The sequence below is a fragment of the Cornus florida genome, unplaced genomic scaffold (assembly GCF_030987335.1).
Source record: "Cornus florida cultivar Cherokee Brave unplaced genomic scaffold, ASM3098733v1 CherokeeBrave_3.0.0_Hap2_Chr04, whole genome shotgun sequence".
Taxonomy (NCBI): Eukaryota; Viridiplantae; Streptophyta; class Magnoliopsida; order Cornales; family Cornaceae; genus Cornus; species Cornus florida.
In genome coordinates, this window is record NW_026775574.1 from 32238979 (window position 1) to 32383157 (window position 144179).

The 144179-nt window shown below is 36.3% G+C and overlaps 4 protein-coding genes across 5 annotated transcripts; 1 reads left to right on the plus strand and 3 right to left on the minus strand.

Annotated features, from left to right (window-relative positions):
- Positions 1-28042: 28042 nt before the first annotated feature.
- On the plus strand, positions 28043-48910 carry LOC132303114 (uncharacterized). Of its 2 annotated transcripts, XM_059800201.1 has the most exons (6): positions 28046-28602; positions 29320-29418; positions 40391-40568; positions 43695-43792; positions 48317-48378; positions 48475-48910. In XM_059800201.1, the coding sequence occupies exons 1-6, from the start codon at positions 28111-28113 to the stop codon at positions 48596-48598; spliced, it is 1053 nt and encodes a 350-aa protein (XP_059656184.1). In that variant the 5' UTR covers positions 28046-28110; the 3' UTR covers positions 48599-48910. The 2 variants fall into 2 exon arrangements, with proteins under 2 accessions (XP_059656185.1, XP_059656184.1); XM_059800202.1 differs by lacking the exons at positions 48317-48378; positions 48475-48910 and adding an exon at positions 47679-48099 and having other exon boundaries at positions 28043-28602.
- A 6361-nt stretch (positions 48911-55271) lies between these two features.
- LOC132303115 (lipoyl synthase, chloroplastic) lies at positions 55272-70350 on the minus strand. Its single transcript, XM_059800203.1, has 7 exons — positions 69681-70350; positions 69423-69586; positions 58250-58340; positions 57993-58150; positions 56590-56761; positions 55992-56102; positions 55272-55573 (listed from the first exon to the last, which is right to left on the minus strand). The coding sequence occupies exons 1-7, from the start codon at positions 70125-70127 to the stop codon at positions 55502-55504; spliced, it is 1215 nt and encodes a 404-aa protein (XP_059656186.1). The 5' UTR covers positions 70128-70350; the 3' UTR covers positions 55272-55501.
- An 18193-nt stretch (positions 70351-88543) lies between these two features.
- On the minus strand, positions 88544-107157 carry LOC132303116 (mitochondrial intermembrane space import and assembly protein 40 homolog). The gene is made up of 4 exons (XM_059800204.1): positions 106808-107157; positions 92121-92152; positions 91896-92021; positions 88544-88990 (listed from the first exon to the last, which is right to left on the minus strand). The coding sequence occupies exons 1-4, from the start codon at positions 106929-106931 to the stop codon at positions 88781-88783; spliced, it is 492 nt and encodes a 163-aa protein (XP_059656187.1). The 5' UTR covers positions 106932-107157; the 3' UTR covers positions 88544-88780.
- Positions 107158-134749: 27592 nt separating this feature from the next.
- Positions 134750-141212, minus strand: LOC132304892 (uncharacterized). The gene is made up of 4 exons (XM_059802592.1): positions 140594-141212; positions 140192-140538; positions 139521-139670; positions 134750-135043 (listed from the first exon to the last, which is right to left on the minus strand). The coding sequence occupies exons 1-4, from the start codon at positions 141210-141212 to the stop codon at positions 134750-134752; spliced, it is 1410 nt and encodes a 469-aa protein (XP_059658575.1).
- Positions 141213-144179: the final 2967 nt, after the last annotated feature.

The following is a 144179-nucleotide window of genomic DNA, read 5'->3' on the forward strand; positions in this document are numbered from 1 at the left end:
CAGTTTACCGGATTTTTTTAACACCCCTATTGTTGAGTTAATTAATAAAGGCCCATGGTTATGTGATTACTTAAATGATCATTTTTGTATAATTATAAATATATATTTAATAAGTGTTATGGAATGATATATATATATATATATATATATATATATATTGATATATATAGGTATATACGATTTAATTAACTAATGATTAATTATGGAAGGTATATATATATATATAATATAATATAATACATGTTTATATTATTTAAAGATAATTATTATTTATTTTATTTGTAGTCATAGTAAGAATAGGATTTGAATTTTAATGTGTATAAATATACACATAAGGCTTTAGGATTAAAAGTTTATGCGTTATTAAAATAAGAGAGACAGAGTGAGAAGAATAAGAGAAGGCTGACAAAGAGAAGGCCGAATTGGAGAAAAAGGATGCCGAAATTGGAAGAGACAATCAAAACTTGAAGCGTCGATTTCATTTTGAAACCTTCAAGCGAGTTTTCTCTAACTTTTCTCTTAGAATTCATAAGGATTTCACCTTGAGTATCAAAAGCTTTAGGTAAAATTTATTTGATTAAATCATATTTAGATCGGATTATTTAAAAGTACGAATTATTATATATTTTAAATTATACAAAAATGATCATTTAAATAATCACATAACCATGGGCCTTTATTAATTAACCCAACAATGCTTCATACAAGCCCAAGATCACATCATTTGGTCCAACTTCGCTTAAGCCCAAATCCAATTAATTTAAATAAATCAAATAATTAAATAAATAATTAAATTAAAATAACTAATTACATGATGCACATAAACAAAATAAGAAATTACAACCAAGTCACACCATACCAATAAAATCAATACACCAATAATTCAATCAATAATCAAACACGCGCACAACAATCATCATATCAATTCAACAAATATAATCAAAAAATAAAATATAATTAAAATAAGACAATTAATTTAAGCACTCAATTAAATAAAATAAATCATTTAAAAATAAAATAAAATCAATTAATTCCAATTAAATTAAACAAATCATTTAAAAATAAAATAAAAGTAATTAATCTCAATTAATAAATCCTTTAAATTATCGGGGTATTACATTCTTCCCCCCGATAATTTAAAAGTATGAATTATTATATATTTTTAATTTTGGATTATAAGATGTTAATTGTATATATAGATGTTGTATATATATTTTAAAATCAATTTATAGGTTGATCTATGACCCCAAGAAGGTTAATTAGGGTTTTTAGAATTTTTGGTATTTTTCTAAAATTTTCTGGTATTTTTATATATTTTTCTAGAATTTATTATATTTATTTCCCTTTTATTTGTTTGGAAGTATATATATACATATATATAAGGGGTGAATAATCCAGTGTGGTGTGAATATAGTATATAGATGTGTATGTAGATCTAGGCCGCTGGTGAATTGAGATGATGATTGAAAACGATCTGGTGTGATGTGGCGCATGTTATCACGGTGCGCATGGAATCTGGGCCTCTGATGGGTCTTGATTAATGGGCAGTTGATCTGGTGTGGATGTATACATATGAGCTCATGTGAAATAATCTGGTGTGGGTGTATACATGTGAGTTTAGGTGAGATAATTAGGTGTGGGTGCATACATGTGAGCTCAAGTAAGCTAATCTGGTGTGGGTTCATTCATATGAGCTCAATGCTATAATCTGGTGTGGGCGAACTCACAGAAGCTGAAAGACTCCAGCCAATCAAGATGCGCCAGCACACAGAGAGGCTTGGATCCAGCGCCTGGGCGCGCATGGGAAATCCTTGTTGGCCTGTTTCGACACTTGAAATTGAAACAGTCATAACTTAGTCATCTTAAATCGAAATTAGGTCATTCTTGAGCTCAAATTTAAGGATTTTTCGTCCTCTTTCCAATGTTACTAATTTTATTATCAGATTCCCATCCTACTAAGAGATGTTTATATTTTAGTAGACGATGTCGGAAAATTATTTAAACCCGGATGGAATATTTATGGGAAACCATTTATGACGATATTTAGTAGCATTTAATTTGCATAAATATAATTAAATTAATATATTGGTGATGGAAGGAGTATATATATTTACATATATATATATATTTTATATATATGTATATCTGGTTTAATTAATTTATGAGTTGTATGGATGGACGTTTATATATATATATATATATATAATTATTGATATATATGTATATATGGTTTTAAATAATCAAGGATTATTAAGGAATGTGTTATACACACATATATATTAATTTAAGATGATTAATATTATTTTTCTTATTTTGGTATATCTTGATATGCTCGTTTTTAAATTAATGATATGCGTATAATATGCATGGAATGCCTATGTATGATTTGTTTTGTTGTTAAATTAATTTTAAAGTTTGGTACATGATTGAATTGTAGGTATGGATGAGTTGCGAAAGGTTTAAATATATTGCCTATGTATTTGTATGAATAAAATACATACATAGGAAGCATGGATGAGTTGCTATTTTAAAAGTATAAATATATATTTTTGTGAAGGCATGGTTGAACTGCCAATGTATAAATAAATATACTTGTGGAGGCAAAGTTGAATTGCCAATGTAAAAATAAATATAATTAAGAAGGCATGGTTGAGTTGCCAATATATAAATAAATATATTTATAATGACATGATTGAATTGCTAATGCATAATTAAATTGCTATGTGTTAGATGATTAAAATTTCATCTATGGTTATTGTATGTGTAGGTTGGATTATGATTAAATATTCTTAAATTATAATAATTTAGGTTAGTGTATTATTTTTTATATATTAATAAAATAATATTGGTGGAGACATGGACGATTATCAAAGCCTAGAAATTGGATGTGTGATTTACATAATTAAATCATTATTGGGTTTTGAATTAAATATAATATTCTTTAATTATATTGTTTAAATGTTTAATTAACTGTCTAGGACGGAATTGAGGTTAAGGAAATTTTCTTTAAAAAAAATGGTGGATTGGTTTAGGAATGATTATTATTTAATCATTGGTAATGGTTTTGGAATAATGAACCTAGTAATAGATGTGACTGTTGTATTTATATATATGCGTATCATTGTTTATTAAAGATAAAAAAATTATTAGGTTTAGTTTTGGTTAGAGATGATTTCTTTATTGATTTTCCGAGGTCTGGTATAGAGAACTTGCTCGCGAGTTTAACTTACGATTTATTTTTCAGGTTATTAGAAGGTCCAAGTCTCAAGGTTGAGGATCTGCAGTTGAAGGACTAATCCATTCTTTCTATTTTATTTCAAAGCAGGATATTATTACTTCAGTATTTATTAATGAATTTCTGGATAGTGAATTTTGGTTAAGGGGTCCTTGAGTTATGGGATTCCGGAGTTGTAACTATTGGAGAGTCATTAATGAAAATTATTATTTATTAGTTTTCTTTAGCGTATTATTTACTCTTTATTTTATTTTGTAATCTATGCTTGTTTGAAATACTTTAATTGTTTTGATATTCTTTAATTTTGTGCACGGATTTGATCAACCTGTGTTTCAAAATTAGGGGGTATCACATTCTTAGAGGTTCTCCGTCTATAACTCTCGATAGCGACTTTGTAACTCCATTATTTAAGGTCAGTTTCGATCTCTTGTTGTTTCTAGAAAATTCTTTTTTCTTTTTCTCTTTTATATTCGGGGATTCCCCTAGCCATCGTCATGTCTAGCAATTTAGACTCCATTCGTGCCTGATATGAGATCCCCGGCGACGTGTTTATTAGACATTGCCTTAGGAATGTGAATGTAAGAACTGGTGAAGGTTGATGCGTGCTCAATGTTACCACTCGCAATAGTACGAATCTTTATAGGATAAAACTATATAGAGGGTGTCGATCCCACAGGGAGATGAGTGTTCTTTGTTTTGTTTCTAACCAATCCAATTCTTTTTGGTTTAAAGGTAACTGATTTGATTTGATTGGTTAGTTGTCACGAATATAAAGTAAAATTAAACTAAAATTAAATTAAAGAGATCAGAGGGAGAAGGTCTTTGGGCTTGACTTTGCCACAAACCTTTGTACTGTGGTCAACTGTTCAACCTTGGGATTTCAACGATTTATATATTCAATGAATTAAACTCAATAACATTCGTTTAATTCAGTTTTAAAGAAAGATGTTTTATAAATTTCAATTAACTATAACCTATCTGCGGTTAGCATGGACTATCCACCTACCTACTTCTAACTACTTTAACTAATTTTGTAGTATAATCCATCTTTTCTAAGTATAGACTATGAAAACATTCATTTATAAAAAGTATTGGAACATTATTGCATGATCTCCATTCTTATGTTCGAGAAACTATTAGTGGCCAATCTCGTACACTAAGAATGGGTTGAGAATAATTAATGAATACCTAAATCTAAGACAAGGTATTAAATATTCAAAAACTATTTAAAAAATAAAATCCAATTGATGTGACTCAATTGCTCAGAATCACGTAATCAAAATATATAATTCATTAAAATACCCAAAGTTAAAACAATCAAACCATAGTACTTAGATCGGGTTACATCAGTGTCCTAAGAGAGGAATTAGCTACTCATGACGACACAGGATATCATCTGTGCTATTGTGGTCTTTATCGTCACGGACGACACTTCTCTTATCAGGATCTTCACTTTTTAAGGTTACGGAAACCTTAAAAGTAGCCACTACAATATGAGACTTCTAAAATAATACGAGAGAAAAAGGATAATTCTTTTGAGGCCTTGTGCCTTCGTTTATAGAAGAATTAAGATTTTGACGGGCTTTTAGGTCTTCTGGCCCATCTTGACGGGCTTTAGAAACAGAGCTCGAGCTATTTGGTACGGGCTTGAGCTTTGGAAGTAGAGCTTGAGCTTTCTTAAGCATAGCTCGAGCTTTATGGAATGGTGCTCGATCTTCACTTTTGTACTTAACTAAATTTCTTCAACTATTTTTTGAAGCGTCTTTTCCACCATTTTTAGGTTTTCTTCCTTTTAGCAGTGCTCGATCTTTTCTTCATGGTGCTCGAGCGTTAGGTGTAAAGCTCGGGCTTTTAGCTCAGGGCTCGAGCTTTGAGTGATAGTGCTCGATCCTTTGAGGTCTGGCATGAGGCCCTGGGAGCTTAGCTTTCTCTGAAATCAACTCTTCAAATTCCGACGCCTTAGGCTCGAGCTTTTAGGCACAAGCTTGAGCACCCTGAGGTAAGGCTCAAGCACCCTTATGTAGAGCTCAAGCTTTCGGGTCAAAGCTCGAGCTATGATGCCTTAGTTAAATTTCTTGTTTTCCTACGGAGCTCGAGCCTTAGAACTGAGGCTTGAGCTTTGGCACTTGAATTACTCCAAACTTTACCATTTTGACTTTCAGCATGCTTTGAATAACCAACGACGACTCTGTAAGCTTCGATATCAGTCTTTTCATCATAAAGTCTCGATTTTAACCGTTTCTTTGGGAAAGTACCTACAAACATGAAATAAACACAAATTAATCTAACAATGGATAGAAGTATCACTTTAAGTCTTAACATACGTATATTTAGGGGCTCAAATATGCAATATTCAGCGCTCATCAAGGGTCTCCTGCAAGGGGTGATCTTCTTTTCCACCCTCTATTTAAATGTATTTAGATTCCTTCTGCATCCTTTTTTTTTACTATTTACTTAATAAACTAAACCTATCCCCTCTACAAGTGAATCCTAACTTCTTTAGGATCATGTCAGTCCTTCTAGTCATAAATAATGATAGGTATCTATAGATTGACCTTCTAGATCTTTTCCTCTGCTAGAGGATCTGTAAGATTAGGCAGAAATATTTATACTATCATCTTTTTTCTCTTCCAGAATTGTCGATCTGGACTGATAACCCAGACTCTGAGAAGGGTTAGAAGAAAGACCTCATAGGGGTTAGAGGGGCCTGGCAAGCTTCTGCCTCTAAAAACTTCCCTATCCCGACCACCTTTGATGAATGCTCAGTCTCCCTGTATACTAAGTATAAGAAACATAAAAGCGAGTATATATGTAAAGTTTCTATCCCACGTTATTGCTTTTTCCTTTGCCACTACCTGAAAATCCCATATGATAACTTAAGTTATAGCATTTACAGGGCTAGGCTTCGTACTTTGGAGGAGAAGGTATGAAATAACATCCCCTCGTCTTCCGGGTTACTTATCTCGGCACCTCTTAACAACATCTCATTCCTAAGGCTCTGCATGGACGAACTATAAATCCCTTCATTCGGAAGGAAGAGGGATACTCCCAGGGACGCTCCTCCCCCAGCTTCAGGGTCTCACAACCCTCCACCCGCTTGGGAGTCTGCCTGAGAGAGGGAAAGAGGAAAGAGACCCTTATCCGAGAAGGGTGTTGAATTTGTCTTGGATGAAGTTCCCTTGTCCTAGAGGGTTAGGACCTCTGGGGCGGCCGAGCCCAATGCACAAAGAGAGGTGCCTGCTTCAATTGGCACAACTAGGGGAGCAGAGGGGACTTCATCTAATCCTCCCACAGTGATTCCATGGACTCCAATGTTCACCTGAGCGGACGGCTCCATGGTCGCTCCTAGTGACACCATGTTCAAGCATGGCCTGACTGCCATAGCCTACTACTATCACTTGTGGTCTCCTCAGGACGTGAAGGTGCAGAGGGAAATGTCTCGCAAGGACATTTACTTTCTTTTTCCAATTGCTCTAAAACTATCTTGCTTACATCGGGCATAATGGCTTTTTTTTATTTATATACAGACCCTATTCGGGATGGTCACCTTGCAGAGGGCCCTAAAGATAGCCGATTAGAAGGTGCATACCCTCTCCAACGGTTATAAAATAGTGTCCCATGACCTAAAAAAGACAAATGAAAAATAGAAGGAGACAGAGCTTAAAGTCTATGCACTTGAAAATGAGAGGAAAAACTTGCATAGGGCTTTAGAGAATGAGTGAGCCGCTCGGTTTGCTTTGGAGAAAAAGTCTTCAGACGATCGTATAGCCTTTCTCGACGTTCTGAGCAGGGTTGAAGGTGGGGTCAAAGCTCTTCATGTATGCTTCTCCCGTGCTGGAGCCTTTTGGTATGCTCAAGGGTACAGGGACGGATTCACAGACTGCTCTCCTCTCGAAGGCTAGAAAAGGTCTTATGATGATCCGGATGACTGCGACCATGATCTCCAGATCGACCCGCTCGACTATTATACCGATCCAGCTCCTGATCAGGCCGAGCTCGTCTTCTGGGAGTGCAAAGAGATTGTTATTTCTAGGGTTATCCCTCCCGTCCCCGCCGTTCAGCCTCTGAACATTGCTCTTTCTGCCACACATCTAGGGAATGGAACTCCACCCGGTCGCGCTTCTAATAGCCAGGCTCAAACGCCTAAAAATGTTTTCGATCTTAACTCTCCCTCCCGAGGGGATGAGGTGGTGGAGGATGCTCGGGATGATACAGGATCCGCCCAGGAGGATGAGAGGATTGTTTAGGGACTAGCTATTTTTATTTTTGGAATTTAATTTTTGTAAGGCTAAAAATGCCTACTAATGTAATCTTCGGAATTTTTATCAATGAAAAACTTTTGGATTCCGTTTTGTTTTCTCTATCTTATTTACAAATTTTAACAAGTGTTTGGCTATCGACTTTTATTGCCATTTATCACTGACTTAAATGGATTTAACAAGTGCTTGGCATTCGGCTAATAGTGCCACTTGCCACTGACTTGAATGAATTTGTACAAGTACGTACCGTTCGGCTAGAATGCCATTTGCCACTGACTTATATGAATTTAATAAGTGCTTGGCATTCGGCTCATAGTGCCACTTACCACTAACTTGAATAAATTTGTATAAGTGCTTGGCGTTCGGCTAGAATGCCATTTACCACTAACTTAATATGAATTTGTGCAAATGCTTTGTGACGACCCTGGATTTTTCAACTTAGTGTGTCTTGTGATGACCTGAAGCGGATTCAGAATGCGGAAGCAAAACGAAAACAAGTCCATAGAGATGTACGTTATCCCTAGGACACAAGAATGGACTTTCAAAAAGTTTCGGACTTAACAGAAGCAAAACGGAGACAAGGGTATTTCAGAGACAGAGCCATTTGACCAAGCAGTCAATGGTGTATGTAGCCTCTTCAGGTATTAAAACCCTACCGAAAGAAGGACCAAGGGTAAAATGGTCATTTTACCTTAAGAAGAAGGAATTTGACTTTCAACAAGTCAAATGAGATCAAAAACTTTTGAAAACATTCTTTTGGTAACTTCACATGAAGTACCAAGGCCAAAGGAAATGAAATTCCAAATGAACCCTATCTCGATTTGAACAAAAACTGGCACCCTCTCACTAAAACAAGGATATCTAGAGCTATCATTGGAAAGACAACAAAAAATGAATTAAAATGGACTCAAGAATCACTTGATTCGGAGTCTGGACGGAAAGAAATATTAAGTCTTGAAGTTAAGGAAAGAAAACCCCATTTCGGTTCAAACCAAATCCCAACACTATCTCACTAAAACATGAATAACTTGAGTTACAAATGGAATCTAAAGCTCTAATTGGTACCATTGGAAAGCTTATTTCGACGCGGTTAGTTTAGACTTAAGAACAGACCAATTCGGAGTTGAAACGAGTGAGATATGGCCCTCTAAAGGAAGATGTTTGAAGTAGGAAAAGATCCCCGTGGGCGCCTGCCCAAAAGCTGTGGGGCCCGCCAAATGCGGCAGTAGCCTCTTAAAACTGTGGGGGCCGCCAATTGCTGTGGGGGCCCGCCAGTTGCTCACTAAAATGGGTGCTAGAACCCCCAAAATGCGAAAACTAACGAAGGGGAAACATGGATGAACCTGATACTTCATTTTTTAAGGGTGTGCAACCTACTTAAGAGTGATTTTAATCAACAAAAAAGATTAAGCAAAGGATGGCTTTAAAGCCTCATGGCATGTTATTTACAAATTAGGCTCAATCCTTGAAATTCCATAAATTCCATAAATTCCATAAACAAACTATGAAGTTAAACTAACACACATGTCGTATAGATGTCTTTGGCCCTTGGCCTCATCACATATACATTCAAAGAGTGTCAAAAGGTGCACTTAAGTGCACATTACATAGTTTAGAAAACAAATACAAGTTTTGACATATAAGGCTATAGGTGGCATTTCAAGCCAACCTTTACATGCATTTAAAACCTTCAAGTCTACAATCATCCAAGTAATGATGAACATCCCGCACTAAGTCTTCGTACTTGAACAAATCCCCCAGTAACTTCGGGGTGAGTAAACAAGTTTACTCGTAGAGAATGAGCATGCATAGACTCGATTTCTTTAGAGATTTTTACATTGACTTGAAACAATTCAAAAGAGTCATGCCACCTAACGTCTATGTCAAGGTGAGACTCAGGGAGCATCCTAAGCTATCATAGCTCATTTCTAGCATAAACTACAATATTTATGCAATTAAACAATATAGAAGCATGCTATACAACGCAACAAGATATAGATCCTCAAAATCATTCACTTGAAATCTAAGATACGAAATCCACTAAAGTGGTTCATGCCACCTAGCTTCTATGTTCCAAATGAGTCTAAAGAATCGTCCTAGGCTACATTAGAACAATAAAACACAAATCACAATTTCGATGTAATTTAACTAACATTGGAATTTCCAATACAATGCGTAAAGCACAAATTCTTAAAGTTACCATCTTAAACTTAGAATGGGAAATCAAAGAATGAACAAGAAGTTACAACATCATCTAGTTATCAACTTGAAATGAAATGCGAAATCAAACAAGGTGGATACTTGGACGTCACGCCGGATCAGGCCGACACCATGGTTACTTTAGGGTTACTAGTCCGTGGGTAACCTCCCTATGTGCGCACTAGACTATAGAAGGACAATCTCCCGTACTAGAACCAAGCCCTAGCTGTAGTCAAACAACGACATCCCCAAGTTTCCAAAATCAACAAGTTATGCAACAACGTATATATATCAACATGTATATACAAGATAATTAACTATCTACCATGCACAACCAAATTTGGAAACACATACAATACATGCTCTAAGTCCACAACTACTATGGCATGAAAAGATGTCAAATACAAAATGTGCAACTCATTACACAAGACAACAATATAATCCATAAAGAAAACATACTCTCATGAATATAAATATAACAACAATGTTATCATATCCTCCAAACATAACCATGTGGATATACAACAAGTCTAAGTCCATGATTTGAATATAGAAACAACTTCTAAAGCACAATTAGGTCCATGGAGCCATTAGATAGAATTTAATTAAACAAAAATCATTAAATTCTCTAGATTTCAAATCAATATCAAATAACTTCAAATTTTTATATGTTAAATAACATAGCATGCTCATTACATATATCAAATCAAAAAAACAAAATGAGCAAGACATCATCATGTAGAATTTAATTAATTTAAATTAATTAAATCTTTAATTTTCAAAGTTATTCAAATAATTCCAAATTAATATATAATAAGGATTAAATCATGATAATCACTAATATCAAGTTAAAACTTAATTACATCAATGGAGTAATTAAATAGAATTTAATTACATAAAACTTAAATAAATCTCTAGATTTCAAAAGTTGTTCGAATGATCTCAAATTAATATATATCAAGCACTAAGTCATGGTCACACCATATATCAAGTTTAAAATAGAATATAAGCAAAACACAATTTACTAGAATTTAAATCAAATTAAATCCATTTAATCTCTAGATTTGAAAACTCATTTAAATCATCCCAAATTAATATATAACAAAGATCAAACTATGGCCATGTCATAAACCAAGTCTAAAATGAGTTATAAGCAACTATGATACATCATTTATTTCCCATATTAACCAAAAAAAAACCTTAAGAGGATAAACATACAACCACCCCTACCTCACAAGACGATTGTCCCTCTTGAATCCAATGAAAGCAAAGAAATATCAAGTTTTTCTTCTAGGGTTATGAAGAGAAGGATGAGGCAAGGATTTTGTATTCCAAGCTCAAAGATCTAAGGCAACTGGAAGGGTATCGAAATGAAGCTTTAAACCTTGAATCTAGCTTTGCTCCAATGGTGGTCAAGTTAGGGTTTGAGAGGAAAAGATGAAAAATGAATAAAATGAAATCAAACCCTACGTTAAAGGGGGTGGGATTCTCCACTCACTAGGTGCTCTTGCACTACCTCTCACACACACACTTGTAAGACTTAATCTTGTGCTTACACTTGTCATGAATCTAAGGCTCCTTCCTACACTAAATCCCTAGCCTACACTTGTCATGAATCTAAGCCAACATGTGTTCCACTCCTAAGCCAACAAATGGGTGAATCTCCACCCTCCATGTGTCATCAAACTAAGTCCCCAAGTGATTCCACCACAATGCTAACAAGTGGCTCCATGACAATGTGACACTTGTCAAATTTTCCAGTAATAGCAAAAAGGTCCTTTTTAAAAATATCTTTCAAAATAAATTACAAAATGGTCCCTAAGATGAAAAATAAGTACTTTATTTAATTACGCAAAAACCCCTTAAGTTTAGAGTAATTACCAAAAGTGATGCATTTATGCCCTTTACAAGAAAAGTAAACATTTAACATGCTTTTCTACAAAAGTGAAAATGTAGATATCATGAAATGAAATATCATGGATGTATGCAAAGCCAGAATCAAATCTGAGTGTAAAAAGTGAGTTTATGCAAAGAAAAATAAAAAACGACTAAAGGACGAAATAGGGAAAAGACGAAAAAAGAAAATTACCAAAAAAAGAAAGGAAGTAAAATGATCAAGTCATTACAGTACCGCATGGCACCGGCAGGGTTGGATGAGCTGAAAGCTCAATTGGATGATTTGAAAGCTAAGGGCTTTATACGTCCTAGTGCTTCACCCTGGGGAGCACCGGTTCTTTTTGCGAAGAAGAAGGATGGGTCTTTGAGACTTTGCATCGATTATCGTAAGCTGAATCACGTTACGATCAAGAACAGGTATCCTTTGCCTAGGATTGATGACTTGTTTGATCAGTTGAAAGGAGCCACTTGTTTTTCGAAGATTGATTTGAGATCAGGTTACTATCAGTTGAGGGTTAAGGATGAGGATGTATCAAAGACCGCTTACCGCACACGATATGGCCATTACGAGTTTCTGGTGATGTCATTTGGTTGGACCAATGCTCTAGCAGATTTTATAGACTTGATGAATCGTGTATTCAGTGACCATCTTGATCAGTTTGTTGTGGTCTTTGTTGATGAGATTCTCGTATACTCAGCCTTGGTGGAAGAGCATAAGTATCATTTGAGGACAGTGTTGCAGATCCTTAGGGATAATCGGTTGTACGCCAAGTTCGAGAAATGCGAATTTTGGCTACCGGAAGTGAAGTTCCTTAGATATGTTGTATCAGGGGGCGATGTTACAGTGGATTTGACGAAGATTGAGTCAGTGATGGATTAGGAGCGTCCGACGACAGTGTTTGAGATTCGGAGTTTCCTTGGCCTAGCCGGCTACTACCGGAGATTTGTTTGGGATTTCTCTCGTTTAACGGCACCTATGACTTGTCTTACCCGCAAGGGGGTCAAGTTCGTATGGAATGAGGCATGTGAGTTTGCTTTTTCAGGAGTTAAAGGTCAGGTTGACATTGGCTCCGGTTTTGATCATTCCTAAACGTGGTTTAGGTTATGTGATCTTTTGTGATGCTTCGCGGGAAAGTTTGGGTTGTGTCTTGATGCAGATAGAGCGGGTGGTTGCTTATGGGTCTCGACAGTTAAAGACTCACGAGTTGAACTATCCGACACATGATTTGGAGTTAGCAGCAGTTATCATTGCCTTGAAAGGGTGAAGACACTATTTGTATAGGGAGAAGTTTGAGGTTTTCTCCGATCACAAGAGTCTCAAGTATCTCTTCTCTCAGAAGGATTTGAACTTGAGACAGCGTAGATGGGATGAGTTCATGGAGGACTATGACTTTGAGTTACAGTACCATCCGGGTAAGGCTAATGTGGTGGCCGATGCATTGAGTAGGAAGTCACGGGGGACTCTTGCTAGCATTTCCATTCACAGATGGAAGATGTTAGAAGAGCTTGCAAATCTTGGTTTATAGTGTTATGAGGATGTTTCACCGGTTATTTTTGTTTAGCCTTTTGGCTCAACCGGCACTTATTAGCAGAATTATTGAGGCACAGTTGGAGGATGAGGAGATGAAGGCCATCCATGTTTGAATTTTAGGCGGCGAGAATGTAGAGGGTTGGACCTTACATTCAGACGATGGTCTCAGGTACAAGGGGATGATGTTTGTTCCTTTGTCTTGTCGTGAAGATGTTCTTCAGGATTTTCACCACTCTCGGCTCGCAGTTCATCCTGGTGGTACAAAGATGTATCATAATCTGCGACGACAGTTCTGGTGGCAGGGCATGAAACGGGATGTTTCACAGTTTGTGTCTCGATGCCGTACTTGTCAGCAAGTGAAGGCAGAGCATCAGAGATGGGCAGGGTTATTGCAACCATTACCAGTAGCTGAGTGGAAATGGGAGCATATCACTATGGATTTTGTAACAGGACTTCCGAGGTCTTAGGCAGGGAATGATGCCATTTGGGTCATAGTTGACAGGTTGCCTAAGATGGCTCACTTCTTGCCCATGGCAGTGACAGACAGTGCAGAGAGACTGAGTGGATTGTATGTGAGAAAGATCGTCAGGCTTCACGGGGTTCCTGTATCCATTGTATCGGATAGGGATCCGCGGTTCACATCTCACTTTTGGCAGGGCTTTCAGTAGGCTCTTGATACAAGGCTTCATTTCAGCACGGCATTCCATCCTTAGACTGATGGTCAGTCGGAATGTACCATTCAGATATTGGAGGATATGTTACGGGCTTGCATCTTGGATTTCGGGGGTAGTTGGGAGGACTACTTGCTTTTGGTTGAGTTTGCCTACAACAACAGTTACCAGGCTAGTATTGGCATGGCACCTTTTGAGGCATTGTATGGCAGACCTTGCAGATCTCTAGTTTGTTGGACTGAGGTCGATGATACCATTGCCTTAGGTATTGACATTGTTATTGAGACTACAGAGAAAATCAAGTTGATTCGGCACCAGTTGGCTACCGCACAAAGAAGACAGAAGAGTTACGCTGACAAGATGAGGCGACCCTTGTATTTTGAGGTAGGGACCATATCTTTCTTAAGATTTCTCCACGCAAGGGCTTTTAAGATTTCGACAGACTGGCAAGTTATCTCCTAGATTCATTAGACCATTTAAGATTTTGGAGTGCGCCGGTGAGGTTGCTTATCGTTTGGCATTGCCGCCAGACTTGGATAGGGTTCATGACGTCTTTCATGTCTCCATGCTGAGGAAGTACGAGTCGAACCCATCGCATGTTCTGCGGTGGACTGATGTGGTTGTTGATGAGGATATGACCTACGAGGAAGGTCCGATTCATATTCTTGATTCACGGGAGCAGGTCTTGCGGACCAAGGCCATTCCATTGGTCAAGGTCTTGTGGAGACACCACGGCATTGAGGAGGCCACTTGGGAGCTCGAGCAAGAGGTTCGCTCCCGGTATCTCCATTTGTCCTTTCTTTTAGATACGGCTTGATTTCGGGAACGAAATCCTTTTAAGGTTGGGAGGTTGTAAAGACTCAGTCTTTTCCCTCTTTTCCTTTTTTTGGCATTTTTTTTTTCCCATTTTCGTTTTTTTCCTTGTTTCGTCTTTTCCCGTTTATCGTTTTCGTTGCATAACCTCACTTTTTGTGCTCGGATTTGATTCCGGTTTTGCATGCATCCATGATATTTAATTTCTTTGATATCTACATTTTTACTTTTGTATAAAAGCATGCTAAATGTATACTTTTCTTGTAAATGGCATGAATGCATAACTTTTGGTAATTTTCTTAAACTTTTGGGATTTTAGTGTAATTATGCAAAGTAATTATTTTTCGTCTTAGGGAACATTTTGTAAATTAATTTGGAAGATATTTTCAAAAAGGACCTTTTTACAATTTTAAAAAAATATGACAAGTGTCACATTCTCATGGTGCCACTTGTTGGCATTGGGGTGGGGAGACTTGGAGGCATAATCTCCTGACACATAGAGGGTGGAGATTCACCCATTTGTTGGCCTAGGATTGGAACACTTGTTAGCCTAGATGGTTGACAAGTGTAGGCTTAGGATTTAATCTAGGAAGCTTACTTAGATTCATGACAAGTGTAGGACTCACCTTTAGTCTTGCAAGTGTGTGTGTGAGAGGTAGTGTAAGAGCACCTAGTGAGTAGAGAATCCTACCAAATTTAACTTAGGGTTTTCATTTCATTTTCATTTCATCTCTTTCCTCTTAAGAACCTTAACCTAACCACCATTGAAGACAAGTTTGGTTCAAGGCTTTGACTTCATTTTTGACCACCCTCCACTCACCTTAGATCATTGAGCTTCGAATACAAAAGTCTTGCCTCATCTTTCTCCTCATAACCCTAGAAGGAAAACTTGAAATTCTTTTGCCTTCCTTGGATTCAAGATGAACAATCCTCTTGTGAGGTAAGGGGGTGTTCTAAGTTATGTCTTTGATGTTTTATATGTTTTAATATCTTAATACAAATGGAATACATGTCTCTAATCTAAATCTTTAAATTGATAGTCGATGATACCTTGAATGAAATTAAGCTAAGACATGATTTTTAGAAGGGCCATGACTTGATTCATAACTTATGTTAATTTGAAGTCATTTTGGGTTGTTTTGAAATCTAGAGGAATTAGTTAATTAATTTAATTAATTTTCATTAGTATGTTCTTATGATTTAAATCAAGTTTTGAAGTGATTTATGTAATGACCATGATAGGTACTACAACATATATTAAATGGTGCATATTTGGATGAGAAATGAAATCTAGAGAAATTAGTTGTCTTAATTAATTAATCTATATCCTTGTTGTGTTAGTGAAGGAGTATATATCCTATGTTGATTCCATGTTTAAATTATGATTTTAAACTTATATCATACTTGTGAAACTATGTTCTTGTTGTTGAATGATATTGTTATAAAGAGGAACAAATTGTGTAATGATTATTCACATTCTTCATGCCATTGTAGTTGTGAACTTAGGGCATGTATTGCATTTCTAAAATTGGTTTGTGCATGGTAGATGGCTTTACATTATGTATATATATGTTATGCTAATACATATATGTTGTTGCACAAATTATTGATTTTGGAAACTTGGGATGTCGTTGTTATAGCTAAGGCTAGGGCATGGTTCTAGTACGGGGGATTATCCCTATACAAGTCTAGCGTGCACATAGGGGGGTTACCCGTGAGTTAGTAACCCTAAAGTAACCACGTTGTCGGTTTGATCCGGCGTGATGTCCAAGTATCCACTTTGGTTTGATTTCGCATTTAAATTCCAAATTTGATAACAATGTGATATTGCATCTCATTGTGCTATGTGAAAAGTTCCAATGTCATTTTAATCGCATGGACTAAATTTTATTGAATTGCAAACTTTGTAATAAGTTAAACTTATGTATACACATTCCCTACGAGTAAACTTATTTACTCACCCCGAAGTTACTAGGTGTTTTGCAGGTAAAGAAGCATTATTGTGGGATGCACAACACTCTTAGACTTACTAGATTTCTTGGAGTATTTTTGGTGACATTGAATATGCACTTGTTAGCATATCATGATCTTTTTTGGTGTATTGTATAAAAACTTGTATTTATTGTTCAAGTCATGTAATGTGCACTTAAGTGCACCTTTTGATACTCTTTAGATGTGTATGTAATGAGGCCAAGGGCCAAAGACACTCATATGCCATGTATGTTACTTTATTTACATAGTTTGTGTATGGATTATAAGGGATTTTATGCATGGAAGGGTCATATTTTGCATATGACATGCCATGAGACCGTAGACCATTTTAGCACGTCTAATTCATCATTCTAGGCATACGAGCATGATTACATCTCAAAGAATACCTGGATTCGAACTTTTGAACTATTTTTGGATGATTTATGAGAATTTAAGCAAAATTCATGCATTAGGGTATCATTTTAAGCTTCACTTCGATTTAACATGTAATGGTTGTTCATTTAAGGTTCAAAGATGTTTTTAAAACTTGTTCGGATCAAATGGGAAGCATGCATAGCCTTAGAATTGAGCCAAGCCCCTTCCCCATGGGTTGCAGCAGCTTTTTCTACTGCAACCAGGTCCATCGGTCGGCTGATAATAGTCCATCAGTTGATCGATGATTGTCGAAACCAATTCTAGTAGCCTTTTTAGGATTTTTTGGCATTTCAGCTGGCTGATGATTGGGTTTTGGCCGGTTGATGATTGGGTTTTGGCCTGCTGATGATGGGGGTTCAGTCGGCTGATCCTCCCTGGAAATTTTCCCTTTTGTTTTTCTTGGATAGATTTCTTAGGTTAACTTCAGAGGGTCATATCTCCTTCGTTTTTGGTCCAAATCAGGTCATTCTTGAGCCTAAACTCAAGAGCTTGAAGTCAGATTTCCAATGGTACTAACCACACTCAAAAAAATCCAATTGGAGTGAGAGTTATAGCAGTTTTAGTGGGATTGGGTAGTGGTATCTCCAAATTGGAAGATGTCACTTCGTTCTAAATTCATATCTTTTCCGTCCAGACTCCGAATCAGGTGATTCTTGAGTTTAAATTCATTAATTTTTTTTTGTATTTCCAATGGTATGCTTGGTAGCATCCATTTCTCTATGAAATGACCATTTTGCCCCTAGGTTCATTCTTTTATGTTTTTGAGGCGTCGTTTTCGCATTCGTTTTCATTGGGTTTCGTGACCTCATTGAGGATCACATTGGTGTTTTATAAGTATGTAGTATTCCGAAAGACCATTGTTACACCTTTTGCTTCTGCATTCTGGATTCATCATTGGATTTACGTTAGGTTTATTTTAGGACGCACTGACCTGAAAACCTGGGCCGTCACAGGATAACTGTAAAATCGCCCAGAATCAAAATATTTTTCAAAAGATATTTTCTTAAAAACCCCTAATCAAAATGTCTTCAAAATATATTTATAAAAAACACCCCAAGAAACATCAATGTTTCTGAAGAATCCTTTTATCCACGCTCCTACGGGAGAAAGAAACAACCGACGAGTTTTTCTCCAAAAGTAAAGCTACGTGTTTTGAGCAAATCAATTGAAATGAAAACTCGTGAAGTTAAAATCAACTCTGAACATGAAAAGTAAGGTTGTGCCAATAAAGCGACAAACGGGAAAAAGACGAAAAGTGAATAGTGTCCAAAAAATGAAAATGTGAAAATGACTCGGTCCTTAAAGGAAGTTGTCAATCCAAAGAAAAGAGTCTCAGAAACCATTTTCGAGCACTGGAGACAATACTAAGTGATGAGTAACCGAATTCAGAAAAGAAAATTCAATGAAAAAAATTTATCAGTAAAATTTCAGAAAAAAGGAAAGGAAGGAAAATGACAGGATCATTACAAGCGGAGGTTTAAGTTGGTGACAAGTGTAGGCTTAGGATGTGATCTTGTGAGAAGGCTTAGTTGGTTGACAAGTGGAGGGGTGAGATGGGTTGTGTGTGTGTGAGAGGTAGTGCTAGCACACATAGTGCTTAGTTAGTGGAAGAATACACCGTTCTCCACTAACATTTCTTATTCCTCTCTCTCTTACCCTAGCCACCACTATTGTTGTTCTTGAAACCCTAGCCTCCTAATCTCATTTTTGAACCTTTTCCCTTGAAGCTTTGGTTTTCCACCTTGAAGATTAAACCTTCCCCTTACCTTCCTCTTGCTTACCTTGTTCTTGGAATTTTCATTTCCTTGCTTATCTTTGGTTTATAGAGATTCTATTCTCTATTGAGGTAGGGGGTTGTTGTATGTTTATCTCCTCAGCGTTTTACTTGTTTTGGGGTTATATATATATTGATCGCATGCTTATTCAATTGTTGTATTGCATATATATAGAGATTTTATATGTTTGACTTAGAATTATGTGATTCAAAGTATATGTGGTTAAATATATATTGTGCAGTGAAGTTATTGTTTAATTTTTATGATTTTTCTAGTTGTTGAAACTATGAGATTCTTGTTTATATCTTATCAATGTGTTGTTGTGAGATTGATCCTATGTAGATGTCTAATTGAGGACTTGAAACTTGCTATGTACTGGAATGAATGGATTTCATAAATTGGCAAGGTTGTGGTAGCTTAATTGATTCACATTGTGGACTTGCATTCTTTACAAATGCCATTGTAGTTGAGGACTTAGGGCATGAATTGTATGGTTTCCAAATTCGTTTGTGCATGGAAGGTGGTTAAACATATTGTTTACTTATGTGTACATTGTTGTGTTGATTGTTGATTTTGGAGACTTGGGGCATCAATCTTGTGACATGGCTAGAGTACGGCTCTAGTGCGGGAGGTACGAGTTCTCCCCATATAGTACGCACTAGGTGGTTCCTTGTGGGTTAGTAACCCGTGATAACTAATTGCGTTTGGTTTTATCCAACGAAGATGTCCAAGTATTTCCATTTTGTTTGATTTTGCATTCATTTTAGAAGTTAACATTACTTTGAAGTTGTAACTTGTGGTATTTCCCTTGTTGTGAATTGTATTTATCATGTTCCAAAGGTACCTTTAGGATGTTCCATTAGCTCCACTTTGAACTTAGACGTTAGGTGGCATGTTCCGTGTGTTTCCGGTTTATATTACACTCGCAAATCCATTACAACTTTAGGGTATACGCATGTTCATCTTATTACGGAGTAATTTAGATTACTCACCCTAGTTGACATTGCATTTTCAGGTAAATAAGTTCTTTTCTTGGATGAACATCAATCTTAGACTCTTACGTAGCTTGGTCTTGTGGACACTTTTTATTTTGTATGCATGTAATGTTTAACATGCCTTTTTGATTATTTTGTAAACTATAGATGTATGGTATTTAGAAGCTTGTTTAGCTTACTTTGAGCTGTGTAATATATACTCAAGTACTCTATTTTGATGTTGCTTCAACATATATGTAATGAGGCCAAGGGCCAATCTCTTTTGATAAGTAGAATGTAAGATGAAATTTCAACATGTTTTACTTTAACGACCTATTTAAATGTCATCGGCATTTTGGGCATTTTAGGTTGCATATTATTTTTGGTTCGGACCATGGTTGATTAGAAAAGTCATTTTTAGGGGGTGTTTCTTCACAAATATTTTCCAAAAGAATTCATTTTTGATTCAAAAAATAGGGGTTTTCGAAAAATTCATGGTCACAGCTAGCCCCATCACGATCGTTTGCAAATTCTGCGACCGTTCGCAAATGGTTGCGATCGGTCGTGGGGCACCTTTTTGGCAACTGTGCATCGTTCGCAAACTTTGCTGTCAGTCACAAAGGTTGCGATCGATCGCACTGGGCATATCTCATTTTTTAAAATTGAAATTTGGCTACTGCCCATCTTTCGTGGATTCTGCGATCGGTTGCACCATCCTACGATCGATCACACCTATGTGCATCTTTGTCAATTTTCTTCAAAACTTCAGGATAGCATAACTTCTTCATTTTAACTCCAAATCAAATGATTTTTTAGTCTAAATTTATTAGTTTTTCATTTTTTATCCAATGGTATGCATAGTAGCATCCATTTCAGTTTGAAAAGACCATTATACCCCTCTTGGTCTGCTTTGTCTGTTTTTAAAATCTAGCTTTTGCATTCGTTTCTCTTGAGTCTCGTGGTTTCTCGAGAAGTCATTTTGGCGTCTTAGAGATGATATTCATTTCTAGAGACTGTATCTCTTTCACAGCTTCGGCATTTGGGATTCATTATTGGATCGGTTTTCGGGTTACTCGGCGCACTGGGTTCTTCGAAATATGGGCCACCACAAGTGGTATCAGAGCTTGAGGAACGAAAACCTCAGGACGACGGGTTTAGGTTCATTACATGTTTCTTGCTAACATGCCTTGATATGTTCATATGATTACATGCTTAAATGCTTAATTATTCAAAGGCTTTCTTTAACTGTTTTAGCATGCTTGTATGTTGCATACATCTACGTGCTATGTGTTACATGCATTCACTGAGTGAGTTGCATTCAGTCATAATGACTTGTGTTATTATTGACCTTGTTATTCGTGCATATAGCATCATGGTTGTTATATGTGGAGAGTCTTCACGTTAGGTTGTTGAGGAGCAGGTGGACAACATTGAGCTTACAAAGGGTCTGGGGAGGCTCAGAGCTCCAGTTCATGGCGCGGATGCTAATCTGCCACGAGCACCTACATTTGAGGATCAGATAGCTCAGGGGATTAATCAGGGGATTACCGAGTCCCTTCAGAAGCTGATACGTATGCAGGTTGTAGGGATACAGATTCTTGTACTGGCACCGGCACCGGTAGTAAATGAGGCACTTGAGTACTTCATGAGGCTACAAAGGGTGAAGATTAATTCATTTGTAGGGAGTTCAGATTCGTTAGTCTTAGAGGCTTATTTGGACCTTATGATTCACAAACTGAACAGTATGGCGGTACCCACGGATAAGTTGAGGAAATCCTTGACAGCCTCTATGTTCATGGGTGATGCCGATATATGGTAGAGGTCTATGACCAATACGCACGATGTGGAGTTGATGACTTAGGTTGAATTCAGAGAGCTTTTCTTCGAGCACTTCTTTCCGAGGGCTATGAAACGGGAGATGAGGATTCAGTTTATGGGTCTCTATCAAGGCACTATGAGTGTTATTGAGTACGAGATACAGTTTACTTCTCTTTCCCGCTATGCCGAGGAGATAATAGCGATAGACGAGGCCAGGGCTATGAAGTTTTAGGATGGTCTTCATCTTGACATTAGGCCACGGGTTTCACTTTTTGATTTGAGGACCTACAGAGAGGTAGTTCAGAGGGCCATGTTAATAGAGGCAGAGAGATCAGTTACGGATCAGAGGTTCACATAAGCAGTCTCGTGGAAAGGTTTATCATCTTCTGGGAGTCAGTGGAAGAAGGCTAAGGCCGGAGACAGTATTCACTCTCAAGGATCACCGCAGTAGACTCGTTCTACACCCATGGTTCATTTATCTTTGAGGTCAGCCCGAGGAGTGGTTTGTCATCACTGCCAGTAGCCGGGGCACATCAGGCCTCACTGCCTACAGCTCCAGCCTCAGGCTAGTCAGCCTTCAGCTTTTGCGAAGGGAGTTCATGGAGATTGCTATTACTGTAAGCAGTAAGGCCACTTCAGGAGAGAGTGTCCGAAGTTACAGGGTAAGGCACCTAGTGGCACGGGTTCAAAGACAGCACCAGCACAGTCTGCAGTGGTTCAGTCAAGGTTTAAAGTACCTCAGGCACTACATCTAGTTACTCCAGTTGGCATGTATCCAGCCAGAGGCTCTATACCCAGTGCTTCTACGCATCAGTCAAGCCATTAGGGCAGTTCATAGTAAAGTTCAGGGGCTCAGGGATGAGTCTATGCACTTCCACAGACGGATGCTTCCGTAGGGACTTCGACAGTTCGAGGTATCTTTCCTGTTTTTAGTTTTGGGGCTGGAGTTCTAGTTGACATGGGTGCATCGCATTCTTTCATTTCATCATCATTTACACATTCATTGGGTTTGGAGGTCTCTTTTCGGGACAGTTTTCTTTATGTCGACACGCTAGCTAGAGGTCCAGTGTCTTTGGACCGGGTTTGTTGGGGTTGTGCTATTGAGATAGTTGGGCAGACCTTGGAGTTTGATTTCGTCCTTCTCAATATGACAGGCTTTGACGTCATTCTCGGGATGGACTAGTTGTCATTTTTTCGGGCTACGATCGACTGCTTCTGTGGGAGGGTGTCTGTTTGTACTTTTCTAAGAGAGATTGTTTTCATTTGTAGGAGATCAGAGTGATTCCCACTTAGCAATTGTTTTCAGTATTGGTGACTGGAGTCACCATAGGTCCTACTTGGCTAGTCTGCTAGTCGACGAGGATAGGGGTTTGGACCGTATTTTTTCAACAGTTGTTGAGGAGTTTGTTAATGTATTTCCAAAGGAGCTAACAGAGCTGCCTACTTTACAGGAAGTTGTGTTCGCCATTGATGTCATTCCCGGTACAGTGCCCATCTCTATGGCACTATACCGCATGGCACAGGTAGAGTTGGATAAGTTGAAAAGCCAGTTCGATGATTTGAAAGCTAGGGGTTTTATTCATCCTAGTGCTTCACCATAGGGAGCATCAGTTCTTTTTGAGAAAGAAGGATGGGTCATTGAGACTTTACATCGATTATTGTTAGTTGAATCACGCTATGATCAAGAACAAACATCCTTTACCTAGGATTGATTACTTGTTTGATCAGTTGAAGGGAGCCACTTGCTTTTCAAAGATTGATTTGAGGTTGGGTTACTATCAGTTGAGGGTTAAGGATGAAGACATATTCAAGACCGCTTTTCGTACACGGTATGGCTATTATGAGTTTTTGGTGATGCCATTTGGTTTGACCAATGCTCCAGCAGCTTTCATGGACTTGATGAACCGTGTATTCAGTGACTATCTTAACAAGTTCATGGTGGTGTTCTTTGATGACATTATCGTGTACTCAGCTTCGAGGGAGGAGTATGAGTATCAGTTGAGATCAGTTTTGCAGATCCTTAGGGATAATCGGTGGTATGCTAAGTACGAGAAGTGCAAGTTTTGGCTACCGGAAGTGAAGTTCCTTGAACATGTTGTATAAGGGGGCGGTGTTTCAGTTGATCCATCAAAGATTGAGTCTGTGATGGATTGGGAACATTCGAAGACTGTGTTCGAGATTCGGAGTTTCCTTCGCTTAGCCGGCTATTACTAAAAATTTGTTCGGGATTTCTCTCATTTAGCGGCACCTATGACTCGACTTACCCGCAAGGGAGTCAAGTTCACATGGAATGAGGCTTATGAGGTTTCTTTTCAGGAGTTGAAGGTCAGGTTGACATCCGCTCCAGTTTTGATCATACCTGAACGTGGTTTTGGTTACGTGGTCTATTGTGATGCTTCACGAGAAAGTTTGGGTTGTGTTTTGATACAGATAGAGCGGGTAGTTGCTTATAGGTCTAGACAGTTAAAGACTCATAAATTAAATTATCCGACATATGATTTGGAATTGGCAGCAGTGATCTTTGCCCTGAAAGGGTGGAGGCTTTACTTGTACGGGGAGAAGTTTGAGGTTTTCTCCGATCACAAGAGTCTCAAGTATCTTTTCTTATAGAAAGACTTGAACTTGAGAGAGCGCAGATGGGTGGAATTCATGGAGGACTACGACTTTGAGTTGAAGTATCATCCAAGCAAGGCCAACGTTGTGGTCAATGCATTGAGTAGGAAATCACGGCGTACTCTTGCTAGCATTTCCATTCATAGATGGAAGATGTTAGAAGAGCTTGCAGATCTTGGATTACAGTTGTGTGAGGATGTTTCACAGGTTATTTTTTTTTTTGCCTTGTGGCTCAACCAGCTCTAGTTAGCAGGGTTATTGAGGCACAATAGGAGGATGGGGGGATGAAGTCCATCCACGCTCAGATTTCAGGCGGCAAAATGTAGAGGTTTGGACCTTGCATTCAGACAGTGGTCTCAGGTACAGGGGGATGATGTTCGTTCCTTTGTCTTGTCTAGGTTAGTCCAAGAACCATTACAAGGGCAAAATCGTCCAGAGTTCTATAAAGTGGGGTAGAAAAGCCCGAAGATCAACTTCAAGGGTAAAAATGTCAATTCTCTAAAGTATGAACTTCAAAGGTAAGAATCACACTTGAATTTCATCTATCTGCATTTAGGTTCATGCATTCACATTATTCATGATCATATGCTTTGAGGTGCATGGTAAATCCTTTGATATTTTATATATATATATATATATATATATATATATATATATATATATATATTGGAAAAAATGATTTTCATGATATAAAAAATATATATTATGTTTAGTTTAAGTTTCTAGAGTTTTTTACTAAGTATGCACATGATATATATTTTCATATACATTTTCTTAAAAGTATATAGAAGGTAAATAATGTTTAAGATAAGTTTGTTTAGCATGCTAATACTTTCCACTAGCTATAGAACTCTCCCAAAGTCATTTTTCAAGGCAAAAAGAACATTTGAAAGTGGTCATTCCAGTCCTTCATATAATCGCCTGATCCCGAAATCTCCAACTGGAATATTGTTTGGAGTTCCCCTTTGGAACGATAACAGTTTCTGGCACACCTGTAACCCTTTCCATTCTCTCGGAAAGGACCACTTTTTGTGAGCTAAACAATATATATAGTCCCAAACAATGGAACATAACTTGTCCTACAAGAAAATGCCTTTTGTAGAGTCCAAAATTAATAAGGAAGTTAAATCACGTAGGTTCCCAGGGGAGTTGGACCGGTTCAACTTTGTTACCCAAATTATGTTACATTGTGCAATTCAATGGTCAACTTGAATCGATTCAAGTGCCCTGAATTGGTTCAACGTTGGCAGTAGTTAAGGCCGATAGCCAACATAGAAACCTTTAACTTCCCAAATCATTCATGTAATAACACGTGATCAGAGTCCATAAAACCACAACACTCAGACCATTATAGGCTTAATAAGGAGGGCTATCAGCAGTAGACTTGGTTCTGTCAAGCTTATGAATGCCTCCATTCCTTAACAAATACACAGGAGGATTTTTAGTGCCTCTTGTTGAGGGAAACCATTTGGTTAAAGGTAATAGATGAGTTATGGCATTTTTATTGTTTTCACTTTGTTTTTTTGTTTGAGACCTCTCATGCCTCTGTCTCTTTTGTGGCCTTTCTTCTACTACCATGTTTGGCCTTTTCTGGATGTTGTTAATCTATGATATAATGTATAGTTGTTGTTGCAACTAGCTAAGCTTTGGGCCTTATTTCCCTTCTCCAAGAGACCATGTACATTTTCTCTCTTTGTTTATAATACTAGCCCAATTAAAAGTATATATATATATATTGTCATTGCAACCATATAGCCTTTGAGAATTAATCAACTACAAGGCAAAATGAAGGGCAATGAATGAGGATCGAAATCCTCTCCGGCGCAACAGAACATATGTCCTAGCCGGTGAGTAAATTAGAAAAGTAAAAATACATGAGGTAAAAAATTAAAAAAGAAAACTTTTGTATATACACACATATATATGGGACCAAATCAAAACCAGACCAACTTCTTGCTTTTTTGTCTCTCTCTCTACATCTCTCTCTACACAAACATTTCCCTAACCTACAACTTCTTGTATATCACAACATTTATAGAGCAGATGGTATGTTCTAGAACAGATGGTATACCCGCAACTTATTGTATGTGCTAGATGCAACATACCATCTGCCTCTACAACATACCATCTTGTATCCCAACTTTCAGCTTACCAACATCCCACTTATTGTACAAATACATAAATATATCTTGGTACAAATTGTATATCACAACATTTTCCTACCTTACATCCTAACTTTCTCCTTATCAACATCCTAACTTTTTCTTACCAATATCACACTATTCATCTCTTTATCTTATTTGGGATGTACGTTAGAAAATTGTTGGGAATGCTAGTAAAGAGAAAGTTGGGATGTACATTAAGAAAATATTGTGATGTAAGACCAACGTCCAAACATTTTTCTAACATGCATCCCAAACAAGAGAAAAAGATTGTTGGGATGTTGTTAAGGAGAACGTTGGGATGTTGTTAAGGAGAACGTTGGGATGCATAGTGAATATTGGTACAAACTAATATATATACATCCACATGTATTTATGTATATATATGTGTGTGTATGTATAAAAGGTTTTGTCATACTCGGATGAAGTTATCAAATTTCAGAACCGTGGAAATCATCTTCCCACCAATCAATTGCAAAACCATAGTTATCTAGCTATTCAATTTGAGAACCGTGGAGATCTTTTTCCCACCAATCAATAGCAAAACCAGAGATATAATACTAACAACAAATGATTCAAACACATATACCTCGAATCAATCGACACCAAATCAGAGATTTTGATAAGATAATGCTAAGAATTTAGGGTTTTGAGAGGGAAGAAAAAAAAAAGTATCGTCTACTGAAATTTGATATTTTGTATAAAGTACTATATTTGCAGTATACAGTAACAAATTTTAACCCATCCCCACTTATGTGACATGGCGCTACTAGGACCATACATCACTCACTGGCTAGGACATATGTCTTGTTGCGCAGGAGAGAATTTTTATCCAATGAATGAGCCATGCTAGGATTTATGAGTTATATTATAATAAAGAGTAAATGATCACAAAGAAGATAAGAAAAGCAAAATGTCGCACTTTAAGGTGTCATTCTTTAAATTATCGCGCCACACACTAAGAAAAACCCTACCTTAGGGTTTGAGTGTGAAAATCTTTAAATTTCCCTTAGAACGATGGCGCTTTGATTAAAAGTGCTCCCATTTGACTAATTAGTCTATAAATACCGTTCTAACTCCAATATTTGAACCTAGACATCATTGAACCGAGAGCAATAATCTCAAGTAAGCCTAAATGTCTCGGTTGTCTTTTGACATCTCTAATATTTTTTCTCCTGGACATCTTGAACATCCAACGATTACAAACGCACCAGCTACCCATCATGAATGGTTTCATAAAGTGCACACACAACTTAATCACATCAAAAGGAATGATTGGATGTTACTTGGAGAGAAATCATTGAAGAAGATTCAAGTCCAAATAAAAGAAAGTGCACAAAGTTCATTTTTAGTAGTTAAATTAATTTACAACAAATATTGAACCTAGTCCCTGTTGATTTTTTATATGTTAAAGTACACATGATTCGATTTAGTTCCATTCCAAATTAAATCAAAACCGAATCAATTCTAACCATTCCTAAAATATTAAAATTGGAACCAAGCTGCTAAAACTGTAGAACCGAACCATAAAAAAACAGTTTGGCCCCATTCACAGGTTCCTAAGGTTGTTTTGGGCACCAGTGGATATTCCCCTCCCAATTTGTTTTACCACAATGTCATTATAATAATAATAATAAAAAAAAAAAAAACACTTTTGTAAAAGTAAAAGGTGTCCAAAATTCATATTTAGCTAGGCATTGCCCGACGGACAGACCCAACTTTCTTCTCGCAGTAACCGTTGTGAGAGTCTTCTTCCCAATGGCGGCTTGTTACTGTGCTGCCTCTCCTCAACTTCGTCTTCTTCGCCACCCCGTGACGTCTCCTTCTGCACTCGTCCCTTCATCTTCTCTCTCTACTGTCACTCCACCCTCTTCTCCTCTTTCTTTAGCCCACAGAAGAATCATATACAGAAACAGATACAAACCCTTTTCCTCATTCTCATCCTCATCCACTCGATTGGTGTCGGTGACCGCCTCAAGGAAGAGTAACGATGTTACAAAAATAGAGAAACAGGAAGAAGTAGCAGAAGTTGAAGAGGAAGAGGATGTGCCGTGGATACAGGAGAAGGCGCTGGACTTGGTGGAGTTCACGGGCTCCGTCACGCAGGCCATTCCGGGGCCCAGAGTCGGCAGCAGCTCCTTGCCTTGGATTCTCGCCGTCCCCATGGCTTATATTGGCATTACCTTCGTCATGTCATTCGTCAAGACCGTCCGCAAGTTCAATTCACCCAAGGAATTACGCCGCAAATTGGTATTTCAATTCCCATGCCTCCTTTGTGTTTGTGTTTTTGTTTCAATTGTCAGCTTGCTTGTACACTTCTTGCTTTCCAGTTTTGGTAAAAAGAAAGAAAATAAGAAAATTGGGTATTCACATTACATAGATTACATCGTTCTGTTGTTCATCAATGCTATTAGCGTTTACATTAGTCGTCCCTTCTGGGTTTTCAATTTGGTCTTTGTACCTTTACTATGTAATTGGGTATTTGCATACTTTTGTGGACATCCAAACCCCCTTTCCCAAATTATAACTGTAGCAATATTGGACCCATTTTGAATGTGGCCAATGTAGATTATCTCTTACAGAATGTATAGACCGCTTCAAGATCTTACTCATTTTGGATGTAGCAAAATTTCTTACTGCTGATATACTAAACAAGATCAGTAGTCTACTCAGTCAAGGAAAAGATCACTTCAATATATAACAGCATTTGATTGGCCTGATTTTGCTAGGAGTACATATAACATTTAATTTATCGGATTTCCGCCAAGGTTATGTATTGTGGATCAGATAGTATATAAGATCTGTACCATCTTATCTTATGAATGCGAGTTGGGCACTCTTGAGAACTACCACCCTTCTCACTGATTTAAGTACTTGCCCAAATTTATGCATACTTAATTATATGGAGACTTTCTAAAGTTGCTTTTGATGCATGATTAGCTGCCTAATTTGAGATGATTTCTTCAGGTTAATAAAAATGTGGTTCTATGCAAATCAATCGATGCATTATTTGAAGAAGGAAGAGATGCAGTGCAACAATCAGCTTTGAAGGGACTAATGCAAAAGGTGAGACACGTACATATTTGATGAGCTAGACACATAATACATATATGCCTGTGATTCTCTCTCTCTCTCTCTCTCTCTCTCTCTTCCCCCCTCCCTTTTTCAACTTCTCGTGTCTATTGTGATAGATAACATGCTGAAATTGTATAGATACTGTCATATGTTACATGGACTTGGGTGTGTGAGTGTCACGTGTGTCTACAAGTATGTGTGAGCTCCCTATATCCCACATCCTAGGATACTAGGACTTGGTTTGAAATGTGTCCAAAATTTGGGTGCGGGTACGTGGACACATCATGTACATTAAATATATGATATGTTATCTGATAGTGAAATTTTTAATTGTATTGTTCTTTAAAAAGAAAAAAATGGTTCACTTAAAATTAAATTAAATGTGATGTGGTGAAACAAAGGAGAATTCCATCTGTCTTGGAAGTAGGAAACCCTTCTCGACCATCAAATTTAAACATATTTTCTTCATCCATCATCACATATAGAGGATATGAGTGTCTACTGTCTAAATTGGGTACATGTGCTGGACACAAGGGTGGAGTCTGAGAGATTTATTTGGGGTACCCAAATAAGTAATATGAAATTAAAATTTAAAGAAATTGTGAAATAATTGTAAATTTTTTTTACAATACAATTAGTAATGTACATTTTCAAGAGCATATCTATATGAGGATACTCTCATTGAGCTTAAATCCCTATAACTGTTAGATTAATAGGCTGACCTCACGATATAATCCAATGGTTACAAGGGCGCGGGCTTAATGAGATTGCACTCCAAGTAGTTGCTTGTTTTTTCTTTTTCTTTTTCTTTTCTTTTTTTCTATTTTAATATGACTTTAAAAATGAAAAATATATAACCTAAAAAAGAAGTGAGAAAAGAAGTTTGGAAATTGATATGAGAAGAATAACAACAAAGAGCAGAACATGTTAACAGCCAATAAATGAGATTGCCAAGTGTAGAACATTCATTTTCTTCGCTCTCTTTTGTGTCCTTGGGTCATGCCAAAGTCCTCGAAGAGTATGCTTGAGGTTTGGAAGGGTTGTATAGTGAGGAGGCAAGTCTGAGAAACTTAGTGGGTGGCACCCCTCTGTTTTTGGTGGGGTTTATGGCGGAGCGAAACAGGCAGTCCTTTGAGAGTGAGGACGTTCCGATATGGGTTCTTAAGTTCTCCATTCTTAGCTCCTTAAATTTTCCGTTACAGGGATGGAATTGTGAATCGGTGAAGGATATAGTTGATAGCACTTATCAAAAAAAGGATATAGTTGATAGTATAGTGGGCCTTGTACGGTCCTTGTGGCTTTTGTATTTGGGATGGACTACCTTCTTTTAGGGTTTTCAATTGCCATAGCTGTTGCTCAAACTTGCAATATTACAAAACTTTCAAAATTTTGTAAGTCCTTGCATCCATCGTTAGCCAAACACACAAACACACAGATGGTGGTGTTAATGGCGATGACCGTGATGTTGCTAGCGACAATGGTTATGGTAGTGGTGATGGTGGAGATCTTTAGCTACAGATACGTTGACATACTGTGGGTGGACATTAAACTCTCAATATTTCCGTTTCTGTCTCTTTTCTTTTTTCTTTTTTCATTTTGAGAGATTGAGAGTGGGCTTTGGATGGAGAGGGAGTGCGAGAAGAGGAAATGGGGCGCAGTAAGGTGGTGACTGGTAATGGGGAAAAGTGTCGTACAGTGACCAGCTTAATAGGGCCTTTCAGTGGCTGGTGTTAGGGTGATGAATTCCCCACCCTTTTTCTGCCACTTAGAGTACGTATGTATATGGGTTCAGGATATATACTGTCATGTATCTGTTTAGATGTCTTTGTAGAATAGATTGAGAATAATGGAGACCGGTTAATTGAAGAGCCTATGCAAATAGACCTGTTTGAGAGTTTCAGAGCCAGTATAAGGTATTTTGTGAAAAAATTCGTTTAAAAGGTGGTGAGTGGTGATAGGGAATAGTGTCGGACAAGCTTAATAGGGCCTTTCAGTTGTTGGTGCTGGGGTGATGAATCCCCACCGTTTTTCTTCTACTTAGAGTGCATATGTATATGGGTTCAGGATATATTCTTTAATGTATCTGTTTAGATGTATAAGCAGAATAGATTGACAATAATGGAGACCGGTGAATTGAAGAGCCTATGCAAAGTGACCTGTTTGAGAGTTTCGGAGCCAGTAGAAGGGATTTTAAAAAAAAATTCATTTAAAAGGTGGTGACTGGTGATGGAGAATAGTGTCGTACAGTGACCAGCTTAATAGGGCCTTTATTCCATGTATCTACTTATCAAAAAAATATATATATTCTTCCATGTATCTGTTTAGATATATATGTAGAATAGATTGAGAATAATGGAGACCGGTGAATTGAAGAGCCTATGCAAAGAGACCTATTTGAGCGTTTCAGAGCCAGTAGAAGGGATTTTGTAAAAAAATTCACTTAAATGGTCAAACTCAACATTTAGACAAACATGTAACAGATTTAACGGACTGCTAGTGGTGTGAGAGAATTTATATTTTCTTCATAACCTCAAGGGAGGTTGACCATTATTTTTGCAAAAGTTCTATGCGTGGGTGATATGTGCAAACCTCAAGGGAAAGTTTGCTGAGATCTTGCTTACTTTTATCTAATGTGTGGTAGAGCTCTGATGATGTCTTCAATTTGACATTAATGCATTTCCATCTTCATTCTCCATTTTTCACTTTCAGTATTGTTTCTTCCCTGGCAAGATAAGGACAATTTGTTCAACAGAACAATCACATTTTGTTAAGGAATTTGGTCACAATAAACTCATATTTCTGACATTCAAGCATCTAGAAACAGCATTATACGCATTATGTTCATCCTTGGAGCAATCTTCCCTATGTTTTTCAATAACCTTAGCCTCATCACAGGTTCCTATAATTTTCATAGGGTGCATCCAGTCAACAATTTCATCTAGTGATTTGAAAAATGCTCTCAGGTGGGTCTTCCAGTAGCTGTAATTAGTTCCATCAAACAAGGGAGGTGGTGAAATAGATCCACCCTCTCATATGAGAATCCATGTTTCCAAAAACATAATTTTTTTTTTTTTGTCCTTTTCTAGAAAATGTTTTTGAAAGTTTTCAAAATATATAACTCATTAAGCAACTTGACTCTATACCAAGTGAGAGAGTGGACAGTCAGAAAGTTCCAAATGGATTTAGAGATATAAAACAGACCTAGATAGGGGTGAATTGGTCTTGTTTGCTTTTTTTTTTTTTTTTTTTGGCTTATTTTAAATTTAAGTGACTAATGTAAAACAATCACACAAAGCATGTAAACAAAATAAAAGGGAGAAGAGATTCATGATTATATGTAGAAAACCATTACTAGGGAAAAACCACAAAGACTTACCGTCTTAGCCTCTTAGCCTAATGAATCACTATGGAACGAATTACAGTACTTTGAGGCAGATTTATACAAATTCTCTACTAGACACAATTATTACGCGCTCAAATTGATAGCTGGTTACCACCCATCTCTTACGAGTCTAATTGTGTTACGCCTGCTGTCCAAAGTTCAGATGCTACTTGTGACCTGCCAACACTATCATTGCTTGTGACCTACCTTCTTTCTCATTGTGAGTTTTGCTACAAACTGTTGTATGTTCAGTCAATCAAAGCTCAGAATCACAAACAAAAATTCATCTCTCACAAACCGTACATCAAAAAATTGCAAATAATATTATGCACGGAGAGCTTATGAAGCAAGGATTCCGGAAAATATAAGATTTGTGCAACAAGCCGCCATAACCAGAGAGAAATAGGCTATCTAAGAATCTGCTCCAGCAATCTTATTTAATTTTTTAAAAATAAAATACTGGGGATATTTGCAATAAAATTTCCAGAATTATTCATTTGCATATGGAGCATAACATATAAAAAATTTAGCCCCAATAGAGACCGATTTCATGCGATATCATATTGTGTGTCAAGGTATTTTCATTTTCTTATGTATTCACCATTTTAAAAAAAATAAATAAATAAAATGAATAATTGGTCTCTGTTGGGGCTATCCTGAGTATTTAATTTTTTTAAAAAATAAAGTAAGATTTGCTGGAGCAGATTCTTATATTTCCTATTTCTCTCTGGATATATCGGCTTGTTGCACAAATCTTATATTTTTGGAATCCTTGTTTCATAAGCTTTCCGTGCATATATTATTTGCAATTTTTGGATGTGCGGATTGTGAGATATGAATTTTTTAAGTTCGGATGAATTAGGATTCAAATAAAACAGCAATAAGGGCATTTTGGTCAAAATATCCACTCTTTTACCCCCTCGGATAGTTTTGGTTGTTGTGTGTTGGGGGGGGGGGGGGGGGGGGGGGAGTTTGGGGTGTTCAGTAAAATTTTAGTCGAGTGGGGTTTATTGTACTTTGTCCTATCTTTTAAAAAAATGTGTATACATGTGTGTTATGCGTATGAAAAACTCCAGTAATTGTTTTTATATGTTTCTAAATCTTTTGAGAAGTTTAAACAATTTCTAACACTATTCAGGAGAAGTTATTGCAGACTTGGAATCGTGCGGGAGTGGGACATCTTTTAAGAATTTAGGAACTCTTGTCACTAGGACCTTGCTTATCTGTGCTCAGCTCTGTGGTGTTCAACCATCATTATATGTGAAGTCCCAAGCTCAACTATCATATTCAAAGAACACGATATTTAAAAACATTTTGTATGTATTCTCTCACTGACTCACTCACTCACCCGTCTTAGGAACTCTTGTTACTAGGACCTTGGTTATCTGTGCTCAGCTTTGTGAAGTTTTGAGTATTGGTGCTTGATTGTTCAATATTTGTGCTCAACTACATTATATGTGAATTCCCGTGCTCGATTGTCATATACAAAGAACGCGAAATTTAAAAACATTTTGTATGTATTCAATAGGCGATTTCAAGATTGAAAAGAATCTGTATATTGCCGTACAAAGAATGGTTTACAATGCTTTAGTTAAATAGGAAATACAAGAAGCTAAAAAAAGGAAACTACAGGCTGTGACTACAGGCTGTAACTACTAGCTGTACACTAACAGAATTTCCTAATCTTAGTCATTGACTATCTATATTTACACGCCTATCATATCCCCTAAAATCTGGTCTTATTAAAACCGAATATCTCTTTTTCAACACTCCCCCTTAAGCTGGCTTATAGATGTCTTCCATAGCTAGCTTGCTTCGTAAAACTTCAAACTGTCTCTTGTGTAGTCCTTTGGTAAGGATGTCCGCAGCTTGTTCAGTAGTAGAGACATAAGGAATGCAAATCATACCACAGTCAAGCTTTTCCTTGATAAAGTGTTTGTCAACTTCCACATGTTTGGTTCTGTCGTGGAGGACTGGATTATGAGCAATTGAAATGGCAGCCTTGTTGTCACAGTACACTCTCATTGGAGGAGAAACAGTAACCTTCAAATCTTCAAGGAATCTTTTTAACCACATAGCTTCGCAAATCCCATGGGCGAGTGCTCTGAACTCGGCTTCTGCACTACTCCTTGCTACTACATTTTGTTTCTTGCTTCGCCACGTGACTAAGTTTCCTCCAACGAAGGTGCAATATCCTGAGGTAGATCGTCTATCAACTATACTGCCGGCCCAATCAGCATTTGTGTACGCCTCCACTTGCAAATGACCTTGTTTCTTAAACATAAGTTCTTTACCTGGTGAGCCCTTTAAGTACCTCAGGATCCTGTACACTGCTTCAAAGTGTTCCTGTCCAGGAGAGTGCATGAACTGACTCACCATACTAACTGTAAATGCTATATCTGGGCGCGTGTGAGATAAGTAAATTAGTCTTCCCACCAATCTCTGATATCTTTAACGATCAACCATATTCTCGAGTTCGGCAGCTTCTAACTTCAAGTTGACTTCAATTAGAGTGTCAGCAGCTTTACACCCGAGTTGTGCTGTCTCATTAAGCAAATCAAGTACATATTTTCATTGATTCACGAAAATTCCTTCTCTTGACCTGGCAAATTCCATTCCAAGGAAGTATTTTAATGCTTCCAGATCTTTGACTTCAAAATCTTTAGCAAGTTTCTTCTTCAGTCTGGTCAACTCTTCAATGTCATCACCTGTCAAAATTATATCATCCACATACACAATTAAAACGGCAATTTTCCCTTCCTCACTGTGTTTGTAGAACATGGTATGGTCTACCTGACTCTGATGATACCCATGACTTTTCACAGCCTTTCTAAAGCGTTCAAACCACGCTCTTGGAGACTATTTCAAACCGTACAGGGATTTTCTGAGTTTACAGACTTTGCTCTGATCGTGTTTTCCTTCGAACCCAGGTGGCAAGCTCATAAACACTTCTTCTTCCAAGTTTTCATTTAAAAAGGCATTTTTTATGTCCAATTGATGTAATGGCCAGTTAGAATTGATTGCCAACAACAAGAAGACTCGGATAGAATTTATTTTTGCTACAGGAGCAAATGTCTCTTGGTAATCAATGCCGTACTTTTGCGTAAAACCTTTCGCCACAAGTCTTGCCTTGTACCTTTCCACACTACCATCAGCTTTACACTTAATAGTGAAAACCCATTTACACCCAACACTGCTGATTTCCAATTCGGATCATTTAGTGCTTCCTGAATGTTTCTTAGAACAAACAACTGAGAAATATTTGAAGCAAAGGCCTTATGTTTATGGGAAAGTTTATTATAAGACAAGTATTTGGCAATGGGATGCTGGGTACAGGTTCGGATTCCTTTTCTAACAGCTATAGGGATATCAAGGTCTTTAGGAACTTGGCTAGGCGACTCTGTACGATCAGAAATAGTAGGGACAACTGCAGACAAGTTAGGATTTAGAGTACCTTGAGTGTTCAGGGAGTCATTGCTTGGGACCTCTGATTGGCCTTGCTTAGGTTCAATAGTAGGATCTCTACTCTTTTGATGAGTCTTTTTCCTGTTATAAACCAGAAGCTCAGGATTCGGTTTTTTTGGAACCGTTGGTAGGATTTCTCCCTCTGTTTGAGATACAGTAAGGCTCGGTAGATTAGGACTAGGAGGCCCCAGGTTTCCTGATTCTAGAACATCATTTCCCTGTTTAAAAAGATCAGTGTTTAGAGTAATAGAGTGTGAGACAATAGTTTTAGGTAACGGAATATTAGTAGAAATCTTCCAAAAATTTTCTTCTCTCTTTCTCCCCCTGAAGAAAAGTTTTCTCAAAATAAGGATGATTTTCTAGAAAAAAGACATCCATATTGATAAACATTTTTTTTGTTTTCAGATTGAAGCATTTGTATTCCTTTTTATTCGGGGCATACCCAACAAAAATACACATTTTTCAGCCTGAGGATCCAATTTAGACCGAAATCTACTAGGTAAATGGACAAAGACAGTGCACCCAAATACTTTCAAAGGCAGGTTGGAATAAATCCGAGTTTCAGGAAAAGATTTTTTAAGGCTTTCAAGGGGTGTAAAATAGTTAAGAACACAAGTAGGCATCCTGTTAATCAAATATGTTGCTGTTAAAACGGCTTCACCCCACAAATACTTAGGAACATTCATTGAAAACATGATGGCACGAGAAACTTCAAGTAGATGTTTATTCTTTCTTTCAGCAATTCCGTTTTGTTGGGGTGTGTCAACACAAGTGGTTTGGTGAAAAATTCCTTTTTCTGCTAAAAAACTTCCTAAAACTTCATTATAGTATTCGGTGCCGTTATCAGTATGAAGAATGCCAATTTTTGTTTGAAATTGATTTTCAATCATCATATAAAAATCCTTGAATAATTTTTCAACCTCAGATTTTTCATTCATTAAATACACCCAACACAAACGTGTATGATCATCAATAAAAGTCACAAACCATTTTTTTTCCAGAAAGAGTTGTGATCCTAGAAGGGCCCCAAACATCATTATGGATTAAATAAGATGGTTTTGATGTTTGGTAAGGTTTGGGAGAATACGTAGTACGATGACTCTTTGATAAAAAACAATTCTCACAATAAAAAGATGAACAATCCAATCATTTAAACAAAGTTGGAAATAATTTTATAAGATAAGGGAAACTAGGATGCCCTAACCTAAAATGCCATAGCATTATTTGTTCTCTAACAGGGATAGAATGAAAACTACTCAAACCTTGAGCCTTTTTATTACTTGTAATATCATCTTCAAAATAGTAGAGACCATTTATCATCTTATCACTGCCAATCGTCTTCCCCAAGCTCTGGTCCTGAAATTCACAATAGGATTCAAAAAAGATAACATGACAATTAGAGTCTTTGGACAATTTACTAACTGATAAAAGGTTATAAGCAAGCTTAGGGACATGAAGGGATAGACTTAAGATCAATAATTTTTGAAAATTTTACCAAACCTTTGCCTGCAATAGGAGAATAAGAACCATCAGCTATTCTGTTTTTTTCAGAGCCAGAACAGGGTGAATAAGTTTGAAATAAATGAGAAAAACTTGTCATATGGTCAGAAGCCCCCGAATCAATGATCCATGGGGTAACACTGGAATTTGAACGACAAGATAAGGCCTTCGGGTTGTTACCTGTTTGAGCAAGAGAAGCATTAGGAGTACCAGATGAGGAATTCAATTTCAGCAATTTTAGAAGATGATCCATCTGTTCTTTGCTGAAGGGAAGTGCCTCGGCTTCATGAGCTGATGGGGCACGGTTGAATCTGCCTTCCTGCTTACTCTTCCAATTTGCTGTTTACTATGAATTTTCTTGCAGGTTTCACGGGTATAGCGAGGCTTGTTGCAGTGGTCACACCAAAGACGGGGCTTTTCATCTTTCTTCCTGCCAATATTCGCTTCAGATGCGACTAGGGCAGAGGTCTCAACAACACCATTTGATAACTTTTTTCCAAGCATGACTAGCTTGCGACTTTCCTCTCTTCGAACCTCGGAGAAGACTTCACCGATTAAAGGCAGGGGCTGTCATCCAATTATTCTGCCTCTCACTTCATCAAACTCGACATTGAGTCCAATGAGAAACTTGAAGATGCCGTTGTCTTCCACCTTCTTTTTGTAATGGTTGCAATCTTCAGGCGATTTCCACTCATAATCGCTGAACAAATCAAGGTCCTGCCACAAACGTTTTAGAGAGTTGAAATATTTTGTAACACTGTTATCTCCTTGACGGATCTCTCCGAGTTTTAGCGTTAGTTCATAGACTTGAGACTGATTTCCCAGGTCTGAATACATCTAGTTGACATTGTCCCAGAGTTCTTTTGCTGTGTGGTAACACATATAATTAGAACTGATGTCCTTCTCCATAGAATTCACCAACCAGGTCATCACCATCGAATTCTCTACATCCCAGGTCGAGTAGGATGGATCTTCAGGTTTCGATTCCTTCTTTTCTCCCGCCAGGTAGCCGATTTTGCCTCTGCCTCGGATGTACATCAGCACAGACTGGGACTGGGACCAGCGAAGGAAGTTTTCACCGTTTAGCCGAATTGTGGTAATCTGGACTGAGTGTGTCTGAGAGTTTTGGACTTGGGACTCGGAGGTCTTGGTCTTGGAGGTACATCATCAGACATGGTGATTAGGGTTGTTTGGAAGAGAGAAAAAAAGAGACGGCTAGGGGTTTTTTTTTCCAGAAGAATCGGTAAGATGCTCTAATACCAAATAGGCGATTTCAAGATTGAAAAGAATCTGTATATTGCTGTACAAAGAATGGTTTACAATGCTTTAGTTAAATAGGAAATACAAGGAGCTCAAAAAAGGAAACTACAGGCTGTACACTAACAGAATTTCCTAATCTTAGTCATTGACTATCTATATTTAAATGCCTATCATATCCCCTAAAATCTGGTCTTATTAAAACCGAATATCTCTTTTTCAACATATTCTCTCACTCACTCACCTGTCCTGATATGTGTGAGGGTTGCCTTACCTTTGAAGCATCGGTTGAACTTGCTTTTCTATCCACACTTGGAACAGGATTTGACAAGACTTGAATAAGAAAATTACGAGTCATTAAGATCTTTTGACACAATAATTGCCAACACAAAGAGGCTAAGTTGTACCAGGTTAAGATTTTGTATAGAATTTTCTAGTTTAGATTCCCTTAAGAAAGTTTGTAATTTCTATCGACTGAAAATAGTATGGCCTTCATGCATTAAGACAACTAGTTAGTGGGAGGACAAATAATTAGTTGCCTTGTGGATTTCCAATCTTAATATGATTGGTCTGAACATTCACAAATTTTAACGGATTTTAAGATTAATCAGATGCTTCTTTTTACATGTTTAGGTTGTTTTTCAGCTTGCTACACCTAGTTAATTATCTGGTCAGCTGTGTTGCCTGACATTCGCGTAAACAATAAGGTTTTGATTTCAGAGATATCTACTTGTTTTACTTTTCTTTTTTTTCCCTTCCCCCCCCCCCCCCCCCCCCTTTTTGGGGAAAACATTTGTGTTTAACTTATCCGTGGAAAAAAGAGTAGTGATACTCACGCCGAAGCCTAACCGAATACTTTGATTGGTTATTTATGCAAAATACAAGCAAGTGGAGGGCCCCACTCCCTTATTTCTTGCATAGATGACCAATTAAAAATAGTAGGTCTGGCAATTCACTGCAACAACTCGGTGTAAAAATCATTTTCCTTAAGATAATGCCACCAAAGTTAAACATGTATAGATGACCAAAATAAAATTCATTTAATTTTGCTTACATTTGGCCGAGGAGATATCTGAATGTACTATTTTTGGCAATTGGCTTGATCCATCCCAAATGTATTGTGTTTTTCCAGAGGGATGAACGTGGCTCATTCATTTTTTGCTCTTCTCTAAGGAACTTATCTTCCAAAATATGTGACACCTACTTGTCTACTTTTCTTCAAAAATTATTTCATGCTTTCTTTCTCTTGTCCTTTCATGCATGTGCCTTTTTTAATTTTATCATCATCATTGTCATCTTCATCTTCATTACATTTCAGGCAGCTATTTCAGTTTAACAACATCTTTAATTCATATCCAGACAGGTTTTAATATGGAGGAGATTTTACGCAAGTACATTCGGTATGCACTGAATGAAAAGCCCTTTAACCCAGACTTGGTTGCAAACTTGATCCAGCTCAGGAAAGCATCTATGCTGGATGACTCTCAAGTTACCGAAATACTAAATGAAATTTCAAGGCGGATTGTGAAAGACAAAGGTAATTAATTGTACAACTGCAAAAATATTTGCATCTGGGCGCACATTATTCGCATTTGACCTATGTCAGAATAATTTGAGATTTCAGGGGGAAAAAAAAAATAATAATAATAATATGAGATGGGTAAGATGATGGACAGAATATATACTTCTTAGTCTCTGTAGGCTGGAAAGTTTTTATTTTTATTTTTATACTTTTTGATAGGGATTGATTTTCATAATCATTATCTTCAATGTATGAACAGTTTTACCAAATTTGAGCCATTTTCTTAGACAAACATGACAATAATTATACATCTCAAGTAATAGCGTTCTTATACGGATCCATCAATAAGAAGTGGTATTTAATTAGCTCGAGACTCATCTTACGGTGTTACATTTATATCACACATGGCAGTATTTAATAATTTATTTTTTTAACAAAATTAAAATGCCTTTACCCAGTTGGTCTTCAATTAAGGGTGCTAGGAGCGATGGGTTCAGCACAGACCTAATTCTTGGCATTGTTTACACTAAGGGCCTGTTTGGGAAGTGTTCCCAAGTGTTGTGTAATGCTCCCAGGCCGCTACAGTAGCCCATTTTGAGTCCACAACATGTTTGGCCCGCCTTGTTTTGTTCCCAACAGTAGCAGTACACTTCCAATATTTGGACCAAAAGCTGGAACAACAATTTTGTGTTTTATGTTGTTCCAGGCCCCCTTTTTTTCTCTGTAGCGGGGATAATAATAAATTTTTTTTAGGGCAAATCATTTCAGCCTCCCAATCGCCTCTGTCTCTATTCTCGTTCTCAACTCTGGAACTTGCTCCCTCTCTCTCTCTCCAACTGCAAACAAAATCTACAAGGATCAGAAGTTCAAAACCCGCCACCATCTCTATTCTCGTTCTCAACTCTGAACTTGCCCTCTCTCTCTCTCTCTCTCTCTCTCTGCAACTGCAAACTACAAAATCTGCAAGAATCAGAAGTTCAAAACCCATATATTTCAGTTTATGTATCTCTCAACTTAAAATCTCTCTCCCTCTCTCTCTCTCTCTAAATCTCAATTTCTCTCTAGAATCTCTTCACCTTCTCTCTCTAATTTATGCCGTTGACAGAGTCTGCGTTTTAGGGCTTTGTTCTCCTTTGTTATTTGTGAAGTCTCAGGTATAGCAGTAGCTTCTCTATAATTTAGGTAATATTTTCCCTAAAAATTAGTTTATGTATCTGTCTGCAAGAATCAAAAGTTCAAAACCTATTACCTATATCAAAACCCCCATATCGGCAAATCATTTCAGATAGTTCAAAAAATCAAAACCCATATCTTTCAGTTTCCATCGGCCGCTGTTCCAGTTCTGGTTCGCCGTTCGCAAGCTTCAGCCGCTCTCTCAACTCTCAAGCTTGCCCCTTCTCTCTCTCTGCAATTGCTAACCTGTGTGTTTGGGTTTTGTTTTAATTTTTTTTCTAAATCAACTAATCAAGCTCTGTAATTCTTGTTTTGCAAACTAATCAAGCTCTGTAATTAATTTATTTTAATCATCCAAAAAGAAAAAAAAAAAAAATTTCTATTTCAAAATTTTCACCACAAATTTTCGTCGCCAAACATGTTTTGTTCTCATTTCAGAACACCACATCACAAAACACTTGTTCTGTTCTAGGCTAAAACAAAACACTACAAAACACAACACTTCCCAAACGGGCCCTAAGTGACTGTCTTAGACCCAAATCAGCATTCTCACACTTGACAGTCCATTCTTTTGCAACTGCAACCAGCAATGACTGTTTTTATTTGTAAAAATATAATCAATTAAGTATACTTATAAAATAACTGGCACTTGCATTATTTGTTACAAAAGTTGTCTTCTTTGTCCTTATTTGGTGCCAAATTGCAGCTTCCATGTAATTGAAATTACTTTCCCTCTCACTTTGGGCATGTGGTGCAATGTTTTTGTGTTATATGGGTTATGTACTACAAAAGTAGCCTCTGGTACTAACCATCATTGAAACTATTGTTCTTTCCCATGACTATCATGCGTGCAGCAGAAACATATGCTCGTATTCTTGTCCTTTTTCTTACCCTCTGAAGTTTCATATATATTTTTTTATGTCACTGATTGTAGGTTCTATTTAAAGTGTTCCACTAAAAAATATATATATATCTTCATTTTTCCCTTGTATAATGTTTAATTTTGGAATTAATCTTTAGAAATAGAACTTATCCAGATCTCTACTTCTTCGCAGATACATTATCTGTCTAGCAGTGAAAAAACAAAACAAATAAAAGGACCTCAAATGCTTGCACGATAGATGCTTAGGGAAGCCCAGCTGATCCCCAAGAAAACATTTTCATTTAAAATAAATAGGTTGTCACCAAGAGCTTAGCTCTAATTGTATCTCCTCTGCTTTCCATGTGGAAGATTGAGTGTTCAAGTTTCCAGACTCCATAACGGGCAACTGTGGGTGTGTGCGCGTCTTAATTGCCTAAAATAATAATAAATAAAAAAGACGTAGAGGAAATAAAAAGAAAAAAGGAACAGGGTCAGAATCTTATGGAACCTGTCCAAGATGCTGTCAGTACTCTTGTTCTAACGATGTTAAAGTATTTAGGACAATGAAACTATCGACAGTCTGCAATCTTAGACATCTGTCGCAGGCTCACTGCACCTTTGACATCTGTCACAGCGCTCACTGTTTTAACCTGAGTGGAAAATCATGCAAGTAACAAGTTACAAGAGTAAATTAAGCATGTGCATTGCATTGCGGTGCCTACTGTTTACACAAAATTGAATTAGGATAGAAGGAATAGAAATAGAAGATGTTGAGGAATCACACCTTGCTAGGATAGGAAAAATCACAGGCTCTAGGAAGGCATAGACAATGACACCTGAGAGGTGAAATCGTTGCTGAATTTGGCCCCTGCTGATCACACCTTGCAAGGATAGGAAAAATCACAGGCTCTAGGAAGGCATTGACAATGACACCCGAGAGGTGAATTCATTGCTGAATTTGGCCCCTACTGATTACTATTAAAAGCAACTTGTTTGAAAAAGTAACTGAAATCAGAAGAATACTTTCGTATGCTGCACTGCGATTTATTATTAGAAGAATTGATGCAATGCCTATTACATGCTGATTGTTAGTCTCTGCATTTTAGGTCCAGTAGTCATGGATATGTCAGGCTATTCTGAAAAGGGTTTCAAGAGAAAACTTGCTGTGCAAGCTCTTTTTGGCAAGGTTTATTATTTATCCGAGGTAAGTGGCTGAAGATTCAGTATGGTGACTTTTTACCAACTACTGTTCTCCTTAAAGGTCTTTGTATTTTTTTTCTCTCATGAGTGCTAGTTTTTCACTTTTGTTTCCAAGAAATATTCTATTGAAAACGACTTGTGTTAAATTTTTATCAGTCATCATTTCATAAAGGAAGGATTGAAGGAGTTGTCAATAGTTTTATTACATTGTCCTACAAGACGTTACAGCTTGGTGGGGTGAACCAATCACTACGTATGACCCTTTGGTTCTCACTTATCAAGTGGTCGTCCCTTTCTGGAAACATGAAGTTGTATTTGATTCAGTTTTTAATTATATTTTCCTAAAACCCAGCCATCAAAATTCATCATATTTTTAACATGGTTTACTAAATTGATTATTGCTTAATTTTAATTTTGTTTTTGTTAGTAGATATGATAGCCACGATTTATGGAATGACTTACCGTATTAGGAGATATTTGATTATGCTATAGAATATGCTATAGAAAATGTTGTGATTTGATTTAGTTTCCTTTCTTGTAATATGAGCATGTGCTCTTTTTATCTATAAATACTAAAGTTGTGAATGAGTGATTAATCTCATTCAAGCCTTTACACAATTCTCTCACGATTTTTTATTATTATTATTATTATTATTATTTTCTTCTTCTTGTTATCAGTGCTAGGGTGGTCCGACTGCAATGAGGGCATTGTGAGTTCGGCACCACCCATTCGGGAATGGTCTAATGACCATTCGGGAGGTGTTGTGTAGGCAAGGTGGTCCGACCTCAATAAGGGCGTTCCGAGTTTAGCACCACCCATTTAGAAACAGTCTGAGGAGACATAGTTGTTTCTTTTTGGGTTAATTACAATGACACCCCCTAAGGTTTGCCCTATTGACAGCCATATACAAGTTAACCCACTTTTGAACAATGACAACACCCCTCAGATTTGCTACCTTTGACAAAGACACCCATTGAGGGCCTGAAATGTGGTAAAATGACCCAAGTGCCCTTTGACTTAAGAAATGACACTTTTGAATAGCGAAATTACTAAGTTACCAAAGGCCAAAATAACCTCTCCCACATCTCTCTATACGCAAATATTGTCAATATATACATAACCTGATATATATATATATATATATATGTATATGTATATATATCACATATGCGTTCCAACGTATCAGTGGGATTGCCGGAGCCCTGGGTTGAAATTGCATGTATATAATGGTTCTCCAACGTACTACTTATTAAAAAAAAATAATGGTTTTCCAACATACCAATGGGTTGGTCGTCGGAGCTCTGCGCTGGAATCGTCAAAACCCTAGAATCAGCAGTGCTATAAAATCGCCCAAATCGTGCCAAACTTTTGTTAATAACACACCAAACAGAACTTCTTTGATCATCAATATGTATATGTACATAGACAACACTTTGCGATCTGGGTCTCTACCAGTATATATATATATATATATATCGATTCAAATATACCGATCTGTGGCAAGAACAAAGTGTGTTTTGTTGCCACCGCTCGGAACGACATCGTCGACAGCCAACAATCCTCTGACTTCTTTAAGCCTTTTGCTTCCCAGAGTAGATTCAAGCGAGATTTCAGATTGCGCAAATGAATCAGATTCAATTAATTCCAGTGATACCACCACCGCCGCCGCCGTAACCTCCAACCACAGTCTCATGATGCAAATGGATCTGGATTGATCTGTGGGTTGCTCCTCTGTTTGTTTTTGCACAGATCAAGCATGGTGGGTGGTGATAAGAGAGATGTGATACTGTGCAATCACCGATGGGTGGAGAGAGACGGTGGTGGCAGCTATGGTTGAGGAGAAGTGGTGGCAGCGGTTGTGGTTAGGAGAAGTGGTGGTGGCAGCTGTGGTTGAGGAGATGGTGGCGGCAGATGTGGTTGAGGAGAGGTGGTGGTGGCTGTGGTTGAGGAGATGGTGGCGGTAGGTGGTGAGTGGAGAGAGGGGGAAAGAAGGGGTGGGTAGTGGTGAAGGTGGGTGGTGGTGACGATTCTGGGCGATGGTGGGGGAGGTTGTCTGTTTTCTTGTGGGGAAGGTTGTCTTGCTTGTAGGGGTGCAACTTGGGCGGGCCAACTCGAACCCAGTTGAAAATTTTCGAACTTGGGTTTTTTAATTCACAAATTGGGCTCAAATTGGGTTGGGTTTTCTCAAAACCCAGCTATGTTCAGGTTGGTCTTGGGTTCAACCCAAACCCAACCTGAAAGTTTTTTAAAAATATATATATTTTTGCACTTTCCGGATCATGGAAACCAGAAATTAAAAAAAAAAAAAAAAAAAAAAAATTCCAAATCCTTTTGTTATTTACACTTTCCAGATCATGGAATCCAGAAATAAAAAAATAAATCCAAATTTCTGTTTATTTATTTATTTTTTTTTTTGGCACCTTCTAGATCTTGGACACCTTAAAAAAACGATGCACATTTTGATAATGTCATTCGATTTGGAAGGTGAAAAAAAAAAGATTTTGAATTATTTATTTATTTATTTCGAGTTTCATGATCTTAAAGCTACAAAAAAAAACAAAAAAAAAATGTGCATCATTTTTTAAAAACCCTAGACTCCATAGTTGCTCTCACTATAGTAAATTCAAGATCCTAAAGAAAAAGGAGTTGATCTTTGATATATATATATATATATATATATATATATGATTGCACGTGTTGATGGAGATAGGGAGAGAAAACCTGAATGGAGAGAGTAAAGAGAGAAACGGGTATCAAGGAATCGTCGGCAGCCTTATCTCATACGTATTTGGAGGCAACAACGGAGGAAACAACCTGTAAGTTAATGACCTTTAGGGTTTTTCTCTCTCTTTCTTACCTTTTGTTCAAAGTCTTTTAGTTTGTTCTCCGGTGGCTTGTGTTAGGGTTTCCTCTCATATACACGTATATAAGTTGTTTTAGGGTTTTTGTTTAGAATAATTTGAAAATAAAAATTTATTTAATAACAAACAAAAAGAAAAAGGTTTTTTTTTATTTTTATATTTAAAATTAAATAAGATAAGTTTTATTTTTTGTATTAATGAAAATAATATTAGAGTTGGAAGCACACAAAAATTAATAATTGAATATTAGATCCGGAAAAAATAAAAGAGTAGTAATGAATTGAAATTTTAAATTTTTTCAAAAAAATTGATATTTTCAAATTGAGATGTAATTCACATATAAAAAAAAAATAAAAAAAATAAAAAAAGAGTTACAAATTGGACAAGTCAACCCGTCCGGCCCGAAATTATTCGGGTTCGGGTTACTTGGAGCCCAGATCTGGATTGACCTTGGGTCGGCCCAGCCCAACCCGACTTCGGATTGAGTTTAGGTTGGGACTGGGCTGGGTAGGGCCTGCCCAACTTGCACCCCTACTTGCTTGTGGGTGATAGGGTGATGGTGGTGGCGATTGTGATCGGAGCTTTGAATTCGAGCATTGCACTGTCAACGGCGAGCTGGATTTGATGCAGAAGATAGAGAGAAAATAAACACTGGTTCAGTGGTTGAATGGGTTAGGTGAGATTGGTAGAAGGGCAAAAGTGTCATTTTAAAATTCTAATATTTTACAATTAAAATTAGTTAAATGTTGATGGGCAATTTTGTCTTTTCAAACCTTTTAAGGGTCTGTTTGGTTCAACATTTTGTCAGGGGGTGTCATTGCCTAAAAAATGTCCAACTTGTATATGAGTGTCATTATGGCAAACCTCAGGGGGTATTGTTGTAATTAACCCTTTCTTTTTTATGATCTGAGGAGACATAGTTATTCTTTTCTATGGTCTGATTATACATTGTTGATTCTTTCATCTACATTGTTTAAATATATGTATGAAAGGGAATGGTCTAAGGAGACATTATTGTTTGTTTACAGTCTGAGAAGACATGATTGGTTATTTATGGTATGGTCTGAGGAGACATTTTTTATTCGTTGATCGACACTTCATTTGAGAGAAAATCATTACTAGTCAGATTTGCAGTCTGCAACGTATAGATTCTGAGTAGATTCTGAAGAAGGGTGCTAACAAGATTGTGTTTGAAGATGCATTGTCCAAGTTGGGTGTTTCAGATATCCACGCAACAACTTGAGTGGGAGTGTTAGCAGATATGATAGCCACAACGTATGGAATAACTTACCGTATTAGCAGATATTTGATTATGCTATAGAAAATATTGTGATTTGATTTAGATTTGATTTAGTTTCCTTTCTTGTAATATGAGCATGTGCTCTTTTTATCTATAAACATTAGAGTTGTGAATGGGTGATTAATCTCATTTAAAGCCTTTACACAATTCTCTCATTCTTCTTTTTATATTTCTTCTGTTTTATTTTTGAAAGTGACGTACAAGACATCATAAGTCAGCATGTGGTCAATCTGGTAATCTTAGAGTTCTGTTGGTACTTGTGATTTTGTTTGCAACTGGGGGCTTTCAAACCAAGTTGCCACTTGATTTCTTTTGAATCATATACTGTTGAAATGAGTTGAATTTTTATTTTACTTTTTGGACCAGCTGCCAGAGTTCTGTTCAAGGGATAACTCATTGATTGTAAAAGAAATATTCGGGGTTGCAGAGTAAGCTTTATCTTTCTAACTCTCAGAGTCATTATATGGATGCTATATAGTTGTACTGATAGTTTCTATTTCTTCTTGCATTTCTGAACTTCTCAGTGAAGACGCGGACAAGCTTCGGACACACACTCTCTCAGAAGCTGGGGATATGGATTCACTTGAGAAGATGGTTGGGGATTCAGATGTAGAAGATTCGGGTGATGGCCCGTCCAATGCTTCATGATTACATGCATCAAGTGCACGGTGTTTCGCTTTAGAAAATGGCTGGGGAGTTTACCCAATTGGAAATTGCCAGCACCAATAGTTACACACTATACATGTTCTTAGACCATGTTTTTGTTGCAACAATTTTTATTTTCATAGTTTTGTTCGAGGATCAGTTCATAGAATAATTTTGGCATGTAGTATCTTCATATTTTTGTGTTCATTGCCTTTTTTTTTTTTTTGGGTCCCCTTGAAAATTGGTTTTGCCAAGCCCTATGTCATCTGAAATGTTGAAACTGTTATAGGCAGGTTGCATCACTTTTTTTTCTTAGTTGGGTACTAACACACACATGCCTCTACGGAAGTTTGAATCCCTGACCTCTCTTTGCGAAGTGGGGGTTTGGTACTATTAGGCCACTGGCCTGTTGGTCAGGTTGCATCACTTGAAACAACAATAGTCTATGGTTTGGTTGGAGCTTATTGTTCTGTACCTTAGTTTTGGCCATAATGACCATAAGTCATAAAGCTACAGCGGAAGCACAAAGCAGCAAAATTAAGTCACAAATTGTGAGAATGGGGACGAGATTGAACACGGAGCTAGAGAGTTGCACCCGTCGAGAATGATTGCGTCACTTAGGATGGACATAACTAAAAAAAAATAATTAAACGTGACAAGATAGATTATGGATTGGGTTGATATTGGAATTTGGAAGATGTTTTTGGTAGTTTATTTCTTGTGATCGTCAAATGAGGGGAAAACAATAAAAAGTTAATTAGAATTCCTTTGAAAATCTCGATAATGCAGAATTGAATTGAAATTTAATGAATTACAAATGCTAGTAACTATAATAGGGATAATTTCTAAAAAATTGAATTACGGAGTATTGTGCCAAAATATGAAGTCAACGGCACCACTTTCCAAAATGATGAGTTTTTATCAAAAGATACGAAAAATTTACTATACCTTATTCTTTACTTTCAAAGTGTCCATAATTTTATCAAGGTATATATATAATATTCCCCAAAAACACTACGGCCATTGCCAACAACGTCGTCGCTCAACTGCCACCACAACTCTCTCTCTCTCCCTCTCCCTCTCTCGCTCTCTCTCTCTTCTTCCTCTATCTCTCCTTCGTTGCTCTCTCCCCTCTGTTTCCCTCTCTGCGATTCTCTCTACCATGGTCTCCAACCACCACTCCTAAAGACCATAAATATACAAAACATACACACATATAAACATACATGTATGTATATATTTTGTATAAGAAATAAAATTTGATTGATGCTCAAAGACCCAATTATATCTGCATATATATAATATATGCAAACATTCAATTAATTGCATCAGATTGGTATCCAAAATATTCTTTCAATAATATATATATATATTGGAATTAAGAATAAAAAATATACAAAAAGAACGGCCATTTAGAGCTGCAACTTTTGGACCTCATATTTCCAACCACGATGGTGGTTTAAAAAAGGATTAAGTACAAAAAAAATCCCTCTACTTTGGATATAGTACATATCAGTCCATGTATGGTAAAAAAAACTTCTTATATTATCAATTTGGTGCGAATAGGTCCCTGATGGTGTAAAATGACGATAATGCCATCACTTTAGTTAAATAAATTAATGATTATAAATACAGACCATGTAAAATGGCTCTTTTGTCCAAATTTGTATAAAATGGGATTTGTTTGGCAGAAGGATAATATAAACCTCAAATTGTATAAAATAGGGATAACCTAAACCTAAATATAATTAAATCTAAAACCAAACATGGCCTTTCTATTTTAAAATATAAATAAATTTATCATTTATATATATATATATATATATATGCACACCAATAAATTTGTTTTAGGGCAAATCATTTCAGCCTACGCCTCTGCCTCCATCGCTATTCTCGTTCTCAACTCTGAACTTGCCCCCCCTCTCTCTCTCTCTCTCTCTCTCTCTGTGCAACTGCAAACTACAAGAATCAGAAGTTCAAAACCCATATATTTTAGTTTATCTATCTGCTGCAAGAATCAAAAGTTCAAAACCCATATCGACATATCATTTCATATTGTTCGAAAAATCAAAACCCATATCTTTCTGTTTCCATCGCCAGCTGTTCCAGTTCGGGTTCGCCGTTCGCAAGCTTCAGCCGCTGTTCCAGTCCGAGTTCTGTAAACTACAATAATTCGTGTTAAGCCATTAATCACAAATTTACATGAATCCCATATCTTAGAACTTCATGATTTTCATATATCTATAATGCATAAATAAATACTAGTTAGATATAAATACCTCGATTCACGATATCAATTCTTGTTGAGATTAAATCCAACGTCCAAATCCTTTGGCCCAACAGGCAAATGTGGAAACTGGTTTCTCTCTCTTGGCCTTTTGTACACATAAAACTTTTACGTGTTGTTTCATTAATTGTACATAATTGATGGAGTATATGCACTTTTATAAAGGCAGAGAGAGGACCAGTTTTCCTTATAGTAACATAATTCTACTTTCTATCAAAGTAAGGAATAAAAAAGGAAAATACTTCTCCAATAAGTAATTACCAAAAAGGTAATTATAAGTTGACCAAAAATAAATAATATTAATTGATATCTATTTACTTACCCACCAAGTAATATGTCACATGTCCAAATCGTGTGGGCCATAATTAAATAAATAATCTTATAGGTTCAACAAGTGACCATTGATTCTGGCGAAAGCTAAGCTACATCCTGAGCTCCCGTGAACTGATCGACAGCAAGCTTCACGGCCTGCTTGCCTTCTCCGGTGACAAATCAGTGAACTCATCGACTTGCATTCGACTACGGTGAACAAAAACGGCAAGCTCTATTTCAGTTTTATGAGCTCACTGTTGCGTTTTTGCAACGGTGGGCCTAAGTAGCAAGGACATGTTGCTGAACTAAAGTGGGTTTTGCTGAAGAGGAATGCACCGAACTGACATAGGTTTTGCAGAAGCTTGGAGCTCACCGAAACTGGCCGGAGTGGACTTCACCGGAACTGGATATAGTCTTGGTAGGAAATACTGATAAACATTACCTTGTTTATTAGTCCGTCATCAACCAAGTTACTGCTAATACTCTTGAATAGTTCAAACAGTGCTTCAACTTCACTAACACTGACTGAGGAACAAGAAATCACATATAAGTTTTCTCTAGAAATCAAAATGAAACTGAAGTAAATACAGAAAAAAAAAAAAAAAAAAATACTCTGGTTTTCACTATTTAGCTTATATAACAGATTAATCTAAGAAGCTTTAGCCAAAACAATAATCAATCCTCAGATGATACTTAACTCAATAAATTCCAAAAGCCATCAAATTAAACAAGAATAATAAAATTTCACCATACTGACATAATAATTTTTATATTAAAAAAATAATAATAAATGAACTGAAACAAGAACTACTGGGTCCTCGTGTCCAGGAAATTGTTTTTTGCTATTGAATGAAAGCAGCCATTTACTGAAGAATAACAGCTTCTTCGGTGCACTACGAAACTAGTGCCTGATGTTGGGACTTCACTACAATATATCATCAAAACCATCTTACTGTTGGGTCTTCAATGAAATTTTTTGCTTCAACCCCAAGGTCAAAGCAGAGCCATCAAAATTCAAACACCATCATACAAAATGCACAATTGGTGAGTTTTTAAATTTCCCCCCATAGAATTGAAGCAGACATGGAGACAAAGAGAGAGAGTTTTTAAATTTTCTCCATAAAATTGAAGCAGACATGGAGAGAGAGAGAGAGGAATTGGGTTTAGGGGTGGGATCCTTAGATGCACAATTGGTGAGGACCTTTTATGCACAATTGGTGAGGGACAAAATGAGAAACAAAAGGGTAAAATGGGATTTTCAGTTTTATTTTTTGTAAAAAAGTGGTCAGAGGAACCAGTTATGCACTTTTTTAAAATTTTGTGGATTTGCATGCACACTTTTAAAAGGTAGGGGCTAGTTTTGCGCAAAGTCTATATATCAAGAGGGTTTTTTTGCACTTAACTCTTGAAAAAAAATTCATCCACTTTCAAACATTGCCAATTGGGTAATAAAAGAAAGGAGTGCTTCAATTTGGAAACTAATTTTTTTTACTGGAATTTTTTCTTTCGTGAACACAACCACACTCTCGATGTGTGTTGTGTGTATATATATATATATAATACATTGTGGGGAAGAAGAGTAAAGCAAGATGAGAGTGGGGCAAAGCCTGGGACGAGAAAGGACAACACGCTGGAGAATTTTGAGGGACAGCTCTGTAAATGGTATAATTGTTTTCCCAAAAAAGAGACCAAGAGAGAGAAAGGGTATGTGAAGGAGAGGAAGGGCACTTTGGTCATTAAGACATACTTTTATAAAATTCCATCATATTAAAAAAATTGACTTTAATTCCATCATTTTGACATAAGGCATCCATAATTCCATTTTTTAAAAATTATCCCTCTAATATTACTCTTTTGGATCAATGTTGGAATCCATTTGGATTTGAAATAGACTAATAGCACCTAGAATTACTATTTGAAAAATATATAAAAGATCATTGGGCCATGCGGGTTTTCCGGAATAATTATAACCCATCCCTTTAGTCAATTTAGTTCGGGATAGGTGAATTCTTATAGATCCATCCCTCGAAGGAACCGGACTTGATAATTTTTCATCATCCAGCTCCAGCAATTAGTGGTAATTTCTCTATTTCCCAAAGTGAGAGGGTGAGGGTTACAAGTTCCGTGGAAGTGAAAGGGTATATTTATATCCTATGTGCAATGAATTAGTAAACACTCTCATGCCGGTAAAGCATGTATTCTTTTTCTGACAAGAATGTTAGGGATTAATGGTTAAAGAGGGGGGAAGGGATCAAAGGGTGCAAAGGTTCAAATACGGGCTCTCGAATATGAAAAACAACTCAACCATTCGAACAACACCGCACTTACAAGTAATAGTTATTCAAGTATTCTAAATAAAGATTTTATTTTAATTTATATATATATATATATATATGCATATATTTATTATTATTATTATTATAATTATTTTGGGTTTGTTTGTCTGTATTTTTAAGTGTGATTGAATATCGTGGAACATAGCTGAATCATATGCTAAGTAGCATTCATCTCGAATCTTCAACCAACGCCAAATCTTCCTTGGCAAGAGCAAGCATGAACTTATTACAACAGAACACCGAATCCAATTTGTTTCACTCACCCTACCAGGGTCGTGAGATTCTGAAACATTTTGAGAGGTTTTTGGCGAATTTTCAAACACGAGGCCCTTTATACATAAAGTTTCATAGCGTAAAAAATTTCTAAGAATACAAAATTTTCATTAAAATGAGACTATAAGTACATAAAATATATTAATATTGAAAACACATAAAAATCAATTAAAGTGCTCTAATCAAGTTTCTCCAACATATCTTTTTTAATAGATATCATAGCGAATCCATTCAATCTCTCTTGTGACATCGTCGATCGTAAGTAAGATTTGATCAACTTCAACTTTAAAAAGTTTCTCTCAATAGATGAAACTGTAATTGAGATAGTCTATAATTTATTATTATATTTATTTTAATTAATTAATAAATCTTTTTATCTTTTCAGGTTATTTGTAATAAAAGATCAATTCCGAAATAAAAATGACAAACTTGTGAGAAACAGTTAGCAAGAACGTTTATATAATTTAAGTAGCGAAAGTTTGACACAAGAAACACCTCTTTTTTTATAGAAAAAAAACTGTGAGAGTCAATTTTTTATTTTTGGTGTTTTCTTCTTTCTGCAGGTGGATCTCAAAAATTCCAACTTTAGTTTATAATTTAGTGGCCCGGCCCAATATCCTTTTAATGTATTTTACCCAATTTCCTTTTAGAACCCACTAAGCCCATAACTTTTGGCCCAGTTTAGAGTTGGTGCAGTAAATGTCCACTGTAGCAAAAATTATTCCCGGTCCAGCAGTATTCCCAAAAAAAAAAAAAAAAAAAAAAAAAATCCTTGTTGAAGTCAATTGTTGAAACCGATTAGTGGGCCAGCCCAATTTCTTTTCTTTTTTCATTTAGGCCATTTAAATTATTTTTTACTTATTCCTTAAACAGCCTAGCTCAAATTCAGTCCCTAATGTTAGGGTAAGATTGCAACTATTTCTTTTCAAAGACAATGACAAATAGATTTCCTTATTATTCTGCTATCTTGATCAATAATGGTTTAATGTACTGTTATAAACAGGTCATAACAAAATGGCAAGAATATGCGGTACAATCGTCCATTGAAGAAATTTTTAAATGGTCTCGGGACCAGTGGTCCCGACCAAACTAATAAAAACTTACACATTTCCGATAAAATTGCTTACGGTGTCCAATGGTTATTGGCCATTTCACCTCGCTCCAAATAAGCATGATTTCCAGCTGCCGTAATTTGGGATATGGATATATAGACTTGATCCTAAACTCGTATCCTACACATTCATATGGGATTAAGGCAATGATATGATAATGATGACGCCGATGATTATCCTATACTTTGATCCCAAGTGTGAAGAAAAACATAAATTTTTGTACATAATAATATGAACAACTATGCATGATTAACTTTTTCCTAACCTTAAAATCTACTTAGGGCTTACAAATTTTAGCAGTCAACTTGTTTGGATATTGTCAAACTGAAGAATGATTCCAGTACTAGAGCACAGGATAATAAATAAGTAAATTAAATTAATAGAATCCTCAATGAAACAAATACATTTTGTAAAAGAAAATTTATCTATGCCCTAAAAAGATTTAGGTTCAAACTGGGAACTATCTATTCTGACTATTAACTGTTTATACTCTCAAATCCTGATCGTGACTTTTACCCATCAATATTGAAGTCCGTGATCGTACCAAGGAAAGAACATATAGCAGTGACAGAAAATGGCAGGCATGTTAGGAGTTTTTAGATCTTTCCTTCACCATGGTCTGAACAAAGAGCTCCCCTGCCCGGTATGAGGATCGAACCTGGAAAAGTCGATATAATAAGGTCAGGTAAAGATCTTGCAAGTGGGTTAGTGATAAAATGCAGGCTTCAAAAGTTACAAAAATGGAAATTAATTCTTTTACTCAATTGTGCCTGAACAAAGGTGGGTGATAATTTAAACTTTGGTTTGTTTTTTTCACAACAAATGAGTCAACTGCAGTCTTATCGATGATCAAATCAGTTTAGTACCATAAGGATCCAAGATGAATTGAAAATAATGAGTAATCTGAAATCTATATATTCTATCTGACCATTTTATTTTATTTGATTTTATTTTTGGAAAGTCTATCAGACCATTTTCACTCAGCCTACATGCATGTCTATCTAAACGGTCATTTCTGTGAAAATGAAAATAAAAGATCACTACCATCTGAGAGCAAATTAGATACAGAATTTTACCAGGGGTCCACTAGCCACATAACGGAAACCGATAGATTCTCCGTAATCTTTCCAGAAGGCAAATTTCTCCGGAGTAACATATTCTTTGACAGTCAGGTGCAATGGAGTTGGCTGCACAAACATAACACTTATTAATATTTATGTCCTCACATTGTTGGATAAAGCAAATGTGTTTTGCATGGACTTGTTCAGCCCATTAGGTGCCTGGGTTCTAGACAAACTTGAAGCATTTTGCTACTTGGGTACTGGACAAACTCGAAAAAAATTTTAACTTTAGAACTCCCGTGGGTGAGCAGCACCATTAAAGAAATGAAATGATTTAAGCTCAGCTGAAACCATCGGCCTGACCTTGATCTAAACTTCAGCTGAAATTATTCAACAAGGCAAGAATTTCAAGCTTCACAGGCATAAAAAAACATTTGCCAGAGGATACAAAACAATTTTGCAAAATCCATGGGCTTGGTCCCAACCCAGCCTCACCTCACCTTAAATTTCTGGACCTCTGAAAACTCAATCCCTTAACTCCCCGTGATGGGAGTCAACTAGATACCACAACACCAAAGACCAGTAATGGAATGCAATTCAGATATTAGCTCACCTGTAAATACTGTCCAAGTGTCAAAATATCAACATCTATGGCCCTCAAATCAGCCATGGTTTCCTTCAGTTCATCATCAGATTCACCAAGTCCTAGCATTATGGAAGATTTCGTTATCATACCCTCCTTACTGAGCTTTGCATGTTTTAGAACGGAAAAACTTTGATCGTACCTGCATCATCCAAAAAAAGATTTTAGCAATCAACTAAAGTAAATTTATTCTATAAATAAAAATATTCTATGGTATGGTTTCATAGGAAAATGGCATTTTATATTGATGTACATGATGAGTTGTAGGGGCATTGTTTGGTGCAGTGGTAAAAGGTTGGACTGATAAAAAGCAATAAACTGTGTTTGAGCTTGAGAGCAGCCACTTTTTGCAAGTAATGCCAAAAAGGTTTATCTCTAGTTTTCCCTCTCCAACACCCTGTGTAGGCAGGATGGATGTTAGGTAATGGCCTTTTTATAATGAGTTTATTTACAAGGGAAAAAATGTAACTTGAAACTATAAAATATTTAAGCACTAAAATAAAATTTCATTTAATATAATGGTGAGTGACAACTTTAATGGCAGCAATAATGAATGCCCGAAATCTTAGCAGAACCATGGAAGAAAAGGGAATCCAACAATCTTTAATAGTTCAGGCAAGCCAAGGGTTGTTCGAGCTCCGTTCCTTTTTGAAAATGGCTTAGAAGGTATGTTTCAAGCTCACTTTTTAATTATTAAACATACCTGCTATGAGCCTTTTGGGGAGCCTAGCCCCTAATATTGATGACTAGCACATTTTAACATGCAATAATAATGTGAAAGTCAATTAGATTGTTTAAGTTCTGTGAAATAAAGACAAATGACCATGCCTGTTAAGGAGTGACAGCTTAAGTTGGATCTCCATGAGAACAGGGGGAAATAAATCTGAATGCAAGAAGACATAAATCTGGATGCAATCTCAAAGAAGAGAGGCTAAGCAAGTTGGCAACAAGTCAATAAGTCTGCATGCAAACTCAAAGACACAACTTAAGGAACCTTATTGTCCACGGGGATTTCTTACATTCCAGTTCTAGAACGGACTGAAAGAACTAAAAATAAAGTTAAAGATTAGAAAAACTGCAAAAAGGAGGTTGGTTAGAAACATTCTTGTGGGTGCAGATAGTAATCATTCATCGAGTTATCTGGGTGTATATTTGGTAAACCACTAGTAAGGTAGCACTGAGACTTAAAAGATTTACTCATGATAAATGTAAATCTGCAAATTATTTAATTGAAGACATCCGGTAATCCAATTATTTATCCTAAAAATTAGCTAAGGATTGCCTGAATGAAATTTAAATTTGTAATAAACAAGTGAAAAGTATAACTAATTGTTTGATTGGACCAGAAGAGAGATGACTCAACTACAACTCACCCTGCCCGGGGATCTCTGACAATACGCTGGAGTCGTTTCACAGTCTCTATGTTGTGGGCAAAAACATCTAATCCTGAGTGTACCAGAGCCGTTACAGCATTTAAGTCACCTCGAAAATCAGAGGTTAAACATTCAACCATAATATCAGGCTTGAGTTTCTGCCCAGAGAGAAACAAATGCAAATTAGATTTTCTTTTTGCAATCCAATATTTTTTTCATAAAGAACTTCACAAATAAAAAGTCAGAGAAATGCAGACCTTCATAGCTTTGACAGTTTGAGCAAAATGACTACTCCCACCATCAGGTAAGTCATCACGATCAACACTGGTTAGAACAATGTAATCCACACTGCAAAAATATGGAACCAAAAAAGCTAATCATAACATCAACAACATCCATAGTTCAACCTGCACAAAGATGTAAAGCAAAAACAATTTAACTAGAGGAGGTTGCACAACCTATAGGCCATTACTTAGACTTACTGTGCAGGTTACTAGGAGGAGAAGACTGAAGCAGACCTAAACATTAACATTTCCGCAGAAAGTGACTGCTTTCGGACTTGAATACGGATCCTCACACTTGTCAACCTGAGGTTTTACCATGAGACACGCTATGTACATTTATAGTTCTAGGTTATATAATCTTTCATTTTGAAATAGGAGTATATTGAATTGCTTGAATTTACTATTTCACATTCAAGATAAATTCAAGATAGTGCAATAATTTGGACGTCTTATTAGTGGAGACCGAAAAGTAGAGATTAAATAGGTGACTTAATATTACAATGTAAGGGAAAATTAAAGATATTGTTCCAAATGCTAATGTATTGGAAGAACAAAAGAAAAACTTAAGTTCTTTCATTTTCAAGACCAAGATAACTTTCATCATCACATTGTCAACAATCTTTAATAATATTTATATAATCAGAGGAAGTTGACCTTTACTTTGATACCATTGACATTTATTATCAGACAATAGAACATGACTTCACATGATTTTATATATTTATTTATCCATTTTCGTATAAAACATATCACATGATTTTGACCTAAGAAGCACGGATACGAATTCGGGACATGGATACGACATGGCGCAGACACAAAGACAAATCAAATTGTAAAAAATTAAGATAAGGACATCGTGGGGACACGAGTCACACGACGACTAATAAATATATCTTTTTAAATATATATGATCTGTATTTTATGAGAAATATTATCTTTCATAATGATGAAAATTTCACAAATCATAATATTTCACAAGCTATAAAAATAATTAGTTTATGGTATAAGGAACTACACAATTGAATATATTCCACAACAAACCAACAGATCAATGACCTAGTCGTACCAAACCTCTACTTCCCAAAGGGAGGTCAAGGGATCGAGCCTCAATGGAGGCATGTGTGTGTGAGTACCAACTAAGAAAAAAAATATATACTCCACAACAACAATAACAATTGTTTTTAGTGATAAAGGTCTCAAGTAGATCAAGTTGTTTGGCCTCCCTTTGCATCTCTGGTGTCATGCTTTGTTCGTTGAAGTGGGAGAGCTTTGGAGTGGATATGTGAGATCTGATGCGGATGAGACAAGGGATGCCGAAAGCGTTCGGATAACAGTGAGATCCGGCCGTAAATGTCCAAAGTTCGTGTTTATTAATGACGACACCTTCTGTTACAAGGTCACGATTTGGGAAGAAATCTCGCCGGAGCTTGTTCCTTCAACAGAGAGTCTTGAAGGTAGTGACGGATCTCATCTTATGTCGGAAGAGAAATGGAATGAGATTCTCAGTAAAGGAAGAGAGAGGAAGGAGGGGGGGGGGGGGGGGGGGGTGTTCTCTCAGCAGAAGGATCGCGAAATTCAACAAGCAGTGAAGTACATAGGAGGTAGAAGACAAAGTGATCTTCACGTGCCAGCCAAATGCGTCGTTGATGAGCAGATAAGGAGTACACGTGAAGATCGACGAGGTGCTCCTCCTGATTCGGCCTTATCCTTATCTCTTGATGATAAGGTAGGGGAGGATTTGTCTTTTTAGGCTGAGGATGGCGGTGTGATGGGCTAGAAGATGTCTAGACAGGCTAGGACTGGGCCTGGTCTTAATCTTGGGCTTATTCAGCCTAAACCCAATAGAGCGAATTTTGGTTCTAGGCCTTTTCGATGGGTACAGAAAGGGCCACTTAAATTAGGGCCAAGTGGGCGGATTCAGGTTGGGCCTATTAGATCTGGGCCTAATAGAAGGGTGCGAAAAGGGCCAAACTCTTTATTTGTCTCTGGCCCTAAGCCATTTAAAGAAGTACAAGCCCATGCTAAGCCTTCGACTCATTTGCTGAAACCCGAGCAGAGGATGATGGATGTCGGTCGCCATGGATCTCGGTGGACTCGGAATGAAAAACAGAAATGGGTTGCACGAGCTCACACTTCATTTTCAGGTTTGAGTTCTGATCATTCTCAAAATGCTCTCTCTACTTCTACTTCTTCTTCTTCGGGTGGAGAGGTGAATAATAGGGATGTTGTGGAGGATGTTTCGATTCAACATAGGGGTCTTATTGGGTCTTCAGGTTAATGGTGTGATGGGTAAGAGTTGGATGTCTCAAAAGCCACAACTAGGAGTGTGGGTTGTTTCAATGGAGTGACAGTTTGCGTTGAGAAAGATCTGCACTTCAAGTTGAATAATGACTTAGCTGTAGCTCTGCTTAAAGAGCTTCGGCTCTTTGCTGCGTTTGAAGGTTTGAACAGTCAATCATTTGCGAATGAGGTGATTTTGTCAACTGAACATGATGATTCGGAAACAAAGGGGAATATGCAGTTAGGAGTGCTTGATGTTCCTTCTCAGCAACACCGTTCTAAAGATTCTTTTTTCGGGACGGATTTTGATCAATCTGAAGTGGATTTAATGGAACCTTTAGCAGTTGTACGGCCAAATTGTTTGGAGACGACCACTGATCTGGGCATGGAATGGGTTATCAAGAATATTGGAGCAGTAAGTGAAGCTTTGGGTGTCTCTTCAGAAGGGTATGAGGAACAAACCTTGTCTATTCTTCACGAAATTGTTGCAGGAAATGGTAGTACTGAACCTAATCGTGGCACAAAAGAAATCAAAGTCATAAATTCACATCGGAAAGGCGAACAGGAAGTGAAGAATCTGATTTCTTGTGTTAATTATGACGGGAAGAATGGGACGACCAAAGAAAGGGGAAGAACCAGAAGTGGTAAACGGGGAGGAGGAGGACAATTGATCGTTTTTGGTTCTACATGAAGCTACGACTTATAACATGGAATGTTCGGGGTCTAAATGATCCAAAAAGAAAAAGAGTTGTTAAGGTAGCTTTGAGGAAGTGGAGTGCTCATGTTGTTTGCTTATAGGAAACTAAGATGGCTGCTATTACCGTTGAGATTGTCAGGAGTCTTTGGGGAGGTAGGTTTGTGGAATGGGAAGTGCTGAACGCAACAGGCACTTCAGGTAGTATTCTTCTCATGTGGGATCGTAGGTGGCTGTCAAGTTTGAATTGTTAGAAGGGTATTTTTTCTGTGTCTTGTTTGCTTCAGATGGAGGAAGACAATTTCAGATGGGTGTTTTTAGGTGTTTATGGGCCTGTTACTGATAGTGATAGACCAGTCCTGTGGAAAGAGCTTTGCTATGTTAAGGATTTATGGTCATTGCCTTGGTGTTTAGGTGGGGATTTTAATTTTGTTAGGTCCCCATTTGAGAGGTCCAGAGGGGGCAGGTGGTCCTCAGAAATGACTATGTTTTCAGAATTCATTGATAGTAATTTCCTCATTGACCTACCATTGGAAGGAGCGGCCTTTACTTGGTCTAATGGTAGGGAACCGATTACCTTTTCCCGGTTGGATAGATTTCTGATTTCTAGGGCGTGGGAAAAGCATTTCCCGGATGTCTCTCAGGCTGTTCTGGTTAGAGTCACATCTGATCATGTGCCTTTAGTTCTTGATTATGGTTCAGTCTTGGTGGGAGGAAGCGAATTTCACAGGCTCTGCCAGTTATGTGTTAGCTAGAAAGTTTCAGTTTCTTAAAACTGAGTTAAAGAGGTGGAATAAAGAAGTGTTTGGGAATCTTGAATGGAAGAAGAATAGAGTTCTTGCTGATATTGCTGAGCTCAATCGTCTTGATGAGGTGGGACGGAGTGGGGAATCATTACGCTCTAAAAGAGCCTCTTGGCAAGCGGTTTTTGCTGAGATTGCTCTTATGGAGGAGATTTCGTGGCGCCAGAAGTCTCGGGCTTTGTGGTTAAAAGATGGGGATCGTAATACAAAATTCTTTCATAGACTTGCCAACGCTCACAGAAGATGTAATCACATCGGGCGTATCCGGGTCAATGGTTCTGAGTTATGGAGGGAGGACGAGGTGCACAGGGGGATCGTTTCTTTTTATCAGCAGCTCTACACTGAGACTTTGGATTAGAGACCTACTCTTGATGGTCTTCCTTTTAATTCTATTCTTGCGTTGGATAGTGATAGGATTGAGATTCCATTCACGGAGGAGGAAGTGCTTAAGGCACTTTCTAGTTGTAACAGGGACAAAGCTCCAGGGCCAGATGGGTTTACTATGCGGTTTCTTGAGGAGAGTTGGGAGGTGGTGCGAGCTGAGGTGATGGACACCTTTCAGGATTTTTATTCTCATGGCACATTGAGAAATCACTGAACGTATCTTTCATTGCTCTCATTCCCAATTAGCTTAATTGGATGTTTATATAAGCTTATTGCCAAGGTTCTTGTCTCCAGGATGAGTAATGTTTTGGATGGTCTCATTTCAGAATCACAGAATGCTTTTGTTGGTGGGAGGCAGATTTTGGATTCTGTTCTTATTACAGGGGAATGTGTTGACTCTAGATTAAAAAGTGGGGTTCCCGGCGTTTTGTGTAAGCTTGATATCGAGAAAGCTTATGATCATGTTATTTGGAAATTTGTTCTGTATCTGCTTAGGAGGATGGGGTTTGGTGACAGGTGGATAAAATGGATTGAAACTTGTATCTCGTCAGTTATGTTTTCTGTGCTCGTGAATGGTTCACTTGCGGGTTTTTTTGCTAGCTCGCATAGTCTGCGACAAGGAGACCCATTATCGTCTTTTCTTTTCCTTATTATCATGGAAGGTCTGAGCAGATTAATGAGAAAAGCGGAAGATTTGGGTTACATCAGGGGTTCAGTGTTGGTAAAGATGTTGAACATCAGATGCAGATCTCCCATTTGTTGTTTGCAGATGATACTTTGGTTTGTGATGCTGAAATTTCTTAACTTAGATATCTGAGGTGCATTCTTGCTTGCTTCCAAGCGGTTTCTAGGTTAAAGATTAATGTTGGAAAGAGTGTGCTTGTCCCAGTGGGGGTTGTTCCAGATATTTCCTCCTTAGCTGCTATCCTAGGGTGTGGAGTTGGTGCTTTTCCTCTTCCTTACTTAGGATTGCCTTTGGGAGTTTCTTCTACACGAGTTGGGAATTGGGATCCAGTGATTAGTAGATATGAGAAAAGATTAGCAGGATGGAAAAAGCGGTATCTATCTAAGGGGGGCAAAGTCACACTTATTAAGAGTACTCTCTCATCCCTTCCTACCTACTTTTTATCTTTGTTTCAAGTTCCATGCTTTGTTGTTGAAAGGATTGAAAAAACTCAGAGCGATTTTCTCTGGGGTGGAAGGGGAGAGGAGTTTAAGTATCATCTTGTTAATTGGGATCATGTCTGCCAACCGTTCAGGTTAGGCGGGTTAGGCATTCGAAAAATCGTTCTTTTTAATCGTGCTCTCTTGGGAAAGTGGTTATGGAGATTTGGAAAGGAACGCCATCGTTAGTGGAGAAGAGTTGTCTCGTGTCGTTTTGGTGAGGAGAGTGGGGGTTGGTCATCTCTTCCAGTCACTATTACAGGAGGCGTTGGTGTATGGAAATTCATTCGGAAGGGCTGGGATGTTTTCTCCACACACATTAGATTCAAAGTTCATGAGGGCAGACATGTCCGTTTTTGGGAGGACCTTTGGTGCAGAGATCAGTTGTTGTCTCACTCCTTTCCTAGACTTTACAGTATTGCAACCAATAAGCATGTCTACGTGATTGATTGTTATCAACTTGATAACAATGGAGTTACGTGGGATGTGCGGTTTAGGCGCCCCTTTCAGGATTGGGAAATGGAGGAAGCTTGTGTTTTTTTTGGATACGTTGTATAGGCAGAAGGATATTGGCAGAGGGTGTGATGGTATTTTGTGGGTTCCTTTAGCTCATGGTAGGTATGGTGTCCGATCCATGTTCTTGTGTTTGTCTAATTTCGTTGGTCACAAGTTTCCTTAGAAGTTTGTTTGGCGTTCTAAAGCTCCTCTTCAAATCGCATTCTTCGTTTGGACAGCCACATTGGGAAAGATTTTGACATTGGACAATTTGAGAAAGAGAGGCAACATCATTGTTAATTGGTGTTGCTTATGTAAAGTTGATAGTGAATCCTTGGATCATATCCTTTTGCATTGTCTTGTGGCGTATGATTGTTGGAGCTTTATTTTTTGCATGTTTGGCCTTTTTTGGGTAATGCCTAAGCACTCCTCACAATTGATTAACGCTTGGAGAAGGTGTCCTGTTAAAGAACAAGCTCGTGATTATTGGAAGATTGTTCCACTTTGTGTCTGGTAGTGTTTGTGGCGTGAGAGAAATAACAGATCCTTTGAAGGAAAAGAATCGTCTTTAGCTAATTTAAAAATTCATATTCTTCGTTCTTTGTTCTGTTATGTAAGAGGAAATGCATGCTCCTCGATTGATGATTTCTTTGATCTCTTGGATTCTATTGGTTCTTAAATCTTTTTTCTTCTTGTATTAGGGACGCGTTCCCCTTTTGAACGTTTTTCTAATATATTTTTACTTATCAAAGAAAAAAAAACAATAACAATTGTTTTTAAACCAAAATTTTTAATTAATTTTTCATGACCAACATATTATTAAAAATGTTCAAAGAAGTCATCATATTTACACTAACCCCACCTTCTTTTAAAAATTCTTAAAACTCCCTAACAATGCAATATGCGTGTCGGACACATGCTCATGGCATGTTCACTTGTTGTGTTGTGTCCACAGCGTGATCAGAAAAAAAAAAAAACCGTATGGCCATGTCTGACATGTGTCGGCCTCCGACAAAAATTCTTTGACCTTTAGGTGAGTCCGTAATTCTTAGATTCTGAATATAAAGTTGAAGATATCGATCACAAATGGGTATCATAAAGACACACACTTATCTAAAAAGTGAATAGTTTAAGAATGAAAGCTTCAGTAATAGAGTTCAGAAAGAAGTCAACCCTATTAAACATTTCACAATCAACACGAGTGATCCTAACCAAACATAACCTATTTACACTACCACTAGTGAGACAGATTCTAACGCATAACTTCGAACTGTTTTTGAACCTGATTTTTAAAAGCTCAAGCACTTAAGGCTGTCAATCACTTAAATATAAAAGAGCAAAAGTCCACAGGGAAGTCAGAAGAATTAGCAATTTGTTGTCTACTATCATCACTGCTTATTACCGAAACCATGCATGACTATCTCCATTACCTGAATCATCACTTCGAACCCACAAATAGCATGCTAATGTAACTTCAAGGCGATGTTAGTCGAGATGTCTCTATTTTAATTCACATACTGCTTCACTAAAAACCTTTGATTGACATCAATAATTTACTTTTCTACAATTTTTTAGTATTGCGATTGCAAGTTTCTAAAATTGCTTCTCCCAAATAAAGTTCAAGAAAATGTCTTCTGGTGTAATTTTAAGTAAGTATCCTGTTAGGTTAATAGGACTTAGGTTGGCATATTTTGCTATCAAAACAAGAGTGTAATTTTTACTTTTCGTTATAGTTAGATTTTTGAAAGTTGGTGTCAAGTTAGATACCTCTTGCCCAAGAAGAGAATTGAGAATAAAGCTACAGCAAAAAGCAAAATGGTAAATCTTCAATGCCAAGGGTGCAAAGGTAATTTGACACATGTATATGCACTCACCAAATCAGGGTTCATGCATTCATCCATATCAATTAGGACTTCAATAAATTCATGCTATGATTTGGAAAATCCATTTTGATATGCATTATAACTTTATAAGTTTTTGAAAACTTTTTTATTTGAAAATTTCTAAGCAAAGCTGTATAGGGCACTTTGATTATTCGACAAATCAATTGAAGGCTATTGAATACATGTCGATCAATGACATGGGAACTCAATAAATCGAACAATTTGGAAACAAAGTTTCCTTTTGTGATTAAAACACTAAAACCCTAATCTCTTTACTACTATAATTAATTTATATATGCCTCATTACTTAAAAAAGCAAAGAGATACAGACAATACAATAGAGAGCAATATATTATGTGAGGTTATTTTTGAGCGCATATAATTTTATTTTTCATTCAATCATCCTACATATAAATTGGTGAGTGCTTATTCATGTGTTGACAATATATTCCTGCTAAGATGAATTGAAGTTCAACATGAACAACCTATTCATATGAGATTGGTCTGGACGACTGGTCCAAAGATTAAAAAGCTACTGAAGAAGCAGATTGTGGAATCTGTTGACAGAGCAAACTGTGTCCGAAGATTCTGATAGTCTGAATTTGGTGGATTAGTCTGTTTCAAGTGGTAACTAGAGCTTTTTTGTTTTTGAACTGTAAACCTAATTTAATATGTATAGTGGATTTTATTTGGCTGCTGTAGGTCCCATGTTTTTTCCCTTTGGGGTTTCAACGTAAAAATCTGTGTGTCCATTTTGCATGCACTTTATTGCTTTACTTTATATATGATTGATGTGATATGTTCATGGCATGATGGATTGATAGTTTTTTAGTTTATTGTTCTAATTATGTTCAAATTATTGGTAATTTATTTAAATGTGAAAAGTAGTTATAGTTAGTTAAAACAGCCTACAAGACCTATTCAGTCTTCCTTTAATCTAGATTACTGGCCTCGTGCTAACTGTCTAACAGAGGCTAGAGTTTAGGTCCTCATTCTATCAATTGGTATCAGAGCAAGTTGCTCAACTTTAGTGTGTAGATCATGGTCGGGTTTAAGGAAGGTGGTTCCATATCTAGACCTATACAGTTTGATGGATCAAAATAAAGTTATCAGAAAGCATGTATGAGAGCTTTTCTTAAATCTATGGATGAAAAGGTCTGGTTAGCTGAAAAGGATAGCTGGACACGATATTCTAAAGATGGAATCTCAAAGCCTAGTATGAACTGGTCAAAAGATGAAATTGATGAGGCCAATTATAATTCTAGAGCATAAAATGCACTCTTCACAGTCACTCCTACTGAGTTCTCTTCTCTAAGATAAAAAAAACTGCATTTAGGGAAGGAAACTTGGGGAATTCTTGAAAAAGTACATGGATGGACTACTCTTGCTAAGATCTCTAAGCTTCAGATGCTAACTACTAAATTTGAAAATCTTAAAATGGAAGATGGTGAGACTTTAATGAATTCTATGCTAACTTGAATGATATAGTTAGTAGCAGAAATGTACTAGGAGAAAAGATCCCAGAAAATAAAGTTGTTAATGAAGGATTTTTTATGAAGGCCTACTCACCGAAGGACTTTTGATATTAGGAAGCTCCAGACACACTGCCTAAATCAGCAGAGAAGACCTATTCACCCCCCTTTAGACCTCGCTGTCACAAAGTAATTCCTAAGACGCTTGGAGGATGGAAGACACGCATGCTGGTTGGCAAAGAACAGAGTTTGACTGGGAATGGTTCCAGGGAAGGGGCGTGCAGGAGCACAGGATGGTACCTCTTCAGAATTCGGGCAAGTCGACTCGGTTGAGTGCGAGGAGCTTGTCGCTGGTCGTGGACTTGACTATGAAGAAGGGAGTTGGCCATCCCTGCACAAACAGGTCGGGAGCTGGAGCCGTTCCCCTGACGAGGCCAAGGCAGGCCGAAACCAGTCAGCATGTATCCTTGGGAGGGCAGGTCGTGGTGGCTGACCAGGGCGCTTGCGCAAGCTGAAGCAACGCCTTGGTGCCGCACGAGCCGTGCCGCTGCGCCAAATCTCTAGGCCTGTGACAAATGGTATCAGAGTAGGACGTGGGGTAAAGCACGGTGGGGTGCCCCCTTGTCGGTCCGGGGGTCAGAGAATGAAAACGGTGCACTGAAGCTGCGTCGATGAGGAGGAATCAATGCAGTTGGAGGGGAGAGCCTCCATCTCCCCAGGAAGACGCGTCTGTTGAAGTTGCGCACTGGAGGGCCGAAGGGCCGCGAGCACCAAAGTTCGTGCTTAGTCCTTGGGTGATGCAAACCATAGTGAAGGGCGAGCATCAAGTCGGCAAAAGGCCCTTGCTTGCTCGGGATGTCGCGGAGGCGGCATGACGGAGAAGAGTCACGTCCTTGAGGAGTGGACGTCCCCTTGGTCCGAGGCCTATCATTGGGCGAGTGCAGTGCAGGGAGCTGCACAAGGACGCGATGGTGGGAAGGCGAGCATACCGCATGGAGGCAGACTTTGGAAGGGAGTGGACGCAGTAGTGAAGCGCCACACTGCGACGAGGGCGTCGCAGGATTTGGGTGGGGGAGAATGTCACGAAGTGATTCCTAAGACGCTTAGAGGATGGAAGACACGCATGCTGGTTGGCAAAGAGCAGAGTTTGACTGGAAATGGTTCCAGGGAAGGGGCGTGCAGGAGCACAGGATAGTACCTCTTCAGATTTCAGGCAAGTCGACTCGGTTGAGTGCGAGGAGCTTGTCGCTGGTCGTGGACTTGACTATGAAGAAGGGAGTTGGCCATCCTTGCACAAACTGGTCGGGAGCTGGAGCCGTTCCCCTGACGAGGCCAAGGCAGGCCGAAACCAGTCAGCATGTATCCTTGGGAGGGCAGGTCGTGGTGGCTGACCAGGGCGCTTGCGCGAACTGAAGCAACGCCTTAGTGCCGCATGGGCCGTGCCGCTGCGCCAAATCTCTAGGCCCGTGACATCGCGCTATCTATCAAAGTCTAAGGTTTCGATCCTCGAACTTAGGAAGCTCTGGACACACTACATAAATCAGCATAGAAGACCTATTCACCCCCCCTTCAGACCTTGTGCTATGTATCAGAGTCTAAGGTTTCGCTTTTCAAACTATTTAATCCCTTTTGGTTCTCTACTCTCCATTTCTTGTTTGGTTCAGTGGTCAAAGCTCGGACTCTCCAAGTGTGAAAATGCAGGTTCGAATCTTGAAAGCAGTCACTTTATGCAATTGTTGCTAAAGGTTAAGCATGTATCTGATTTAGCCCTTCAACAACCCTTCTGACCCTCAAGTTCTTGTTTGGTATATTTTTGTTTTTACTACATTATAGTTACAACTTCAAAATGAGGTTCTTTTGTTCTCCTATATATTCAAAGACAAATCATTTCTAGCGTGCTCAAAGCATGTACCTATTTTTCCATGATTAAAATAAGAAATCAAAATAAAACAAGAAGTTCTTAACACATACCCCCAACTAGCAATAGCCTTAGCAGTGTTCTCTGGTTCCATTGGATCAGGTGGTGCAGGGTTCCTGCTGGTTTTCACAGCACAAAATCTACAGCCACGGGTGCAAGTATCCCCAAGAAGCATGATTGTGGCAGTCGCAATACCATCCCCACCTCCATTCCAACACTACCCAAAACATTCCAAGTATAAATTGATTATTCTGTTATATACACTGAAATTCACACACACATACACACACATTTGGTAGAGAGTAAGGTACCTCTCCAATGTTGGGGCATTGGGCTTCCTCGCACACAGTATTGAGCTTCAAGTGGGACAAAGACTCCTTCACCTCCTGAAACCTCTCTCCTTGGGGTGCTCTCTGTCGCAGCCACTCCGGCTTCTTCACGTTCGGATCTCTGCCTGTGTATGGTCCCATTCCCATCCCATCCTTTGCCGGCGCAGCATTCCCAGCCACTGCCGCCGCTGCCGCAGTTGAAGACGACGACGACGATGATAATGTTTTGCTCGTATAATTTTTGGAAAACCCAATTGATTTCAATTCGAGCTCATTCTTTGAAGAAGAAGAAGAAGAAGAAGATGATGATGATGAATTAAGATATTTACACACAAAATTAGATCTCGAATGATGATTATAATCAATAGGTTTGGAAATTGGAGTCGAAGACGAGATTGCAAGAGAGGAAGAAAGAGAGTGATGAATCATTTTCAAATTCTTTCCTCTTAAAAGAAAAGTTGATTCAATCAATCTGAAAACTTGGGTTCTTCTTCCTCTCTTACAATCAAAAGTTGTTAGGGTTTTAAATATTAAATCAAGTGGCCTTCTCTATTTACATCTTCATTGAAATCTCCGTCCAAAGCAGACCTGTTGGGTTGGTTCATTTCATTTGTTTTGTTGATTACTCTAGTTGCTCGTCACGATGCCCTGTTTGGACTCTACCAAAGTCCCAACCAAGGAAGGATTAGCCTTGTTGGCAGTGGCTGGTAGGTAAAGTTCGTTTACCCAGCTAGGCATCACATTCGGATTGTTTGTAGTTATTTATTTATTTATTATTTTTAACTCTAATAAATAGTGTTTAATACTCGTACACAATTAGTTACCAGGTGAATGCCATCATAGCCCAAACAGTCATCTCAATTATCCTTGGAGTATCTCCAACGGGCCATTCGAATATGTGACATCCGAATTTTTCAATAGTTACGCATTTTTCATAGTCACGTCAGTATTTTAAAATCTTCAAATTTTAGCTATTTTAGAATTTCTAATGGTAAATTTTCACTCTCCAAAAAAATTAATATTTTAATATTTTTAAAATAAAAAAAAAATTTAATTTTTTCCTAACAGCTATATTTTTCATCTTATATAAATAACCATTTGTTCATCTCATCATTATTACATTCATCTCAACTTATTCTAGCAAAATATCAATTCACATCTCCTTTAATCTCGAAATTCCAATGGCTTCCTCGTCACGATTTTTTCCTTTGTCAGGCTATAATTTATCATCTTCTTCATTATCCTCTTCAACAGATAACCTTATTGATGCAATGATTAAACATAGTTAAGACCCTTTTTGTTCGATTTTGAATTCAGTTAACCCAGAGATAGTAGAGTAAGTTTTAAAACCGCATAAGAGGCGATACATTCATCGTGATCGAGAGGGAAGCCACCATCAACTAATGAAAGACTACTTTGGCGAGAATTGCACATATCCACCGGAGTACTTTCACAGACGATTCAGGATGCGACGAAAACTATTTCTTCATATCCTGAATGATGTTAAAACTTATGACGACTACTTCATCCAAAAAAGGGATGTAACAGGTTGTTTGGGGTTGTCTTTTATATAAAAGATGACAACTACAATACATATACTCACATATGGTTGTACAGCTGATCATTGTGACGAGTATATTAAAATCGGCGAGAGCACTGCCATTGAAACCCTAATGACATTTTGTAAGGTTGTTATTGGTGTGTATGGGGAAGAGTACATGCACCCACCCAACGAAGCCGACATAGCACGACTACTTCAAAAAAGGGAGGAGAGAGGATTCCCGGGTTTGCTTGGTTCTATCGACTATATGCACTGGGAGTGGAAGAATTGTCCAGTGGCATGGCATAACACGCACAAAGGACGCCCTTATATGCCTACGCTCATATTGGAGGCGGTTGTCCCAAAAGATTTGTGAATCTGGCATGCATTCTTTGGAATGCCTGGTCCACACAATTATATTAATGTGTTATATCATTCTCCGGTATTCAACAGATTCGTTACTGGCCAAATTCCTCCGGTTAATTTCGTTGTGAATGGCCATTACCATAGAATGGGGTATTATCTATCTGATGGTATATACCATAAGTGAGCAATTTTGATGTAGACCATCCCGCACCCAATTACATCAAAAGAAAAACTTTTTGCTCAGAGACAAGAGACCTGTAGGAAAGATGTGGAACGAGCTTTTGGGGTCTTGTAGATCAAGTGGGCAATAAAGCAATGACCAGTGCGTTTTTTGGGATAAATGAGACTTGTGCCTTATAATGAAAACGTGCATCATCCTTCACAACATGATCATTGAAGATGAGCGCCATGCCAATGTTGGAAGATGGACTCCGCCACCGGAGGAGACCATCTCGATTCCACTTTAATTCAAAATCCATCAATCTTAGTTTCACACATCTACTCTCGCCAAGTCCAAATTCGCAACAAAGAGATAAATATGCGTTGAGAAAAGATTTAATTGAAAATTTGTCGAACCACTTTGGTGAAGAAAGTGTTCAATTTATGTTGCATTATTTTATTTTTAAATTGTTATGAAGTTTATGTAATGGAATATTTATTGTGTAATGTTTTATTTTGAAATAAATAATTAAATTGTTTTTTGATTAAATTATTTAGCCAATATGTATGAAATCTTGTAAACAATACAATATCTAATTTATTAATTTATAGAGGTGAAAACAAAGACACATTTTTTTTAATAAAACAAATCATATTTTAAAATAAATTAATTTCAATTTGTTAGGGAAATTTAAAAAAATTTCTTTGGTTAGCCAATATAGTCGTTAAAGCATTGTTTGGCAGCCAAACAGTATCTAAAATGGCTATAATGTCAATAGGAACATTGAAAATTTTGAAAAGAAAATAAAATCATTTTTTTTCAATTTTTTTAAACATTTTTTTTTTGTCCAAAAAAGTCTTAAGGCACTATTTGTGTCAGCCAAATAGTGCCTTAACGATTATTTGGTTCAATTATTTTGAGGAGAAAAAGAAAAAGAAAAAGGAGAGACCAAAATAAACCAAAATTTTGATTTTTAGCTTTTATTTCAGCCAAACATGGCCTTTCAAACAGTGTTCTGGGCCAAAATTAAAAAAGAAAAGAAAACATAGGTGGGTCCGCATGGCAGGCATGCACTCGCTAAGAGGGTTGCTGAAAATGGCGACCCATTCCACGATCTGCATGACGTGGCCCAAATTTAATGACCCACAATGGAGCAAATTGGGTCGCCAAAATGAGACTAAATCGCCGAATTGGGCTGTGTTGGAGTTGCTCTTGAAAGCCTCGCGTTCACACCCGCTTTGTTAATCTCTAAAATTTTTGCCATGAAAAAAAATAATAATAATAATTAGTACTAGTCCAACCGGAGGCTAAATATTCAGTATTTTTTATTAAAAAAAAAATTAACTCTTACACAATAATCTATAGGTTGGAGCATTTTCCTTTTAAAAGTACTAACTAATGTTATATAAATGTATATAAACTTTAAACTTGTATATATTATTTTTAACAACATAAAAAGATTACTCATATTTTATAATGTTCACTAACTTTTTAATTGTCTATTAACTCTTTAATTATTTTTTATAATAATTTTAAAAAATTAATTAATTTTATTGCAATGTTTATTAGTTTAAATGAATGTGTGTATAATATATATGTAATTGATACCAACCCAAAAGTAATATATATATATATATATATATATATATATATATATATATATATATAGCAATTTGCAACACATATTTCATTGTCTATTCTTATACACAGCTATAGCTCTCGAAAAAGGTAAAAATGAGTGGATTGAGTTAAATTGGAAAAATTGTCTATTCTTATACACAGCTATACCTCTTGAAAAAGATAAAAATGAGTGGATTGAGTTAGATTGAAAAAAAAAATAGGTAACTCCATTCAAATTGTCTTAGTAAATACTATCTAATTATTTTTTTAATTTTCTAACATATTTTTTTTATAATAAAAATTAGATAGGTTTGGTTGGAAACTAAAATTTCATATTATAAAATATATATATATATATATATATATATATATATATTTTTATATATATATATATATATTTAGCATAGTTACAGTTCAAATAGAAATAGAGGTGACACTTGAGCAGCTTTACCCGAGCAATCCGAAACCAACCCAAAATTTTAGTGAGCTTGATTTTGAGATTAGAGAAAATTTTAAACTAAAATTTTTTCAATCACAAATTCAAAGCACTGATTCAATGTTTCCAAAACATGCTCTTAGTTTTGATGTTTTGATTATAGTTCAAATAGAAATAGAGGTGACACTTGAGCAGCCTTATCCGAGCAAATTCCAATTTGGATTATAGTGACATATGTTCCTGATGTTTCTGAAATATTTATACTTTATACAATTGGTGAATTCAATGTATTATGTTTCGATTCATTATAGAATTGATAGTGTTCACTTGATTACAAGAAATATTTATATATGTATGTGATGGCGATCAATACATGAATATAAATAGTAATCATAAATTTGTCATAGTCAGTAATTATGGATGGACTCATAATTAATTAAGACTTGAACTGGATCCGCGTTAGGTTGAGATATATTGCGAGAGCCGTCGTATGCAAGCTCACTATCACCGTCATGGCATTTGACTCTTAAGCATGAGAAAAGTATAGACTCTTTTATTAATTAATAATTACTTTGATTTGTTCGGCGGATTATTTGGGATCCTTAGACCGACACTTTGGGTAATTATGTAATTAATAGTTAGAGGGTTATATTTTCAATATTTGCATCATTACTACTTGTATTTATTTTGTATTAATTATGGTTGATCACAAAGTAAATTCGAAGGCCTTCTTGTGTTTTTAGACAAAATGATTTATTATATATTTATTTATTTAAATTATTATTTTTGTCAAACAAATGTTTTATTGTGATCGAGCCAGAAATAATCAATGGTACCAAAATAAATATATTAATTAAGTAGTCGGATTGATAGTTTTATTTATCCCATAACTAATTATGCATAGAGGGGTCAAAGTGCAATATTGACTTAGAGGTTATTTATTATTTAATTGGAGTTCAATTAATTTCTTTTAGTGGAGTAGAAATTAATTTATGATTTAATTGAATTAGGTCCATGGATCGGGCCAATTATTAATTCATTATAGCCAATAAAATAATAAACCCAAATGATTCTCACTCATAGCCTAACTTGATATTGGAATCCTATTAGATTTGAGACATGTGAATTAGAGATTGGGAAGGATTTGTTGTTTCCTTTTCTTTATCTTTATGTTGCCTATAAATATACATGATTTATGTATATTTTAGTAGTGATTTTTATGAGAAGGAAAAAGGAATATATTTTCTCTCTAAAAAATTAGGGTTTATATTCTCATCTTATGGAGGCTCTCACAAGCCTAGTTTTCCAAGGTCATTCATGGAGGCTTATGAGTGATTCCTAAAGGCCAAACAATTACCAAGAAGATGGAGATCCAAGGAGAAGGCATCTTGCTAAGGGATCTACAATAAGTGAGAACATTCACTTTAGAGGAAAGAATTAAAGATTTACTCAGACATTTGATGTAAGTATTCAATCTGTTAATTGAATTATACATCATATTTTATTTTTGCATAAAACTTGTCTCTATGTGATAAATCAAGATCTATGTATGAAAATCCCTCAGCAAGTTTTCAAACTTGCACGTATCCCAACAGTGGTATCAGAGTATGGTTTGATTCATTACTAGAGATCATGTTTTTATCAAAATTCATCATTTATGGATCCAATTTTGATATGCATATATTTATTTATTGATGTATGTTGATGTATGAATTAATATATTGATATATATTGATACATGATGATGTATGTATAATTATGAATGGATGATGATGTGTGTTTGGGCCATGGATGAAGCTTATAGGTTAATTGAATGTAATTTTATCTTTTAATGAATGTAATTAAGGCTTTGATTTAGCTGTTTGAAAGTTCAATGATGTAATTTAATTTTTTTTTCATTGTATTTCAAATTGTAAATTTATTTAAAGCCATGTAATCTTCATCAAAGGATGTTATGAAGCTTCAAGAAGGTCCAAGAAGCTTAAATTAGGCTTCAGGAATTTTTTGGGATTTTTTAGAAATTTTTCAGAATTTTTTTAAAATTTTTAAGGCCTAAATATAATTTTTCTGGAATTTTTATTATTTTTCGGCGATTTTCCGGCGACCGGAGGGTCGCCGGCGGCAGGATCAGCGCAGGAATAGGGGAGGATAATCCGGTGTGGCGCGGTGCACATGCACCCGCACCGAAAATCGTTGGATCATCATCAACCGTGAGAGAAGATCCGTGTAGCGCAGCCCATGGAGCGCATGGAGGTCAGCCAATCAAGAAGGCGTGTGAGAAGCACGCGCTGAGGCCTTGCAGCGCCATGAGGAGCGCTTCTCACTCCCACACGCGCATGGCAGCGCGTGAAGGCGCGTGCCACGCGCCTGTTGCTTGAACCAGCGTGTAGGGATGCACTGCAGCTCCTTCGGGCACGTGCCGGCTTGTGCGGGGCCCTCCGGGTGCGTTCCAAGCATCGTTTTGCTTCTCTTATCGCGTACCAGCTTTCTATAGGTGTTTACGGACTGTTGAAGGACGCTCGTACAGCAAGAATATTATTTAAATATTAAAAGCTGAATCCATTGGTCATTTAAATTGCTTCTGTCTGTGGTTTAATTATTTATTGATGTATGTGATGCATGAAATAGATAATTATTTATTAATTATTATTCATGCATTGGATCTATAATATTTAATTAAATGACTTGATTTATATTAATTAAATTATGAAAATTAATTGGATTTGATTACTAATTAATTTGAGGGCACTTATTGGGAAACGGAAAATTATTTTTGTAAATTATTTTTACAGTGTGCCTCAAATTAAATATTAGTGAATCATTTAAAGTCCAAATATTTTCTAAATTTAATTGGATTAAAATCAAGACATTTTGCATGCATTGTATCATGTAAATGATTAAATTGAAAACTCTAATTATGAATGATTAAAAATTGAGTGGGAGCGGGAATTTTTATACATTACCCCATGGCCTTCGTTATTAAAACCATTGTAATTAGATCTTCAAAAATAAGGCCCCACGCATGATTTGAAGAGTCTTAATATTACAAGAATGGTTGTCTCATGAAAATAAAAATATTAAATGTTCATTATAATTAGATCTTTAAAAAAAATGCCCTTCGCATGATTTAAAGAGTCTAGATTATAATGATAAGATATTTATTGTTTTATTTTTCATTAGAGCATTAATAACGTTATACACTCAATCTAAAATTAATAGTGTTAGCTCCCCAACGAAGTGGTTTACACTAGGTGATTTTAGAAAGGCTAAACATAATCGGGAATCATTTCATATACATAGACAAGGCATTGTCTTAAGAGATATGGAGATGATAGGATTTGTCCGCCAATAGTAATAATGAACTTCGCCAACCGAATAAGTTATTGGCGTATTGGTTATCCGATTTTTCATGCAGTGGTTAAGGACCCACATTTTATTTTAATGGAAGTGCTCGCCTAATAGCAAATGAATCTCAACAATAGTAATAATGAACTCCTCCATCAGGATAAATTATTGACGTATTGATTGTATGATTTATTGTGCTACAAAGTTGAGGGACCCGCATTAATTAAAAGGGATTGTTCACCAATAATGATAATGATCTCTTATTATATTTAAGATTTATTATATTATGTGGTTAACAAACTCATTTTAATTTTAAATATGCATGATAGTATTAATAATTCACCTTGCATATTGTATGAATGCATTTATATTCAGTTATTTATGTCTAATCCATTTAATCCACTTGTTATGATATTTAATGTAATTGGACCTCATTTATATTGACTGGAAAAGGAACTTAGATATTTTATTCACAACGTGGTGGTACAAAATGTATTTACTACTCCTAAACCTAATCCTTTTGCTTTAAGATACCCAAGAGAACATTAATACTTTTAATAAGTGAAATATGGCAAATGATAAAATTTGGTGCAATATTCTAAAGTTTATCTCGAATACGTTCCAAAGCTAACATTTACATTATTTTATTTTCTTCAAGCATTATGTTAAATGTCAATGAGATGTTTTAGTGAGATTTGATAGAGGAGATGTCTAAATACTATGTCAGACTTGAATACCATTAAGATAACCTAAGGAACTCCAGTATGAGATCGAATTTTGAAAAATGATTGTTTATTATTTAAAAATTTAACTAGAGACCAATAAGGCTAACTTGGGTGGTAAGTTTCAAGTTGACATGATTATTACCTTGTTACCAAATTCATTTGACTCTTTTAGAGTGAACAAAATAAGGAACCAGTTTGAGTTCACACTCGCTGATATTCTTATAGAATTGGTAACAGATAAAGGGATAATCAAAAGTATAGGCATTCCTATCAATCTAATCTAGTCTATACCATCTTCAGGCCCAAGTGGAAGAGCAAAGGAAAGAAGAAGGATGAGAATAGGACTAGGCTAGCACAAAACTAGGGTATTCAAAAGGTTAAAAGGAATAAAGCAGTGTATGTTGAGGGCGAATAAAACTGTTTCTTTTGCCGCTAACTAAGACACTCAAGGACGAACTGTCTAAACAATAACGTGGCATAGGAAAATATATATTTAATCATTGAGCCATGTTATGTGGTTGTATCTATTAATTCCTGATGGATAGATTCTGGAGCCACTAAACATGTTTGCAATTCGTTGCAAGGATTTCAGGAATCCAGAAGCCTCGATGATAAGGAATATATTTATACTTGACCTAATGTCAATGTTGTAGCTAAGTCAGTGGGAGTATTGCATCTGAAATTAGAGAGTATGAGGATATTAGGATTAGAGAACTATCTTTATGCACAGAAGTTAGACGCTATCTAATTCTTGTTTCACTTGTGATTTATAAAAACTGGATTGTTATTTTGTAAAACTGGTTTTATAAAATTGAATAGATATGTGATTACTTCTGGTGCATTGAAAGATAGTTAATATACTATAATCACAAACTTTTAAAATTTGCAGGATGTAGAAACTAATGGTGCATCTTCTAGATTGAATGTTAAGAGAAAAATTGTTATTCCTGACTCATTGTAATTTTAGTGTCTATTTTTGGGTTGTAATCAGTCAAAATGAGATTCAAAGATTGGTCAAAGAAGGTTTATTACCTAGTGAGGCAGAGGAGCCTAAACCAAACTTATGAATCCTGTTTTGAAGGATAAATAACTCTAAGGGCTTAATCAGCCAAATGAAATAAACATAAAGAACAATTGGAGTCGGTACACACAGACACGTGTAATCTTATGAACATCCAAGCAAGTTTACTCACGTTTTGGATAAATTTATCTGATGCGACACGAGTCTTAAACTTTTGGTACATTCTGAAAGTGTCAAGACTGATGTGGAGCACAGATTAGGTAAACTTATCAAAATAATCCGATCTGATCGTGGATATGAGTATTTCTTGGGATAGTGCAAAGACTATATGGTCAATGAGGGTGTTGTGTACTAGTTTTCCGCAATTGACGCTAAATGAATTTAGGTGTCAAATAGGAATAACAGAATTCCGCTTAACATGGTTAGATCTATGATCAATTATGCCACATTATCTCTTTCATTTAAGAGTTTAGCGTTAATAATATCGATGCGCATTATGAACTGCATTCCATCTTAGTCTGTCTCAAGGATACCATTGAGCTGTGTTTTTGACTAAATCTTAGTTTGGATCACATGCATATATGAGGTAATCTTGCACATGTGCGCTTGATATTGACAAGTAAGTTGGAAATAGATCATACGCATGATAAATTTGATAGCTACTCTAATAGGTCACTAGGACGGATTATTTTATGATCTCAATGATAAAAGTTGATTGTTTACACTCACTGTTTATCTATAGGAGAATCATATTATGAATTACATACCTAGTAGCATAATGTTAGAGAATATGGTATGAGTACCAGATGTACCACATGATGAACACACTTATTATAGAGATTGAGAATAATATATGAATTCCCTATTGATGCGTTAGCATCATCTAATACACAGATTTCTGCATCGGTACATTATTGTAGTGGGAGGATTATCATCCAATCCGACAGAATCATGTTTTTAGGTGAGACCGTTATGGACATCCCTGTTAAACATGAGTTGGACCCAGTAAGCTACACGGAAGCGTGAATCGATATAGATACAGATCGTTTTGGCAAGTTGCTATGAAATCAGAGTTGGAATCTACGTATTCTAATAAAATCTGGGATCTTGTAGAGCTTTCTAGTAGGGTGATACCTATGGAAGGCAAGTTAATCTACAAAAGGATACCAGAAGGTTTCTTAGTAATTTACTCATGTGTGTATAAGGGAATGTCATTATTTTTTCCTAATTCTATATATTGATGACATCCTACTCATTTATAATGACATGGAAATTGTGTCATCAATGAAGAGGTAGTTGTTCAATTAGTTTTAAATGGAGGATCTTCAAGATGTAAGCTATATTCCTAAGATCAAGCTTTTGCAAGATCAGGTTAGAAGGAAAATAGGCTTATCTTAATAATCCTACATTGATAAAGTTTTGACCAAGTTTAGTATGCAAAACTCAAATAATGAGTTCTTGCTTGATTGACATGGATTGCTCTCTCTAGTGGGAAGTTTTACAAGACTAACAGAAGAGATTGAGCAAATGAGACTGGAACTATGTAATACCCCTAATTTTAAAAGGATATTTCTGGTATTTTATTTTTGATTTAATTGTTTTTTTATTTGATTAATTATTTCCTTGTTTGTTGTGTTGCTTAAATTGCATGTATTTTGTTTAATTTTTAATTATTTACTTAATTGTAAATTGTTTTAAATTGAATAGGGTTATTTTGTTTTAAATTGATTTAATTGATATTTGATTAAATGTGTAATTGTTATTTGTTTATTTGGTATTTAATTTTATACTTGTTTTATTTAATTATGGTTATTTTAATTGAGTTATTTGTAATTGATTTAATTAGTTAAATGCATGAGTTAGGATTAGGGTTTTAGGTTTCATGGTAGCCGACTTGGTATATGTAGGTTTCCTTCTTGTTTTGCAACTAGAATTAGGGTTGGGTATTACAAACACCTATAAATACATGTACGAGTTCTACCTAGGGTTTTAAAAACAAAACCCATACACGTAGAGAACATACAGAGAGCAACAGTTATGGTTTTGGGAGAAGCAGAGAGGAGAACTTGAGAGAGTTACAGAGAGGAAGGAAGCTAGGGTTGTGGGTTTCAACTGAGACTAAACCTAGAGTGACGAAGGTGGAATAACAATCGGAAACCTCGTCAGAAAATTCAGGAGACGGCAGTTTAGAGTTTCAAATCTGAAACTCAAAGGCAAGTCACTATTTTATTCTTTCCCTTTAATTCGTGTTCTGTGCATGCCTAGTGGACTCCAAGAATTAATTTAGCACTAAAACAGATTAAGTTGAAGTAATATTAATCTTGGAAGCATGTTGAATCGACTGTTAAATCATTGCATAATTCTGTTGTGTGTAAGACGTTGCTTTGTTTAAAAATAAACTGTTTGCGTGAGTTTTAATTTTGCTTAACCTTATGTATTTGGGATTGAATGCATGATTTTAATGGATTCTAGGACTGCAATTGAACTCCTAAATAAGCTATAAAAACTGTACAGAGTTTCTGCACTTCGTCAGAGGCGAAGAAGATGCACAGAATAGGGGATACGGCTCTCAACGGAGGAGAGGCGGCTCCACAAGGGGGTGGAGCCGGCTCCAATAAAGGGGGGAGACGGCTCCACCAAGGGGAGAGGCGGCTCCACTTTTGGTGGAGGCAGCTCCTCTTTTATTTTTTTGATTTTTCACGTTTCTGACTTCCGGTTGGCCTGTAGGAGGGTTTCTGAGTTGTTCTAGGGGCTGTGGTTTATAAAACTATTCCAGATATATTAAAAGAATTGGGAAGCATGTTAGTATTAATATTGAAGCATGGGATAACCTACAATAATATACTGTATGTGGGAGGTTGAATCATACCTTGACATTGCTTACTGTTTCTATAAAGCACTTTGGTTTCTAGCATAATTTTAAACTGTTGTTCATGTTTCAACTGTTGTATAAGCATATATTATATGTTCTGGAAAAAAATAGGTATGCTTAAATGGAAATTAATTGATGTTTAACTATACTATTTATTCCATCAAGTTATGGTACTGTTTTAGAGGAATTAGATGCTGTATTTTACTCTAACATTTTAAAGGACTAGAATGTGACTACTAGATCATATACTAGATATATAATTTGATCATACACTTATTAGATTTGTATGTGTGCTTATTCTGGAGTATAATTGATATGCATTTATCACTGTTTGGTCAACCGTGTAAACTGGAGGATTGTATGTATCGGTATAGGACGGTGACATACTAGGTATGGACTGGATCAAACCCTAAGTCCTACCTAATTTGGATTAAGGTATGGATTAACCATATAGGTTAAGTCCATTACCTACTTGTGTCATGTCAACAAAATAGTTGGATGACTTAATATGGTTTCAAGACGGATGATTATACATATACTAGACCACTACATAAATGGATGGTATTTTGTATTAGGAGGAGTATGGACTTTATATATTTATTATATGGTACCATGGTATGAGCTTGAGTCTCAGGACCATGGTTAGGGCGCGTATATCACCTATGATGGATAACTGGACATAGATGTTGTTCTCTGGTAGGTCTAGGTACACATGACTACATTATTGTGCGATTTGCATGGTATCTCTACTCAGGCTGAGACAGACCTACTGGACTAGTGAGCGTCCTATAGTGTGTACTATATATATACATATGGACTACTCTAGATATTGTTGAGTCTTCCTAGGATGTATCTGCGTATCGGATTACTGTTTGGATCGTAGTAGAATAGGACTTGCATGTGGGCCTGACCCACTCTCTTATTTTTCAGGTGTTCATCAGTTCTAGGGTTAGAGCTTGGACGTGCAGAGCAGATACAGACATTCATTCCTCCGACTACGTAGGAATCTTTTCTATGTTTACCTTTAGTTTCTATTTCAGATATTTTAGTTTCAATTGGGATTTTTAATAATAAGGGGTCCACTAGATGGATTCCCGAGTTATAATTTAAGGAGTTTTGGAGTTTGGATTTAACAGATTTCATTAATTATATTTTGAGGATTTCAATTAGTATTCTTCCAGCTTATTGTTATTATTTATTTCATCTTGTATTCTGTGTTCGGTTACATATTAATTGTTTGATATCCCTCGGGTTTGGGCCTGGGCCTGATCAACCCGTGTCTCGGATCCGAGGGGTATCACAAACTATATGCTTTGGCATATGGGAGTCTCATATATGCCATGGTCTATACCAAACAAGACATCCACTACATTGTAGGGATGGTCAGAAAATATCAGTCCAATGTTGGACTTGATAACAGGTTTGTTGTGAAAAATATCATTAAGTACTTAAGGAGAACCAATGATATTATACTCATTTATAGATGTGATGATATGGTCCTAGTCAGGTATGCTAGTTCTGATTTTCAATCAGAAGTAGATACTATGAGGTTCATGACTTAGTGTATGTTCACTCAATAGAAGGGAAATCAGTTAGTATATTATTAAGCAGATTTCAACTGCTGGCTTAAACCTTCAGGTGGAGTACATTGCAGCCTTAAAGGCGGCAATGGAAGCCTTTTTGGTTTGATCTCACTTATTTAGAGGTTGTGGAGCATACTAGCCTGCCTATCGAGCTATATTGCGACAATAGTGCAGAAGTAGTCCAAACCAATGACCCAAGGTTCTATAGAGGAACAAGGTACATTGATAGGAAGTATCATGTCTTACATGAGATTGTCCGGCAAGAAAATGTACTCATAGCTAGAACATTGCATTGGAACACAACTTTGTTGATCCATTAATAGAGGCGTCATCGATCAATAGTTTTGATCGTCATCTGGATAACATTGGAGTTAGATGTAATTTGAATTGGCTATGAGGGCAAGTGGGAGCTGTTGGGATTTATATGCACTGGCATAGCAAATTCCTATTTGGATTATAGTGACATATGTTCCTGACGTTTCTGAAATATTTATGCTTTATACAATTGGTGAATTCAATGTATTATATTTCGATTCATTATAGAATTGATAGTATCCACTTGATTACAAGAAATATTTATATATGTATGTGATGGTGATCAAAACATGAATATAAATAGTAATCATAAATTGGTCATAGTCGGTAATTATAGATGGACTCATAATTAATTAAGACTTAAACTGGATTCGCGTTAGGTTGAGATATATTGTGAGAGCCGTCGTATGCAATTGCTCACTATCACCATCATGGCATTTGACTCTTAAGCATGAGAAAAGTATAGACTCTTTTATTAATTAATAATTACTTTGATTTGTTCGACGGATTCTTCGGGATCCTTAGACCGACACTTTGGGTAGTTATGTAATTAATAGTTAGAGGGTTATATTTTCAATATTGGTATCATTGCTACTTGTATTTATTTTGTATTGATTATGGTTGATCACAAAGTAAATTCGAAGGCCTTCGTGTGTTTTTAGACAAAATGATTTATTATATATTTATTTATTTAAATTATTATTTTTGTCAAACAAATGTTTTATTGTGATCGAGCCAGAAATAATCAATGGTACCAAAATAAATATATTAATTAGTAGTCGGATTGATGGTTTTATTTATCCGATGACTAATTATGCATAGAGGGGTCAAAGTGCAATATTAATTTAGAGGTTATTTATTATTTAATTGGAGTTCAATTAATTTCTTTTAGTGGAGTAGAAATTAATTTATGATGTGGCGATCTTGTGGGCTGGTGTGTGTGAGCGTGTGCAGGGGGCACCAGTAGGCTACCACACTGGGCGAGCTACAGGTGCACAATCCCACATCGTCTGGGTGTGGATGGGGCAAGTGCTATATGTAGATTCAACACCCTTCTATGACACAATGCGTTTTAAAGCTGTGATGGCTGTGAACCCATCAGAACTCTGTAGTTAAGCGTGCTTAACTTGGAGTAGTACCAGAATGGGTGACCCCCTGGGAAGTTTCTGGTCTGGGTGAGCCAAAAGCGGACAATATTGTGTCTGGCCAGGGTGAGGGTCGTTACAAATGGTATCAGAGCCTGACCCAGCCGGAAGTGTGGCCAACGAGGACGTTGGGCCCCAAAGGGGGGGTGATTGTGGCGACCTTGTGGGCGGGTGTGTGTGAGCGTGTGCAGGAGGCACCAGTAGGCTACCACACTGGGCGAGCTACAGGTGCACAATCCCACATCGTCTGGGTGTGGATGGGGCAAGCGCTATATGTAGATTCAACACCCTTCTATGACACAACGCGTTTTAAAGCCGTGATGGCCGTGAACCCATCAGAACTCTGTAGTTAAGCGTGCTTAACTTGGAGTAGTACCAGGATGGGTGACCCTCTGGGAAGTTTCTGGTCTGGGTGAGCCAAAAGCGGACAATATTGTGTCTGGCCAGGGTGAGGGTCGTTACATATGAATTAATTGAATTGGGTCCATGGACCGAGCCAATTATTAATTCATTATAGCCAATAAAATAATAAGCCCAAATGATTCTCACTCATAGCCCAACTTGATATTGGAATCCTATTAGATTTTAGACATGTGAATTAGAGATTGAAAATGATTTGTTGTTTCATTTTCTTTATCTTTATGTTGCTTATAAATATACATAGTCTATGTATATTTTAGTGGTGATTTTTATGAGAAGGAAAAATGAATATATTTTCTCTCTTTAGAAAATTAGGGTTTATATTCTCATCTAATGGAGGCTCCCACAAACCTAGTTTTCCAAGGTCATTCATGGAAGCTTATGAGTGATTCCTAAAGGCCAAACAATTACCAAGAAGATGGAGATCCAAGGAGAAGACATCTTGCTAAGGGATCTACAATAAGTGAAAACATTCATTCTAGACAATAAGTGAAAACATTCATTTTAGAGGAAAGAATTAAAGGTTTACTCAAACCTTTGATGTAAGTATTCAATCTGTTAATTGAATGATACATCATATTTTATTTTTGCATAAAACTTGTCTCTATGTGATGAATCAAGATCTATGTATGAAAATCCCTCAGAAAGTTTTTAAAACTAGCACATTTCCCAAGAGTAAACATGATCCGTTTGTTAGGGTTTGTCTAAATACTACATAGTTAGTTTTGCTCCTTATCAATTTTGGTCTCAAGCTCAAGTATAAGTTCGAAATTGATTAAATAAGTCAAATGAATTGAGCTCAGCTTGGCAAGCAATGCTCATGGCCAAGCTCAAACACTATTATTTAGACTTGATTTGAGTTTGAGCTGTCAAATTCGAGTTTTATTATCTAGCTCAAATAATTGAAAACTTGATTCGACTTATGCTATGTTTAGTATCACCGAATTGGCATTTTGAATTTGAGATTGGAGAAAATTTAATATAAATTTTGAACTAAACGTTTTTCAATCTCAAATTCAAAGCACTGATTCAATATTTCCAAACATGCTCTTAATTTTTATTACAGTTCAAATAGAAATAGAGGTGACACTTGAGCAGCCTTACCCGAGCAATCCGAAACCAACCCAAAATTTTAGTGAGCTTGATTTTGAGATTAGAAAAAATTTTGAACTAAACTTTTTTCAATCCCAAATTCAAAGCACTGATTCAATGTTTCCAAAACATGCTCTTAGTTTTGATGTATTGATTATAGTTCAAATAAAAATAGAGGTGACACTTGAGCAGCCTTATCCGAGCAATCCGAAATCAACCCAAAATTTTAGTGAGCTTGATTTTGAGATTGGAGTTGGGTTCAAATTTAAGAGTCCAAGTTCATTTTTGGATGGGAATTGATCATATTTGATGTTTTTAATACCATATGTTAGTCACGTTAATGATAAAGTTGCATATTTTACCATTTGATGGTGCTAAAACATGAGTTTGTAATGATTGTCACAAATTTTATTACTATTATAATTTATAAATAAATGTGTGGTATAACAATAATAAATAGTCTGGGAACACTCCATTTGTATGTTCTGTGAAATAAGATCAATGTTTGATGCATTAGTATAATATGTTTTTCTTTTTCATAAAATTATATTTATTAGCATATTTTGTTTACCTCGAGGTCACTCATTCACTGCGTCTTTATTTTTTAAAATTTAGTCAAATCTCATTTTAAGAACCATAGAGGATGAGTTTAATGACGATAAAGTTGAACTATTATATAACTTAAAGGTTACACAGTAACAATTCAGGAGAGGGAGAGGGGGACAAACTTATATGGTAATTTTTTTTTTGAAATTTCGGTGGGAATAATTTTAAAATTTTATAAGTATATGAAACAAAAATAAAAAAGTCAAAAATATATAATACAAAAATAAAAATTTCAGTTGCTGAACTCTCAATAACTTTGTGCATGATCACAAATTTGAAATATAAAACAACAACTCTATAAAAAAATAATACTACGTACATTTAACTATCACTAAACCCTAGAACAAAGAGAGCCTAGTCAAATTCACACGAAAAACCATGGAACTGGTGCGAAGCTAAGCAACCAATATTTATTTATTTATTTTTGACAATCATTTATTGCATGCCAATAAGAGTCAATAAGGTTGGATTGTTCCCCCGGCCTTTGTTCGAGTTTTGCAGTCTTTCATTTTTCTCTAACAAGTAAATTCTAATTCTTAACATTCTTGCTCTTAAAAAAAAAAAACATAGTACTACTTTGATGAACGGTTAGAATCATTTGAAATCTGGATGGTTTTATCGTACAACTCATAGTTAATTGCAACCACTAGTAATGCTATCCTTTGAATCCAATGAGCTCTTATACCATCCACTCTCTCTGTACCATATTATTATGTCATTTTTAGGGAGTATACTTTTTTAAGGGATATTTTAGTAATTTTAGGAGGGCAATATGAAAATTTCACTCTACATACTATATATATATATATATTTTAAATATCATTGGAGGTGTGTGTGTGTGTGTGTGAGACATGCCATCCAAGAAAGGTAATATAAGAATCTAAAAAAAATATTTATAGGACACTAAGAAAGAGATAAAGACCATTATACCATTCTTATTAAAAGTTAAGCATTATCACAATTAATTTTAGAGAGAGAAAAAATAATTGACTTTCCAAAGAAAGCAAAATGTAGGAAAAGTTCATGAAAAAGTTAGGTGGTTAGGGAAAAATAATTTTTTTCTCAAAATTTTATTTTTCATGCCATCAAAACTCCATATAAGAAATTCAATTTACTTCACTTTCAACCATTTTCTATCTAACCAAAAATCAAGCTTTAATGGTTTCAAGTTTATTTTAAGATAAATTTATGCAGGTTATATCGGTAGCAAATTAAAATCAAGAAAAATATGCTGCAAGAGTAAAGTGTGATCTTCAAGTTCAATTTGCAATGCGCAAAAATGGCAAAAATGATCCATCTGTAGTTGTCAATAGTAAGATAATGATCATCTGCAAATTTCACTTATTAAACCAAAAACATAGCACTAGTCTCCATTTTACACCAACCTTAACCTTGAGACTTTTGTCAAACACCGAAAAAACAAAAATAAAAAATTACTTTACCTGAAAAAAGAAAAAAAAATTTGAGAAAAAATATTTTATGTCGGAGTATATCTCCGGACACGAGATTTAATTTTCTAAATACCACAAAATAGATTCTTTTACTATATATATGTGTGTGTGTGTGTGTGTGTGTGTGTGTGTATAAAGAGAAAAGATCACTGTTAAAACCAATTATATTGCTTTTGTTTTGTTTGTGAATTGTGAATGCATCTTACAATCACACAAATATGTAGAGAAGAGGGAATGCAGACGGCCCAAAAAATGAAAGAAACCCTAAACAACGTAGTATGGCATTAGGACCAAAAAGATAATAAAAATGCCATATTCATTTATAGATTTTATCAGAAAAAAGGGGTAAAAAAGGATGAGGCAAAAATGGAGAAATAACATCTTCCTAAAGCTTGTGTTTCGGACTTTTTGATTCCACAGACCAAATGGGAGGGATGATTTTGTACTTACGGCTTCGCTCTTCCTCTTTCTTGACCTCACTCTCTTCCTCCTTCTTGACTTCACTATTATCATCTAATACATCCTTCGAAAATGCATCTGGGTTGGCTTTAATGCAATGCTGCAATGCCACAAAAGGATGCACACAGTCCGATCCCTGCAAAAGAATTACAAATTAACTAGAGTAATGATATATATAAGCTGACTAAATAGGCCGGTTTTACAAACCGACTAAAACATATCCATCATCCATACCTAACTTATCTCATCCTATTCAGTCACTTGAATCTTTCAGCAAATAAAATCCAATAAAAAAAATCATTTCCAACAAGTGAATTGCTATTATACAAAGCATTTACAACGACACAAACCTCTTTGGTGATGAAGAAGGGAAAGGACAAGCTTATCTCTACCATGTAACCGCAAAATCCATCTTTTAAACTACTTTAGTGCCAATCTATTAATTAGTAAGAACTAATACATTGATCATTATTGAAGACACCAAATCCCAACTTTATATCACTAAGGATGGGACATTAAACGTAGCTGAAATAGTCAACAAACAAAGAGCCCACATTGTTCGGTTGCCAATAGGTAGAAGAAAAGAAGAGAAAAGTGAAAATAAGAAAATAGAATTTGATCACAAGTTCAAGTACATTTCTCCTCCCCTTGCCCAATTTCTCCAGTCTCCTGAGCAACCAAATGAATTTATTTGTAAAACATGTGTACATCCTTTTTTACTACAAAAATATGATTATAAAGATATATGCGTCTTTAGATTTACAGCAAGAATTCTTTGTTATTTAGGAAAAAAAAATTTGACACAGTAAAATTTGAGAATCAAAAACTTGTTGATAACAATTGAGGTATTATTAAGAATGACGAAGTTACAAATTGAACTGAAGTATAAAATATGGATACTTCTAAAAAGGACTGACACTTTTGCACACTCCTAGATACATGAGTGTTGGACATGTCCATAATTTATAAATGTATATCTACATGCACACTTTTGCACACTCCTAGTCAAGAGCTAACTAGAGTAACGAAAAACATTGTATACAAGACTTTTTGCTTGCATGGAAGAAAATTTAATTGCCAGAAAAATAAAATTAAAAATTTATATAAAAATTATATAAATTTTGATATATTTATAAATAATAAAAAAAAAGATATAGGAAGAAGAAGTATTGAAAGACTACATATGAAAGTAGGACATTAGTTATTAAATTGTGCATGTACATATACATATTAATATTTACATAAATATACAAAAACATGAATACACAAATATATGAGGGCATGAGAGTTATGATTTCTAGCGGGTTAAGCTGTGCTCTAATTTCTTTGAACTTGAAACATAGGAATGCTTTCAAATTCACATCACCATAGTTGTAAGAAGTTTAGCTTTTTTTCACCAAAGATTCCATCTCCATAACTGTCTTCAGAAATTCTATAGTTCCTCTTCTTTCAAATCAGTCAATGAATGTCCATGAATCCCACATTTTCACAATCATCTCCATCTGAGTCTTGTCAGGGAATGATTTGTGCTAAAGCAACCTTACTTGCGCAAACCATACTAACTAATAAACTCCATAAAAAGGGACACAAGAACAGTAGAAAAACAAGTAGTCAGATGCCTCCACACACTTTTTTCACATCATGCAAACATCGGAAAATGCAAGACTTAGGTTTTCTCATTTGAAGCAAGTCATTGGAGTTTATACCACCACTAGACACACCCACACCAAAAATTTAACCTTAGGCAAGACTCTTGCTTTCCATAGAAAGCAGACTAGAAAAGTAACATACTAGCAATTAAGCAACTTCAGATCTTGGGAGGCAGTAAAAGGCAGGAAAAGGAATATTGTCCCATCAAAGGTACTAGGAAAACAAATTCTCATTCCATTTCACACAAGAAATCTAGTTTATTATGAAAGGTGATCCATTTGATCAATTTCCAGTAGGTGAGCTAGAATGCCATACAAGGTGCTTCATTAGATCAACTGTTTAATAATGGTTAAACAGTGGGCTCCTAACATGTGCTTGATCAGAGAGTCAGCGGATAAAGTTCCAATTTGGGTGAAAATCTTCAATCTTACCCCTGAATTTTGGTCAGCAAAAGGCCTAAGCTGTGTTGCAAGTGCTATTGGCTCTGACAAGGATCAGTTTTGCTAGAATCTGTGTGAAGAAAGATGTGAATTGCAAATTCCCAGTCTATAGACTTGCTGATGGGTAATGGTGAAACAGTGGAGGTCAAGTTTGAATACCAATGGACTCCAAAGCTCTGTGATCATTGCAAAAATAATTGGGCATACCTTGAAGCAATGCCCAAGTACTCCAGCAAAGGTTTGGCGCCCCAAAAACACAGAAGTTGAGGATTTAACTACTGGAAATACAGAGCAAGCCTATCAGCAGTGGCAGAGAGGGGAATAAAGGTAAAGTGATTCTTGTAGAAAATTATAACAGTATGGATCAAGGAACTTATGGGAAAAAAATGAATTCCCACTGCTTAGATGTGAATGGGAATACAGGTTTAAAGAAATCTGATCCTGAGATTCAGATTAACAGATGTTTTGATGTCCTTTTAAAGGAGCAAAGTTCAGAGAACTTCCAGACAGATGCAGAGGAACAAGATCATTTGGAACAGTCACGTCCAAGCCCAAACTAAAAAGAGTGTTTGTTCTGTTGATGAACTAATTCAAGATCATTTGGCAGTTTTGTTTCTTGAATTTTTGTTTCTTATATGTGGTTTTTGGAAATGGTTTTTCTTCAGCTGAGTTTTGTTGTTTGGTTGATTTTCTGGAAGACTTGTTTGTCTTGCAAGTTAATTGAGGTGCTCCCTCTTGTATGCTGTTGGAGCTTGTTGGTTTAATATTTATTTTTTCCTAGTTGATACTCACACCCAAGGAATTGTTTGCACCCAAGAGGAGTCGAAGCTTAGACCTCATACTTCATGAGGCAAAAGGGCCAAGTTCTTACCCACTTGAGCCAACTCCTTGGGGGCACAAAGTTATTAATAAAGTTTGGCTTAGGAAAAAAAAAAGTTTAATAGCGGTTACCTTTTCTTCTGCTGTGCTCTTGAGAAAGCATAGGAAAGACTCTGAAAACTGGGTACCGCATGGGCCCTTCCGCAAGTCAGCAATGCAAGGGCATTCCAATGCTTTTTGAGCCTTCGCATCAAGAGACTGAAAGAGAGAGAGTTCTATTCATTTAGGCAAAGAAGACAGACACAGTAATTCAAATTCTAAACATTTAAGCCGGTTTAATTTTAAATGTGGACCAACCTCATTCTCATCATCACCAAATGCTGCAGCTTCTGAAAGAAATAAAAGAGTAGAAGTGAAACCGCAGAAATCGCATATATGTTTTTAAATTAATGGTTAACATCTAGTACACATTATATGATAGATGGATAAATGAATTTAGGTCACTGTGACAGAATACATGATGTCCTATAATTTAATGGACAAGACGGCCTTATAGTTGAAGAACGAAAAAGATAAAAACAAAAAGAAAAAAAGCAGTGTAGCTGATCCAAAGTACTTTGAAATTTAAGGTATACAGTCAAACTTTAAATCTGTTGTGGCGGGCTGGGTTCATATAATCATTCTTACAGTACAATAAGTTAGTCTCTAATGCGAAATGAAATTTTATTATAATAAAGTGCACTATGCAATGTATGTCCCACCTATGCAAGGTGCTGGGTGGGATTGGAGACAAACCTTAACTGAGGAGACAGAATGTAGAGGAAAAATAACCAACCAGTTTTTTTTTCTTTTGATAAGTAAATTAATAACCAACCAGCTAATTAGAGAATGCCATATAAGTACAACTGAAAAGGATAAAAGGAAATAAAAAGGAGGGCATCACATGTAAAGGCAAGAAGATAAAAGATATTCTCTAAAGGTAAACTCCAGAGCTGTATCATACCGGTTCAGGCATTAAGGTAGGAGGTTCTCTCAGAGCTTATGAACCGCCACGTTAGATAACCCGTAGATTATAAAAGCTTATCAAGAATCCTGAAATCCTGAAGTATTCAACTACCTCATGTCTAAGAATTCCAGTATACAAGCCCACGTTTATTTGCTTATTTCTAGTTTAAAACTTAAATAAAATAAATTCAAGAGAATTAGAGCAAGCACTATATAAGCAGAAGATGACAGAGAATCAAGGTGTGAATAAACTCTCATTCTAGTACTCTGATATCATCATCACCCTGTTCTGACCTGACCACAGAAGGAAATATGGCGGGCACCACACATGTCTAGGTCCCTAGGTCTTGTAATTTATTCAAGTTTTTGCACTGTTGAAGAAAATTGACCTCTACAGATGCATGCCGTCTTGGAAATGAATGCTGGGGTTATCTACTGTCCAACTTAATACAAAGAATCATGGTGAATACTAGGGCTTCTCAACAACACGATAAACCCATGGACAGAAGTCTCCAAGCTGTTTATGCCCAGCTAGAGAGTATGAAAGAAGTCATTGAAGTTAGCAGATTGGGCACCAAAGCTAATTTGATGACTTAAACCAAGAAAATGAACAGTTAAAGGCTCCGCTATCTCAACAGCCTCAGCTTTGTAGAAGTCCTTAATACTCCTGCACTGAATCTCAGCTATCACCACAGCCTCATTGCTAAATTAGTGATTCCAGCAAGAGGAGATTTAGTACTTACAGTCAATGTCTGTTCGCAAATTTAATGTCAAAAGCTCAAAGTTGTAATGTTTCTATTTATTTGAGCCTTGAATCATTTGGATTTTGTTTGTGAATAGAGACAATGGTAAAACATCATTAAAGTAGAAGATCTTTAAAGGTTTAAGAAGTTCTCATATCTAACACATTAGGATCGTGGAACATTTGGATTTAGATGCCTTATAACTTTTTTTTAAAAATAAAAAATTTGTTTGGAATGATTGCATATGTTTTTGAGAAGATCTGGATTTGTTTGAAATGTCTTAAAAAATAATAATAAATAAATAATTGATAAGCGAAATTGTATAAAAGAAGCGTTCAAAAGGGGAACGCATCCCTCATAAGATACACAAGGCCAAATAGGGCCTCTAAAGTCTAAACTCTCAGGGAGTCCAAAAAATCAACTATTTCCTCCATGGAATTACTATTTCTCCCTAGAACCCAACAAAAAAGAGTGCTAATAATGGAGAACAGTTTCTTACAAACTGTGCTTGTGAGCAACTTAGTGAGCTTCTGGAGTATCCAGTTACCCAGTGCCTGAGCACCGGTACACAACCCCACAGAGAGGAGAGTAAAAGTTGAAATTATATTTTAGGGTTTGGATGATTAGGGTTTGAGGAGAAAACAAAGGAGAAAAGAAAGAGGGATGGAGTGAGTTCATGCCTGGGTGCCCCCCTTATATTCTACATGCGCAATTTATTAATTTACCTCATCCCAAAAATATCAATCTCTCTCTCTCTCTCTCTCTCTCTCTATACATATATATATACACTCCATAAACACTGATATATATGCGTAAACATTATTTAGTAAATATATATGAAATGTTACCAAACCCCCGGTAAGAAAATTTCCTGGCTCCATCCCTGAAAAGAAAGAAGAAGAAAAGAGGAGAACAAAGAATGTAACAATGGGTTGAGGTATGCTGTTGACATCTCTACACCCATGTATTTATAATAATACCCACATGGTTAAATCCCATTAATTATGCTGATTATAAGAATATTCCCACATATTCCATAGTAACCATTACTCAAAATCTGAACAGCGGTAGTTTGAACAATGGGTTCAAATTAGGTTGTTTCATTTAAATAACACGTACCTACCTTTTATCAAGCTTCCCTAAATCATATCAAATAAATTTCTAAGAATATTTTTTTTTTGATAAGTATATAAGGATAAGGATACCATTTTACACACATATACATGGTGTCTACAAATATATTTTTCATGATTTTGTAGAGAGACGTGAGTCACGTGAATGAGAGAAAAAGATAGCAACTTGTGAGAAATTTCCACTGAGAACTCATTGTTCTAAAAGCTTTTCCTACAGCAAGTTTATAAACAAGTCCTGAATTATTAGTGAAGATCACTGAGACTTCTTTTGTTCATTGAGAAGATTGTTTCAAGCAGTTGAGACAAGATTGTGAAGGCTGGGATGACTGACCAAAGAAACCAGCCACTTATTTGGGATTGCCTTTGGGAGTAGGTGGGTATGGAGCTGGGATTCGGTGATCAATAGGTATGAGAAGAGCTTGGCAGGATGGAAGAAGCAATATTTGTCGAACGGGGGGAAGGTCACTCTTATTAAGAGTACTCTCTCATCCCTTCCCACTTACTTCTTATCTTTTGTTTCAAATCCCATGCTCTGTCGCTGAAAGGATTGAAAAAATTCAAAGAGACTTTCTTTGGGGTGGAAGGGGAGAGGAGTTCAAATATCATCTTGTTAACTGGGAGCAAGTTTGCAAACCCTTAAAATTAGGCGGTTTAGGCATCCGAAAGTTGGTTTCTTTTAATAGAGCTTTATTGGGAAAGTGGTTATGGAGATTCAGTAGGGAACGACATCACCAGTGGAGAAGGGTCGTCTCGTGTCGTTTTGGGGAGGAGAGTGGTGGCTGGTACTCCCGTCCAATCTCTGTTGTGGGAGGTGTCGGCGTGTGGAAATTCATTCGGAAGGAATAGGATGTCTTTTCCTCACACATCTGATTCAAGGTTCGTGATGGTAGGCGTGGCCGCTTTTGGAAGGATTTATGGTGTGGAGATCAGCTGTTGTCTTATTCCTTTCTTAGACTTTATAGTATTGCCGAAAATAGGCACGCTTGTGTAGCTGACTGTTATCAGCTTGATAGCAATGGGGTTACGTGGGATGTGCGTTTTAGGCGTTCTTTTCAGGATTGGGAGATAGAAGAGGCATGCATTTTTTTGGATTTGTTGTATCAGCAGAAGGATGTTGGCAGAGGTAGTGATGATATTTTGTGGGTCCCTTCCACCCACGGTAGATTTGGTGTTCGGTCCATATTCTTGTGTCTGTCCAATTTCGTTGGTCATGATTTCCCGTGGAAGACTATCTAGCATTCTAAGGCTCCACTTAGAGTCGCATTCTTTGATTGGCCTGCCATCTGGGACAAGATTTTGACGTTGGATAATTTGAGAAAGAGAGGTAACATTATTGTTAATTGGTGTTGTCTATATAAAACAGGCGGTGAGTCTGTGGATCACATTCTTATGCACTGTCCTGTAGCGTACGATTGTTGGAACCTCATCTTCGGCATTTTTGGTGTTCATTGGGTAATGCCTCAGACCTCCATAGGATTGATTAATGTGTGGAGAAGATACCCAGTGAAAAGTCACGCTCGTGACTATTGGAGGATAGTTCCACATTGTGTTTGGTGGTGCATATGGAGAGAGAGGAATAGCAGAAATTTCGAAAGAAAGGAATCGTCTTTGGCGACCTTGAAAATTCATATTCTTCGTTCTATTTTCTGTTATGTGAAAGGAAGCGCTTGCTCCTCGACTGATGACTTAGTTGATCTTTTGGACTCTATTGGTCCTTACATTCAATTTTCGCCTTTTGTATTAGGGACCCCTTTTGAGCGCTTTTCTAATCGACTTTTACTTATCAAAAAAAAAAAGAAGTAAAATTTCATTAAAAGACAATCGAAGGACACCCAAGGGAACAACTACACAAAAGAATACATCATTATGCCCTCAAACTATCAAAAACATTAACAAAATCCCCTACAGACATACATACTCTCCCTTTAACCTAAGAAAATAAGGAACTCAAAATATAGTGTTTCAGCTACCATATTAGTGCTTCCACACCATCAAAATATAGTGTTTCAGCACCCATATTAGTTCTCTCACACCACAAACTCCACCAAATACAAAGCGGACTGACCCTCCATGCATCTCGAGCTTGCCTTCCCACCAAATAAAAGGACATTTCGCATGGAGAAGGATTCACTGAATGACGGGAACAAAGCTCAAGACGAGTATTTGGTGTGAGTCTATTCCGAGGTAAATTAACAAGCAAGCAATAGGCTAGTGGTTCTAGTGTGAAAAACAGTATGATAAGGCTTTATTATTTATCTTCTTAGTGGATTAATTAACTGTGGACTAAATCGTGCTTCTTCTCTATTTGGGTATTTCACATAAAAATCTTGTGTTTTGAGGCTGTTTACTTGCTCTATTTTCCTTAGGGGTAGGACTTGGGCAGGCCTAACCAAAGCAACCTGAACCCTACCCGAAAACTTAGTGGGGTGGGGAAGCGTATTTAAGATCTCGGGATTGGGATCGGTTCAAATTTAAAAGCATGAATTTATTTTGGACAGGACTTGGCAAGAAAACCTGCAACTCAAGGAACCCTAAGTATAAGAACAATATAAATTTTTAGATTTTTAATACCTTATGTTAGTTACATATTAAGGTTAAAGTTGCATGCGTTTACCCTTTTGTTAATTACCCCTTTTGGAACATTTGATGGTTGTCATAGATTTTATTACATTCATATATTGTTGTCTATGTTACTTATCAAAAAATAAATTGTTGTCTTTGTTATGATAAATAGTTTGATTAAATTTGTTTAAAGTTAATGTGACATGGTATGAACACTTCTATCACAGGTTATATGGGTACACTTCCAATGTTCAATGCATAGGTAAATTATGTTATGAAAAAAGATATTTTAATGATCTTAAATTTGGTCAACTCTCCGACCAACTCAACACAACCATTGGATACATTTACATGGATTCCATATAAATGCATCCAATGGTTGTGTTGAGTTGGTCGGAGAGTTGACCAAATTTAAGATCATTAAAATATCCATTGGTTGTGTTCAAATCATGAGAGAGAGAGAGAGAGAACTTGTATGTATATATTTCACACCCACAACCTAATAAACCTATGTAGGCTTATATAAAGGATACAAGTCAACTAAATAACACAAGGGCCCTACCAGCTGTATGTAATTACATAATGGCCCAACATATATATATAACATTCTAACACTCCCCCTCAAGCTGGAGAATATATATCAAATAATCCCAGCTTGGAACAAATAGTTCTTAACCGGTTATGACCCAATACTTTGGTAAACATATCAGCTAATTGATCTTCAGACTTCACGAATGGAGTAGAGATGCTCCCACGTAATATTTTTTCTTGAATGAAGTGACAATCAACTTCAATATGTTTGGTTCTCTCATAAAACACAGGATTTGAAGCAATGTGAACTGCTGTTTGATTATCACGGAACAATGGAGTAGGAGCTTCAACTATCAACCCAAGTTCTTTTAGAAAATATTGTACCCAGATCAACTCACTAGTAGTATGAGCCATTGCCCTATACTCAGCTTCAGCACTAGACCGAGCTACCACCGTTTGCTTTTTTACTTTGCCATGTAACAAGATTTCCTCCTACAAACTTGCAGTAGCCTGTAGTAGATCTCCTATTTGAAGGAGAACCAGCCCAGTCGGCATCTGTAAAACCGTTTACCCTGAGATGACCATTTGATTTATATAGTAACCCAAAACTTGGAGCTTGCTTGAGATATCAGATAATCCAAAGAACAACAATCCAATGTGGCATTCTAAGAGCTCCCATGAACTGACTTACCACACTAACTGCATATGAAATATCAGGTCGAGTGATAGTGAGATAAATTAATTTCCCAACAAGGCGACGAAATCTGCCCGGGTCATTAAATAGATCACCCTCATTAGACACAAGTTTTGTGGTCGAATCCATAGAAGCATCAACAGGGCGACCACCCAACATACCTGTTTCTTCTAATAAGTCCAACACATTTTTTCGTTGGGATAAACTTATACCCTTCTTGGATCTAGCAACTTCAATACCCAAGAAATACCTAAGTTTACCCAAGTCTTTAGTGTTGAATCGATATTGCAGAAACAACTTCAACTTAGCAATGCCTTCAGAATCATCACTTGTGATCACAATATCATCTACATACACCACAAGAAATATGAAGCCAGCTTTAGTGCACTGGTGAAATACCGAATGGTCAGTCTGACATTTGTTAAGACCGAATTTTAATGCCGCCTCAGAGAATTTTCCAAACTAAGCCTGTGGAGATTGTTTCAATCCATACAGAGCCTTTTTAAGGCGACAAACAGTGTGAAGATACTCCCCCTGAGCAACAAGCCTAGGTGGTTGCTCCATATAAACCTCTTCTACTAAGTCACCATATGCAAAAAGGCATTTTTAATGTCTAACTGAAACAGAGGCCAATGTCTATTAGCAGTAAGAGAAATCAAAACACGAATAGAAGAAATCTTAACAACAGGGGCAAACGTCTCAGCATAGTCAATACCATAAGTTTGGGTATAACCTTTGGCAACAAGACGGGCTTTTAAACGCTCAACGGACCAATTTGGAAGATACTTCACAGTATATACCCAGTGACAACCAACAGTTTTTACACCTGGAGGTAATGGAACAAGATTCCGTGTACCATTCTGATGCAAAGCATCCATTTCATCTTGCATTGCTTTCCTCCAGCCCGAATCAGACAAAGCATCCTGCACAGTCTTAGGAACAAATGTAGTAGACAACTGAGAGGAAAAACATGAGAAGGATGGCGATAAGGAATTATAAGAGACATAATGAGCAACGGGATGAGTAGTGACACACGAGCGAGTACCTTTACGAAGTGCCATAAGCAAGGAATCAGACACAGTGAACTGTGTTGGATCCAAAGACTCTGAAGACGATGGAGGAGGCACGACAACAGATGGCTTTGGTCTTCGAGTGTACACCTGTAATGGGCAGGCAAAGGAGATCTCGGTTGAAGAGAAAGTGAGGGAATAGGAACCACAGGAAGAGGCGACTCAAGAGTAATATCAAGAATTGAATCACTATTTGAAAAATATGGGATGGACTCACAAAAGGTTACATCCGCGCTAATAAAGTATCGTTGAGAAACAGGACTATAGCAGCGATAACCTTTATGAGAATGAGAGTATCCAAGAAATACATACTTTGTGGCACGTGGGTCGAGTTTATCAAAACCAGGACCAAGATTGTGGACATAACATACACATCCAAAAACTCTAGGAGTAAGAGAAAACAAAGGAGAATCAGGAAATAAAATAGAATGTGGAGATTTGCCATCTAATACAGATGACGGCATACGGTTAATAAGATGACAGGCAGTAAGAACAACATCACCCCAAAACCAATTAGGTATGCACATATGAAACAAAAGAGCACGGGTTACTTCTAAGAGGTGTCGATTCTTACGTTCTGCAACTCCATTTTGTTGAGGAGTATAAACACATGAATTTTGATGAATAATTCCTTTATCACTAAGATATGTATCAAAGGGGGTTAAAGAATATTCTTTAGCATTATCAGAACGTAGAATACGAATTTGGTATCCAAACTGAGTTTTGATTTCTTTTCGAAATTTTAAAAAATTAAAAATAACTCAGAACGATCTCTCATCAGAAACAACCAAGTCAGGCGAGAATAATCATCCAAAAATGTCACAAAATAATGGAATTTATTGATTGAAGAATGCTTTATTGGACCCCATACATCTGAATGAACCAAATGAAAAGGACTAGAGACACGATTATTAGTCCTAGACTTGAAAGACACGTGATGGTGCTTACTAAGTTGACAAACTTCACATGACAAGAATTTCAAATGACTAAGACTAGGAACTCGACACTTCAAAACTTAAAGTGACGGGTGACCAAGACGACAGTGCCACTGGAATGGAGACAGAGAAGACTGAAGAGCCACAGGATCGGGTGCCAAATCAAAGTAATATAAGCCACCAGCTTCATACCCCGTACCAATCTTCTTCTTCGTCTTGAGATCCTGAAAACACACAAGAAGTTGGATAAAATGTAACAGAGCACTGAAGAGATTTAGTAAGCTTACTAATAGACATTAAATTAAAGGGAAACTGAGGAACGTATAAAACAGACGAGAGAGACAAGGAATCACTAAGTTGAGTTGTCCCCAAACCTGAAACCTTAGTGGATGAACCATTAGCAAGAGTAACTCTTTGAGAAGGAGGTACAAAATTAAAATCAGATAGAAGAGAAGAACATCCAGTCATATGATCGGATGCTCCAGTGTCTATGATCCAAGGACTGCGAGTGGAAGACAATAGACATGTGTGTGCAGTACCTGACTGGGCAAAGGTAGCCGTGGAAGATGAATTAGATGCTTGCTTATAAGACAAAAACTGATTATACTCATCACGTGGAACAAGGACCATATTTGATTCAGCTACGTTGTGAGATCCAGAAGCAACATCATTCGGAGAGGATGAAACTTGATTTGCATAACTAGATGGTTTGCCATGAAGGTCCCAACAAAAATTCACAGTATGATTAGAAAGGCCACAATGAGTACAGTTTCGTGATTCCCTGCCACGGTCATGTCCTCCCTGTGAATCACGACTGGCACGTGTGGAGCGTCCCCCACGACCTCCACGGTAAGCAGTATTTTCGCTCTTTGAAACTATCAATGTTGAACGCTCACCACTTTGCCCAGTATTCAAAGTTGAGGTATCACTTGTAAGTGTAGCACGCTAAAGTCGAGAAAACACATCAGCAAGAGATGGAAGTGTGGGACTGCCCATAATCTATGAACGAAAAGACTCATATGCTTATGACAGACCAGTAAGAAAACGGACAACATTAAAGTCTTCACGTTGTTGTTGCATACTTCGAACATCAACAGTAATGGGCTGATACATATTCAACTCCTCACAGACTCCCATAACTTTGGAATAATACTCTTCTATACTGTGATTACCTTGTTCAAGATTGAAGTATTGCCTACAAAGCTCATAAACACGAGTGATATTACCTGTCCCAGAAAATAGTTGCCGCAATCTGTCCCATATCTCTTTAGCAGTATCCAAATAAAGTAAAGTTGAACTCATTTAAATACTGTTTATCATCACAGAGATGATCTGAGCATCTTTCTTTTCCCATGCATCAAAAGAAGCATCCGTTTCCTTGAGTTTCTCTTTCGTCAAATGAGTACCAAGGCCTCTACCTTTGAGAAAAATTTTAACAGATTTAGCCCATAGTATGTAATTCTTCCCATTGAGTTTAACTGAAGTCATGGGAGAATGAAGACCGGATGTGAGAGAAAACAAATCTGAACTAGACACCATGGTGAACCCAGCAAAAACATAAAAGAAGAAAAAAAATGCAGAATCTGTATTCTGGCCGAACCTGGAAAACGGGCCGTATCTGGGCAAATGGTCCGAAAAAAGGTCAAACAGGTCGGATCTGGTCAAATGGTTTGGATCTGAAACAGGTCGGACCAGCCCCAGATCTCTGCAAACTTGGTTTTAGTAAACCAAGGTTGGGATAGCTTCACACCTGCAACCAAACACGTCTCTTCTTCTTTGCGATCAGCGCCGACGAGAACAGAAATCTGCTATCGACACTAAAATTAAGCAACAGAGGTTTGCGAATGAAGAATCGAGGCTAGTACACCCTAGCCCTTGCAGCTGCGACGGCAAGCCAACAAAAAAAAACAGCGATGATACAACACGAGCTTCAGATCTGAGAACAAAAGAGCTTCAGATCTGAAAACAACAGACCAGAGGCGCTGACCACAACACCAGCTTCAGATCTCCGGCTCTGAACAAAACGACGAACAGAGCTCCGGCGAAGAACATCTCTTTCTCTCTTATTTCCGGTGTCGATCAGAGACTATCTCTTTCTCTCTCGATTTTGATTTGTACAAGAACACACAGACGCAGCGGAAGCACTGATTTGAGAACTAGCAGCCACCAAGAAAGAGTAGCTCTGATACCATGTTCAAATCATGAGAGAGAGAGAGAGAGAGAGAGAACTTGTATGTATATATTTCACACCCACAACCTAATAAGCCTATGTAGGCTTATATAAAGGATACAAGTCAACTAAATAACACAAGGGCCCTACCAATTGTATGTAATTACATAATGGTCCAACATATATATATATATATATACATATATATATATATATATATATATATATATATATAACATTCTAACAGTGGTTAAGTTGGTTGAAAAGTCGATCCTATTTAGTAGGCTTGAATAGCATTACTCTTATGTTTACACTTTTTTTCATGTTTATAGCATGTTATATTACCCATGTAACTTGTTTTTGAAAATTTGGACAAACCCGAACAACTCGAGGAAACCATACGAGATGGCATGAGTTGAGGTTTTTAGGGTCTTGGACATAGCATGGCCTAAGAGGACAGAATCTCATATTTAGCTTAGGCTGCCCAGCCCATCCGAGTCCCACCCCTAAATTTGCTTAACATTTTGTTACATTGTTTTATTTTGTGGTTTCGTTTGATACTCCCTGTATACCAAATTAATTGTCCATCTTTCCGACTTTGGTTGTCCCAAAATTTAATATTCATGCCCCATTTGAAAATTCAAAGTAAAATGATTATCTTTCCAAAAGTATCTTTTAAGTTTAAAAATTCTCCCAACTTGACAATATAAATAGCTAAACTTCAAATGGTAACTTTGAAAGAGGACATTGCATTAAATGCATGTCCCCTTACAAAGTTAGAATCCCAAAAAGGGACAATTAAATTGAGACGGAGGAAGTAAAACAAAAGAAAGTTAAAATTAGAGAGAAGCTCAAAGAGGTTTTTGGACCATAGCGCAATTTTCTCAGAGTTGCATTGTGGATGTGGTTTTTATTTTTTTGTGAAATGATGTTTAGACCTAGAGGTGGGGTGAATAGACCTACTCCGCTCTTTTGATTGATTTTAAAATTAAACTATTATCAAGTGCAGATTTAATCCGTCTTATCAATCAATTACACAAACCATATAATGAAATGAATTATAAATAAATAAATAAAGAAGAGAAGAGACAGAGAGAGAGAGAGAGATAAAGAGCGAGACAGAGAGAGAGAGATAGAGATAAAGAGCGCGAGAGAGAGAGAGAGATAGACATAAAGAGCGAGAGAGCGAGAGAGAGAGAGAGAGAGAGAGAGAACCATTTTTTTACATGGAAAACCCTAACACGAAAAAACCATGAGACCTAGTACTGAACAAAACAATCCATTATTTGAAAATAATTTACATTCAGACTGTGGTTCAGTCTTACACTCAGAATGTTTACAAGACTCAGTTGTTGATAGCCTCAGATTTGTGCCTAGTTTACCACTCAGTCTCTTCAAGTCAAATTGTTGCCGACCCCTTTGTCCTACAACTAAGTCTCCCAAGTCCACTCGCTGACCTGTCAATTCAACCGCACACCGACAAATCTTGTCTTCTCCGACAATGAATGCCCAGTTCAGAATGGGCAAATTCAAGTTTGATTTAGGATTGGAAACATTCAAAATTTTCATCCTGGCCAACAGGTGGTACCGGTGCAGGCATTCCTGGAGTGAAAATTTTCAAAATAGAGCAGTGTACCACCAGACTCCAGTTAAGGTTTTGGGTTTACAGTGCACAACTCTCTAGAATCCAGTTTTTTTGAAAATTCATCAGGGTGTCCCAGTGCAGATTGGAATCAAATTCCAGGCAGTCTTAATAGAATAAACAGGTGCAACTTTAGATTGCAATAATGCACTACTCATTTTTTTAAAAAAACAACACATCCAGACCAACTTCGAGGGTGGTCTGACTATGACCCATTAGCCACCCTAGGTTCTAGGTAAAGTTTCATTCACCTCTACCAAAGGTGTGACCGGATAACGTGAAGCATATTGAGATGACAATATACTTCCATCTTAAACATCCAGTCTCCATTTTGTATGAATATTGATATTTGACAAATGGGAGACAGGAATGATATTGTGTTCAACCCACTACAAGACTTATTTTGTCAACGGAATTTTCCAACGATAAAAAATTTTGACTTTACATTTTCAACATTTACTACAAAGGAACAGAAGAAAACCAAAGAAAGAACAAGATCAGAAAAAATAGATAACTTAGACCTGGCCTTGGAGTAGATAAGTTGATTTGGATCCTTACCCAATAGGTAGTTACATTGGATTTTTAGGATTTTAGAGATCTTAGTAAAATGTTACAATATTACTGGTTAGCTGATGTGGTGGGTCATAGAATGCCTCCTATTTTCCATTGTTAGTTCTTTCCTTTAGGCAAATCTGTCTTAATGCCTAAGCTGTCTATTTATGCTCAATTCTAGAGCTTAACTTAGTTCCTTTTTGTGGGCTTCTATTCTCTTCTTGTTTTGACACATATCCTTTTCCTCTTTTATTTCCTTTATCCTTTTCAATTTTATTTGACATTCTCTGATTGGCATGGGTTTGTTAGTTTCCCACTGTAAATGCTCTACTTTGAAGCACCCATATTATTTTTAGTCACCCTCTCCATCTCCTACCTTCTATGACAACTAGTCTTCCTCGTTTGACTGACAAATTTCTAAGTCTCTGATGCATGTGTCCAAACCATCTAAGCCTACTCTCCCTAATTTTCTCACCAATGGGTGCCACCCCTAATTTTTCTCTCGCACTTTCATTAGTGGCCCTATCTCTTCTAGTTACTCCACTCATCCATCTAAACATCCCCATTTCTTCTACATGAAGGTGTTGTTCTTGTTTCTTTTTAGGGCCCAACACTCTGCTCCATACAACATAGTTGGTCTGATAACGGTTCTATAGAAATTTTCTTTTAGCCTATGTGTGATTCCTTCATCACAAAAAATCCTATTAGCTTGTCTCCATTTGATCCAACCCGCTCTAATTCTACTAGTAATATCACTATCTATCTAGGATAGAGAAAGGATTATATTAGCAAAAGATGAGATAGAATCAAGGTATGCAATAAACATTTTAGTTCACAAAGGTGAAAAGAAAAGCAAGGTGGGTGTCCTTCTAAACCGCATTAAGTGCAACTAGGCTAAGTTTTATAGTGAGAGACTTGAGGTTCATATACCAGTGGTTACTCATTTGAATTGTGAAGGGATGATGCCTACTCTATTTATCACTCCAATCCGATACGCTCATTAAAGAACTAGTGGCAGACAGTACAACAACGGTGTCTAGATCTTTGTTGATTTCTTGCAAGGTGTTCAGTTAATGCTTATGGAGAAATAGCCTCAACAGGAAGTAGGGTATGAATGCTTCCTATATGTACTCAGTTATGTTTTGAGTTTTATGACTTAGCTAGAGACAAACATGCAACCAACCCCAAAAGTTAGAAATTAAGTAAAGCTCAGTTGTATATTTAAGCCCTATCTTCTGTATTTCTCTAGCAAAATCACTACGGGCTGCAATGGTAGAATGATCAAGCCATCAAGCATGAGAACACATGTTTGAATCATAAGAGGAGACAAGTTGTGCAAATAAAATACTGAAGGTTCTGTCCCCCATCTAGTCTGCCCCTCTCGACACCCTCGATTAATGGGACCACACTAGGCAATGACCTTTTTTTCTTGCCAAAACCTTAACTACTTTCTTATTCAACATTATTTTATATTTTGCATTAAACAATAGGAAAAAACATATGCAGAGGTAAAAAGGATTTATGGGTTTATGAACCAACAGTTTGGAATAGAAACATGTCAAATTTCAGATCATGCAATTAGCATTACAGATTGTCAGCCCGACGGAATTTCATGGTGATACACGGAACGCACTTTATCTACTGACAGGAGAAGAAGAATAAAAATAAAAATAAACGAAATTTGAGTCCACAAGCACAATTGCATGTGCCACAAGGACTCAAGATATGAATTAGACTCGCCAATTTTTTTTTTCCCCCCTAAATAGCCATTGTTTATGAAGCAATTCTTCTGGGTTTAGTGTGCATTGAAGATCTTAGCATCTAATTCTAGCTATTCTACCCAAATAACAAAAAAAAGGGTTTTAAAATTTCTGCTTTTTCATAAGGTTATTTTTACTGGGGGTGGGGGAAAAACATTAACAAAGCAAGAAATTTTTTATTTTTATAAACAGCTATTAAGAATGAGGATTGAATCACAAAATAAGACATATGAATATAGAGAGAGACCAGCGATTAAAGATTCCAATGAAGCTGGTTGTGTATTGTTGTCAGTCGCAGAGGATGAGGATGACGAATGTTTGCCTTGATCAACTGTGGCAGCATCAGCGACGTCGCTTTGAACTTGTCCCATTCTTTATCTCTCGCCCCACCCCTCTTTCTCTCTCTCTCTATATGTCTATATGACTGGTCCAGCGACGATTTCCTGCGGAAGGGAACTCAATCGACCGAAAAGTTGAAGAAACAGCAAATTTCAATGGGGCTGCGCCTTCGAAGAGGGAGGAAAATATTGAACGTGTACTAGTCTACTGTGGAGAATAAGGCTACGTTGTTTGGTAGGGTGGGTATGAAGGGAGTTACGAGGAAAGGTAACAATACCTACCAGGGAAATGGAAATGGAAATGAAAATGGAAATGGAAATGAAAAGATAATTTTAATTTGGTATTATGTTTGATTGATTAATGAATAAAAGGATAATAATTATATTTAAAAAAAAAGTAAAGAGAATTATTTTAATAAATTGTTTATTATATCTTTTTAATATTTTAAAAGATATATATATAGGGAAAAAAAAATTAGGGCAAATTATTTCAGCCTCCCCAATCTCGCCTCCATATTCTCGTTCTCAACTCTGATATATATATATATATATATATAATCTCCAAGCAGGCCCACGAGAAAAGGAAAAAAAAAATTAGGGCAAATCATTTTAGCCTCCCTAATCTCGCCTCCATCTCCATTCTCGTTCTCAACTCTGAACTTGCCCCCCCTCTCTCTCTCTCTCTCTTTCTGTGCACTACAAGAATCAGAAGTTCAAAACCCATATATTTTAGTTTATCTATCTATCTGCAAGAATCAAAAGTTCAAAACCTTATTTGCGACCTAAAATAATATTTTATTTTTTATTGGGCCACATGGCTATTTGCACGATATGTTAATATTCAATTAATTAAAAATTAATTGATATATGATTTTTATATATGGGCTAATAGAGGATTATTTCAAGGAGTATGTTACAAATAGGACTCTTATTCAAAATTGGAGTCTAAAATCAACAATTCCCCGATTTAAAGCCACGTCCAAAAACACGTTCATTTTGGATAAAATCTTCAGACAAAGTGTTTGAATTCAAACAACATGAAAGTAGCAACTACTTTCAACCGTTACAAGATTTTTTTCTATAAATAGTACCCAAAGACAGCTGTGCAAAAGGTCCCTGACCAACATAACGCATTTTCTTTATCAATGTTTTTCATTCTCTGCAATTTCATTCAGCCTTTAAGTTGTATTTTACTTCTGGTCACAGGAGTAGCCTCTAGTGTTAGATTTATAATTCTTGTACTCTGTATGGGAATTTTACTTATGAAATAAAAGTCGACGCTTGGCTTCAATCCCCTCTACTTTTATTTTCTAAGTCTCTTGGAATAGATGAATGCTCGTGTAATTTGTTTTACTCCCTTCATCCATTTTACATATAGTGCTGAAAGTCCTCTTTATTGAGGCGTTGAAGAACCTGAAGGAAGGGGTCATCCTTGCCTTCCAGCAGTCGCCTGATTCACTAAGGGCCGATTTCATATTCGGTTAGCACCAAGGATAGTTTGGCTATCCAACCCCTTAGGTCGAAAGACTCTGGCACGCCTCTAAAAAAAAACAGCCAAACAAACCTGTATTGGTATATAATTTCAGATTGTTCAGAAAATCAAAACTCATATCTTTCAATTTCTATCGCCGCTGTTCCAGTTCGGGTTCGCTATTCGCAAACTTCAGTCGCTGGCCCGTCGTCTCTCACTCTCTCTACAGTTGCTAACTTGTATGTATATATAATCTTGAGGGTAAAATTGGCATCACAAATTTTACATCAACCATTGCCTTCATTTTCCTTCTATTTCCTCCTATTTTTGGGAGGATAAGAAAATTACTGTATAAAGCTATATATAACCCTCCAAAGCCTTCCCTCTCCTTTCCTTTCCTTCCACTCATTTTACCCAAACACAATTTTTTAATCACTCTCCATCACTTTCCCTTCCCTTTCCTCCCATTTCCACTCTACCAAACTGAGCCTAAGGTAAATTACCCAACCTACCCCGCAATTTTAATAAACAAAATTGCTTTAAAAAAAAAAAAAAAAGTTTAAAATCATAAAACTCACTCCCTGGGTTCATTTGGTTAGCTTGAAATAGCTTAATAAAAATAAAAATAAAAAATAAAAAAAGGAAGAAAAATAAATTTATAAGGAGTTTGGTTAGCGTAAATTTTTATTTATTTATTTTTTATTTTCATAAGAGTAGGATTCACTATTTTCCCCCAAAACGATTCATGCACAAAACACACGAAAATAAAATTTTCACTATTTTCCCCCAAAACAATTCATGCACAAAACACACAAAAAATAAAAGAGCAACTATTTTTGTACGTTCCTATTTTACCCGACTTCTTCATTCTTTTTTTATTGGGCTCGAAGGATTTCATTTTTCTATGGGTGAATGTTTTCCATTAGATATGAAAATCAAATAAATAGTACTAATTTGTTAGGTCTATATTAACTTAAGAGTCTATCTTTATATATATATATATATTATCACTGATTAATTTATAATTTTATTTATAGCATTATACTCAAATTCATTTATTTACAAAATTATTGAAATATAGAATTTCTCAACTTGTATACTTTTTTTTATTCATGGACATTATTACAGTCAATTACATTAAAATAAGAAATCAACAATTAGCTAAACAATGGGGGTATAGATGGACAACTGAAACACAAATTTATTTTATTATTATGCTATTTTATATAATAAGAGCAATTTATGTAACGACCCAGTCATTTGCCTTCCTTTCTTTTTTTTCTGAAATTTTACGAATGAATTTTTTTCGTTTAATTTTCTTTTCTGAGCTCTATTTCGTGTTGCTTAGTGTCATCTCAAGTGCTCGGAATTAGTTCCTAAGACTCTTTTCCGTGGATTGACAACTTCCTTTGAGGACCGAATCATTTCTACATTTTCACTTTTCAGACACTATGCATCTTTCATCCTTTTCCCTATTTCGTCTTTTTCCCTATTCTGTCTTTTCCCCATTTGTCACATTGTTGGCACAACCTCACTTCTCATGCTCGGAGTTGGTTTTTGACTTCACGTGCCTTCATCTTGAGTGGTTTCCTCGAAATACGTATCTTTACTTTTGCAAGAAAGTACTCTTGTTGCTCCCGGTGTCCATAAAGGCATGGATGCAAAGTTCTTTAAAATTATTTTCTTTTCTTGGGGTGTTTTTCGTAAATATCTTTTAAAGATATTTTATTTCAGGGGTTTTTAAGAAAATATTGTTGGAAGATATTTTCATTCTGGGCCATAAGTGCAGTTTTCACTTTTGGAGAGGCCATTGTGCAATTAATGAAAGTTATTACAAAATGTCTTGTTTTGAGTCTGGATCCTCGTACGGGATTCATTTTTACTTTTTATTGACTTGTAAATTCATAGAATTTTGTTCTGGTCGTTTTTCTCCAGTTTCAGAGTTTTTGGACCCGGTTGCCGCTGAACTTGTTTTGGGCATAACTTTCTGCTCGGGACTCAATTTTTGACGCCGTTTCTTCCGTTGTTCATATTTTATCATTTTGAATCTTTTTCATTCACAAAGTTTTGTCATTTGAGCGCGTCTGCTCAAATTTTACTTTTTCGGACCCGGCGGGGCCCGTTCGGGGCACTTTTTGAGATTTCTATAAAAGGGGGGTGAGATATTTCATTTTTCATCTTCTCCCCTCTTCATGCACGACCTGGAGCTCCCATGGCAGCCCAAGGGGTGCTGCCATCTTCTCTCTCCTCTTTTGGTTCACTTTTCCTTGATAGAAAGTCTTCGGCCTTAACGTTTGTTGTTCCCCTCGCTGTGCTCTACCTTTCCCCCTTATTAGAATTCAGTTTTGACCATTTCTTGAGTTTGGTTTTGAGGTCAAGTTATGATTTTGATGGGGCTTTCATGGGGGTTATGTTCACGGCGTTGTCCCTGACAAAACTTCCCGGTATCGTCGAATTCGGAGCACTTTTATTTTAGTGAGTCTTTGGGATTTTCATCTCAAATTGAGGTAGGAGATGTTCTAGGTTTAAATTCTTGTTATATAGCATGCTTGTGATACTTATACTACTTGTTTGCATGATTAAATATAAAATCTAGAGATTTTATTATTTATTTTTCTTGTACGGGATCTAATTTTCCCAGTTGCTCATGACTTGGCTTAAACATATAGCATGATTTTATATTGCCCCTTGATATGCTCATTGTCGTGTATTAAAATTGGAACATTTGAATAAGTATTAAAGATTTTGTTTAATACTTATCTTAGGTGAAAGATTAATTCACATGGCCTTAACTAGCTTAAAATTAATATGTGTCAGCATATTAAATTAGGCCTTAGCATGCTCTCCAACATAGTTGAATTTGAAAGTGATTGGAGGTGTTTTGAAAATTAGTAATTATTAATTAATTTGATTAATTAATTTGCCCCGAGTGCACTATTCACTCTATTTAAATTCCAACTTGATATTCTTGATTTACATGCCATATAATTTCACATATATTTGATTTAGAATATTCGGTTAGGTTTTGAAACATTTTATTTAATTAAATTTCATGTTTAAGATTTAATCCTCATGGTGATATACAACTTGGAATTGTATTGTGGCATGCTAGAAAATTAAGTTTTGGTATGGTTGTTCATATGTATTAAATTGGGATTTATTACATGAGAATTGCAACTTTTATTTTATATTTAACTTTAGTGAAGGTTTAATTCGCATGGTCGTAAATTGAATGAAATAAACTTGTAATGTGATATTACATTAGTCCTTGGCATGTTTTCCAACATAGGTTAATTTGAGAGCATTTGGTTAAGTTTGAAAATCAAGAGATTTTAATTAAAAGAATTAATTAAAATCTATTTTGTGGTCCCATTAGCTTAATTAAGGTTTTAACTTGATATTTGTATTGGCCATGACTTGTTTACTAGTATATATTAATTTGGGACTATTTGATGTTGTTTTAGGACTTTGGGATTTAAATTAGCATGATTTAATTAAAGTTCTACTCTGTTGTTCTCACAACCTAATTAAGTTTTAGAATGGATATAGGTGATGACCTTGCCATGTCCTTTAACATGTGTTAAATTGAGGTTAATTGGAATTGAATCGGAATCTATAGAATTTAATTGTGTTTATCTATTTAAATTCTATCAATTTGCTCCATGATCTAGTTGTGTTTTAGAAGTGGTTTCTATATTCAAGTCATGGACTTAGACTTGTTGTATATTCATTTGGTTATGTTTTGAACATTGGATAACATAGTTGCTATGTTTGTATTCATGAGAATATGTTTTCCTTATTGAATATATTGTTGCCTTATGTAATGATTTGCACACTTCGTGTTTAACATCTTTCATGCATAGCGTGTAACGAATCGCACACTAAAGATTCGACTTTCATCATATCATATTAGTTGTGGATTTAGAGCATGTATTGTATAGGTTTCCAAATTTGGTTGTGCTTAGTAGATAGTTGATTATCTTGCATATTCCTGTTGATATATGCGTTGTTGCACAACTTGTTGATTTTGGAAACTTGGGAATGTCGTTGTTTGACTATGGCTAGGATGTGGTTCTAGTACGGGGGATAGTCCCTCTATATGGTCTAGTGCGCACATAGGGAGGTTACCCATGGGCTAGTAACCCTAAAGTAACTATGTTGTCGGTCTGATCCGACGTGACGTCCGAGTATCCACTTTGTTTGATTTCGCATTTCATTTTCAAGTTGATAACTAGATGATGTTGTAACTTGTTGTTTCTTAATTGTCGTTTCATTTTAAGTCACAGGATGTTAACTTTGCGAAATTGTGCTTTATGCGTTGTATTGGAAGTTCCAATGTTGGTTAAATTGCATCGATATTGAAAATCGTGTTTTGACGTTCTAATAAAGCTCAGGATTGATCCTATTGATTCATTTATAACTTAGACGTTAGGTGGCATGACCCACTTCTGTTGTTTTTGTGCTTTAGATTTCAAGCTGATAGCTTTAAGAAATTGTATTTTGTTGCCTTGTACAATATGCTTTTATGTGGTTAGATTGCATTGAAGTTGTAAATTGCGTTTTGATTGTTCAGCATGGCCTAGGATGATTCCTTAGACTTATTTAGAACATAGACGTTAGGTGACATGATCACTTTAGTTGTTTCTGTATTCGAGATTGCAAGTTAATACCTTTAAGAACCTATATCTTGTTGCTTTGTATAACGTGCTTCCATATTGTTTAAATGGCATAGATGATGTGATTTATGCTAGAAACACTCTAAGGTAGCTTAGGATGCTCCCTGAGTCTCATTTCGATATAGACGTTAGGTGGCATGAACCCCTTTAACATGTTTCACCTTAAGGTGATAAATTTGTAAAATGCTAGGTCGATGCATGCTCATCTCCTACGAGTAGCTTTATGTTACTCACCCCTACGATACTGGGGTATATTTCAGGTATAAAGACTTGGTTCGTGAAGCCTAACATTCCTTGAATGTCGTGTAGCTTTCAAGTTTCCATTTCATGCAAATGTTAGCATGAAATGTCATTTTGTAGACTTATATGTCAAAATATGTATATTTGATTCCATGTATGTAATGTGTACATAAGTGCACTCCTTTCAATGTATTTGACATGTATGAGATGAGGCCGGAGGCCAATGACATGTGTATTGTATTCTATACAACTTTTTAACTTCATGAAATGTTACAAAAAACTTGAAAAATCGCAAGTCATTCCTTCACCACGGTTGCATCGGGTGTGGGAATTCCATTGTCATTCTTTTATAGGGTCTTATTAATCTTGTATGAAGTGTGGCCAAGGGCCAAATGGTCATTTGACTCCATTTTACATTTTTGGATTCCATGTTTTCCATTCCAAGTCCATTTTTGCCTTTTTACCCGTTGGGGGGTCGGATTTTGTATCGGCTATATTTTTAAGCCATGGACCATTGTAGCGCGTCTAAATAGGTAAGTTACGTTTGCGTGCATGGTCGTTTCCGGGAAAAACCTTATCATTTGTGTTTTGAGTCTCTTGTGAATTCATTTCGCATTTTTTTTTTGCATATTCTGATCTAGGGGCATTATGGACCTTTCACATTAGTTTTATTTTCTTCTTTTGACATGGTTGAATAGAAAACATGATTTTAGGGGGGGTTTCTTCTTTGTGTTTTTTCAGAAAATGTCGTCTTGGTACCGAAAATCCCTCGTGAAGTTTCAGCTTCCAGTTTTCATTTAGCAGCTTTATGACCCTCTTGTTCAGTTCTTATCTAGGGGCATTTTTAGAATTTCACAGTGAGTTTTTTTCGATTCCGTCCATGTTGTCGGGTAGAAAACTCGATTTTAGGGGGGGTTTCTTCTTCGTGTTTTTCCAGAAAAACTCGTCTTGACCTCCGTTTCAAGCCTTAGTTCTGGGCAGATCAAAAAAATGTAGCAGCAGCCAAGGGCTGCCACCAGCCATGTCTTTGGGCGCGGCGTGCACGCCGGTGGTCTCGCGCATGGACGCCGTGTGCGCCATGGCCCCTCGTCGGGCCGCCGCGACGTCAATTCTTCTTTTGGGCTTTTCTCCTTCGTCCGGACTCTGATTCAAGTGAATTTTTTTTGAACTTGACTAATTTTTCGCTGTCTTTCCAACGGTGTGCTCGGTTGCACCTGGTTCTTTCTGGATAATTACCAGTTTACCCTTTTTGCCTTAAGTGCTCGTTTTTCTTTGTCATGCCGTTTCTCCTTCTTCCGGACTCCGAATCATGCGATTCTTGAGTCCATCTTGATTAGTTTTTCGTTGTCCTTCCAGCGGTGTGCTCGGTGGCACCCGAATCTACATTTTTTAGAAATGACTATTTTGCCCCTGGGGGCTTATTTGTCATATTTTCGATCTTTTGCTTCCGCATCAGTTCTTGTTGAGTTCCACGACCTCATGGAAGGTCACTTTGACTTCTTAGAGTCTTGTTCTCTATTTTTGCTTCCGCATTCGGATCCGTTATCGGATCATCCTTACGGTTCATCATAGGACAAGCTGGCCTAAAAACCAGGGTCGTCACAATTTAGGTAAGTATAATATTTTCTACTAAGTTTCTTTCTATTCAAACTATAAAATGATATTTTTCTCCAACTTTCTTACTAACCAAACGTATGTAAGAAAATAACTTTTGTTTTCATTTTTCATTTAATTTCTTTTCTTGCTATTTCTATCGGATCAAATGGGGACTAAAAAAAAAAAAAACAAAAAACCTAAACTAAGAAAACTTATGAATTTACCTCCAAATCCGTGACCGACCCATTGAATGGGTTGTTAAATGTCGAATTTGACCTGCTATTTAATATTAAATTAAAGCCTATAATTATTATTTTAAAATTACAAAAATAAAAATAATATTGGGGGTGAGAAATGGGTCATCGATCGCTAGTAAGATAACAACCCATCTAACATTAAATAATATTATTATAAAGGGGCATTTTTTAATTTTAAAATAATAATTATAGCTTTAATTTAATATTAAATAGCGATATCAAATTTGACATTTCATAACCCATTTAACGGGTCGGTCACGGGTCTGGGGGTAACTTGATAAGTTTTGTTAGTTCAAGATTTTTTTTTTTTTTTTTTTTTGAATTCTATTGGGGGTTTATGCATGATTTTGAAATTAGAGGGAGATTTTATGATTTTAACCCTAAAAAAATATACAAAATAACTTTTTTTACCCTTATAACCGTAAAAGATATAATCGCTCAATCACTTCTCTCTCTCTTAGCTAAAAAATTTTCAATCCCGGAGAACCAATACAATCCGATGACAACCCCACACTTCTCTGCCACAACACATTCTAATTAGCTCATCAATTTCCCAAAAAGGTCATTGCCACTATATTGAATGAACACAATGCTGAGAAGATCCACCACCATCAGGTACTTCAACAACTCAATTGTTAATGTATAGTTCTCCACTTCAACAATCTTTGTTCATTTTTTTTCTCTGGCTACAAAGAGTGACCAAAGGGAGGAAAAAAAGGCTTCAGCCTCAAGGGCTGAGACAAGCCAGATGGGCAAGCTAGGCCAATAAAAGTCACCCTTGTTGGTCCCACCTTCTATCTAGGGTTTGCTCTTTAAATGTCAAAAGTGAGCTCACATGTCCATTACAGGTGAATTCCATTGATTCTGAAGTGCTCAAGTGGAATCTGATATTTACAGGGGGAGTATTGTCATTTCCAATATGTGAGAGCTCAATTTAAATTGATTAAGGAAGGTAAATTTTTGTCACAGATCAGGTTTACAGACATTCTTAGCTAATTTTTTGCTGTAGCAACAGGTTTTCTGGTTTTAGTCATACTCAGGGGCATTTCAGTGTTTTTACATGTTTGTGATCATTTTACATTTGTTATGGATGCTACATTGCATTACAGAGCTCATAAATTCACTTGGTTAGTATGTATATCAGTTGCATCACAATTTTCTGTTATACTTTGACAAATGTACTTTGAGAGCTGATGATCTTCAATTCATTTCTTTGGCACCAAGTTTCTAATTCTTTCTCTAACCTACAGCTGGTGTGAGTGTCTGTGTGCATGCAAAAGGTGTGTGCACTAGTGGACAAAACAGGTGAGCTGGCAAGGGTTGTGTGGTCCATTCACTCAAGGGAATATCAATATTCCCTCTCCAATGATTGGAGGATCTCATCAATTCTATCCTGAAATAGGGATGCATCAGCATTTGGTTGTGCACTATATATATCATGTTATAGAAACAGCTCATTTTTTAGCCTCTTGAGCACATTTTGAGAACCTTTGAGCTACATTAAGTGTTCATATCTTGAGTACCCAAATGGACCAAGTTTTTTTAGTTTTGATTTAATATCTGAGTTTCAATTCATCTCAGAAATCTGTTGTGTGTGAGATCATGTCACTGATGTGTAACGACCCGAACATGGGGGTCTGAATCATTACCCGAGTCCTTACCCGAACTCGAGGTCATCTAAGGGTATTACCGTTATTTCCAAGATTAAAATGTAATGAATACACCCCACTAATCCTTATAGTACGCATTGGTGTAATGACCCTAATTATAAAGGTCTAGTGCGTGAATAAATATAAGGAAACCTTTAAAGGATTGCCTAAGAAAAGAAAGGAAGAAAAGAAAAATTAATATATATATATATATATTTGAACAGTACCCAGTAGACTACCCCTGTGTTGTAGTCAACTAACCCCCAGTAGACTACCCTTATATGGTAGTCAACTAGTCCTCAAAGAATACCTGGGTGCGAAAGAAAAAGGAAACTGAAGATCTATAAAAACCGGTCGACGTGTACAGGCTACACCTTAACTAAGCCAAGTAACTCGGTCGACGTTTAGCCCCTAGACGTCGACTAGTTTAGCTCTTAGTCCCAAAAATTAGTACTGACCAGATACCGGTTGACGGGAAATTCCCAGGTGTCGACCAATTTGTCCCTCCTTGGCCTTTTTGGCCTGTGATAACTGGTTTGAGGTCCCGACACCCATTTGGTCCATTTGTGTGACCTTAATGCTATGTTCGGTAGGAAGGAAAGAAGAGGGGTGGAAGGAAAATAGGAAAGATTGAATAAATTTCCTTCGTTCGGTAGAGATGATATAAGGAAAGAAAGGATAATAGGAAGGATGAGTCATCCTTCCCCCTTCACAAATTTTCATCCGCTCAAATATGGGTGGAAGATAGGAGAGAAGACAAGTGAGCCTATTATAGAAGTTTTAAATTACTACATCACCCTTCATAAATATTTAATAAATTCCATAAATAAAGTAATGATGGGTTTAATGATAAAAATAACTTAAAAATTTATCTTTCCTTTTATCCTATAGATCAAATTAAATTGTTAATTTTTTTCATTCTCTTCCATTCAATCAAACAAAAATAGGAAAACACTTAATCTCTTCCTAAGGGATGTCTTAGTCATCCCTTCTTCACTCCCTTCCATTGAGTTTTTTTCCTTCCTACCGAACGGAGCATAAATATGGTCTAAATCCGTCCCGAAAACTTCATTTGATGGCATACAACATAATTAAACTTTCATGCATTGGATTATTGCATAATTAAACTTAACACCCTAATGGAATTTGAAACGAGTCCAATAACATAATAATACGGCCTTAAGGCCTTACATGAAATTAAAATGTTAAAGAAGCTTTAACAAATACATGGTCCTTAACAATTTCATTATTTACATGGACTTTACAATTTTAAAAATAAGATAAGGCCTAGTCAACAAAAGATTTCCACAATGCTAGCATGGATGAAGTTGTGGGTTCTCCACTATCTCCTTTCTGGTTCCTGAAAATAGTAATAATAGGGTGAGTACAACGGCTCAGTAGGAAATCCCTAAAACGCACTCCTTAATGATCCCGTGAATCCAATCAAAGAACGGCGTATAGAGAGGGGGATTATACTTATTTTGGGAAAATCAGTCAACACACTCATCCACACATAATCCAAGCATAACCAGCACAATGATATGCAATGTCCAAAGATTAAATTCCCTTTTCTTGCCCCATGCCAATGCATGAATGCTATATGCATTTCAATGCAATGAAAATCTATATATTTAAAACCATAATCTTAATTATATGCCTTAGAAAAATAATTAACACCATAATTCCTCATACAATAAAATCATCAGTCAAGTCATCTTAAACATGTAAAGCATGTAACTTTGTCATTCAAGTAGATAACTTCACAATACAACAATTAACACATAATTTTACACTTTGTCACATACACATAGATGTCACACTCACAGAAAAACCACAATTTAAACATGCTATAACACAACTATGAGAGATAGCTCATATAAACCAAATGAATTACGGTTTAGAAACCCCTACCTTAAGAAATCTAGCCGAAGCTGCCAAAAGCCCCAATTTTGAATTTCACCAAATCGCCCAAACAAAATTCTGTTCTGATCATCTCGTAACCTTTGTCGAGCTCTTCAACTTTGCCTTCAATGCCAAAGATTAAATCCAACTAGAAATAGAGAGATCTAGGCTTGAAATTAGAGATTTTTAAAGAGAGAAAAGGTTTTGTAGAGAGAGAAAGAGTAGCCACGAAATAGAGGAGAAGAAATGTAGAATCTCAGCCTTAATATGGTCCACTTGCCTATAAATATCTCTTTTCTTTTTTTTTTCCTCTTTACACACACACACACACACACACACACACATATGATATAAACACCATCCAAGCATATAATCACATAAACATACACCAAATAATAATATATGGAGTGCAATGATGCCGAAATATACACCCGTGCACGAAGAATCCGGGTGTGGGTCCTGCCCGGGACCTCCCGGCCCAAAAATCCGCAAAATGTGAAAATGGTCCACAATGCATTTCTAAGAGTCCTTAACTTGAAGAAATGCCCTAAACGATTCTCAGGACTCACACGGCACACCCCACGATATTCGACAAGTAAAATGAGGCAATAATTAAATAATTCAGAAAAATAAAAAAAGCCCGAAAAATGAAAAAATTGCGAAACATACATGATGTTTTGGAGGATGCATTGTGTAGTTGTTTTTCTGTTGCTGATTTTTGGTTTGAGGGGTCCAAATCCAACTGAGCTATTTCTGGTGTACTATGTTAAGGCAAGTTTGTTTTACCATTAGCATCTGCAAAAACTATGTTTATACTCATTTTCTTGCTGTAGTAGCTTTTAATGTCTCATACCTCAGCTTGTACATGTTTTTACTCGTTTATGCTTCTGATGTGAATACATATTGTTGATATCTTGCTGTAAGCATGTTGTTTATAATCTGATCATGATTATATATCTGATTTGAGGCTATACATTGAGTTTTGCACAGAACATTAGCCATTTCAGTTTTTGGTGTATCAAACCGTGACAGTTAGGGTTTTCTGCAGAAACTAAGCCTATTTGTGTACTAATTTTGTTATACCTTGCTATACTCATCATGTATATCACTTGAACAAGTGTATTATGTTGATATAAGGTTATGGGAACCAAGTTTGGGTCTGTATTGAAGCTGCATTCTATTTTTACCCTTTAGACCACTGATACTGCAGAAACCTATTGAGCAATTGATGCTATTTGATACTTGAGCTTAGGGATGGCAACGGGGGCGGGTTTGGGCAGGTGTACCCTCCCTCGCCCTTACAATTGTTTAAAAACCCTGTCCCTGTCCTCGCCTAAAACAGCAAAAATGAGAAAATTTTCCACTCCATCCCCGTAACCGTTTAATATTTTTACCCTGCGGGTACCCGCTTCGCCCCATTTAAGACCATAATTTAATTATTGTTGAAATGGATTTCCCCTTTTTTTTTTTTTTTTTTTTTTTTTCCCTCATCTTCAATTCTTCACCATTACAACTTTCCTTTTAATAAAATTCATTTGTTACTTTAATATTGTTATATAGAGTACTTAATATATAGTGGGAAATATATATACTAATGAAATATGAAATAAGGGTACTTAAGTAATTTGGCTATCTAAATGGGGCGGGGCGGTGCGGGGCGACCTCCCCCCGCCCCTGCACCAAACCTGCCCAGTTTTTTATTGCATCAAACCATCCCTACCCAGATAAGTAAAACGGTCCCCTAAAACCGTCAAAAATGGGGCGGGGTGGAGCGGGTAACCGCGGGGGCGAGTCAATTGACATCCCTACTTGAGCTATATATATTCACTTTTATTTTGTGTAATAGCTTTAGTATTCTTATTATACATCTTTTACAATGTATTTGAAGAGTTGTGAGAGCTTATTTGGTCCAAGCAAGGGTGCTTAGGATAGGGGGAGTGTTGTGTGCACATGTTTGAGAGCTAGATTGTGTAAAGAGTGTGAGACAGCTGAGTGTGTATCAACTTGCAACACAACAAGTCGATTTACATTGGGTGTGCCCAAGAACCAAGGTTTTTGATCCCTATTGAGAGAGGTTTTCCTTATATAATCTCAGTGTTCTTGTGACTATATATCAACATCATTCATTTATGACATATTAGGGTTTCAAAGCCCTATTGATATCTGTAAGTAACTCATACAAGCTGTGGTGAGAATCTTGGTTGTGAAAAATGGTTAAAACCTAAAAAAAAATTTAAGAACCAATTCACCCCTTCTTCCTCTTGGTTCTTCAATTGGTATCAGAGCCAAGATCTGTTGTAAAGGCTTAATATCCTGCACAAAAGATTTTAAAATATGGAAGAAGGTCAGGTTACAAACAAGGCTCCAGGGTTTGATGATTCAAACTATGACTTATGGAAAACCAGGATGGAGGCATTCTTGATGTCATAGTCCTATGAAGTTTGGCAAACTACCACAGTTGGTTTCACTATCATCAATGCTACAAAACCTACAGCTGCAGATAAAGTAGCTTTGTCAAATAATTGAAGGGCCAACACATGCTTTATTTTGTACTCTCAAGTAACAAGAATTCACAAGGATTAAAAAATATAAAACGACAAAGGAAATATGGAACTCTCTCAAGGCTGCTCATAAGGGAAACAATATGATCAAGGAAACACAAGATTCAACTTCTGAAAGTTCAATATGAAAGCTGCAAAAATGGAGGAAAGTGAAGTTGTCTCAGAGTACTTGTTTAGGATCATTGAAATACATAGAGCCACCTTGTTGTATTCTTGATCCTAGGGATCAGATGCTTCACACCAAAGTTATTCCTCTTGTAATGACTCGGTCATTTTCTTCCTTTTTTTTTTTTTTTTTTTTTCTTTTCGATAATTTCTTTTTTCATCTGTAATAACCCGGTCATTTTCCTCACTTTCCTTTTTTGGTGATTTTCTTTTTTCGTCTTTTTCCTATTTTGTCTTTTCCTTATTTCGTCTTTTTCCCGTTTATCATTTTTCCTTGCATAACCTCACTTTTTGTGCTTGGATTTGATTCCGATTTTGCATGCATTCATGATATTTGATTTCCATGACATTTATATTTTTACCTTTGTAGAAAAACATGTTAGTTGCTCTCATTTTTCGTAAAGGGCATGGATGCATACTTTATTGTAATTATTCTTGATTTTTGAGATTTTAGTGTAATTATGTAAAATAATTATTTTTCGTCTTAGGGACCTTTTTGCAATTTAATTTGGAAGATATTTTGAAAAAGGACTTTTTTGTAATTTTTGAAAAATGTGACAAGTGTCACATTCTCATGGTGCCACTTGTTGGCATTGGGGTGGGGTGACTTGGATGCATAATTTCTTGACATTTGGAGGGTAGAGATTCACTCACTTGTTGGCCTAGGATTGGAGCACTTGTTGGCTTAGATGGTTGACAAGTGTAGGCTTAAGATTAAGCCTAGGAAGGAGCCATTGATTTGTGACAAGTGTAGGCTCACCATTTAATCTTGCATTGTGTGTGTGTGTGAGGTAATGTAAGAACATATAGTGAGTGGATGATTACTAGACTTTCCACTCACCATTTTACACTTTATCTTTTTCATTTCATTTGTTCTTCATAACCCTAAACCTAGCCACCATTGGAGGAAAGCTTGGTTAATAGCTTATTCCTTCATTTTGGCCTTCTTCCACTCACCTTAGACCAAAAACCTTGGGCGACAAAAGTTTCCTCTTGCTCTCCTCTTCAAAACCCTAGAATTGTTTACCATTTTTAAGCTTGGTTGGTTGGATTATAGAGATTCAATTCTTTATTGAGGTAGGGGTGATAATATGTTTATATTTTAAGAGTTTTATAATCCTTTGGGGTTTAATATATATTGTGTACATACTTTTAATATGATAGTCTTGCATATTATAGGAAACCCTCACTTCTTGACTTAGGGTTTATTGATTTAAGTATATATGATATGTATATACCTTGTGTAGAAGGATTATGTGATTTAGTAGTATGCTAAATTCTAGAAATTTCACATGTGGTAGTGATATAGAACTCTTGTAGAATTATCAATATTGTATAAAATTCCTATTGTCTTGAAATTGCTATATTCTTGGTGGTGATAATTCTATATCCTTGTTGATGACTAATTATAATTGTTTTAGAAGCTTGTTGCTAAAATGTTAAAGATTAGTATATAAAGCTTGTTGTTGTGGCATGATTTAAATTGATAAGTTGGTGGTATTGTATTGTGCATAATATCATGATGAGGACTTGTCATTGGTATGGCATTTTAGACTTGGAACCCTAAGACATGGTTTGTGTGGTTTCAAAATACTTGTGCATGGAAGGTGATTTATATGCCTTAATTATAGTGTATAAGTTTTGAACTTGATTATGATTTTGGATTCTCTTGGGACATTGTCACAAGTAATATGGTTAGAGTTTGGCTCTAGTGCGGGAGGTATGAGTTCTCCCTAATTGAGATAGTGCGCACTAGGATGGTCTTCCCAGCTGGTTAATACCCGGAATAACCATTTTGATCTTGGTTTAGTCCGAAACGTGATGTCCAAGTCTTCCACTAATTGATTTCGCATTCAATTCCAAGTTAACAACCAATGCTTAATTGTAACTTGTAATTTTTGTTATTGGCGAATTGATGTTGTTAAGTACATTGATATTGATATGTGTTGTTAAATGTGATACCGCCTAATTTCGGAACACGGGTTGATCAAGTCCATGCACAAAACTAGTGGATATCAAAACAATTAAAGTATTTCAAACAAGCACAGAGTACAAAATGAAATAAAAAGAATAAATAATCCACTGAAGGAAAATCAATTAAATAAAAATTCCATTAATAATTCTCTAAAAGTCACAACTCGGGAATCCCGTAAATCAAGGACCCCTGATAACATAATCCAATAATCCAGTGATCTCTAAATAAAATCTATCATCTAATAATAAGAAAATATCCTACACTAAAATAAGAAGAAAGAATGGATAAATCCTCCAGTTGCGGATTCTTAACCTTTAGACTTGAACTTCTAATAACCCGAAAAAATAAATCGTGAGTTAAACCATACGAGCAAGTTCTCTCTACAAGACCTCTGAAAACCAATAAGTAGATCATCTCTGATCAAAACTAAACCTAATAAAGTTTTAAGTTTAATAAATAATGATACACATGTGTATAAATAGTTATATACAGTATAACCTTAACATCCCTCAATAGTTTCATTAATTTTCAAAACCATTAAACCATGATTAAAACATAATCATACCTATACCAATTCAAAACTCCTTCTCTTTTAAAGAGAAACCCCTTCAACCTTAACTCCATTTTAAATAATTATTTAATCATTTAAATAATAAAATATAATTCAAGAAAAATTATATTTAATCGAAAAGCCAATAATGAATTTAATTATTTAAACAATATAGCCAATACCTAAGCTTTGACAAATCATCCATGTCTCTACCAATATTATTTTATTAATATATATGAAATAATACACTAACATGTCACTACTAGATTATTCTAATTTAAGAATATCTAATCCTAATCCAACTTATACATACAGTATCTATTGATAAATTTTAATCATCTAATACACATAGCAATTTAATTATGCTTTAGCAATTCAACCATGCTATTATGAATTTATTTATATATTGGCAACTCAACCATGCCTCCTCAAGTATATATATTTATACTTTGGCAATTCAACCATACCTCCATAAGTATATTTATTTATACATTGGCAATTCAGTAATGCCTCCATAAGTATATATCTTATACTTTTAAACTAGCAACTCATCCATACTTCATATGTATGTATTTTATTCATACAAATACTTAGGCACTATATTTACGCCTATGACAACTCATCCATGCCTACTACTTAACTATGTATCAACTTTAAACTTAATAGTAAGTTAATTCATACGTAAACATCTCCTGCAGATTATAAGCACATCACAAATTTGTTAACCAGCCTCTCCAGATATATTAAATAAAAATAATAATAATAATCATCTTAATTGATATATATATACATACACATATATTATATAATATCTAAATATGTCTAATACCATCCATAATAATATTTGATTATTTAAATCATATATATACATATATATCAATATATATATATATATATATACATATTCTTCCGTACTTATTCTAAACAATTAAATCATATATACACATATATAAATAATTATATATATATATATACACACACACACACACTTCCTTCCATAACAATATATTAATTTAATTATATTTATGCAATTTAAATGCTACTAAATATCGTTAGAAATAGTTTCCCATAAAAATTTCATCTCGGTAAATAATTTTCTGATACTGTCTCACTAAAACGTAAATACCTCTTAGTATGATGGGAATCTGATAAAGAAATTGGTACCATTGGAAAGAGGACAAAAAATCCTTGAATTTGAGCTCAAGAATGACCCAATTTCGATTTAAAATGATTGAGTTATGACCGTTTTAATTTTGTGTCACAAAAGGGATCAGCACGCGCGCCCACGCGCTTTCCACGCACCGGATCCAAGTCTCCATGTATATTGCACGTTCTGATTGGCTGGAGTTTTCAGTTGCTGTGAGCTCATCTACACCAGATTATTCCTATGTTGACTTGACCACATCTACGGTCCAGATGTACATATGTACCCTTTTCCATACATCACAATGCACCGAATCATTCTATTTATATTAAATTAATACAATGGCCTAGATTAGGGTGTGTAACATTTTATCATGTGTCGCAATGCACCGGATTATTCCACCTAAACTTAAATAATCTAATGGTCCAGATCAGCATATTACCACCATTCCATGCACCGCAATGCACCCTATCAATCCACATAAATTCAACTAATCTAATGGCCCTGATTGGTAGGTACACCATCTTCCCATGCACACGCCCACACCGAATCACATCCCTATTGAGGCACTCCTTCACAGACGGTGGTGTATCTATGTATAAATAATATATATATGAATTTCCAATAAATATAGAAAAACAAAGTCTAATAAATTCCCAAAAATAGCAGAAAAATCTCAAAAAATTCCAGAAAATTTAAGAAAAATTCCAGAAATTCCGAAAACCATAAATAACCATCTTGGGTCATAAATCAACCTATAAATTGATTTAAAATATAGACAACACCAATATATTACAATTAAACCTTAAAACTCCAAAAATATTAAATAATAATAATTCATGCTTTCAACTATTCTGATTAAATCCTAATTTAATCAAATAAAATTAACTTAATGTATTTGATTAATCCGTTCTAATCATGATTTAAATTAATAAATTTAAATCTAAAGTCTTGATACTCAAGGTGAAAAACTTATGAATTCTAAGAGAAAAAATAGAGAAAACTAGCCTGAAGGTTTCGAAACGAAACCGAAGCTTCAAGCTTTGATCTTCCAATCCTAACTTCCTCCTTCTCAGATTCAGCGTCTTCTTTGTCGGCCTTTTCCTTTTCTCTCTCTCTCTTTGTCTCTCCATTTTTCTAACGTATAAACTTTTAACCTAAAGCCTTATTTGTATATTTATACACATTAAAATCCAAATTATATTCCTATTCCAACTAGGACTTTCAAATAAAATAATAATATTTAAATTATATATATATATATATATATATATATATATATATATATATATAATCAAAAGATATGGTCAAAGATATGGTCTTGGGCTTGTATGAAGCCTTATGGAAGGTATATATATATATATACCTTCCATAAGGCTTCATACAAGCCCAAGACCATATCTTTGACCATATCTTTTGGCTTCATACAAGCCCAAGACCATATCTTTTGGCTTCATACAAGCCCAAGACCATATCTTTGATCATATCTTTTGGTTATATATATATATATATATACCTTCCATAAGGCTTCATATAAGCCCAAGACCATATCTTTTGGTCCAACTTCTCTTAAGCTCAAATCCAATTAATTTAAATAAATCAAATAATTAAATAAATACTTAAATAAAATAAAAAAATAAAAACTAATTACACTAAGCACATAAACAAAACAATAGATTACAACCAAGTCACACCAAACCAATAAAATCAACACACCAACAATTCAATCAATAATTAAGTACACACACAACAATCATCATATCAATAATTCACGAAATATAAATAAAATAAAACAATTAATCTAAGCACTCAATAAAACAAATCAATTAAAAATTAAAATAAACGCAATTAATTCAAATTAAATCAGATAAATCATTTAAAAATAAAATAAAGTAATTTATTCAAATTAATAAAACCTTTAAAATATCGGGGTATTACATTAAAGAATCATTTAAGTTAGCTTATGATGATCCCTTAGAACACCTTGAACATAGACATTAAGTGGAATGCTCCCTTGTATTCGTCTATATTGATCTTGCAATGATATTGAAACTTTAGGGTATATGCATATGTTTCTTTCTACAAATAACTTGATTACTCACCCTAATGGTTTGGGTTGTTTTATAGGTAAGGAGACTATGTTCTTGGATGCTCATCATCCTTAGGGGCTTATGAGCAATTTGAAGCGTTTTTGTATATTAACATGCAAATTTTTAGCATGTCTTACTTTTGATGTTTATATTTTTGCATACCATGGGTGTATGGTATTTTTGAAGCTAATGTAACTTCCTTGATGTGTAAAGATACTTAAGTACTTACTTTTAACATTATAAGTATGTTTACTTTTGTACTTGTATTCATTTGGTATCAAACTTTTGCTTTAAAATGCATTTTAAACAACTTTGGAGGTTTGGCATATGAAATTCTTGTAATGGACATGTATAAGGCCATAAGTTGTTGTAATACATTCATTTATTCATTTAAAGGTTGTTGACATGCTCACATACTCAAATCTTATTGAAAATCAGTTTTAAACTTTCATTTTTGAACCAATTCATGAGGGATTTGAAGCATAGGTTAAACCTTAACACATTTGGCATATAGCAGGTCTTATAGCACCTTTTTGAGGTGTTTCAGTCGTTCGAAACTCCATTTTGGTCGACCGATGGCTTTTGGAAAATTCTTTGTATATTAAATCACTCATTCCAGTAGGCTTTTGCATTGTTCAGGGTCATTTCGGTCGACCCAAACTCTATTTCGGTCTACCGAAACAACCTCCTCTCAGAAAACATATTTTCAGCAAAATTATGTCCAGTTCGGTCATCCAAAACTCTATTTCGGTCGACCAAAATAGCTTGCATTCACATAACCTCTCTGTTATGTTTTAGCACTGAAGTTCCAACTTCAAAGGGTCATAACTTCTTCGTTTCTAATCCAAATGGGGTGATTCTTGAGCCTAAACTGAAGGATTTTGAGTCAGATTTCCAATGGTACTTATTCCATTCTCAGATTCAAATCATAGTGGGAGTTATTCATATTTTAGTGAGGTAGTGTCTGTTTTCGTTTAAACCGGGAAAAGGGCAATTTTTTGGGATTCTTGGCCAATGTTCTTGGAACCTCTTGGAATGTTATAAAATGATTAGATTAGGTTGTATTCATCTTGTTTGACTTGTTTAGAGTCATTTTTTTCCTTTTAATTGTGAATTGACCATTTTGCCCTTAATTGATGGATTTAGCCCGTTTTGACTCTCGTTTGCTCATTCGCTTTTCTTGAGTTCCGTGACTTCATGGAATGTCAGTTGGTGTCTTAGAGATGATTTATATCTCAAAGTATTATGGTTTCATCTTTTGCTTCCGCATTTCGAATCCGTTATCTAGTTAATTTTCGGGTTATCACTAATGCATCGGGTTGAAAAACTTGGGCCGTCACATCATCTTTTCCCTATTTTGTCTTTTTCTTGGTTACCATTTTTCCTTGCGTAACCTTCTTGTGCTCATATTTGACTCTGGCTTTGCATACATCCATAATATTTAATTTCCATGGTATCTACATTTTTACTTTTGTAGAAAAGCATACTAAGTGTTTACCTTTCTTGTAAAAGGTTTGGATGCATAACTTTTTGGTAATATTCTTAACTTGTGGGTTTTAGTGTAATTAAATAAATAAATTATTTATCATCTCAGGGACCATTTTATAATTTAATTTGGAAGATATTTTGAAAAAGGACATTTTTGTAATATTTGGAAAATGTGACAAGTGTCACACTCCTATAGAACCACTTGTTGACATTTTGGTGGAACCACTTGGAAGCTTAATCTCTTGACATATGGAGGGTGGAGATTCACCCATTTGTCAGCCTATGATTGGAGCACTTGTTGGCATGGATTAATGACAAGTGTAGGCTAGGGATTTAGTGTATGAAAGGCCATGAATTAATGACAAGTGTAGGGTTCATTTTAGGTTTTACACTATGTGTGTGTGAAGACCATGGTGTATACTCACATAGTGAGTGGAGGAATGCTAAATCCTCCACTCACCATATATTATTTCATTTTCCTCACCACTTTGTTCTCAAACCCTAACTTAGCCTCCACTGAAGGAAAAACTTGACTCAAGGCTTTGATTTCATTTTTGGCCTCCTTCCACTCACCTAAGACCCTTAAGCTTGGAATACTTTTGCTTCCTCTTACTCTCCTCTACAAAACCCTAGTTTGGTTTTCCATTTAAAGCTTATGGGGTTTTAGTGTAATTAAATAAAGTAATTATTTATCGTCAGAGGGACCATTTTGCAATTTAATTTGGAAGATATTTTGGAAAATGACCATGTTTGCAATTTTTGGAAAGTGTGATAAGTGTCACACTCCTATGTAACCACTTGTTAACATTTTGGTGGAACCACTTGGAAGCTTAATCTTTTGACACATGGAGGGTGGAGATTTACCCATTTGTTGGCCTAGGATTGGAGCACTTATTGGCATGGATTAATGACAAGTGTAGGCTAGGGATTTAGTGTAGGAAAGGCCATGGATTAATGACAAATGTAGGGTTCATTTTAGGTCTTACACTATGTGTGTGTGAAGACCATGGTGTATACTCACATAGTGAGCGGAGGAATGCTAAATCCTCCACTCACCACATATTATTTCATCTTCCTCAGCACTTTATTCTCAAACCCTAACTTAGCCTCCATTGAAGGAAAAGCTTGACTCAAGGCTTTGACTTCATTTTTGGCCTCCTTCCACTCACCTAAGACACTTAAGCTTGGAATATTTTTGTTTCCTCTCACTCTCCTCTACAAAACCCTAGTTTGGTTTTTCATTTAAAGCATGGTTTACTTTGGTTTTTAGAGATTCAATTCTCTATTTAGGCAGGGGGTGATTTAAACTATGTTTTTGATATTTTGTATGCCTTTTTAATTTAGTATAGATTGAATACATGCCTTTAATCTACATTTCTAAGTTGGTAGTTAATGGTACCTTGCATGAAATTAAGCTAGGATATGATTTTTGCAAAGGCCATAACTTGATGTATAACATATATTAACTTGAAGTCATTTAGGATTGTTTTAAAATCTAGAGAAAGTAATGGATTAATTTAATTAATTTTCATTTATATGTTCTTATAATTTAAATCAAGTTTTGGAGCAATATATGCAATAATCATGATAGGTTCCTTAACATATATTAAATAGAGCATGTGTGGATGGGAAATGAAAATCTAGAGGAATTAAGTATTTTATTTAATTAATTTCCATCCTTTTAGTAGTAGTGATTTGAGTATGTATTTTGTGGTTTGCCTAGTTAAACCATGATTTTAGACTAGTATCACAATTGTGAGATTATGTTCTTAATGTGGGCTAACATTGTTCTAGAATGTAACAAGTTGTATAATGATGATTCAACATTCTTTATGCCATTATAGTTGTGAACATAGGGCATGCATTGTGTTTCCAAAATTGGTTTGTGCTTAGTAAATAGTATTACATTGTGTATATATGTTTATGCTAATATATATACGTTGTTGCATAAATTGTTGATTTTGGAAACTTGGGACGTCGTTGTTATGACTAAGGCTAGGGCATGGTTCTAGTACGGGGGATTGTCCCTCTACAAGTTTAGTGCGCACATAGGGAGGTTACCCGTGGACTAGTAACCCTAAGGTAACTATGTTGTCGGTCTGATCCGGTGTGATGTTCAAGTATCCACTTTGGTTTGATTTCGCATTTTAAATTCCAAGTTGATAACTTTGTAAGTTTACATCTTGTTGCATTGTGTTGGAAGTTCCAATGTCGGTTAAACATTATGAATTGATTTACATTGAATCGTAAGTTGTATAAAGTTAGGTTTTGCATGCTCATTCCCTACGAGTAAACTTGTTTACTCACCCCAAAGTTACCGGATTATTTTTCAGGTAAAGAAGCATTATTGTGGGATGCACAACACTCTTAGGCTTGCTTGACTACTTGGAGCATTTTTGTTATAATAGGTATGCACTTGTTAGCATATCATGCTTCCTTTTTGGTTCAATGTATCAAACTTGTATTTATTATTCAACCTATGTAACATGCACTCAAGTGCACCTTTCGTTACCCTATGAAGGTGTATATAATGAGGCCAAGGGACAAAGACATTTTATATGACATGTATGCTTTATATCTTCTTAGTTGCTTATGGGATACATGGGATTTCTTGAATTGAAGGGTCATATTTTGTACATGACATGCTATGAGGCCGTAGGCCATTATAGCGCGTCTGCTTTATTGTTTTACGCATGCGTGCATGATCACATCTCGTAAAACACATAGATTTCAACTTTTGAACTATTTTTGGATCATTTATGAAATTTTTCATGCAAATTTCATGCATGAGAGCATGTTTCAAGTTTCCCTTCGATTTAGCATGTTATGGATGTTCGTATATGGCTAAAAGATGTTTTGAAACTTGTTCAGTTAAATATTGCTAGTTCCTAGCAATGAACTACAAAGTAAAGGAATGAAATGGACATCTATCCAACTATAATTTAGAAAACAATAAAAGGATAATGCCACTTTCGTAGGGAACACGATTGCATTTAGCATATGCAGCAAGCCTTTTAAACCCCTAGGTTACCCCTAGTGGATGAGTGAAGTCTCGTGACGGTTTCCAAAAATGATACCCATAAACATTAAGTTCATTCTCACAAAAGAGGCACCAATATTGCAAAAAAGCATTTGGAGAAAACTACCTCAAGTACGTAATTTTTCAACCATTTCCAAGCAATCTCCCAAAATCTCAACATCAAGCAAACAAATATGGTCCTCCACACATCAAGAAAATGATCATGCAAATCAAAACAACTCTAGAATTCTTTTTGAGTGGACCGATATCAAGTATGTTGCTATCTAAGCCAACTAAAGAAATGATCACATCCTTACCCTCAAACTAGCGCACAAATCTAGTATCGATCATCAAGACAAAGAATGGACCTTTTATTAAAACTTTAATGTTCTAGGTGCGCTTATTTTTTTCACTCAATATTTTTATTTTTTATATATTTTTATATATATATCCCTAAGGATCAAAGATGGAAGCATAGTGTAATGTGTTGATCTATTAAGCTTTCTAGCGATCCATGAGGTCAAACGTTAGGTCAATGACTCCCATTAGGTCAATGACTCCCAAACCAGACGGCTTTAAGGCATTAGGTGTTCAAACACCTCTAAGGACTTACAAGCTCAAATCAACTAGGCTACAAATCAAAACAACCTCTATCTAATTATTTCCCACTTCTCACCTTTGGGAGAAGTCCTCACTTTTTATTACTTTTGCAACTTTTTCTTTTTCTCTATCTCTTTTTTTTTTTTTCTTTTTTTTTAACAAGTTCAATTATTAACCTAGAGTTTGGGCCCTCCACCTTTCGGCGGGAGAAATATAGTACTTGTTGAGGCTAGAATCCCGGTTACTTAGTGAAAAGGGGTTGTTATTAACATTTATCAAGAATGAAAACTTTTAATGCACTACTAGCTCAGTTGGGATATAACCAAATCAATAATCAACTAAGCATTTACCCCACAAATGAATGCTAGTGTGCGCCTGTGCTAGTGTAGAATCCTAAAGTGAATCTCAAAATAATCACAAAATCAGGATGATGTGGACCACAAGTGCAAGCAAGATATCAATCTTTCAAACAATTTACTCCTAAATGGCATCTGTTGCCCAAGTATAGACTCTAGAGGGGGAGGGGGGTGAATAGAGTCTAAGCAAACTAAGGTCAATTTTTCAATATTGATTTATCAACTAAAGTTAAACTTAACTTCTTTGACAAATATTAAATGATGCAAACTGAATTTAAGCATTAATTGTCAATATTTATGAAGAGGCATATCAAGACATACATGAAGCAATAAATATGAGAGATAAAGATAGAAGTTGCAAACATGTACTCAGTGATTTTAGCGAGGTTCGAAAACTCCTACTCCTCGGCTCAAGACCCCTCTTGAGACTTCCCAATTCACTAAGGCTTCTCCTTGCGGGTGGAGAGAAAACCTTTTACAAGAAGCACCTTCTAGCTTCTAAGTGCTAAGAGATACACCTTCTCTTAGTCTTCCTTGAGCCACACCAGCTCTTACAAGTTTTTGAAATATATAGATGAAGTACAAGATGATCTCTCTTTTAGATCTGAAGTACAAGATATAGCTCACTCTAGAGTATATATAAATAACTTGAAGCTCAACTCTCTTTTATGATATATGATGTGTATGAAATGATGATAAAAAGCTTTGATTGCTAGTTGATCTTTTTCAATGAAATCTTCTTTCATTTATGAAGTTATTCAGTCATTATATACACATTCAGATGATGTCTAATACTTTTCTAGCTGTTGGACACACACCCCAAGACAGAAATGCCCATTAGAATTTTGAAATGCGCAGCTTCGGTCAACTGAAGTGAAACTCCCTTGAGTTTCGGTCATTCGAAATGGTTTTATGTTTGGACACCCTTCTTAGTACTTTAGCTTCGGTAGACCGAAGAGGAACCCATGTTTATTTCGGTCGACCGAAATAGTTTCCGGATTGAACTTCACCCTCTCGGTATATCTATTTCGGTAGACCGAAGTGAACTCTTAGTTATTTCGGTCGACCGAAATAACTATTAGTTGGATCTGTATATTCATTTTGGTAGACCGAAATGAAATGATGATTTATTTCGGCAGACCGAAATAACTTGAAGCTTTGATCCTAACTCTTGGTTCATTTCGGTAGACTGATATACAAGTGCTTCTCATTTCGGTAGACCGAAATGGATTCACATTTTCAGATAAGGATATGCTTAGGTCCTTTGTTCCTTAGTCATGGTGATTGAGATGATATGCATAATGTTGAAGAGTTTGAACTTTAAGATATTCATATACACTTTAACAAAGCTTCCTAATAAACTCACCAACCTAGCTAACCCCATTTTGATATCTTCTGATGACTTGACTTTGAATTTTGATTGCTTGGTCCTTTGTTCATGCCTTGGTATTCCTTCTTCAGATTTGTCCTTATATTGTAATGCTTGTTTTGATGAATGCTTTGCTCTGTAATTTCACTCAAGAAGACATTAGTAATCATAGAACATCATTAATGAATTATGATCATCAAAAACCTTTGATTCAAGGTCAACAATCTCCCCCTTTTTGATAATGACAATTCATTGATGTGTTCGTTAAATGAGAAAATGTATGTGAGTGATTCTCCCCCTATCAATGTGCATAGTCTTGATGAATAAGAGATTTACAAAACTCCCCCTTTCTTTGTGCAATCATTTAACCATCATTAGAAGTGAAAGCATAACATATTTCAGGCATACAACAAATCATGAAGGAATTGAAGGCATGAAAGCATATAGATTTTAATTGCCAAAAATATGTATTTTCATTGATTCACAAATTTAAGGTCAAGATACATCATCTATTCCCCAATGACCACTATAACCAATGTTTTAATTACAACTACAATCAGCATTACCATCCACAACCTACATTAGCAACTTTATCAGTTTTTCAATAGACACAAAAGTCACACCAACATCAACTACCAATAACAACATCAACCATATCAACCACCAATAACACATCAAATTCTCCCCCTTTGGCATTCATAAAAAGGATAAGGGGGGGGGGGGGGGCGGGGGGTATGAGATCATCAAAAGTGAGGAAGTCCCGTGACACGGAGATTGGCAAGGTCTTTCTTCACGAGATCGACTTCATTTGCTATTTCCTCTAGTCGAAGGCGCAGGTCGAGAATGTGTTCCTTGTTCTCTTTGCCGAGGGCAATTTGTTTTTTAGAGAGAGCAAGATTCTCAAGTAGAAGCTCACGGATGGACCGTTCGTTGGAGGGAGGGATATGCATGGATTCTTGTTCTTCCTCTTCTTCTTCTTCAACCTCAACTTGTTCTACTTCCCTTTCTTTATTTCTATCTCCTGCAACCTTTTCTGCCTGAGGTTCAGCCATATTAATATCATGGCCCTTATACACTGGATCTCCGTGTTTGGGATCACACCAAATATTGTGTGCGGATTTTTTGAGACCCATTCGACTTAGCAATTCTCGGTCGATTCTGTAGAGGTTAGTGAGCTCCTTTTTATCCTTGCCTTCTATTCACACTTTTAATACTCAGAAGATTAGGGTAAGCGGCATAGCATAGAAGAGGTGAGTTTTTTCTTTCTTGGCGTAATCGATCATATGATGAAAGATGAGAAAAGTGAGATCGAATTTCTTGCCATTTAGAACACACCAGATAAGAAATGCCTCCATGAATGAGACATTGGAGAGGCCACCAGATTTAGGAAGGATGCAATGGATGATGACATGATAAATGAGACGGGCTTGTACCGTCAATTGACTTGCATAGATTTTGTCTATATTGTTGGTAGGAAATTGGCTTATTTGTTGAACGGCTTGGTAAGGGTCAAACCCTTCCCCGTTATACCAGTTATAGGCAGTGTCGTAGGTGATATCTCCATGAGGAAGGTTTAGAATGTGACGAATGGCTGACAGAGGGAGTCTGATCTTGGTACCTACAACGAATGAAAGAAAGGTGTTCTTTCGTACGACCCTCTGAAGATGAGTATAGAATAGCCTAACCAATTTGGGGTAGATAGGAACTTTGATAGACACGAATTCACCTAACCCTATGGCTTCAAAGAGAGAAAAAGGTATGTGTGATGAGTTCCTCAGTGTCATGTTCCTCAAAAAATTTTCCTTTTTCAACTATTTTGTGGAGAAACTTGGTTTCGTAGACTTCTTTAAACTCAGGCTCACGGAATAGACGCATAGCTGGGGCAGGGTAAGGGTCGGAAGGAACAGGATTTGAGGGGTTAGACCCTCCAGCTTCAGTGTCATGTGTGAGCTTAGATCTTTTCTCTTTATCAGATTTAGAAGAATTTTTTCTAAGTGCCATTAATTTATGTTAATAGATTTGAGTGTATGTGAGGTGATGACAGAACTAAAAGCAACACAATCTATCTTATAGTGATGCAACAAGATGATATTGACTGAAGGAAAACACTTCTAACTTAGAATGAAGCAAAGGAGTTTTAATAATCTCAGTAGATGAGACCTTTAAGTAGATGATAATCAGAGATGATTAAACTTAGGAGAGAATATGACGAAAAGATGAGAGAGTTCAAAGTGTATTTTACCTTGAGAAATAGTGAGAGATTCGCATGAGAGGATGAAGGAGGAAAATCGCGGAAGTTTTGCACGATGAGAGGCGCCTCAAGGAGCGAGAGAGATATGGTTTTGAGGTTTGAAGGTAAGAATGAGATTCGCGGGTCTTTAACATTCAAAGATGGGCCATATGTGATGGGGCCCGAAGGTTCGGTTGACCGAAATGGCTTCATCGGTCGACCTCATTCTTATTTCGGTCTACCAAAATGCTGATCCTGAGAGCAAAATTTTAAGTGTTGATTTTGAGGATTAGCAGCTGTTATGAATTTCACTTTTTATAGCCATTCCGATTTCTCGACGAAGTGTACAAAATTTGTCTTCTTGAAGTGTCTTCGTGAGAATATCCGCTAATTGATTCTCGGTGTTAATGAACATCAATTCAATGTCACCTTTTGAAACATGATCACGTAGGAAATGATATTTAATCTCAATATGCTTTGTTTTAGAGTGCTGAATGGGATTCTTTGATATGCAAATAATGCTGGTATTATCATATTTGATTGGGATTTTGTCAAAAAATAAACCAAAGTCTTCCAGTTGTTGTTTGATGTAAAGAATTTGTGCACAACAACTGCCAGCAGCAACATATTCATCTTTAGCAGTTGATAATGCAACCGAGTTTTGTTTTTTGCAAGACCAAGATACAAGAGATTAACTTATAAAGTGACATGCGCTGCTTGTACTTTTTCTGTTAACTTTACAGCCAGCAAAATCAGCATCTGTAAATCCTACGAATTCAAAGGATGTGTGCCTAGGATACCACAAACCTAGATTGATAGTGCCATTCAAGTATTTAAAGATACGTTTAACAACATTCAAGTGAGTTTCCTTAGGGTAAGATTGAAACCTAGCACATAAGCACACGCTAAACATAATGTCCGGCCTACTAGCCGTTAAATATAGAAGACTTCCGATCATTCCTCTATATTTCTTAATATCAACTTCCTTGCCTTTCTCATCCTTATCAAGTTTTAAGGTAGGACTCATGGGAGTTTTAGCATGTTTGGCTTCTTCTGAGCCAAATTTCTTTAGCAAATCTTTGGTATACTTTGATTGGGAAATGAAAATTTCATCAAGAGTTTGTTTGATTTGCAGCCCTAAGAAGAAGTTGAGTTCACCCATCATGCTCATTTCAAACTCGTTTTGCATTGAGGTGGCAAACTCTTTACTTAAAAGGTCATTTGTTGATCCAAAAATAATGTTGTCAACGTAGATTTGAATGATCAACAAGTTTCCATCAATGATTTTGGTAAAAAGAGTATTATCAATTTTACCTCTACCGAACCCGTTTGAAAGTAGAAATCCACTAAGTCTTTCATACCAAGCTCTAGGAGCTTGTTTTAAACCATATAAAGCTTTAGTTAATTTATAAACATGGTTTGGATCATCATAGCTTTTAAAGCCCGGTGGTTAATCAACATAAACTTCTTCTTTTATAACACCATTTAAGAAGGCACTTTTTACATCCATTTGAAATAATTTGAAATTTTTGTGGGATGCAAAAGCAAGTAGCATTCGTATAACTTCTAGTCTAGCAACGGGAGCAAAGGTTTCTTCATAGTCTATGCCTTTTTCTTGATTATAGCCTTTTGCAACAAGTTTAGCCTTGTTCCTAACAATGGTTCCCGACTCATCCTTTTTGTTCCTAAAAACCCATTTTGTGCCAATAATTGTTTTATTTTGAGGTCTAGGGACAAGATTCCAAACCTTGTTTCTTTTGAATTGTGTGAGTTCTTCTTGCATTGCTAAAAGCCAAGATTCATCATTTTCAGCCTCATGTATATTTTTAGGTTCGAATTGAGAAACGAATACCACAAAATTGCATACATTTCTTAATTGTGACCTTGTGCTAACGCTTTTGGATGGATCACCAATAACTTGGTCAATGGGATGATTATGAACTAACTTCCATTCATTTGGAGTAGCTCTATTTAGAGAGGTATCATTACTTGAATTAGAACTTTGATAGATATCAATAAGACTTATTTAAGTTGAGATCATTGATACTCCTCTCAAGCTCTATAGGGGACCTATTTGTATCAAGTTCATTGGTATCCCTTTTCAAGTTCAACTTCTTCATCATTATCCATCACATTTTTTGTGGGAGAGGTTGAGGATTCATCAAACACAACATGTATCGATTCAACCACAACTAGGGTCCTCTTGTTATAAACTCTATATGCTTTACTTCTAGAGGAATATCCAAGAAAAATGCCTTCATCGGATTTGGCATCAAACTTTCCTAGATTATCCTTATCATTGAGGACAAAGCATTTACACCCAAACACTTTGAATAGCCTATATTAGGTTTTCTTTTGTTCCATAACTCATAGGGTGTTTTGTTGAGAATCTTTCTAATAACAACTCTATTTATAACATAGCATGAAGTATTTACGGCTTCGGCCCATAAAGATCTAGGAGATTTGTGTTCATTTAGCATGGTCCTAGCCTTTTCTTGAAGAGATCTATTTTTCCTTTCAACCACACCGTTTTGTTGGGGACTTCTAGGTGCCGAAAGATTATGATTGTAGCCATTTTCATCGCAAAATCTTTTAACGTCTTGATTGTCAAACTCTATACCCCTATCACTTCTAATGGTTTTAATTTTACATTCCTTTCCATTTTCAACCTTTTTGCAAAATTTTGAAAGAATTGAATGAGCCTCATTTTTGCGTGCAAGAAAGAATACCCAAGTGAATCTAGAGTAGTCATCTACGATCACAAAGAAATAGAGTTTACCACCAAGACTAGCAATTTTCTCCGGTCCAAAAAGATCCATGTGGAATTCAAGTGGTTTTGAAGAGGTTATATCCTTTTTCCTTTTGAAGGAGGACTTGATTTGTTTACCGATTTGGCAAGCACTACACGGTTTGTCTTTTGAAAAGTTTATCTTAGAGAGACCTTTGACTAGATCATTTTTAGACAATCTTGAGATTAAATCTATGCTAGCATGACTTAACCTCCTATGCCACAACCAACTATGTTCATTGGATGACATGAAACATTTAACATCTTGTTCTTGAAGTTCACCTAAGAGCAAAGTATATACATTACCACTTCTAGGAGCACAAAATATTTGAGATTCATTTCTTTTAACAATGCATTTATCCGATTTAAAAGTTACATCAAAACCATTATCACAAAGTTGACTAACACTAAATAGATTATGCTTTAAACCCTCAACAAGTAAGACATGTTCAATTGACAAAGAAGGAGAAATACCTATAATCCCAATGCTAATTACCTTGCCTTTAGAATTATCTCTAAATGTTACGCTTCCTCCATTGTATGCTTCTAGAGAGGAGAATTTTGCACGGTCACCCGTCATATGTCTTGAGCATCCGCTATCAAGAAACCATTTGTCTTTGGAAGACGTGGAGACTTTGAAACCATCCTACAAAAGAGATTTCAAATATTTTCACTTGGTACCCAAATCTTGTTGGGTCCATGGGAGTTAGCTAAGAGCATATATGTTCCTTTAAGAACCCACTTCTTTATGAATTTAGGCTTTCTCTTTGAGCACTCTTGAATAAGATGACCCATTCTTTTACAATAATTACATTTAGAATTTTTGTTCTTGCTCTTGACAAAGTAATTAGCCAAGGACTCTCTTTTATTCAATAGACATGCTTTCTTGTCAAAAGGGTCATATCCTAATCCATTTTTATTAAAGACACCTCTTTGAGCACCTAACATAAGTTCTAGATTTTTGGTACCTTGAGTGAACTTAGCTAGACTGTCAATTTGGTCTTCAATGATTAACTTCAAAGATTCATTTTCAGATATGAGTTCAGGTGGTCCTATTTCTCTAAGTGAAATACATTCCTTTTTCAAGCACTCATTTTCATTTAGAAGAGTTTGAAGTTTGTTTTCAAGGATAAGTTTTTCTCTTATTTGAGAAGCACATTTTTTTACCATTTTACCTAGTTCATAATGCAATTCTTTGAAGCCATTAAGTAAACCATTATATGCATCAACTAAATCATCATAAGTAATTTCATTTTCGGAAGAGGAGTCAGAATTAGAATTTACCTCATCCCTACTCGCCTTGAGACAAAGAATGACTTTTTCCTCATCACTTTCGGATCCATTCTTCCCAAGTGGCTTGCATTGCTCTTTTCTTTTTCTTTTCCTCCTTGTAGGCATAGCAATCAGCTTTAAAGTGTCCCAGTTTTCCACAATGAAATTAGGTGGGGGAGTCACATTTGCCTTGCTCATTAGAGGATTCTCCCTTTTTGAACCTTCCCTTGTTGAATTTCTTCCTATTAAGAAATCTTTTAAAGGATTGAGTAATAAGGGCTAGATCATCATTTTCACTTTCGTTGTTGGAAACTTCCTTTTCAAATTGAAAGGCTTTTAGAGAAATTTCTTTCTTTCGATGATGATCTCCTTCTCTATCTTTTAGAGTGATCTCCCATGTGAGAAGAGAACCGAGAAGTTCATCCAGCTCAAGTGTATTGAGGTTATGAGCTTCTTTGATTGCAGTTGCCTTAGCATCCCATTTTTCAGGTAAGCTTCTAAGAATTTTCCTTGTAAGATCAGAATTAGTCATAGTTCTGCCAAGGTGTTTTAAGCCATTAATAATGTCAGTAAATCTCACAAACATTGTACTAATAGACTCATTTTCATTCATGCGAAACAGTTCATATTGATGCATAAGGATGTCAATTTTGGATTCCTTAACTTGTGATGTCCCTTCATAGGTAATCTGGAGTTTATCCCAGATTTCTTTAGCTGTGGTACAGGTAGAGACTCTATTATATTCATTAGGACTTATAGCACAATTAAGATTGATTTTGGCTTTAGCATTCAAGGAGATAAGTTTATAATCTTCGGTGTTCCATTCAGCTTCAGTCTTACGGACTCTTTCAGCACCAAATCCTTTCATTGGAACAAAAGGTCCATTAACGATAACCAACCAAATTTGGTAGTCCATGGATTGGAGGAAGTCTATCATTTTATTTTTCTAATACCCATAATTTGTTCCATCGAACCAAGGAGGTCTAGTGTTGGATTGACCTTCTTGAAGAAGGTGACCATTTAAGTTTGCCATGATCGATCTCTAAAACACTTAAGTTATTTCAATAGAGACCAAGCTCTGATAGCAATTGTTGCCCAAGTATAGACTCTAGAGAAGGGGGGGGGGGTGTGAATAGAGTCTAAGCAAACTAAGGTCAATTTTTTAATATTGATTTATCAACTAAAGTTAAACTTAACTTCTTTGGCAAATATTGAATAATGCAAACTGAATTTAAGCATTAATTGTCAATATTTATGAAGAGGTATATCAAGACATACATGAAGCAATAAATATGAGAGATAAAGATAGAAGTTGCAAACATGTACTCAGCGATTTTAGCGAGGTTTAGAAACTCCTACTCCTCGGCTTAAGACCCCTCTTGAGACTTCCCAATTCACTAAGGCTTCTCTTTGCGGGTGGAGAGCAAACCTTTTACAAGAAGCACCTTCTAGCTTCTAAGTGCTAAGAGATACACCTTCTCTTAGTCTTCCTTGAGCCACACCAGCTCTTACAAGTTTTTGAAATATATAGATGAAGTACAAGATGATCTCTTTTTCAGATCTGAAGTACAAGATATAGCTCACTTTAGAGTATATATAAATAACTTGAAGCTTAACTCTCTTTTATGATATATGATGTGTATGAAATGATGATAAAAGGCTTTGATTGCTAGTTGATCTTTTTCAATGAAATCTTCTTTCATTTATGAAGTTATTCAGTCATTATATACACATTCAGATGATGTCTGATACTTTTCTAGCTGTTGGACACACACCCCAAGACAGAAATGCCCATTAGAAGTTTGAAATGCGCAGCTTCGGTCGACCGAAGTGAAACTCCCTTAAGTTTCGGTCATCCGAAATGGTTTTCTGTTTGGACACCCTTCTCAGTACTTTAGCTTCGGTAGACCGGAGAGGAACCCATGTTTATTTCGGTCGACCGAAATAGTTTTAGGATTGAACTTCACCCTCTCGGTATATCTATTTCGGTAGACCGAAGTGAACTCTTAGTTATTTCGGTCGACCGAAATAACTATTAGTTGGATTTGTATATTCTTTTCGGTAGACTAAAATGAAATGATGATTTATTTCGGTAGACCGAAATAACTTAAAGCTTTGATCCTAACTCTTGGTTCATTTCGGTAGACTGATATACAAGTGCTTCTCATTTCGGTAGACCGAAATGGATTTACATTTTCAGATAAGGATATGCTTAGGTCCTTTGTTCCTTAGTCATGGTGATTGAGATGATACGCATAATGTTGAAGAGGTTGAACTTCAAGATATTCATATACACTTTAACAAAGCTTCCTAAGAATCTCACCAACCTAGCTAACCCCATTTTGATATCTTCTGATGACTTGACTTTGAATTTTGATTGCTGGGTCCTTTGCTCATGCCTTGGTGTTGCTTCTTCAGATTTGTCCTTGTATTGTAGTGCTTGTTTTGATGAATGCTTTGCTCTGTAATTTCACTCAAGAAGACATTAGTAATCATAGAACATCATTAATGAATTATGATCATCAAAAACCTTTGATTCAAGGTCAACAGCATCCATAGGGCATACAAGGAGTATTGGACTCTCAAGTCAAGTAATTTTTAAATTTTAAGCAATATAGTCCTCAAAAGATCAAAATCATAGCTAGTCATAGATCAATCATAGAAAATCCCTCAAATACACAACTCGTGCTCAAAATTTTGAATTGAAAACAAAGATTGCAAATAACACCCATTACCCCCAAACTTAAATGGCACAGTGTCCTCAATGTGCAAAGAGAACAAAAGGAAAGAGTATACCAGTGCAGCTAAGGCAAAGAATGGTCGAGATACAAGTATCCGAAGTGGTTGGTATAATCCCCAAACTTGGGATTGATTGCGGTCTTGAAAAGATGGCACTGGGATAAAAGCTCATCAGATAACAAAAGGGGATAATAATAGTGCATAGTGGACATGCAAGTGTAAATGGGATAGGAAATAAAGTAAAGAGAAAGAGGAATAAGGATGGTCCTGAAAAATTTTGGGCAGCACTCTCTTACTGAAATCACTAGAAGGTACCTGATAATGGAGTCAATCACAGTTAAATATATCAATAAAATAACTAGACATCCAAAAATATTATGCATAGGATAAAGAAAATAAAAATAGTATAAGGTACATTACAGGATCTGGGCTAACAGACAGGCTGCAAAAATATAGTAACAGTATTAGAATAATAGTCAAACATCATAGGTATATAAAATGAGGAAAGAGAGATAGAGATCAAGCAGAGGAAGTCGGTCTGGCGGGGCGTGATCCTTGGATATCTCTGGAAATACCCTGTAGCACAGTCAATATATCTGAGCGGATAGTAGTCACGTCTGCTCGGAGAGAGACAACCGCATCCTCCAATGTCTGGATACGCTTTTCTAGGATGGGTGTCTGGACTAGAGCATCAGGGATGACTGGATCATGAAATTGAGGTATATCTTGACTCTGCTCCTGAGAATGTAATGGCGACCCTACCGGAGAGTGATGTGGTGACTCTGCTAGAGGCTCCCGTTCCAGATCTATATCCATATATGCATCCGCAGCGGCTGGTGGGTCTGCTGGATCATCTGCTGCTGCTGCTACTGCCACTGCTTTGCTCTGTAATTTCACTCAAGAAGACATTAGTAATCATAGAACATCATTAATGAATTATGATCATCAAAAACCTTTGATTCAAGGTCAACAGCATCCATAGGGCATACAAGGAGTATTGGACTCTCAAGTCAAGTAATTTTTAAATTTTAAGCAATATAGTCCTCAAAAGATCAAAATCATAGCTAGTCATAGATCAATCATAGAAAATCCCTCAAATACACAACTCGTGCTCAAAATTTTGAATTGAAAACAAAGATTGCAA

Excerpts from the sequence above, each read along its gene's own strand:
- LOC132303114 (XM_059800201.1), top strand. The coding sequence starts at position 28,111 with ATGGCGGCTTGTTACTGTGCTGCCTCTCCTCAACTTCGTCTTCTTCGC. Across the intron at positions 29,419-40,390 it reads TGAAGGGACTAATGCAAAAG|ACAGGTTTTAATATGGAGGA; the intron begins GTGAGACACGTA and ends ATTCATATCCAG. Across the intron at positions 43,793-48,316 it reads AGGTTTATTATTTATCCGAG|CTGCCAGAGTTCTGTTCAAG; the intron begins GTAAGTGGCTGA and ends TTTTTGGACCAG.
- LOC132303115 (XM_059800203.1), bottom strand. The coding sequence starts at position 70,127 with ATGATTCATCACTCTCTTTCTTCCTCTCTTGCAATCTCGTCTTCGACT. Across the intron at positions 58,341-69,422 it reads AAGGCTATTGCTAGTTGGGG|TGTGGATTACATTGTTCTAA; the intron begins GTATGTGTTAAG and ends ATATTTTTGCAG. Across the intron at positions 56,762-57,992 it reads GTCAGAGATCCCCGGGCAGG|GTACGATCAAAGTTTTTCCG; the intron begins GTGAGTTGTAGT and ends TGGATGATGCAG.
- LOC132303116 (XM_059800204.1), bottom strand. The coding sequence starts at position 106,931 with ATGGGACAAGTTCAAAGCGACGTCGCTGATGCTGCCACAGTTGATCAA. Across the intron at positions 92,022-92,120 it reads TTGGTGATGATGAGAATGAG|TCTCTTGATGCGAAGGCTCA; the intron begins GTTGGTCCACAT and ends TCTCTCTTTCAG. Across the intron at positions 88,991-91,895 it reads AGAGCACAGCAGAAGAAAAG|GGATCGGACTGTGTGCATCC; the intron begins GTAACCGCTATT and ends ATTCTTTTGCAG.
- LOC132304892 (XM_059802592.1), bottom strand. The coding sequence starts at position 141,212 with ATGGACTACCAAATTTGGTTGGTTATCGTTAATGGACCTTTTGTTCCA. Across the intron at positions 140,539-140,593 it reads GGAAGTTTCCAACAACGAAA|GAAGAAATTCAACAAGGGAA; the intron begins GTGAAAATGATG and ends ATTTCTTAATAG. Across the intron at positions 135,044-139,520 it reads GAGATAATTCTAAAGGCAAG|GCAGAAAAGGTTGCAGGAGA; the intron begins GTAATTAGCATT and ends GCTGAACCTCAG.